This window comes from Erithacus rubecula (assembly GCF_903797595.1).
Source record: "Erithacus rubecula genome assembly, chromosome: 4".
NCBI lineage: Eukaryota > Metazoa > Chordata > Aves > Passeriformes > Muscicapidae > Erithacus > Erithacus rubecula.
In genome coordinates, this window is record NC_136686.1 from 65,865,818 (window position 1) to 66,009,996 (window position 144,179).

Genomic DNA, 144,179 nt, shown 5'->3' on the forward strand with positions numbered 1-144,179 from the left:
CTAGCGTGGAAACACGAGTGGTGTGTCCAGCTTTTCCCCCGGACCCAGTCCTGCTGCCATTCCCTCCGAGGGCAGGATAGGATGCTCTGGATGTTCCCTCCAGACGGGAGGTGGCTCCAGCAGGAAATCCGGACCAGTTGCCCCCTCCAGGGTTTCCCATCTTCCCAGTTCAGCTCTCTGGAGGTGTCAGGTGTGGGGGGAGTTGTAATCTGCTCCCGGGAGCCCTGCACACGGCCAGAAAGCGCCAGCGTGGGACACGGGGCTGTGTCCCGTGGGAGATGCTGTGCAGGTGACTCATCCCCCACAGCTGTGCCCAGGGCTGCCCTGCCCTGGTTTTGGGGGAGCACAGCGGGGTTTGAAGGAGGGTTTCTGTGATTTCACTATGAGCAAACAGTGCCAGCACTGGGGAGAAGCCCTGCACAGCCCCTGGGAGCTGATGGTGGGCTAAGAACCAGCTACAGACACATGAAGGTGGGTGTAGAGGCACAGCCAAGCTCCTCTCCATCCTGCTGGACTGTGACAAAAGGCACCAGTGGCGAAGTGGGACACGGGAGGCTCAGGCTGGATGTGGGAGACACATCCAGGTCTTGCTGGCAGACACTGCTGCCCTGGGACACAGACCACCTAAACTGTACCCCCATACTCATGGATTTAGGGTTTGGCCAGAATGTGGCTAACACCCTGGCTCAGAGTGGGAAGCTGGACTGCAGATGTTCCTTGGACCCAACATTTCTTTACAAGTTTGATTTAAGAAAAATCAGTTTTCCTGCTTCTGTGTGTCCTCTAGCTGCTTTTGTGCTGTCTCTGCAGCCCTGAGCTCTCCAGCTTATGAAATACTGGTGTTTCCAACAGCAACAGTGATGCAGAGATCCAGAGGTGGAGGAAGCAGCAAGGAGGAGCACAGGAATCCCCTGGGGCAGCAGGAAATGCCTGGACAGATGGGTGCCAGCTCCCCTTCGGAGCCATCCAGGCATTGTTCCGTGGTGAATAACTATTCCTCCTGCTCCCAAGCCCTTCTCAGCTCCCTCCTATTCAAACCCACACCCCAGAAGCCTTCTGAGGTCTCAGCTCACTGGTGCTGTGCTCATCTCCCCAGCTCCTGTCTTGAGTTTGGGACAGATCCTTTGCAAACTCACCAGCCACTGGCTACAGCAGCCTCACAAATCCTGCCCTGACTGCCCCACTGCTCCCCTCAGCCAATGGAGGTGCTGAGGCTGGAGAGAGTTTTCAGTGGGTATGGTCACTCAAAACCTGCCTGGCCAGAGGACTGTGGAGCAGGAATAAAAGGTGGATGTGCTGGAGCTGCAGCTGGGAGGGAGCCCAGGACACGTGTCCTTGTGCTGGTGCATCCGGCTGTGCCGGGGCAGCTGAGAGCACACAGTGTTCAGCACTGCTGCTCCCAAGGGCTCCAGGGGCTGGAACATCTCAAGAGGAGCTCTGCAGCCTCACCCTCAGGGTTTTCCTGGCATCTGACCAAGTGCCACAAGTACAAGCTATTCCCAACACAAGCACACGCTCGGTGCCGCTGCCTTCCCCCTGCCCTGCCACTGCTGCCGTGCTCTGCTCTGCTTCCCCACCACAATTCCTCCACAGCTGCCTCTGCTAAAGCAACGATGGACCCAGCCCTGAGCACCTGAGGTAACCCCCAGGCTTTTCTCTCCCAGATCCACCTCCTTTGTGCTGCCCTTGCTCTGTGATGGGTTCCTGGGAGCTGCAGAGAGTAGGAGAGGTGAAGAGATGTCCACATCGCTCTTGAGTACTTTGGCTTGAATTATGTCCTGTTCTCTTCTTCCAGACCTGTGGCTTTTTACCTGCAGTGACCTTCCCTGACTCGCTGTTTACCTTGAGAGAAAGGGAACATTTGCTGCCTAGTAGAGCTCAGCTACAGCTTTTCAGTCAGAGATGAAAACACTCGAAAGCTAAGAGCAGCATTTGAATTTAAAAATCATAATTACAGTGCCCAAGAGGCAGAAGTTGGAAGAGGGCAATGAACAAAGCAGGGGGTTGGAAGAAAACAAATAAAGGCATGAGAGGAATCTGCACTGGGAACAGAGAGTCCTGAATATCTTGCCATGGCTACTTCAAATTGGGCACCTGAATTAATAGATTCTTTGACCTTCATTTCTCTGTGCTTTGCTTCTTTGTAAAGCAGAAAGCAGAACAGAGCCTCCCCCACGAAAAGAAAAAAAAAAAAAGTCATCAGATCAACTGCTCCAGCCAAAGCACCTGGATGCTGTAGAGAAGAGGATGAGGAAGGAAAAAAAAACCCAAGCTTGAATGGCTTTTCATCAAGTGAGTACCAGCATCGCGTGCGGGGAGCGGGACAGTGTCCTCTGGAATAAAAAACACCTCCCAAAAGTGTAATTAAGGATGAACCACACACACCACAGGGGTTCTGTGGGCAGCCTGAAGGCAGGCACCTCTTAACTTTTAAATGCTTTCTCAACCTTGTCACTTCTGGAGTTATTTTGATGGGTTTTACACATAGGACTCTGCTATATTAAGAGCATGTCTACGTATGTCACGAATTAGAGGAAAGCCTGGCACAAACAGAGCCTCGAGGCTGCTCCCTTTGGTCTAAGGAGCTGGATATTGTGCTTGGGCAATTCCAAGAACAAGTATGGAGAATGGATGGGGAGCAGCCCTGGGGAGAAGGATTTGGAGGTGCTGGTGGGTGAGAAGCTCAACATGACCCAGCAATGGCTGATGATACCAATCCTGTATCACAAGTGTGGGCAGCAGGTCAGGGAGGGGATTCTGCCCCTCTGCTCTGTTCAGGTGAGATCTCACCTGCAGAGCTGCCTCCAGCCCTGGGGCTCACAACACAGGAAAAACCAGGGATGTGTTGGAATGAATCAGGAGGAGGCCATAAAGATGCTCATAGCGATGCAGGCTCTCTGCCCTGGAGCCAGGCTGGGACTGCTGGGGAGGAAAAAAAGGCCCCAGGAAAACCTGAGAGCCCCTTCCAGGGCTTAAAGGCACTCCAAGACAGCTAGAGAGGGACTTGGGACAACAGCATGGAGTGACAAGTGGAAATAGCTTCCCACTGCCAGAGGGCAGGGTTAGGTGGGATATTGGGAAGGAATTCCTCCTTGTGAGGGTGGTGAGACCTTGGCACAGGCTGCCCAGAGAAGCTGTGTCATTCCCATCCCTGGAAGGCCAGGCTGGAGAGGGCTTGGAGTACCTTGGTCTAGTGGAAGGTGCTGAGAATTTGAAACTAAGGGATTTTCACAGTCCTTTCCAATCCAAACCAACCTGTGATTCTGTTTTGGTGATCATCACTGACCACACCATCACGTTACTTCACTGCTGGAATTATTACACCATGGTCTCTGCAATGGCTGCTCTGGCTGCTGTGCATGATGGAAGAGGAAGGATAAAACCCACATGCCCTAATTCTGAAGTCTTGCTCCTTTAAACAGATGAGGGAGGGAGGGTTGGTAAATCCTTGGACAGTTTTTCATCTTGCCTCGACTGGGCTGAGCTTTGGGCTCAGTCTGTTGTCTGGTCCCCTGTCACAGCTGCTGTTGTAATGATTCATCCATCTGGTTTTCTGGGAAAAGAAAATGAGCTAGGGAAATGTTTTTTGGTTTTTTTTTCTGGCTGTAGCTTTCCTGAAACAGTTACAACTTAGCACCCACTGGAGTTGAGGGGGGAGAAGGAGTCTTACGCATCACTTTTCGCTTGCTGGAGCAGAGACAGAAGTGCTGAGAATCCCATTCCTCAAAGTCAGACCGTGACGGTTTTGTCCTGAACTGTGTTTCCAAGGAGCAAAAAAGGATCCAACAAAACCCAGCAGAAGATCCAGGCTGTCTTCAGCGAGTGCACTGGACAAAACCCTGTTCTGATCACTCCTTCCACTGGCTCCTCGCCTGCCTGAGCTCTCCAGAAATGATGTGGGATGAGCTTGGACACAAATCCAGGTGGAAAACAAGGACACTGAAGGTTTTTTCATTGGATTGAAACGGTTACTCTCACGAGTGGTGTGATTAATCATAAATCAGATAAATATGGGGGGAAGAAATCTGAGGAATTCACACTGGACGATGTTCAATTTCGAGTGGAACAGAAAGTCACACTGGACATTTTCCTTGTTGGTTTCCACAGTGAGGATGAGACAAGGTGCCCATCCAACTGGGAACACCAAGGCCAATTAATTCTTAGTTAAGGAAAGTGACACCTTTTTCAGCACTTAAAAACACTGTTATAAACCAGCCAGCTCCAGAGGAGATCTCCTTGCTCCAGGATTGCATCTTCCTTGGTCCAGGCTCAGTTAGAGGTTAGCCTGGGAAAGCAGCAGCTTGCCTGGGAGCAGACACTCCTCCTTCAGACACATTAATGGATTTCCATCAAAGGGCTCAGGTATCAAAGTCCTTTTCTATACTGCTGGAGCAAACCTTCCTGTGACAAATTCCTGCCCTCATTCCGGCTCTGTATCTGTTACAAGTGACTCCTGTGAGAACCAGATCCTCCTCAAACCCACCAGCACAGGAACTACCCCCTTTGCTGGTCCAGCATCCTTCCTCTCCCGTCCCCCTCTTCTGCTTTTTCAGGTCTCCTTCTCCTCACCAGCCTTTCCTGGTGGCTGCCCGTTCCATGATTTCACCCGAGGTGGGTGGTGAGCTCTCTCTCCCTGCGCAGCCTCTTCCCGGGCTCCCCGCCAGCTCCTCTCCACCCATGGCCTCTCCCCACCAGCCCAACCAGCTTCTCACATCTGGTGTGCTGGCTCGGCTAGGGGAGCACCTCAGCCATGCCCTGCACCAGAGCCTTCCAGGGGCTGCCATCTCCAGCCCTGCATCCCACGGGATCCCCGTTTTCCCACCCAGGACAGGGCGATGGCGCCTGGAGCGACTCGCCAACGCTCCAAGGCTGCAAAGCCAGGGCTGAGTTTAGAGAACGGCTTTGCGGGTTCAAAGCCAAATGAAAACTGTCCTTTTTTTTTTAACCCTCTTTTTCTGAGCTGCTCCTACACATAAAAACCTCTGTGTGGATTTAAGCATTCCCAGCCTGGCTGATGCAGGAGCACCAGGCAGTGAAGCCAACTGGTCCCATGGCATCAGAGAATGTGGAGGTGAAGACGGCACAGCAGATTTGAATCAGATTTTGAATCTGTTAAACCTAAGTGTTAAAATGGAAAACAGAGCACAGGACAGCGTCTCAAACCTCTTGGGTTATTCCCTCTGCTCTTCTGCCATGATTTTTAAAAATTAATCTTTTCACTATTCCTCCTGATGCCATGTCTGTGAGTCCATAAAACCATTTGCTCCTTGTCAGAGAATTCCGACGCCGGTGATTTATAGGCTTTGCTTGGAACGCAGCTCACAAGTACTTCACTTTTTCATTCGCCCTTTCTAAACGTTTTTAACGATCTGCTTCCTCAGATCTGTTTACATTTGGGACATTAAAAGCTAAGCAACAACTCCATTATGAGAAAGAACACCATAAAAATTCCAGCATTGCCAGGAAACGTCTCAATACAGTGACAAACGTAGCCACTCTCTCCTCCTGCTGCTCATCCGTGGGAAGACTGGTTTATAAATTATTCATGAATGCCTTAAAATTTCCAGGCTAATCCCAACTCAAAAGTAGGGGTTTTTACACTATTGTTTCGCTCCAAAGTTCTCCAACTGGAATTTTGATTTGCATAGCGAAATATTGAAAATTGACTTGCACTGAATTTCTCTTCAAGTTGTGATTTCAGTTCTCATACTGGAAACATAGCGGAGAGTCTTTATGTGACAACTTATTTGGAAGCCTGGAAATCTGTGATAATTCCCGTGAATTTCCTGAGAAATTCAGGTTTTCCCAGAGGTGATATTTGAGCAGATTTGGATTTATAAGGATTTTGGCACCTTCCAGTAGGCAATCCCATCAGCCCATGGCATTTGCTGCAATGATGTATGGGGGATTATCAAGCCATTCTTTTCCCAGTTTGTTTCAGTAAGGAGAGGCAACACTGAAGATTAAATCATGTCAAAATCTTTTGTGAAAATCACTTTGTGGTCCTCTGGAGGCTCCTAACAGACCAGCTCACTCACCTGTGCTCGTGGATTTTACAGCTGTCAGTCTGTTCTGAGATCTAATCCTCATGGTGGCATCGCATATCTTCCATGTAAAATCATCAATTATAAATAAATCCCACTGGGTTTTTATGCAGCAATGTTAGAGAAAAATGGGCAGTCATGATATTTGAAGCAATGAAGTTAAAAGTTACATCCCTCTTGATGTCCATTCTCTGCCATGCATTGCTTGGCAAACTGTTTCCAGAGGCAGCTCCTCCACACAGTGCTTTGATGCCCCTTCCCAGCCACTTGATCCAGTGCTGCTCCAAAGGAGGGTCAGTGTCCAGCTTTCCAGGCTGGAATCCAGCCAGAGACATGCAGGGCTTGACACGCTGATTGCTTTGCTAAAGCAGAGATCAAAAAAAGAACTTTGCAGCAACAGGTGAGTAATTCTTCCCTGTGAAAGTGGTGAGGCCCTGGCACAGGGTGCTCAGAGACTCCTGCAAGTGTCCAAGGCCAGGCTGGATGGGACTTGGAGCAACCTGGGATAGTGGAAGGTGTCCCTGCCCATGGCAGGGGATGGAACTGGATGGTATTTAAGGTCCCTTCCAACCCAAACCAATCTGTGACTGAATTTCCCTAGCACCATGGCAGGGTCACCAGAGAGGAATCCTCTGGGAGAGACACACATGATGCTGAGAAGGCAGCACAGACAAAAACTGCATATAAGGGGACTTAAATACCCAACAATCCAGGCAACAGAGCAGGCAGCCACACATTTCTCCATGGACTGTTCCTGGAAAGTTGTTGGAAATCCAGTAGAGTGAGAAAGACATCAGGAAGAACACATTTTGCCTCCTGTTTCAAGGAGCTGAGTGGGATTATCTTCTGACCCAGAGTCTGTAACCATTCCACTGAGCAGCACACACTGAACACCTTCTTGTCTGCTCCACAGCACAGGTGGCAGCAGGCAGCTGCTCCAGCTTTTCTGCTTGGAGCCCCAAAGTTCTGGATGCTTCCAGAGGAGATGCACCTGCAGCACCTGGAGGAGAGAACCCAGCAGCTTGATGGACCATTGTCAGAAACCAGGAGAGCAGAGCTGTCTCAGTGACACCTGGAAAGTGACAGCCTCTCCTTGCAGGCAGCTCAACCCTTCACTGAAGTTTGCTTCACTGCCCTCACTGGATCTGATTCACCAGATAGTCACAAATTCTAACACAATTTTCATTAGCATTACCCAAACAAGGAAGAATTTGCTCTGCTGGCACCTTCACACTGCTGTGAGCTCCAACAGCCTGTTTTACTGCACAGCACAGCCCTGCCAACACAAGCCTCTGCTGTTTCATACTTAGCAAAGGTCCCAGCAGGACTCAACCAGCCCACAGTAAAAGCCACAATACCCGAATTTATCCTCCTCATACCTCTGCTGCCCATTCTGGCACTGGAAATGTGTGCTAAGGACACAGCAGATCCCACACAAACAGGTTATTTTTGGTTAAGAAGTCTCAAACTGGCTTGAAGAAATCAGGGAGCATCTTGTAGAATATCACAATTTTGTCTCATTTACTGTTGGCTCTTTCATAAGCCTCCTATCCCTGGATGTTTCATCAATTAATGATGAATATTACATAAACTATAATGAAAATTATAGTTCTGATCCTCAATTTATTTGTTGTGAAAACAAAGCAGTTTTTCACTATCACCCCAAGCCTCTACTCAACATGATCAAGTTATTTTCCCCCCAGATTCCCAATATAAATGGATTTCACAGAACATCCTTATATAGAAGCCTGACATTTTGAGACTGTGATGCAAGATCACAAAAATTTCAGACAAATTAATTGCAACAATTGAAATTTAGGCTTGATGTAGCAGAATGAAGTGGTTTCAGGACTCATTAAGAAAAAATGTGTACACTGTCAGACATTTCCGAAATATTTTTGCATTAAAAATTTCCCAAGAGACATCATCTTTCTCTCCCTCTCATCCTACCATCCAGCGTATTTTATATTAATCCAGAAATGAGAGGGTTTTTCTGAGAGAAGCAGTTGCCTTAAAGTGCTACTTTTGGCTTGGTCCAAGTGTTGATTTAATTTTAACATCATTCCAGAACACCAGCAATGGGACAAACCTTTCTGGCCATGGGAACAATTCCTCTGCACGCTGCATTTTGTGATTGCTGCAAGGTCTGTCCACAGGAGGATGGAGAAGACTTGCAAACAAATGGCTTAAGTTAGTCATTGTGGTACCTGGTGTTTTGAGACTGGTGCAGGTTTTGTGGGCACCATTCACCACCCAAATCTGTGTGATAGGGAAGACTTGTCTTTTGTAAAAAGCCAGGAGTTGAGAGCAAACAAGACAAATTAAAAAAAAAAAAAAAAAACAACCAAAAAACCCTTGTAACATACACTTCCCTCTTCCTCAGATATATTTTATGCTGAAATGGTTCTGTTTTCATCAGGAATTCTTTCTTTTTCCATCCTTTCCCTGCTGCTGTAAAGAAGATCCACCAAGAGCAGGGCACAATCCTGTGTGTGAGCACACAGGCACACCAGCAGCAGTGCTCACATCTGAGAACACTTTCACAAGATCCAAGCACTTGGCAGCTCCATCTTTCTGAATATATGCTGCCAAGAACCTCTTGCCTTTCAATAGAAAGAATTAAAATGTTATTAACCTTCCACACCTGTTTCTGCACCACTTTGGTTTGAATCTGAAATTTTTGTGTTAACAAGTTTCCTTGAAGCCCAGACATTTCAATCCTACATGCACAACACAAGCAGCAGAATTCCAACAGATCCATTTGCTCCTTCAGGGACTTCCCACAAGAAATCATTTAAGCAACTGTCTGCATGGGAGCCACTTAGGCAGTGGATGTACTTTAAACAGTGATTACTTGCAAGTCACGCTTCCACCACCACTTAATTCTTCATTCTGCACAGCTTTTAACCTCCACAAGAACATCTGTCAAACCCCCTAAAACATGTAGTGCTCTGCACTGTACTGCAAACCCCCCGTGCTGCATGCTGAATTTCCATATTCCAGGAATTTTTTCCATTCATTTAAGGGCTTAACCTACAGTCTTTTGTACTAAACACAGCTCTCAAAGCTCTATCTAAAAGAGACAGAGAATGAGTGTGGATTTTGTGAATGGATGGAAGCAAGAGACTTGAAAGAGATAAGAAGTACCTCTTGGTTTGTGATTATCTTAATTAGAAATAAAGACCACCTCATTCCAACTCCCTCCCATGGGCAGGGACACCTTCCACTATTCCAGGCTGCTCCAAGCCCCATCCAACCTGGCCTTGGACACTTCCAGGGATCCAGGGACAGCCACAGCTGCTGTGCCAGAATCTCCCCACCCTCACAGGGAAAAATTTCCTCCTAGTATCTCATCTAACCTTGCTCTGTGTTTGTAGCTATCCCCCCTTGTCCTGTCACTCCATTCCTTTGCTAAAATTCCTTCTCCAGCTTTCAATATACTTTCCTATACAAAAAAAAAAAAAAAATTTGGATGGGTTAAAGGGAAGGTAGATTTAGAAACCTTAGAAATTCCTCTGAATATTCAAAAGCTGCTCCACTTGTTTACAAAAAACCTCTTTTTTTAGTTACCCCACATGGAATAGGAGAAAAGCAGTATGTTGAATTCACCAGGACATTCAGGAAAACATCCTGGCATGCCTTGCTGCAGGCTGGTGTGTGATGTGTTGCTGCAGGTTGGTTGCTGTTATTAACTCCCAAAAAGCTCCATGGAGAATGACCAGCTGATAGAAAGATGATTTTCAGAGATTATCTTCATGGATAATGAGATGCTGCTGGAACTGGGGATAGGACTCACCTTCAACTCTGCCTCCAGCCAGCTGTGCCTCTGAAGAGCTGGAATTTCAGAGAAATCCTTATATATTAAACACCCTTGGAGAGATGATTCAGGTTGTTTATGGCTTTCTCTGTAAGGAGTGTATGAGAGAATGCAAGAGCTCTCAGGCTGGCAGTAAAAGCTCCATGAGACCTTGATTTCAGCAGGTCTGGAATATGGGAGCTGCAGATTGGAAGGTTTCCTGCTGCTCCTTTTATTTCCTCATACCTCACAGACAGATCATTAAACCAACAGGGTGGGGCTCTTCTTCTTTGATCCAAAGTCCACACTGGTTGTTCTCACTGGGAAAATCACCTCCCTTGATCTTCCCTCTCATCACTTCAAGGCTTTCCAAACCATTCCAAGGATCATCTTCACACAGATGACCTAAACCAAGATCTTGGGTTATGCATTTTACAATTCTCCACCTCCCACAGTTTGAACTTGTAGCATTTCTGCAACTCTGTTCACTAAAATAACACATTTCCCTGTCCTCATACCATTCAAGTTTCTCTCTGGAGCCTCTTGTGTAAAAATTCACGAGGTGCAATTCCCCAATCACTATAACCGATTTCAAATGGTGCTAGAAATTATTATTGACTCTGAACACCAAAAGAAATCAGTCATCCTCTAAAGGGGTTATGGAGATCTGCAAGATGAAGAGTTATGTGCTGGACAGCATTTCACATTGGAGAATCCCCAAATCTTTGATACAATGCTTATTAAAGCACTGGTGAGAAAACAAAGGTTTAGGCAGTGAAAATTTTCAAAATCAACCATTAGGTACACACATTTTAAATACAGTGAAATACTTCAAGAATATAATCTTAAAACACTTCTCCAGATTTTAGCAGACTTGACAATATGACCAACCACCTGTGGTCTAATTCTCACTTGCTGGCCATTTCCACCAACCTGCATGCTGGCAAGTCCTGTCCCACAAAATAAATGACACATTCTGATCTGCCAAACATGCCACAACAAAAAGCCAAACACACAGGAGGGATGCAAACAGCATCCAGAACTCCCAGTGCTTCCATGCAGAATTACCTGCTTCAAACTCTATTGTTTGTCTTGTATGATACATGCACAAAGTACTGACAAGTGTGGTGAAGTGCTAAGAAAAACAGATCTAGGTAAGGCTGAAAACAGGTTTTGGAAAAAAACTTAAAAATTTAGAGCACATCCAGTTCCTTATTCCTCATTATGTTGTATAAACTAGTTGTAGTTGTTTTTACTAGCTGGGGCATTAAAATCAACATCCTCAACACTGAGTTACAATTCTGTATTTTACTTTTTTGTCTTGTTTCTGTCTCAACACCTTCTTGGGTTCTGAAGTTGCTGCTCACCACTTACAAATGTTACAAACACGATGACAGAATTTCTGCCTTTGACATCATCACTCTTTGCATTGCTCTCCCAGAGGACTCCAGGCCACAGACCCCCAGAGTCCCACTGAGGGATTTTGTTTGGTGGTGCAGGTTAACTGGAATGGCAGAACCACACAAGGAACATCTTGACTTTCTCTTCTTTTCCTCTGAGGCTCCTGAGGGTCCATTTCCCTGATGAAGGCAGGCATTCTTCCTCCAAGAACACTGATTTCAAATGGTGCTAGACAATGAATAGTTAAATCTAAACCACCATATGAAACCAGCTTCCTGAGGGAGCTTGAGTCTAGCTGGGAGGATATTCCTGTAACAATAAATTGGAAATGCCACAGAAGAATACCTAGCCATGTCGGGTTTTTATTTTTCCTGTTAAAAAGTTGATGCTTTTTTCTTATTCTTACCCTTGATTTTGGTTTGAGTCACTCAAATGCTCACTTCTGTTTTTTATTACAGTGCTACCAACAGCAAGAGAATTGCTTGCAGCAGTGTCACTCAGAGGAATTTTGTTAGTCAAGCTTGAACAACATGTACAAGGCTTTAACAAGGAATGAAGGACCTTCATCCTGCCTGTGCTGCTGTCTTCTGTTAACACATTCTGTCTGCTGAGCTCTGCCCACAGCATGACCACATCCAGACACACCAGGCAAGGGCAGCACTGCTGCAAAACTCATTCTTGTGACAGCAAAACACATGAGATGGTACCAAATCTTCATTTCAACAGCAGCAGCACAAAGATCAGCGTGTGAGAGAAGCAGCACATCTGTGACTGAAAGCTGAATATTCATCCCAAAGGTCATGCACAGAGCCTGGACACTTGCCTACCTGTCAGCTAGCTCTGGCTGAGATGGGATTTGCAAATTAGAGGAAAAGTGTGTCTCCAAACCTAACGTTAAGAACTGAGTTGATTATGGTCTAGTTAGACCTGGCACTCAGCACCTGGAGCCAGCACAGCTTCTAAGAAATCTGAGAGAGGGCTCTTTCCTGGAAATCTGCTACTGAAGTGTTTTCTAGACAATTTACTCCCTTTCAAACAGATTTTATTTTTTTTTCATAACCTCTCTGCAGCTCCTCATCTCAGCTGGCAGAACAAACATCAAGCACATCTGCAGAACGATGCCGAGCAAGTCCTGAGTGTTTGCACAGCCCCACTCTCAGGGACAGGTTCTGGGAAGCACTCAGGTACATCACAACCTCTCAGCAAGGAACAAAACCATGCTGGGCAGTGGCACAGAAGGCACCACAAAGTGTCTGCATGGCAGAGGGAGGCACAAACACACCACGTGCCCCATCTGGTGCAGAACAACAGTTTTAAGGAAAACAACCCATCAGAGCAGGCTGGGCCTCCACAAGCAGGCAGTTCCTGCAGTTACTGGAAGAGCTGTCACCACGCCAGGCCACATCAGCACTGAATTTATTGTGCAGCTTTTCTGCCCAGAAAGTGCCTGTGTGGAGCAGAGCAGGCAGGAAGCAGCAGGACAGAGCTGTGCCCGTGTCCCCAGGCTCTGCCCCGAGCCTGCAGCTGCCTGGGAATCTTCCACAAAACACTATGGCTGCAATAAAGCTGCTTTAAAGTGCAGGCAAAACCAACTCTTTTTCCTTCAGCCATGCAGAAGGCCAGAATTTTGCCTTGCTGCAGTGTTTTCAAGGAGAGTGAAGAATCTTTGTTTTTTCCCTCCTGTAGTTTGTCACATTCAGGTGTGCTCCATACCTGGAAGCCCTGCTGAAAGCTGATTTTAGCTGATCATAATCAAAGAATCACTGAGGTTGGAGAAGACCTCCAAGATAATATTGAGTCCAACTTAATACCACCACTCTCACTAAACCACATCATGAAGTGCCAGGCCCTCTTGTTTTTTGAACACTTCCAGGCATGGTGACTCCACCACTGCCCTCAGCCTGTTTCAGTGCTTAACCACTCCCTCAGTGAGGAATTTTTTTCCTAAAATCCAACCTGAACCTCTACTGGTGAAACTGAGGCTGTTTGCCATTGTCCTGTCGCTTGTTACCTGGGAGAAGAGGCTGATTCCCATCTCTCCACAACATTCCCCCTTCTCTCAGGTAAAAATGTTGGTCTTCAGGTAAGTAAGGTCTTCCCTGAGTCTCCTTTTCAGTCCTTGTAGAACTGACATTCCAGACCCTAAACCACCATCCAAGATGAACCCATCTGTCGAGTCCTGAAGACAGGCAAATATTCTCCATCTACTCTTCAGGGGGCAGAAAATCATGTAAAAAAATAATTGCACCTGTTCCTCAAGTTTCATCACCTGCTGACAAGCATCTCTCTCTTCATTTGCTGCAAGGACAACAAACCCAACCAGCTCAGACTAGGAAGCCAACTGCTGGAGAGGGAAATCAAGCCAGTGTGGACAGTTCTCACAAGGATATCTGTCAGCAGCACAGCTAACACACTCCTCTCCCAGAAAATCTTCATGAGAAAAGCCCAAGAAACCTGATATCCATCTGTGAAGCCAGGACAGCAGGGGCACTTCACAACTTTCTCCCCTGGACAAAGCTAATTCCTGCTGCAGCATCTTCTCCATGCAGTTGCATCCATGGATTTGAAGCTGAGGTCCAGCTGTATGGCTCTGCCTCTGCCACTTAGGTTGGTGGCTATCCAGAGAGCAAATTCTGCCATTTAATATCATTTGCACTTTTGAAGAAAGCATCTTTCAAAATTTGTAGTAACTCTGTGTGTTTCTAGAACAGGCTAATGAGAAACACGCTCACCCCAGAGCTGTAAACTGTCATTTCTAAATTGGAAAACCAAATGAACTGCAGATAGAGAGCTATTGTGCTGCTCCAAGATGCCTTCTTCTAATTAGGTGCTGGGAGTTTTTAAACGTTTTCAAATCTTGGACTGCTCCATCCTTCCCAGATTTAATGATCAGAAGAGCTGAGGGCAATTTCCTTGGTGAACTGGGAAGAAGAAGAACAGAGGAGTTAATGTCTTCACATTTGCAAGTAAGAACTTGGGAAACAGGAAAGAACAAACTCAGAATTCAATGACTTAGATAAAAACTGTAAATGGAAGAGCATCTGATTGCACTTAGGTTTCTGCAGTTACAAATTAAGTGTTCTGTAATCCTCCAGAGAAAATTATGGCAATGACATGTCAGTGACTTTAAGCTCTAATCTTACAAGCTTCATAATTCATGTTTTTATTTGACATTGATGGGATCACTTGAATGAGTAAAGTTTTGTCTGCAATTAAAGCACTGCAAGAATGAAGTTTATGAAGGCTTTGTTTTGCTCTTGGATCATTTTAGTGATTTACAGGTAGTTTAGCTGCATTTAAACACTTACTAGGGAACCCTCTCTCTTCCAATGATGAATTCCTGCAGAATTCCTGGAATGAGATGAGAACTGTCTGTGACTCCAAGTGACAACTGTGGGCACTTTATCCCATTAATCAGGGACAATCACAGAGAACATGCACTGGGTGTGACTTGGAAAGACTTCCACGGTGGACTAATGATTCTGTACAGGAAATTCATTAAAAACTAAGTCCTACTGCTTTCCTTTCCATGCCTTGCCATAACAGGAGTTGTAAATGGATTTTGTTAGAGCTGCACTCATGACAGCTTTATGATCCATCTGAAAGGCAGAGCCAGCCTGGAATCTGCAGACAATGGCCTGTGAGAACATCACATCTGACAAACTGCTCAACTTGCTGCAACTTTTTAAATCCCTTTTTTTTTTTTTAATAATAATAAAATGTGGAGCTGAGGGAAGATGACAGAGTGACAAGTCTGCAGAAAGGCTCTGCCTGTACCATGGGAAGGGACTGTGTGGACTTCCCACTTAATGTCTGGCCATGGATCTCATTTATGAGTTGCTGCAGACACCCCATGGCATGATGGAGATGGAGGAGAAATTATCTGTCAACTGAAAAACCAATTAATACAAACTGCAGTGAGAAAGAACTGTCTACCCAGATAGAAACTGGGATCGTGAAGTCGGTTACAGATTTCTTTAAGGGATTTTTTTATTTTTTTGGTCATTTCCAACTTGGAACTTAAACCACAGCTATTGGGGAAAAGCTGCTTCATCTTTTCTTTTTCTGCACCATCAATCCCCCAGCGTTTTCATCACCAGCTTAATGAATTCCAACTATCAAGAGAGCTCATCCGCTCTGTAATTTGTCTTTTTTTTTGTTCCCTTCACTAAACAAGCAGGAAAAATGTTTTTAATTTGCAAGGCTGAATAAATACCTACTGTGTTTGCCAAGACTTTATTGACATTCATGGCTGTCCACAAAGCTGACTGACTTCTCACAGAGATGGTTTATCTCTTCAAGTAAAAAAAAAAAAAAATAAACCTGCCCTAACAAGAAGATGTTAATCTTCCTTAATAAAATAAATGAAAAGCAGCAGTTCAATAAATAATCCTGTGGCTAGTCAAAGCCCTTCATTCAGGACATGGTCCCAGAGCAGATTTTTGTTGACAGCAAGATCACACAGCACTGGGACACCCTCCAGTGCTCACTGCTGCCTCTGATGCTGCACTTCTTGTCACCTTCAGCAGCACCAGTACAACTGCCTGTGGGCCATGAAATTCATTCAAATGATTCTAACACAAAGAACAAAAAATGAAGCCTTTCTTTCCTTGACTGAGTTATTTTCAGTCATCTGGTTTTCCACACAGCCAGGGAAGGGCACTGCTTTGCTGCTGAGCTGGAAATGGATGGCTGGAAGTGGGCAGAAACTGATTAAGCTGGCACCAGCAAAAGACATGAACTGTGGAATTACACCTTGGATAGCATCAAATCCCATCTCTCTTGCTCAGCTGGTCATGAGGAGTTGAGATGAGTTTCAGCCTGCAAGGAAACACAGTTCTTGAACTTTCACAAGAAAATCAATACAATGAACTCTCAGGCTCTTACTCAAGTTTTACTGGATTTTTACTCAAGGCTCAACCTTCCCCACAGGCCTGTTTGCCTGAATTTTTCCATTTCAATTTATCTCACTGAGCATTTCTGTCAACTTAAAATGAGCAACGTGCAAGAAACAATCAAAACTTCCACAGCTGGAATTTAATATCATCAGAAGGTCTGTGATGGCTTGATATAAACAGTAAGCAAAAAAAAAAAAAAAAAAAAAAAAAAAAAAAAAAAAAAAAAAGCATTCGGGAGGAAAATAATGACAAAGCTGTACTGCAAAGATTCCTACACTGATGACAGTACTTCACATTCCTTCCTGTGCTTTGTTCAGCTGCACTGAGAAGTGCTATGAAGTCAGGAGATCTGGGGAACATTACTCTGGAACAGGCAAAGAGCCTTCAAATGAAGGCAATTATTCCCCACCAGTGAAATATCCAATTTACCCATTATGCAAGCACACCATGCATTTATCTTTGTGCTCACAAAGCTCCTCCAAGCTTAGAGCAGGAAAGGCCTGATGGCTCCAAGGTATTTACAACAGCTGATACAGATGTGCTGTACCTGAGAAAAATCAGCTTCTACCATGTACAGCTTTATTTGTGTACTTCTGTAACAATTCATTACTCACAGGTTTGTCCTCAGAATCTGGAAGAAAACCCCAGAGCTGTTTGAATCACTCCCCTCTGTGTTGTTCTGCAAAGAGATGAATTAAAACACAACTTGAGAATCATTTTTCTTCTCTTCCAGGTTTTACACGGATTTTTAAAGCCATGTTATGACTCCTCACAATCTGTATTTGTGTGAGCTCACTCACAGTCAGAACAGGCACTCGAGGTGTGCCACTAACCCATCACTAAATACAGGCATCATGTTCCCTATGGGAAGAGTAATTTTGGATTAGAGCTCACCAAAAATTCACCAAAAAAGAAAAAATCTGCTGTCTTTGTTTCATAACAAATTGTGTGTGTAGGCACTCCTTGTGAGATGTATCCAAAGATACACCCAAGCTTCCTGGTAGAATCCCTGGAGCTGCAGTCCACTGGTGCACTGACTGTGGCAGTGGTGCCACAGGGGAGCAATTCTTTGTGGAGGCAGAATCCATAAATAGCAGGTGCCAGAGAATCACCTGCTGCACAGAGCAACATCCCTGACGTAAAAGTTGTCTCAGATTTACTCTGAACTCTGTTTTGAAACCTCATGAGGCTGATTTTGGGGATTAGCAGGGAAGGAAATCCTAAAAATACAAAAGCAGGCTTAGCAAGCTGGGGGAAAGGCAGTAAGATGTTTTTGTGACAAAGGCTTCAGGATATGAATTATGCATTACCAAAAACTGACTTCAGTCTGGATGGGAGGAGGGAGATTTCTGTGCATCCAAATCCCAGCACAACAGGCACAAGCTGCTCTGCAGGGAATTACATACATCCTGGACAAACATTATCCATTTGGGAATCTCACTCTCCTTTTTGCCTGAGCATCATTTTGTGCTAATTGTGAGAATCTGAAGCAGAAAACCACAAATAACCTGCAAAATCCTTGGAATCAGTCTCCATTCAATTCAGAGGGGGCTAGTGAAACCATAAGGAAGCAGGAACAGTCTGGCTTCAGCCTCCCTCTATTTCTGTCCACATTCCCACCCTGTGCCCATCACCATAGCAGCTGACTGCTCCTTCTGCAGAACACCAACCTTTGGGGCAGCAGAAGCAGGGAAAGTGGGGTTTTTTTTTCCCCAAATGGATCACCATTTGCCAGATAAAAGCAGCTGATGCTGTATTTTAGAAATTGGACAGGACAGCCATAATAAAAAACGTAATTCCCTGTTGATTGCTGAGGTATGTTAATGAGGGTATGATAATGAAGCAGCAACCCACAACAAAACTCACTGCTGATTGTCCATGTCTTAGATTGTAAAAACACTTATTTTCATTGCCACTGCTGCCTTAGACATTTAAAATTATCTCAGCGGGGTTTGGGAGAAAAACAATGGCCATTAAGAATAAAAAACAAAAACATTTCCTCAGCTTAAAATAATCCTTCTGACTTAGAGCTTTTGGGACGTAAGAGTGACGAGCACCATTTTTAGCAACCACCCTGGCCCCGTGGCTGTTATGCAAGTTTCAGAAGAAGCTCTAATCCCACCCCTGAGCAGAAATGTCCCTGTCATGAAGCACTCCAAAGCTACACCTGCTGTTTGTACCCTCTGAGCTGGACCACAGCCACTTGTGTCCCTACAAAGTGAGCTCTCAAAACCAGGCACTCACTGACACTGCTGCCTCTCTGATTATCTCCAGCACTGGATTAATTTGAGCTGCTCCACACATCATCGTGGCACTTGGGCTGTCAGAGCATGCAAAGTGACCTGGAAGGAACTGCTCTTGTGTATCTCTAAAAAATAACAATAATCAGCACAAAAATATTTATTAGTCTGTGTTTTTATTTTTTTTTTTTTGGTCTGATATAACACAAACTCAGACTGCTCCATCATTACCCAAGAGGAAGTGAAATTAAAATTATCACACAGAAAGAAGATAACAATTAAGAAAGATAGGAAGTTCAATCAGACCACTTCAAGTTTTAACCTCAGGTTAATTCCCACGCCTCAGGAACACACTGCAGAGGACATTTCAGTCAAAGACAAATATTCTGTACTCCTCCCATCACGTATGACACTGCAAAAAAACCCTGAAACCCAAGCCAGGAATATTTTCAGAGTGAAATAAAGCACTTCAGAACCCTTCCTTGTTATGTTGAAGTAGCTGGATGGGGCACTGAGCAACCTGGGACAGTGAGAGGTGTCCCTGCCCATGGCAGAGGGTTGGAACTGGATGGTCTTGAAGGTTCCCTCCAAACCAAACCAATCTGTGATTCCATGAAGCAGAAATCAGTATTTTTTTAAATCTATTCACTTCCTACATTCTGCTGCTGCACAGTGACAAATACATATGCCAGATAAATTTATATACTACATACTTCATAGCAGGAAAAATAACCAGTGCAGAGATCTTACTCCATCAATGTACTGGAAACAGAAATTATTTACCTTTCAATTTGCACAGATTTGTAAGCAGGTTTTCCCTCAAACAAGATGTTCTTCCTCTGGCATATGCAAGATGCCCTCTTGAGAGCAGCACCTGGAATTTACAGAATTGTTTGTTTACATGTGTGTTTGCATTTCCACTTCAGCTTCCCCTCATGAAATGCAGAGAAGTCACACAGTTATGGTAAAAATAAAGATTTTAGGGATTGATCAATTCTCTGTTAGCCATGCTAGGGACTGGAAGATCCAGGAGATGAGAGGGATCTTCACTGAGCAAGGATCATCTGGATAAATTGGTGAGCATCTGGCAGTGCTGGAATCAAATAAATCTGCACAACCATGCACAGTTTAGAATATTTACTGATCCTTACTCCTGAACCCCTTTTACTGCTCAGTTTGTGCATGTGACTTCTGTGACAGGACAGTCACATCATGAGGATAAAAGCAGACATTGTGCCTCAATAATGAACACTGAGGCCATGGAAATTACAGAGCTTATCAGACAACACAAAGCTCCATGTACTGAACACAGCCAGGCAAGGGATGGGAAAAGGGGCTGGTGGATCCTGAAAATAAATTTGTTTTTGCTTTCATCTACAACATCCATTAAGCAACTTTAGTTGCGCTAGAAAAATATATCCCTGCTCATCAGAACATATAATGTACACATATCCAAATTACTTGTGATTATTTTCAGTCTCCTCCCCACAAATGGAATCATCTTTTGAAGCTACAAACAAGGTCAGCATCTCAAAATTGGAGCACTAAAGGATGGATGAAGTTCTGATTTTCTTTGTGACCTGAGAAACTCAGTTTGTGCAGTAGGTATTTACCTTCCCAGTGGTTTCCAAGGAAGGAAACTAGTGTAGCAGGAGAGAGTTCCTGCCATGGATCAAAACACTCATCTAGAAGCTTCATATAAAACAGAATAAAATGAGCTTGGTTTCCAGTTTACTGCCTGAGGCAAGAAAGAGAGACATAAAGAAAGGAGAAAGTATAAGGAATAATAAGACAATAAAACCTGATATAAAGGCAGATTAACAGCCTTTCTACTGCAGGCATCATAGGAAGATAAAAGTTTTAAAATAGAGGTTTAAATACAAAGGTGTTTTTGTGGCATTTACAGAGGGTTGGCACAGGAGAGAGCTCCTTTCTGTTGACACAGAACTGAGCTGCAGCAGATTGTTATCAATCCACGTGCACAAGTCACACAAACATCCTGGAAGGAAAACAAAATGATGCTCACAGGTGCAGGTCTGGAACTTGACTACAGAGAGAGAGAGAATAATCAAATTCATTTCTGCAGTGGAAATCTGGGAAGAGAGAAAATGCAGAATGTGCACACAGGGAGCATAACATCACTGTGCACATTAAAAATATGATTAAGAAGTACCACAAAACCCCCAGAAATCAGGGTCATCCAGTCAGGATGGGATGTCAAATGGAAAAATTATTGATGCTGCTGAAAGTTTGACCAGTGTAAAAAAGGAAGGATGCAGAACTAGTGTTAATATTGGGTTAAGAAAAAGCAACTAGAAACATCAAAGTTTCCAATGAATTCAAGAGGCAGATGTCAGTCTGGAAGTGGTGTAGGATGGAATCACAGAGGTGAACCCTAAATTGCAAATGACTAGTATGACTTCCTAATTCTAAAAATGTGGCCATTACTAAACTAAGTAAAAATAAACCTTAAAAAAGCCCCTAGTGATTCAGTCAATGAGAGATTTCACTGTTTATTCTGCCAGCATTCAAGTTCTCCTGTTTGTAACAGACATATTAAGTTAATTCATCAATTACTAAATGAGTTCAGTTAGTTCACAGCATGTAATTAATTTATTCTCTTCTGTTAACAGGCACATCCTAATGTCACTTTGTACTATTTTGCAAATTCAATTTAATTTACTAGACACAATGAGAAAAAGGGAATTTTGAAGGCAGAAAATAAAACTGCAGCAAAGACAGATGCAGAACCTATGGAGATAATATACAACACAAATAGCATCTGGCAGCAAGGTCCTTTCCCTGCCCAGCAGGGCTGACTGTTCTGAATTAACTTTTTTTGTGGTTGGAACAGGTCTGGGACGTTGGGTGCAGGAATGTGGCAGCTGCCAGCCCATGGTGGTGTCCCCACAGCCATTTCCCTGCAGCTGGACTGACTTCTCACACCTCTCACCCCTTCCAGTCCTCTGCAAACAGTTTCATCAAGAGACCTCTTTTTTTTTCATGGAACTACTCTGAATTTCTTTGTGGTTTTAACAGTGGCCAAAGAAATTCACTCAAGAGGAAATTCACTCCCCATAACTCCTACTGTAGCCACTGTGAAGGTTAAAAGGATTAAATGGCTGAAGTGATGACTGGGATAATAAAGTATGTGCTGTGTAATGCCAGCTGCACACAACAGAGTAAAGATTTAGAAAAAAACAGAAGAGGTAAGTCTTTAAATATAAAACCTGATGGTCTCTTGAACATGTGTAAGGCAGGAGCTGGGAGGAGAGCTCTGGATGGGTGTTGGGATGCAGGTGTCAGGCAGCACCTGCAGCAGAGCCAAGGTGGGAGCAGCCCCTTCCAGCACAGAGGGAAAACAGCACTGGATGCACCCTCAGCCAAGGAGAGAGTCCAGCTGAAACATCACCACAGTAATGGACTGCAATTACAGCCTCATCAACAGGAAAACTTAAGTGAGGTTTCCATCAGTAACAAGCCATAAATCTGTTCTTGTGTTGGTGCAACACACACAGGGCTGGAGCTCTGGGACCAGTCCTGCTCCGTGGGTGATGCAGGACCAGGCAGGGAGATGTGGCTGTGCAAAGTGTCCCTGCAGCCAGCAGACGTGTCCTGTCTCAGTTCTGCCTGGTTTTTGGTAGATTTAGCTGCCTGGGCTCTGGAGTGATAAAACTTTCTATTCAGCAGCTGCTGGGGTATCAGCATGTGCTGTACCACAGTCAAAGGTGACCCAGCTGGTGTGAGAGAACCCACTCCTCACTTAGACTTTTCTACAACCAAAAAGCAGCCTAAATATCACTAAGTGCCCTGGAAAAGCCTGAAATCCACCAAAATCCATGCCAACACCAGAGCCCTTCCAGAACAAGGCTGCACAGAGGCCCTGGTGGTCACCACCTTCCACTGGGCACTGAAGCACCACCTGAAAAGCAGGAGAGACCCTCTCTGTGCCAGTCCAGCACACACAACCTCAGGGCAGCTGATGCCCAAATCCCTGCCTAATATGTCATAAAGTCCCTCTGCAGTGTCTCTCTGTACAGTGCTTATTCTGATTCCAAAATTACATGACACCCATAGCCCTGACACCTTCTCAACATCTCAAGGGGTCCCCCCAGCCTTTTCAGTCTCATTCTGTCCAATTTTATTGAAAATGGGGCTCTGCCCCGTGATTCAGGACTTTTTGGAATCCCATGTAGGAAGCATTTCCTAATTCTGGCCCAGGCAGCTGAGTTCCACACCCAAGGGCAAAAATCCAGCATGGACAGAATAAACTGGGCATCTATAAGCTTTAAAAGCTCAGTGCTGGATATTTCCAAAGGGGGTGTATGTTGCATGTATAGGGGGACACAGCTAAGCATCATTTTGATCTGAAGCTTAAAATACACAACCTTTCCTGAACTACTTCTCTATTTGCATGGAAAACTGGAGATATTCTTGACAAAAACAAATAATTAAAAGAATTTTTAAAACACAGTAACAGAGAAAACAAAAACTGATTCAGACTAAGCACAGCACTGCAGGGAGATAAGGAATGATGATTATGTTTGAGGTGTTGTAATTTAAGACAAACTGAAGCAGAACTGCTACAACAGTTTGCTAATTCTATTACTAATCCTTACATCACACTTTCCAGACTCCTTATGGATATTCCTCCTTAGAGCCTCTGCTTTATCAGCACATTTTGGCAAAAGGAGTTACAGTAACTTCTACAAGGGAATAATTGTATCAGGGGGTTGGTGAGCAATATTCTCTTGCATTTCCAGACTGCAGCAGCACTCTGCTCACTGTGCTGTCTACAAAACCTCACTGAACAACTCTCATCCTGCCCTCAGGGCCATGAAAGTTGAATTAGGTTTCCAGTTAAGGTGAGGATAATGTGTGTCCTGTGTGGATGTGACAAGATAGGCTAAACCAGCTGAAATAACTGAAGTAAAAATGCAAACTGCACTGCACTATACCATACAGATCTATAAAACAATGACTCAAAGCAAGAAGTCAGAAATCTGATAGACCATAGGAATACAAATTATGAAAGCATGAAAATTCATTTAAAGCTGTATAATCAAGCCCACACCATAAATACTTCTTTTCCCTCTCTTTAAATACAACAGCCCTCACTTCATGTGTCAATATTGCTAATACACTGCTTTGTATCATTGCCCATGGGTACAAACCCCTTCCTTTAAACACCCCAGTCTCAGATATTTTCAGATGCAAAGGAATGGAGGGGATTGGCAACCATGCCCCAAGCAAACCTGTGGTTTTTTTTCTGCCCAAATCCATATTCCTGTATGCTAAAAGAGGGATGCTGAGCATATCTGCTGCATCACTTCCCTGAATCCCTGCCAGCTCTATCTGCTCTCTGAAATCCCCTGGGGAGATTTCCAAACACTGTGAGCCCTGCCTCCAACCTTTCCTGTTAGGGACTCCTGAGCAATGGCTTTTATCTCATTAATTCAGTGTTTTTTAGGAAACTACTTTTCCCTGCCAGTTTTTAAACCCAGAGGAATTTTCTAGATGTGCAGTGACAGTGCATGAGTAATAGCTCCCTCATTAAACGACCAGGGAGTCATAAAACAAAACAAATTGTTCAGCTTCCCAGTGTTTTTCCGATTTGCTTTCCCTTTCCAAGTCCTGTAGTGCTCACAAACATCCAAACTATCTAAGTGACGTCATTTCTAGTCAGAATTCTTAAAGGAAACAACATGTCCTTTGCCTGTTGCTCAATCCTCTGGTATTCTTGCCATCATTTATTTGTGCCCCTGAGTAGTTTCAAGTAATTTTGGGTTTTTTTAAACTAAGAGCTAGTTGTGCCTATGTGAAACATGTACTTCAAAAAACACCATGAAAAAAGGGAGAGGAGATGTGTTGTGTTTATTCTTGCTGGGAACAGTTCTTTATTCCATTTTGAAACCTGAGAGTCCCAGCTATACAGAGCAGTGATTCAAGGAATATTTTGAAAGGCCACAATTTCTGCATTGGTTTGTAAGAATGACACAAGATCTCAGTCTCCTGTGTTTCTGTTCAGGATGAAGAACAAGATACCAGAACAAGACACCAAAACAACTCTGGGAGGTGAAAAGGCTTAAAAATATTTGCATTTAGTATGTATTTTGGCAAGCTTGCAGAACTCCTAACTTTTCAGAACAATCCTTTAAGGTGCCCTTGCAATCTTCATCTTAAGATAGCAAAGGAAGGACTGAGTAGACTCAGTCTGAGTTGACCTGAATTCAGTATTTTTATTGAAAAATGTGCTTTGCTTCAGAAAAACTTCAGCTCCTTTCCCCTGAACAAAATCTGGGAGCCGCAGAATGAAAACCATTTCAAAAAGCCTGAACATCTCACACCACTGAGATTTTAATTCTTTTTAAATCTTTTAATGAACAGCAGAAAGTGAAGGAATGAGATAAAGTGGGAGCTCCAGACCACAGTCCCTAACACATTTGGCAGCATGAGGAGACCCACCACACATGCCAGGCTCACTGACCTTGCAGATTTTTCCAGGATTAGAACAAAAACCAGCTGAAAGCTTATTCCCTCTTTTACAGGGAACTGTGTTCCTTGCATCTACAAATGTTTTGATGCTGCTGAATAATCAGCAGCTTTAAATACACATCTGAGTCAGGCAAAGAAGTGATGAATGTCAGGGAAAAAGGTGAGCAAAGATCCCAGCCCAGAGCTTCAGGGATGCTCAAGAACCTCCCTGCTGATGATTTCACTACGAGTTAGGTATTCAAACACCTCTAAGGACACGGGCTGTCAAGAATTTGCCTCTTTACACTGCTTTATAATTGGCAACAAAGGTGGGAACGACTTGCCAGCTTTGCTTGTCACATCATCCCTAGGACAGCGTGGAGGTACCGCTGAGGAAGGGGGATTTCGTCAGGACTGAAATACATCCCAGACACCCTGGCAGATGGCACTGGGTGAACTGAAATGGAATTGAAAAGTTCAGGGTATTTTAGAGAAGGTTCATTTAAGATGAAACGAGGAAACAGCTTAAGAAATACAGAACAGCCAAGGGAGACAAAAACATAAATCCTCTTCATCCTTCTACCGACATACGGAGATGCTCAATGAACTAAAATGATTGTAAATATTTTGGCATTTACATCATGGCCACAGCATAATGCTGACTTGTCCTGATACCCTGGAACCTCCCCAGACACACAGCCACCACTGCCCTGCACATTTTAAACTCCAAAGGGTGAGGAAATCTCTCTCACCATCAGTTTAAATGCAAAGCACAGGTGAAGTGGGGACTTCATAAGAATATGCCAAAGCCAAGACTGAAGAAGGGTTAAGAAGTTAAACCTTTGTATAGATAATGGAAACACCCAAGATTTTTAGATTAGTATGAAAGAACAGAAATAACCTTTTGAATCTTTAATAATAGTCCTCCACAAGGACTCCATCACCTCTCCTTGAAGTCTTTTGTACGGGCTGCTCCAGAGATGTTACTGGAATGGGCACAGCACAGCTCTGAGACTGCTGAGTCTCAGACTCTCAGTTGTATCTTTAGGATAAAACTCAGTTTAACGTGTCAGGAACAAGCCTGCTACTGAAGCAGAATTTGGACAGCATTCCCAAAGCCACAGAGCCCATCAGGCCTGTGGATAGCTCCTCATTAAAAGAAGCAACAAGGAACAAAACCCCAACCTCTTTTCCAGGCAGTGAATGACACCAGCATGAGACTGACAACTTTCAGGATGAGGTCACCTCCGTTTCCCTTCAGAAATGAAGCTGGCAAGTACAATCAACAATAATTAAAAACTCCTTTCACAAAGGGACACTACACTTTTATTATCTCTGCTGAAGCCTAATCAAAAGCATCACAATGAGCTTGTTTTTTTTTTTTAAACCAAGACACGATAAAAGACAGAAAGAAACCGGCAATTAAGAACAGAAACCCTATTTTCTTAGGTGCCATAGTATTTTGGCTCAAAATACGTTTTGTCCCCATTTCCCTAAAAGAAACTCAATACTTACTAGGTAGCCATGGGAAAACATAACCAAAACTTTTAATTCACAAAAAAAGAAGCTTAATGGATAAATAAAAGCGCTTGTGACGCTCTAAGTTATATGGGAAGTGAAATCAACAAGCTGTAATCACAGTCATGAAAAGTTCCTGGCGTTGGATCCAATGATTTTCTTCAGCACAGAGTTCCAGCTGCAGTAAGTTCCTTTGCATCCCAGTTTACTATTGAAAAATATAATTATATGAGAGCCAAACCCCATCCATGGATTCTGCTGCACATCTATAGTGCAGTAACAACTTTATAAACCCTTGGAAATGTTTTTATTTTCACTGTGGGCATTGAAGGTCCCGCTGCTCTGGATCAGGGAAGGCATTTTGCTATTGGTGTTTCTCCCCACACGCAAACTGCCAGATCAGATTTACCAGCAGGGCTTTAGGATGCAGATTAAAGCAAATGGCTCTCACCCAGAAACGTGAGAACTTAAATCACTTCTAGAGGTGTGATTACTTTTGAAAGATTTGGTGTCACAACCCCAAAATGACCCCAGCACTGTGCAGAACATGCTGCGCTCCCAAGCGGCATCGGGCACACGGGTCCCCCTCTCCCAGGAGCACGGGTGGATGATTGTGCCAAGGCTGAGCCAATTTTAGGAGAGAAGGTTAAGCCCAGGCACTGAGGAATGAGAGGGTGAAGGGGCAGCAGGCAGAGTGGAGGGTGAGCCCACCTGCCCCCGGAGCCATGCCCGCCGGGTGAGGAGCGGTGCCAGCCCCAGCCCAGAACAGCAGAACCAGGGAAAGGGAAGGAAATGCACAGCCCTAGGCAAGGGATCATCCCAGTCTGACCACAGCAGCACTTCAAGTGTGGCTTTACAAGGGCCTGACTCCACAAACCCCCCCTGGTACCGAGGGTCGTGACTGGAGAGGCCGCAGAGCAAGGACACGATCCGGTCACCGTCACTTCAAACACTGAGCGCAAACAGGGAAGCCACACGACATCCCTATTGTCACACAGTGATTTCCTGAGTGCCACCCGGGCTCAGAGCATCGCCTGCCACCTCTCCCACCCACACAGCGCCTGCAAAAAACGGGAACCTTGAAGCACCTCCCGTTACCGCCAGGCGTCCCCCGCTGCTCCGTGACTCAGGGATCCGCTCCTGGACGCCCGCCGGCATTTCCCTTCCCCGCAGGGCGCGCAGCAGGAACGCAGCTCAGTGCTGACACAGCCACTAGATTGATTGCAGTATTTTTGCCTTTTGGAGCCGGTCCCAATTTCAGTCTGATCTGGTTCTCAGATAGGAGGCTGTACATTGTCCCGGCCTTTGTAAGAGCGGTTGCTACACTGATTCCAGCAGATAGGAGAGGCTGCGCATCTGCATATCAGAAATCCAGAGAGTGCACGCTGCAGATGCATCGAATTTTCTCAGAATAATAAAGTGGAGAGACTGAAAACAGCGTGGAAATCATTTGATGGGCTTCTTCCAAACACGCTGGTATAAATGCAGGTTGAATTTGCATCGTTATGTTTTTAAAGCCTTTTGAAAAGCGAAGATTTTGTAACAGTTGAGACAACAAGCTTGTGAGACAGCAGATTTGGACTGGTTTGTCTTATTACAACACTGACTGTGGATAATGCCACAGGAAAATTCAACTTTCCATCAGCTACTCAAATAACAGGTGGGATTTTCCCAATGCTCAGCATCCAGAAGATGTCACCACAAGCTGGAATTAACACGCAGGTGCTTCCTGCTGCCTGGCACATTGAAAATCATACTTTTCAAAGGATGGTGATACACTTTAAATGGAAATATATTAGCCAGTCCCTATCACTAAACGTATCTCAAGTACATAAGCAGCTCAGAAGCTCCTTTTCTACCTACTGTAATCCCAACAGCACCTTTTCTCCGACACAATTTTATTAAATTTACTCAAGAAAGAATTGCTAATCCACATGGCACGACCATTATCTTTTAGCAGCTGTACCATTTTGAGGCAAATTTTTGACAGGCATTCACATGCTATGATAACACTAGGATTTGATCTACACAAATTTCAGACCAAAACCTTATAGCTTCCAGGCATTTCCTGAAGGATTGAAGGAGGAAGGTGTTCAAACCCCTCACTTTGTATTAGCTGCTCACCATTTCTTCTGGTAAATGAACCATAACATTTTAAGCAGATAAACTGCCTCTCACAAATGTATCGGTTCTACCAGACTAAGACAGACCTAAACTTATTTCTGGCAATAAATAACAAGCTGCTTTGAACTATTTTTCAGCTCAGAACTGCAAATTAACAAGTCCATGCACAGTCTCAATCACAAAGCACTGTAATGTGTAAAAAGGATGCTATGAATTTTAATGCAAAGGTGTGTGACGTATCTTCCAGATGGGAAGAATTAGAAAAAAAATGTTATTACACACACATATTTTTAATATTAGGCAAATGAGACATCTTGCATGCAGTCACGTTCTTGGGGCAGCTATCACAGCTAAAATGCATCACTGATCGTAGGGAATAAAAAAAAAAAAAATTCAGACAAAACCACAAAATCACAAGGGATGGGTGACGTATTTTTTACCACCCTCCTTGCCCTACCCCTTTCCAGCAATTTAAATGGTTTCAACATGTTTAAAAAAAAACAAAAACAACCCCAATTTTTTTAAAAAAATCTTATTTCTTGAAGCTGTCGGGTTGCTTTCCTACAGACACTATCTCAGCATTAAGCAGCCACTACAGCCATGAACTGCTGCTTTTTGGTTTGCTGAGATCAAGTGAGTGTTTCCCCCTTCACTTTCTCTTGAGCAGCAAAACAGAAAAGCTCTGGGTAATGAAAGCATTAGAAGACAGAACCTCTAGTAATAAAATCCACTTTACTACAGCAGGAAACAAATTTATCATAGTATGTAGGGACTTCAGGGAGACTTTGAAACAGCCTTCTCCCCCCTAAAGGAGCTCTGAGAGAGCTGGGGAGGGAATTTGGACAAGGACATGGAGTGACAGGACACAGGGAATGGCTTCCCACTGGCAGAGGGCAGGGTTAGGTTTGGTATAGGGAGAAATTCTTCACTAGAAGGGGAATGAGGCTCTGGAAGAGGCTGCCCAGAGAAGATGCTCCATCCCTGAGGTGTTCAAGGCCAGGTTGGATGGGGCTTGGAGCAACCTGGGATAGTGGAAGGTGTCCTTGCCCATGGCAGGGGGTTGTAACAAGACAATTTTTGAGATTCCTTCCAGCCCAAACCATTCTGTGATCCTGTAACTTCACGTCACTGTGGTGCCTGATGTATGAGCTGAAAGGCTCAGAACTCTCTGGGGCACAATGAAGTGAAACAAACCAAGCCAAAAGGTTTAATTTCTCATCAATGCACCTTTGATCATGTTCACAACTTTCACTATAGCAGCTACAACACCCTGACCCCTTATGTAACCCAAGCCTTGGAAAAGTCAGTAACCTCCACTCCTGCAGCAGTTTCCTGCACCTGCCCCTACAGGTAATAAAGGATTACATGGATCAGAAGTGCAGTGTTTATGAAAGTTTCTTTTTTTCTGCTCACCAAGCAGCTCGTTTATTCTTAAAATAAAAGGAGTGGCTGTGTTAGGGAAGAAAAAAAAAAAAAAAAAAAAAAAAAAGGAAAGAAAAACAACATAATGAAAAGGAAGAACACACCCATATGGAAAAAAATGACCAGAGACAAAGCAGGCTTACTGCAAATGCTGCACAACCCTGTCACTAACAAAAACAAACTATTAATTAGCCAGAAGGGAAACTTCAAGGTTCTCATTCCTGCGTGCACTCAGAATCTGTCCACACTTCCACAGCAGTCTCACGCTGCTCCTATGATTGTTGTGATAAGTTTGAATATCAAGAAGAACAATAAACAAACTTCTAGTTAGTCCTGCCACTGTAAATATTTTAACAGTGTCCCTGCAGACCCACAGGTGGCAATTGGGAGCAGAGTTATTTGACAAAGCAGTTCAGTTCCTGCAGTTCCCAGAGCACGTGTAAACACCAGCAGGATCTCTGCTTATGTAAGGAATGCAAATTTGAGGGTTTGACACCTCTACAACCCAACAGGCTTGTATTAAACACACCCCCACGTTCCACTGGATTTTATTCTGCACAGTTACTACAGCATTTGAACAGCAGCAAGAGATTTGGGCTGTTTTAATGGTAAGAAACATCTGCTTAAGTACAGCAAATTGTTTCTGGATTTGTCTAGGATTTAAAAAATGAGTAAACACTGACTACTGTACAAGCTGTCTTGGCTGCAGTTCCAAGCTTTATAGGAAATTTACTCTGCAACAGGTGACCATGTTCAAGATGAGGAAGATTTCACAGAAATGGTCCAAAGTCTGGAGCACATCTGCCAGAAGGAAAGGTCAGAGAGTTGGGGTTGATCAGCCTGGAGAAGGTTCAGGGAGACCTCAGAGCTCCTTCCAGTGCCTAAAGGGGCTTCAAGGGAGCTGGAGAGGGACATGGGACAAGAACCTGGAGTGACAGGATAAGAGGGAATGACTTCACACTGCCAGAGGGCAGGATTAGAGTTAGAATTAGGGAGAAATTCTTTATTTTGAGGGTGGTGAGGTGAGGCATCTTATCTGGCTACTGATGAAAACCTGCAGGGACTGGTGTTTTCAGAACACTGCGTATGAACGTATTCCTTAGTAAATACCTTTTTGGCAGCTAAGACAATACCTGCCACTTCCTGCAGTCACTCACCTCCATTTGGGCTCCAAAAGGACTTGCTCTATTACAGTAACTATTGAGAATGTACTGTGTACAACCTAGTAAGACTTAACAGGGCAGCAGTGACCTTACCTTGGACAACAGGCTGGCTGCACCTGTCTACAGAGAGGTCACAGCTGGGGATGTAACCATGCCATGGTCATTAATAAAAACAGGTACAGATTACTCACAGTGAGCTACATCCAACCTTACAGCACTTATAGTTAAATATCCTAATAAAAACCTTGTCACGCAGGCTCTGGTAATGATTTAAAGTTACTTTACTTTCCCATCTCCTTCATTAGAATTAATTTCAAGTTTGGGAGCTGTCTTTATGCTGAGGCATCACAGATTTGTAATTCCAGCACATTCTTCACCTTCACACCATTTATTAGTCAGGCAACTCCTTCCCCCTGCAGTTCTTGGGTCACTTCAGCTCCTGGAAATGCTCACTACAAGCTGCAATAAACCATAAACACTAAAAATTTCTGTCTGTGACTTTGTTAGAACCAAAAAGACTTGCAAATGCCTAATTATGGTCTGCCATCTTTCTGCAGGAACAGCAGCAGCATGTGACCAGCTGACCAGGGTGAGGATTACTGTTTGTTTCATGCCCAGACACAGGGAAGTTCAGGCAGAGAAAATTCTGTGCCATCCAAACCAGCTGCCCTGCACACCCCCTGTGGCAGCTCTCCATCCCCTCTGCCTGTGGTTGCTCCCAGTCTTTCAGGAATCCTCACAGAGCCAGCCCATAACATTACTTCAACTTTTTGCTACCTCCCTCCCCATGCACTCACCCAGCTCCTCTCACTTGCCAGTCTCGTTACCCTCCCACTCACACTTTCCCTTACTCACTCCTAACCCACCCATTTCCACACTCCTCATTCATCTCCCTGTTCAGTTACACAAACTGAGCCCCAAACACCTCCCAAACACTCAGGGAGAGGAACTTTGCTTCCCAAGACCCTCCTGTCTGTGCCTCTCATCAACATCCCCATGTCCTGCATCAGCTTCTTCCCAGAGTTTGGGGGAAAGGCACTTACTGCTCCCCATGCCCATGAGGCTCCACAAAATCAATCTCCAGCCCCATCACTGCTCATCTTTCCTGCCAACCCTTCTGGATGAGCCAAATGCTTTCTCTGGACAGTGTGAAGATGGATGGAATAAGGATGGGCAGTGCTGGCTGTGCCTTTGTCACATATACATGGAGTGCTGTGCCTCCAGCAGGCACCCAACACACCCCCAAAACCTGCCAAAACTCCCTTCTGGAAGCTTCCAACCCAACCCTCTCAACCTCTGGGATACTCTGGAAAGAAAAACAGAGGTAAGGCTTCAGGCATGTGCCGAGGACTGGGGTAAAGGTGCTGGATCCTGACCAGAGGGCAGCTCTGAAGGGACTGGCTCAAGCCAGAGCTGTGTGTCAGCTCACACTAACCATCCTGTCCTTCTGTGCAAAAAAATCCTCCATTTGTCCTTTTTATAGCCACTGAATGCTTTTTTTTTTTTTTTTTTTTTCTTAAGGAGGGGGATAGTGATCCAACTCTTAGTGGTCAAGACAAAGGAAAACTTGTGAGACAACCCCTCCTGGGCACCCAAAGCTTCTGGTTCACTACTCTGAGGAAGAAACAACAAACAGGCAAACCCCAAATCCCACAGAAACAAGTAAAACTATAAAAAGAACAATAGTTATGAAGAACTTGAATGGAAAGCTGGGATGGGGGTTGGGGAAGACTCCAGTAACTAGACTGCAGCTTCCACTAATTCTGTCACTAATAGAAAAGCAGTTTTTTTGGTTTCCCTGCAATGCCCTCTGCAGACTTGCCTGCACACATAGCTTCCACACAGTTTAAATGCCTCAATGGAGTTAAAAATCACTTAAATTTTATCTCCTCCATACAAAAACATTTTCATTTCCAATTCAAATTGGCCTTTTCAGGTAATTTTCAACAATTTCTCCAATGAAACCAGAACAGACCACCCTTACACTACAATAAAATATGCATCTGAGAAATTATAGTATTAGCAGTTCAATTTAAAACCTATCTTCAATCAAAATTTTCCCAAATCCTGAAAAACTGAACATGCAGCACTTAAGATAAGTGATACATTTAATATTCAAGAGCACATAATACTATTCCACTCATATTTACAGGCTGTTAACACCAGAGAGAATTACTGAAAGATGAGAACGTAGGCTTGAAATAATATGAAATATTATGAAATAAAGAAATGGAAAAATTTAGGGTACATACTAGGCAAAGAAAAATCTTGCCATCAAATTTTGTGGGAAACATTCCAGATGATCAAAGTGGAAGACCCAGTTCTTAAAGTTATCTCTAGCCATAAAGTGCAGGGGAAAAAAAAAAAAAAAAAAAAAGCCAAAACCACGCAGCAGGAAACATGTACTGGCAAGATGATGGCCTGGATGATCTAATGCACTTTCCATCTCTAACATCTCTGATTCTGTAATTCCATAGGAGCTCTTAGCACAGGGCTGGCCAACTTCTGCAGCAACTCAATCGTCCTGATCGGTGTGTGTTAATCACAGTGCTCAATTAAAAGGAGGCTCTTGTAGCTGGGTGTTGTAGCTACTCCCCATCAGAGCTGTGCCAGGAGGGATGTGACTGGCAGGGGCTCAGTAATGACAGGATTGTGGGGAACTCTCCCAAACAGGCACAACAGAACCGATGCCATTCAAGAGACAATCCCCACCTTCCTTGCAGAACGCCCGGGGTCATTTCTGACAGTGGGATTTGATAAGGCAGAGCTCAAGTGTGTCAACATTTCTGTATGCAAATAACTCTGCTCCTACGTGGGAGCCTCAGAGAGGCTGGATCTGCATTACACAGCTCTTTTAACTGTTTAACTCTTGATTTGTGCGCTGAGAAAATCTTCCCTTAGGGTAAAATACCAGCTCGTTTCTCAGATCACGTGCTTTGTTTGCTGTTTTCAAGTTGTTAGGTAAGCACACAGGCAGGGAGAAGATGGAGCAGAAGGATGCAGGGTATGAGCACACCTCTGGTGTCTGAAAGGAGGTTGTGTGAGAAAAATGGATTATAGCAACAGCTGTAAGAATCAATCAGCAAAATTCAGAGAAAAATGCTGAAGAAGAGAAGAAACTCCAAAGTAGCAGAGTAGAAAGCAGAGTGATGTAGAAAGATAATCCTGCCCTATTACTGCCCCAAAACCTACTGCAGGGAGGGAGTTTTGGGGGTCTTTAGTTTTTTTTCTTTTCCCTGCTGGCCAATGGAATTTCTCTCCTGCTTCTGATTGCAACAGGATGGGATTTGTGGAATAACAGACGAAGTTTTGTGAAAAGTATGAACAGAAGAATAATTTTTGATGCTTTTTGAGAAGATGCCAGTTTGATAAATGCCTATCAGACTCTATAAAGTTTATTTCTATATATTTATGTACAACAGTAAGATTTAAGGTTGAGATTGGATATTGGGAAGAAATTCTTGTCTGGGAGGGTGGGGAGGCCCTGGCACAGGGTGCCTAGGGAAGCTGTGGCTGCCCCTGGATCCCTGGAAGAGTCCAAGGCCAGGCTGGATGGGGCTGGGAGCAGCCTGGGGTAGTGGAAGGTGTCCCCACCCATGGCAGGGGTGTTGGAATTAGGTGTCTTTAAGGTTCCTCCCAATCCAAATCATCCTTTGATTCCATGATCAGAAATAACCAAAAATTTTAGCAAGGGATAGACTCCTCTCTAGCTCTACACAGTATTACCTTAGGTACTTTTCTTTTTCTTAGATACTTGTGCTCTGAACAGATACTTAAGTTAAATGCACACACCTAAAATCCAGATTCCATAGGAACACAGGAAACAGTGTTGAACGGATTGCTTGTTTTGAGAAAAAGGTTGAATTAGCTCTTCCTTGAGCTCCACTGCAATGAACAGACAGGGAGGGTGAGGTTTCCTGAACAAGCTGATGAAGTTCACACAGCTGTCACTGTAAGTGACAGTGCCACCTTCTCCTTTGCTTCTGGCCATGAACTCCTCCTGATCAGCACCAGCAGCCCTGTAGTCAGGTCATGGGATGGAACAGCTCTGATTTCCCAAGAGAGAAGAAATGGAGAAGAAAAATCACTTTTTCCAATCAGCTCAGCAAACTGAGCTGTTCAGTTTGGATCACTCCAAGGGCACTTGGTCACCAAGGATGGTCAAGGAAGGAGCTGACCTTGAAACCACCCATGAAACCTGCAGAGCAGGTACCCTCTGCTCACACTGAACACCAAGGGCAAACAACATCCAACAACCATAGTGACCCAAAGCCACAGAAGACAATGCTGTCACCTTAAAATAGTGACACTGGTTAAGAGCTCACCTGGGAAACTGGGCACTTCTGCCAGGGCTGGGCATTTCCCCTCCTCCAAAGTCCCTGAACCAGCAGGATTGAAGCAGAGCTTGGGCTGAGGCTTCTTTCTGCCCTCCTGCTGGAGCTGGGCCAGCTCACAGAGGAATTCAAAACTCACAAAGCCATGAAGAGAAAGCCCTGGAGGGCAAGTATGACTCCATGAGAAAGAAACTCCCAGGAGTAGGGGCAGAGCCCTGTGTTCTGGTCCCTTCTCCAGAGCTGCTCATGCCTACTGCATTGAAGATTAGATAAAATGTACACACAGCTCCCTTTATACTGAAGCTCCAAAATACATCCTATGAGCTATGTAAACACACCAAAGAGCCAGTGAGAGCTCTGCCCTAACAGGAGAACAGCATATTCCTACCTGTATTCTTGGAAATATTTTTATACTTGGTGGATAAAAGTAAATCAAAGAGCAAGGCTGAGATCTTCCCAGGTATGACTCACTTCTGCCAACCTCATGTTTTGGCAATAAAACTGCATGCACATTCTCACCTGAGCCTGTAGTAACAGGTCATGTGGGGAATTTCTGTATCCACTTGGGTTCTTAAAGTTGCAGTTCAGGTGCCCAAACTTTGGTGAGAAGTGAAAACTGCCTGTTGGTGTCCATTTGCTGCACCAGGGAACACCTGCAGCCCCAGCAGGACACAGCAGCACTGCCTAGAGGTGTCCCAGCCTGGAAGCAGAAATAAATCCAACTCTGGATGCCCCATCCCTGGAAATGTTCCAGGGTAGACTGGACAGGGCTTGGAGCAACCTGGACCAGTGGAATGTGTCCCTGCCCACGGCAGGGTGTTGGAACTGGATGTTCCTTAAGGCCCCTTCCCACCCAAACCATTCTATGATTTTATGAGAAGGAAGTAAGGGGATGAGACACCAGAGACCATCACCCACAACTCTACCCTGAAAAATCACTGACAAAAGTGGCTTCCATTCATACCTCATGCTGCTGGAAAATATGTATTTTTATTTGCCTCAATTACCTCTTCTCTTTCAGATGTTGGTGTTACCATTCCAGCAGAGTGATGGAACAGGAAGACTCCTCACTCCTCTTTTCCAGGTCCAATTTTGAGCTCACCATTTCCTATGCAAACTTTAGCTGCAAACTCTGGATTGCTACAGGCCATAAAAAATCCTTGAAAATTTACAAAACAAACAACAGCCTGTGAACTTCCTCATGGGAATCCCAGTGAGATACCAGCATAAATCAACACTATCAAAACACTACCCAGACCTAAAACATCCAGCATTTTGTACAAGACATCACACTACACACCTGTGCATCCACTTTTGGACTGTTAAATGTTTTCCTTACATGCAATTTATGGCTTGTGTTTCAAAAGCTACTACTTATGATAAAGGCAGTTTTTTTGGTCAATTTTTGTTAGTTTGCCTGGGTTTTTTTGGTGCCTTTTTTTTTTAAATCCAGACTTTAAGTACTGCAATGAACAATACTCTGCTCCAGAGACAGAGTTCTGTTCCACCTGCCTCCATGTGCTGGCTTTTTTTTTGGCTCAAGGTAACAACAAAAGGCATGGAAAAATACCACTTTTGCAACATATAATTTAGATTCTTTCAATCATATTTGGTGACATTTTCAAAGCTGCCACTAAAAGGAGGTACTGCATACATGACCAACTTGGCATATTCTAAGATTCTATGGAAAAAATAATAAATCATGATTCAAAATAAGGTTTTACTCAATATTTTGGGTTCAAAGCATCCCTGTGCACTGCACCAATGGTAAAAACCCATTTCCCAAAACAGGTGATTTTCAAGAGCAGCACCTTCCCTGTCCCACAGGTGGACACACAGCAGTGAACTCAAGACACAAGACTCCTTCTCCTCCACCAGAGCCTGCTTGGGATTTTTCAGTAAATGAAACTGTTCCACTGTGATCCTAAGGAAATTTGATCTACTGCTTCAATACAGGATTAGCAGTTAACAATTTAGCAGCAATAAAAATCTGCAACTTCCTTTCTTTTCATCTGAAGCGATAAGAAAACAAAGATTTTTTATTTTTTTCTTTTGGGGAAAAAAAAAAATCCCTCCTGAGAACATTCTGATAAGGTTACGGTTAAATAAATGATTTTCGGGAGATAGGCAGTTAATTCACAAAAAATACTTGGCAAAAAATCTATCTGTGAATATCTAATTCATATAACGTTCTCCTTTATTTGTTTAATTCAAGTAAAATATTTTCCTCCACCCTTTCCTTTTCATAGGCTTTTCACACCCACATAACAACCAAGTGACTCTTCCCTGACCTGGCCTCCCACGCCTTTTGGTACAACTGCTCCCTGCTCTTGAGCTCTTCTCCCAAGATCCAAAGGAAGCACTTAAGGAAGGGAAAGGAAACCCAATACAATGCTGAACCTTCCTTTACTATTTTTTCTTTTTTTTTTTTTTTTTTTTTTTTTTTTTAATTAAACCACTGGGTTTATTTGGTGTTCTGCAGGGATGTGTGGTGCGTGGAGAGCCTCCTCCGTGACTGTTTTGGAAAAAAGGGAAAAAATATCCCTGAGTGCTCTCTGAAGTGCCAACATTAAGTGGGTTTGGGAAGGCAAGGTGTCCTGGTGTCACCATCCAGGGAAATAACAGCAGCAGTGGATCCCTCCCTTTGTGGAGAGCCTGCAATTCCTACAGCTGTTGTTTGGAGAAGACACCTCACGGAGCAAGACAAATTCAATAATCACTATTCTGCTTTTCCCATTTTCTAATAATCTCAGCATTCCAAACGATGCTCTGGAAATCCAAGAGTATCTCGTATCAGCATCCTCTCTAAATGGAAAGCACAGTCACAATGCTGGTAAAGCACCAAAGGGAATTTGAATATCACTGCCCTCGTTTCATCGACAACTAAAAATAAACTACTTGCCCAAGAAGCTCCCCCCTCCAAAGAATTCCTCCCAAATACAGTGACAGAGTCCACAGCAGATTCAGGGAGCACAACTTCCAGACCCAACTCTGCCAGCCAACGTGATGCCTTCCAGCCAATAGTATGTTCATCATTTGGGATGTTGTTTTTTTATTTTTTTTGAGAAACCACTAATTGATATCTTTTTTCTTGGCATTTTACAGAGCCACTTAAAAATAACATTGTTTCTATTCTAGGCATATTTTAGGGGAAGCATCATTAGATTTAATTCCAGGGATGAACATCTGATTTTATTCTACAAGACCAGAGCCCTGTTCATTCAGAGTAACAGGGAAATTACAGTTCAGCCACGAGTCTGGGATGATGTGATCCCAAGTTGGAGCTCTGGACCATCCCCTTTGCTCAGTACCAATGTCAGCAGAGGTTTGTAGCTGAAAGGTGGGAGGGAAAAGCAGTTTCAAATTGTTTCTGTTATCCTGATCGAGAAATTCTCCCCCTCATTCAGACTCCTAACCTGTGGCAGGGCAGCCAGTGCCTTCTGCAAATGCTCCAATGGGGAGAAAAAGGAAAAAAAAAAGAGAAAGAAAGCACTTCTTCAAACAGCTGCTGAAGGGCTTTCTCTCAATCAAATTTAGCAAGATACCATCTCAGCACTGAAAACAAACACATAAACTTACCAATGCACTATCAGGAGAAGCATCAGAAATAAAGTTCAGGTGTTGCTCAGCCGTCAGCACCTCAGCTCCTCCCTGGCACCAAGCAAATCCCACAGCAGCAGCAGGTACCAGAACTGCCTCTCCTCTGCTGCTCACACCCGAACGCTCCCAGCCAGGCTCTGAATCTGCCACCAACAAAAGAAACCACAGGAAGACTGCTTCCCTAATGCCTCACAACTGAGTCAGTGGGTCAACAATTCCTTCGCTTTAGGAGCCAGACCAATTCCCTTAAACACCCCTTCTTTTCTTGCCTTTTTTTTTTTTTTTTCCCCCTGATGGAGAAGCCAACTGTCTCCTGCCAGTGGCAGCCCATCTGCTTCCAGAACAGAACCAAACCACTCCAAACCACCACCTCGTTTTGGCACAGGCATCCGTCCTGACGCAACTCCATTTTGTCTCCCACGTCTGGGAAAAGCCATGAGAAAATACTTACAATTGAAAAGGCAGAGGGGCAAACTGCTCCGTGTGCACCTTGCAGGGGCTGTGCCTGGCATGGGGTGGCACAAAGGAGAGCACTCTGTGTGACCCCACACCTGGTCCTGGCGTGCCTGGTTCCAGGCAGGCACAGAATATCCCGGGTGTGTGTTTCAGGAGCAGAGCCTGAACAAAGAGAAAGCTCCGGAGCTGCTGTCCCTCTTCCCCATCCATGACTCAAAACGTCTGGTTGGAAATTGGTTTCGTAATAACCCTTTAGTACCACCTACTCACATCACAGAGAGATTCTTGCAGCAAATGCACAGGAAATCACCAACGAGTGCCAATGGAGCTACTATTCCAAGAATCAGCTCTTTCGGTTATTCCTTCATCACTTGGAAACAGAGATGCTTTTACTTTCCCTATTGCACAGGGCGTAATTTTTTTTTAAGATGAGCCTTTAACTATGATCCTGTAAAATACTTTGTTGATAAATCACCAGCTGAAAACTTGCCCACTGTATTTAAAAAAAAAAAAAAAAAAAAAAAAAGGAGAAAGAATTTCACAATACTCATTCCAGAAAATACAGTAACTCCTTTCTGGAAATAACTCACTGGACAAATCAAGCAGGGAGAATTAATTTTTGGAGACAGTCTGCATCCTGCAGAGTGCACAAAGGCCATTTCTTCAGCCACGTGCCTTTGTGACCACCAACAGCAGACCCCTGACTCACCCAAGCACCAGATGAGTCGCTATGAATGGTTTCCTCTTCTTCCACGCTCCCCTGGGGTGCTCTGTGCCACCAGCATATCCTGAGCCTAATCCCCACTTTGATGGGAATTCCAAAACTCATCTGGGAAGGCTGTGGCCACCAGCTAACGACGTGGCCATCTGCTGCCTCCTGCTTTGAGTCACCTGTCAGCAATACAAAAGGAAATTACTCAGCAGAGAGCACGTGGAAGCCTCTGCCACACAGCCTCTGGCGTGCTCCTTACGGGAATGCAACATTCTGGAGCACTAGGATCACCCTGAAAGGAAAGTGTTACGTCCTGCTGCACTCCCATTCAAAAAAAAAGTGAAATCTGGTTTAAAATAAAGAAGAAAATGAATGCCAGGAGTGCAGGGAGAGAGCGTTTCAGCTGGGTTCTCAGTGCCAGCATCACTGAGGCTGCCATGGAAGGGGGGACAAAAATAAAAGAAGACATTTCACAAACACGAGACCTTCACTGTGCGTGACAAGAAAAATAATTAAAACAACTGAGAGAACTAATCTGTGGCTGCTTAGGAAGTTAACTCTTCGAAGGAAGTGATTAAGAGAACAAAAGCAAAGTGTTATGTTTATCAAACAAGTGAACTTAACCCATGGAGAGGGCTTACTCCTGTGAGTAAAGGTGGAGTACTGTCCCAGCCCTCCCTGCAGGCACCAGTTCATAGTGGGCTGGGATCTTAGTGAATATGAATAAATTATTATTTCAAAGAAATAAGTCTTAATAGAAATACGAAGCACAGCTTTGCCAAAAAACCAAATACTAGCAGAAAAGCAGCCACAATGTCCCGTGCCTCTTTACAAAATCCCCTTGATCTAATGCTTATTCAGGGCAAAATCCACAAGTATTTTCTTGAGAAGACCTGATTAACCACTTGCAACATTCACAAATTCAGTCCCAGCAACAGACATTTTTTGTTTCATCACGCATTACGCAGCACACAAATTCAGCCCTCTCAAACAAGGCTCCCAACTTCTCCCCCAAAAAAGCAACCGACAAATATGAGACAGTTACTACAAACACTGCTTTGAATCTTCAGGAATCCCACAAAAATCAATTAATACTAAAGATCTAATTGTCTAACCTGCTTCTGCATGCAGAAAGAGCCAGACCTGGTGCCTCTACAGGGGGGGAGGGAAGCATTTCTTGTTCCTGTTTCGTACTTGACTTTTTTCCTGCGCAGGAGATGATCTAATTATCCAACGTGTCAGTATATTGCTTCACCCTTCCTCGTGTGTCTCCTTACATTAACATATTTTAACAATTCAGCTCATTAGGAAGGAGACGAAGAAGAAAATGGCAAATTATCCTTAAAAAAATCAATCCACAAAGGCAGAAGCCTTCCCATGTTTTGTCCTGCACCTCTCCAAAACTCTACCGGAGCACACAACCAACGATGCTGAATGTAAACAGGTCACAAATCTCCCCAAATCTCACATCCTCACGCTGCTCAGATGGAAATGTACCTGTTGAAGACTGGAGCCTGATGGGTGAGCTGTGCAAGGGAGTAATTTTGGGTCCTGCCCAATTAGAAAGGAAAGAAACTCCCAAATGCCAGCCCCTTATTGTTCCCAACCGTGCTGATGCTCAGCTGCAGGCACTGTGGCTTCGAGGGGGCTGGTGGATCTCATGTATAATAATTGAGGATGGGTGATGAAAGCGAGCCATCAAACCACATAAAGCTGCTACCCATCGCCTTGAAATGGATCTGAAAAACCCTGAAATCCAAATATAACATGGACAGCACCGGCATTTGCATATGTAGGATGCCAGCCGAAGTTTCTGAGCCTTTTTAACAAATGCTTTTTTTACAGTAAAGAGCCATTCAACACCCAGCCCTGCCGGCAGCCACGGATCTGAGAGATGATCTTGTGTTTTAAACCTTCCCCCAAATTCCTACAACAGGTTTAGCCTGGGCACAGCCCCCATGGCACACAGTAAAACCATGGGATCTCAGGCAACGTTTCTTCAGCAAGTTTTGTGTATAATAGCAGTGTCTAAATATAAATGTGTTTACGGCTATTCCCAAAGAAGAGCCTGTTCTGAAGCAGCTCCTTTATTGTGATCGAACACGCTGGATTCATTCCCAGTTTTAAGCCTTATATAAGGCCTTCAAGGAAACAGAAACTTATTTTCTACAAAATCATGCCAGCATAGTAGTAGGTGCAACGGAATTATTCTGTTACACATTAAGTTTTACTAATAAAAAGACCTGCATTGCCATCATAAAGTCAAATGCTGCTTCCCACTAGTACAAACAAATATTTCCTGCCAGGTACATCCACTCTGACTAATAAATAACACAGCTTTTTGGACTGTGGGCTGTAGCACAAATGTGTTAGGTTATCCCTGTGGCCTGTTAGGAGGGAGCACAGCCCAGTGTGCTTGCAGGGATGGCTCACCCCAGAAAACCCTCAAGGATGCAGCACAGGTCAGGACATTCCCAATTTGGTTCCCACATCCCCATGCAGGCTTCTGGCACTGCTCCAGCAGATTCTACATTTCCCAGGACCATCAGGGAGTCAAACCACTCCAAATTCAAATTGTCATCAGGACCAAAAATCTGGGTATGCAACCAGGTCTTAAAACTCAAACTCTTGTAAATCATAATAAAACTACTAAATTGGTAATAGGCATCAGAAGCTTTAAAATGAAACCTACCACCAAAAACCAACAAACCAACCAAAAAACCCCACTTGACAGAAATGATTAACAGGTTGTGATTAACATCTTTTGGTGGTCTCCACGCTGTGCTGCTGCAGAGAATCTGCTTGGGCAGAACACATCCATGCCTGACAGGGGCTGGGAGGACAGAGCAGCTCCCCGAGGGGTACAGACAGCACAGACACAGCCAGGGAGACAGGAACACCCACTCCAGTGTTATTTAGGTGTCTACATCAAAAAAAAAAAAAATAAATCAGTCTCCAGTGGATTAGCAAATGCACTTTGCACAGCACTTCATTGACAGCACCAAGGCTTTTCCCTGCGGCCACGTCCCATTTTGTGTTATCACGCAGAAGCAGCTCAAGGACTAAACCAGATCAAAACTAAACCTTCTCTTGCTTAAGATTAAATTATTACAGGACTGACCTTGCAGATACCTTGGCACAACTTTTCAGAGGGGTTCACAACCCAGCACTGAGGTTCAGCACGAAGCAAAACACTAACATTTTCTTTGGGAAAGAGATGCTACTCACCCTTCTGCATCCTCCCATTGCAAAGTCTCTTCCCTGGAAAGTGGGAAACTTGTATTCTGTTTTTTCCTCCTATGCCCACAGCCTGGTACTGAGCTATAATTTTGATACTACACATTTATGAGCAGAGTAGACACCTCTCACCCCTCCTTCTGAAACACACCACTGCTCCCAAACCACATAAAAGATTCAAAACGGGACGATGTGCAAGCACAGCTTTACCCTCACCCTACAGAGAAAAGGACTTCTCAGGACATTTGGAAGTCTATGTTTTTAATTCTTTTCTTAATTGTCATTCTGTGTTTTATCCAAGCTGTTCAAGCAGACCCCAAGTCAGGACACCATTTAATATTGTCATACATTTTTTCTTCCCACTTCACTTGCTAACAATTTGGAGATGCTTAACTCTTCTTATTTGTTCTACAGGTGTTTGTATTATTTTTATGTCTGCAATTCCAGGTTTGGCAGTTTTTCAGATTCCATTTCATGGGCCTGCACACAAGGCATGCTCATAAATACATTCTGGAGCTGTAGAAGTTGACAGGAGTGGCTGAATTCTGACCCTGGCATGGAAAGGATGACGTGAGGGGCAGGCAAGGCAGGATGGAATTGCTCTCCTGACTTACTCTGGTAGCTACAACAGATGGATCACATAATCCAATGCAAACAGCAAGCAAGTTTCTTGGTAATGAGAGAAAAGGACACGATGACCTCTAGGTAAAAATCCTGGGAACAGCAAGCACACATAAACATCAACCTGAACAACTTTAATTCTGTGCCAGAGCCTGAACTGAAGATAACAGCAAAGACAAACACCCAAGACAGATTTAATTCAGGCTATAATTCACTGCATGAACATGCCAAAATTGTGGTACAAACCTCATGCCTTTTAACACTCCTCATTGTAAGCCTATTCTTATCTTGGTGATAAATGTAGGATTTTAGAAAGTTTTCTGTTTGTTTTTTTTTTTTCAAGCCCCTTGCAATTTTGGTGCTCTCTTCTTTAGCAGGGAGGAAGCTGGAAGTACTTCAGGTTATGAGCTGGGGTGGAATATGTCCTAGTACTGATCCCCAAACACAGGGCAGCTCATGACAGGGCACTGATAATGAATTGTTGCATGGATACAGACAAGCACATTACTGCTACCTCCCTTCACCCCAATAAAAGGCATTTTAATTTAAGATTTATTTTGTTTGCAAAACTGACTCAGCTCCTCCAATGGGAAGCAGCATGAACTGTGTTTTCTTGCTATGAAGGTACAGATCTCTCAGCATATGCTTTAAATAACAGACTAAAAAAACTCCCTGCTCCTTGTTCTGATTAAGAAATCCTTGAACAGCTCAGTTCCCCAACACTCAAAAAACCCAACAGGGTAGCAGGGGCCATAAATACTCATTTTCTGCCCCAAACACGGGAACACTTCAGAAATAACGAGCATTTGGAGGAGGGTGGATTTTTGGGGGGATTTCCTTTATTTTGAGTGCTCCAAGCTCACACCACTAGATGGCACGTTTGAAACTCTTGGCATCTCAGTGAGATCACAAGTCTCTGCTCGGCATCACACCATGCTTCTCCTCTCCTGGGATGGAAAAGTACAGGTAAAATGATACCTGAGGAGGCAAAAAACCAGGACAGGCAGACAATGGCATGGAAAAATGTGTCTGCATGGGAAGGCAGTGCCTGGCAGAGAGCTGAGGGAGGGACTGCTGTGGAGAGCTGAGCTCCAGCTGGAAGTGCTGTGGCCCTGGTAAATCTCTTCATGTCCTGGAGCAGTATCTGAGTGCCAGAGGGAGCTGAGACAAAGAGGAAAATGGTAAAGGAGGGTGAGAGTTGAGCTTTTGGATGCAGGACATGGAATTCCACAGCGAGCTCAGCAATGCTCTGCTCTCTGCACATCCCTGAGAGCTCAAGAGACCAAAAACCATCCACAGCCTCTCCAACACATCACTGGCATGGACTGATGGGAGAGGGACATTCAGGGCACCCCCAAACAACAGGGGAAAATGCAGCCAACTCACAGCATCCCATGAAAGATGTGACTTTTCCAGAAGTGTCAAGTCCCACAGATGTCCACAACAGATAAGCAAACACACAGCAGCCCATGACACTGAGTCAGAGCCTCAGGAACAAGTCACCTCCTGTGCAGGACACGTTTTGGAGTGTACCTAGATGTGCTCCAGTGTACTGGCCTTGGCAGGGATGCCAGAGCCTGGCAGCACCACTTCCTTAAGGCTTCTGGCTCGCTCCTGCTGCCAGTTCCTTAATTTAACTCAACCCACTTAGAAAGTGCATTAGCACAAGCATGTACCAACATTCCAAGCAAGCAGGTACCATTCCCTCAAAGAAGAACAAGTCGGGTCAGCACCGCTGCAACGATCGCGGGCGCTCGGAGCTGGTACTTGCCATGGCACTGCACCCCACATTCCCTCCCTGGGCACTTCAATAGGGATTAACAGTTTACTAGTAGCACTTCAGCACTGACTCAGCCCTTGGAATGGGCACTGGTGTCAATGGAAAAAAAAAAATTGTCAGTGTGAGCTGGAGAAGGAGAGAGGTGTTGTTGATAGACCCCCAAGGTCAATGGGAGAGAGTGCTTCTTGTCTAGGTGAAAGAAAAAATGTCATCTTCCTTCTTGCAAACAAGAACAGCTCAGCCCCAGAACTGCAGGAAAAAATAAAAGATGTTTTCCTTATGTAGGATTTAGTGCTGAAGTGCTTGAAGTGCCCTCACCATGATCACCCTCACAGAAGCACCAATACACACTCCTGAGGCAGCACAAGAAAGTTTAGTCATAGCAGAATCCATCCTACACTCCTTGGGAATTCTGCTCTTCCCTGATCCATCAGTTTGGCACTATTTTGTGTATTTACATGCTCCTGTTTACACAGTATGGACCTGCTGGGCAAATACTCCTCAAAACACACCAGAGTGCATTTCTTTATGGATGCCTGAAGGCTCTGCCAGCAAGTCTGCAGATATCAACATGTGGCTGTAGCATCCTGCTGGAATATTCCACCAAGGCCTCTAATTTCAATGGACAAACACCTTGAGAAAATTAAATTTCAAGCATAATAATGCAATAATCTCATGTGAATCTTTCCAGCCCCCTTTAGATGCAGGTATGTCCCTCTAATCCTCCCTCTCTCCAGTGGTGAATGATGCAGAATCTCTTGCAAGTAGGAATATACTATGGCATCTTGACTGCTTTTGAATAAAAACCACAAGTACTCCAACAGACAGGCAAATTCCTCAGTGTAACTACAAACCCCACTGCAAAATTTTGTGGAGGGAAAAAATGGTGGATCATCTATAAATGAAAATCCGTGGAATTCTGATTCACATTTTCCTCCTAATGAACCACTCAACACACTGAAAGCAACTGAAAAGCAAGGAAAATACTTCATGAGTGGGATTATTCTCACTTCTATTTAAATACCTGCAGCACAGATGTTGGTATCTGAGTTAGTCACAGGGAACTCCTTTAAAGTCAGTGCAAAGAAACTGTCACTTGCATGACATGATTCATCTGACTTATTCCAGGGAGTTATTTGGGATGTTTTCCCCTCTCAGAAGGGAAGCCAGGAACGTCACAGCCCTGTCAGATGAGCTACAGTGATACCAAATTCTTAAATGCTGCTTTAAGCTACTGTAAAAAAAAAAAAAGACAACAACCACAAAAACGGGAAATTTTAGATAATGATTTGTGGCATAAACTTTATATATATAAATTGAAATCATAAGTCAGAATGTTGCCCCTTAGAGATTTTGTTCCAACAATTTTTGTCCTCAAATTTGCAAACATAATTGCAGCACTGGCCCTGAACACAGAGATGGACAAAGAACTTTGGGCAATGTGAAAGTAACTGATCCACTTCTCTCTTAAAAGACATTAATTTGAAAGCAAACACAATAACCTAAAGAGCAGACAGTGCATTTCATCACGCAATACCCTCTTATGTTAATAAAAGGATTTTTATGAGGAGGGAGGAATAATGTGGAGTTAAGGGCAAGATGTTCAAAGTGCACTGCTAACTCTGGACTGTATTTTTCACAACTAAGTCTCCACCTCAACATCACATACATTATTGCCTCAGATTGACATTTTTGGAGAGAACACAGGGAAGGAAGCATTGGGAGGAAGATGAGGCTGTTTTTTTCTAGCACAGCACCAAGAGCTGAGCCCTCCTCACATGGAAAAGATGACTGTGAAGAGGATGGATCCCATGGACAGTCACAAGGACGTGGCTATTAATGAGCAGAGCTGAAACTCATGACATTGCTCTGGCAGCATGGCTGCATTTGATGCATCTCATCTGGAAACTCCCTGGCCACTCAGCACAAGGAGAATGAGCACCAGCCTTTCCTTAACCTCACTGCCCTTGCTGCTCTCCTCCTCAGCAGACAAGCACGGACACTTCCCACTATCCCAGGCTGCTCCAAGCCCTGTCCAACCTACCCTGGGACACTTCCAGGGATGGGGCAGCCACAGCTTCTCCAATCAACCTGTGCCAGGGCCTCACCAGCCTCACAGTAAAGAATTTTGACATAATAGCTAATCTAACCCTACCCTCTGTCAGTTTAAAGCCATTCTCCCTTTCAATACATGCCCTTGTCAAAAGTCCCTCTCCAGCTTTTCAGTTCTCTTTTTATTTATCTCCCATCTACAAAAACAGACCCACTCCACTCTCACCAACGCTTGTAACTGAATTACTGCATTATGGGAGATTAGCAGCTTTTTCTGAAAAACCTGCCTGGCTGCCAGGGAAAGTCAACATCCTTGGTCAAAGAGCATCCAACAATTCATAAACTTCATTTAGCTGCCACCAAATGATGTCACCAAGAGCAAAGTACAACAACAGAAGTGACAGCCAAGCGGGACACGAGCTTTTCCCAAGTATTGTTTGGGCAACAAGCGAACAAACCCCTCATTGTTGGTGTGCCCGTGGAAGTGGATGGCACACACACAGCTACCTACGTGTCTCCCAACACATACTGGGAGAGAACATCACCTCCAACAGACTGCAAGCTGAATCATGTAAACTTGGGGAAAGAGAGTCCCATTAAAGAAGCAAAATTAATGTTAAGTGTATCAGATGAAAGACTTCGCTTCTAAAGCCAGCGCCTGCACGGGAATTCAAGCTACTTCGAAGATATTCAGGTCATTCAGACAATTATTTTAAAATGGCAGAGAAAGACAGCCTGATGATCCATGTATGGCAACAGGAGCCAGAAGCTCTGAATCATTCATAACAACACTTAGCAGCTCTATCATCTGCAGATCTCAAAGCCACTCCACAAAATGGATATGAATCGCTGGCAGCCAGCTGTGGCTCCTCTGCAGTGGGTTGGCATGGCAGGGCTGCTCTGGGAGGCCTGGAGAGCACCAGGGTGCTTTCCAAACTGCAGGCAGTAATTACAGCTCCTGTCCTTGTTTATCCACCTACCTACCTGCAATTCTCATCCAGCACTCCCATGGCTGACAGCTAGGGCTGCACCCAATCTCCCTCCATGGGAACCTCTTCATTGGATTCTGTGAATTCTCTGGCAAATCTCACTTTTCAGAATAATTCCAAAAAAGTGGCTTTTTTTCCCCACCCCAAACAGCCACATGGATCCAGTGGATTCCTCACCACTTGTATCTGAGTCATCTTTCATGCTATCCTTATGCTGATGAACAAACCCACCCTTCCCATCCCTATATCCCCATGTTTTGACAGACAGAAATCTTCAGGTTTACTTTGCAAAACTCAGGAGGCTAATGCACAGAGAAAGTAAGAGGTGTGCTGAAATAACAGCAAGACTCTCCAAGATAAAAGCAGGCTCCACATTGCCTGAGTCCTGACCTCCCACCTGATCCAGCCAGTTTGAACATTTACTTGAGGTTGCATAAGTTTCCTATAAATTCTCTGTGCCCCAACACCCTTCTGTTAATGCCAACAGCTGTTTCCCAGGGCAGAAGTGGAGGTTTGAAGGGGTATTTGCCTTTGAAATGAAGAACATTTTGTTAACAACACTGCACTGCTATTACCCATCACTGTTTCTGTGGCTGTATCTGTTGCAGGTTAGAAACAGGTTCCTGCTTCCCCACCTTTATCATTCCTGCTGCATCTGTACACCAAATAACAGGGATATGAGCTGCTGCAATCTCCTGGCTATGGAAGATCTGAAGTGCAGCATGCTGGAACCTTAAGTAGATGTAAAGCACATTGTCCTGCAGATAAAAAACTCCACAACAGGACACATTTCACAGAACAAGAGATGCAACTAAATGGGAAAAAAAGAGAAAAGGCTGCTACTAAACCCTGTCACTTTCTGCCTTTCTGCTGGGTATGAAAGATTCAGACACCAGAAGTCTCTTCTGCACTGTTCATCCCTCAGTCAGTTTTCCAATGCATTAGAAGCCCAACTTAAACCAACAGCTAGAATATTATTTAACAAAGCCTTTACTCTGCAGCCCATTTTTTACTCACTATCACTACAATTAGTGTAGGATTAAAACCTTACATTTTCTCAGATGCTCCCTTTAACTCTATCTGCCCTGACAACTAAGCCATAATGCAGTTTTTGATGTTCTCTTTCTTTTCCCTCCTCTGATGGGTTGATGGAAAGAGAAGTAAAATTCCTCTGCAGGTTGAACTTGAATTAGGAGGGACAAAGATTTTACTAAAACTGGGGAATGAGAGGTTGCACAGGAAAGCATGGACTAAACCCACTGGGATAAAGGAGATTTTTACCTTGTAAATCTGCTTTGGGGAGTCGGGTCCTCATTTTTCTATAAAGATTTTACTCTCACCTTCTGAGTTTTCTGTAACATAGAAATTGCCTTGTAAATGTGTTTGAGATGCTTCTCCCAGCATTGCAAACATCATATAATGGAACTACAGGAACTTCAAAGGAAGTGGCAGCTTAGGGCAAAGCTGAAAACATTTATTGTCACCCAGACACACTTTTATCAACTTGCTCAGGCAGAGTCATTTGTGATACACCTTCCCCAGACATGCCTTCAAAGAGAAGCAAAGTTGCTTCCCCTCAACACTAAAGTCCAGAAAAAAACATTTCCTGGTCAAGCCCAGCTTGTGCCAAGATATCCCTTGGATGAGCAGTAGTGCCAAGCAGTGCCAAGACCTGCAGCTCACAGCAAGGACTGATTTTAACAATCACACCCTCCTGCTTTTCAAAGGGGCTTATCTGAACTCTTCTTCTTCCAAATGTGCTGGGCAGTTCTAAGATTTGTCAATTCTCCCAGTACATGTACCCATGTCCCTCCACTGGCCTCAGCTGGTACCCAGGAATTAACTCTCTCCTTAGCTCTGTGAGGTACACAAAAAAAAAAAAAAAATAGCTTTCCTCTTCTTTCCAGGTCCAACATTTGTGTCACATTATTTTCACTTCAAATATCATTTAAATTCAGCAGTAATGGTCCCCAATCTACACTGGAAATACTCATAACTCTGAAGTCAATCCACTACATCTTAATGATGAAGTCAGGAAGCCCCATTTTTTCAGAAGACATAATATTTCGATAATTATTTTACTGTTCTTTTTTTCAGTTCATAGAAGAATTTCAGAACTGCTACTAAAAATTAAGGCCTCAGTGCACGAAATCCTAATTTCATGTGGATTACTGACATGCATACAACATTTTGGTAGATAAGGACTTATCAGGAGATCTCCAACTCTTCCAGCAATCCCAGTGCAGTCCAGCTGAGTCCAGTATAAAACACAGCTGTGCTGAAACAGGGGAATTCTCATATCCTCCTGCCATTCATAGTCCCCCAATTCTGCACCAACTCTGCCTCTCTGCAGCCATCCCACTGCACAAATCCTGCACCAGGACACAGTCCAAGCCTGGATTAAGGATAAAGATAGGCAAAGGGTCCCAATACTGGCATCACTTAATGGATTAGTTAAACTAATTTCTGGTAATTGATGAAAATCAGTATAGGGATGGTCAGTTTTAAAATAAATTAATTATTTCCATGTCTGATCTTCCCTTTATCCTCTTTGCCTCCATCTCCCAAAACCACCTGCCTTTTGGAAATTAATTATTTTCTTTCACAGCATTGACTGGTGGCCTTTATTCTGCCAGGTATTTTTTCACTACAATGACTGAATAATCACAACTATTTCTAAAATTTCATTTGCAGCAACATTGCCAGGTAAATGCCAGAGAAAGCTTATCCTGCTCTGAGTAGGAGGTTAGACTGAAGACCTCACAAAGTCCCTTCCAACTTAAATTATTCTGTGATCCCATGATGTATCATGTTATAAAAATCCATGCAGGCTTGTTCATGTTTTTTGAATCTCATGGAGGAAAAAAACAAAACAAAACAAAACCCTCATCTGCTGCCAAAACATAAGGAATTGGGTGGCAGAAAAAAAAAAAAAAAAAAAAAAGGTCTACCAACTTTCACTTCTACTAATAACGCTCCAAACTTGTCTATACTTCTCCGAAATTATTTTCATCTTGGGATCTGAAAATTCCCTTCACCTGACTTGTTCCATTTTGTAACACCATTCATGCTCACGTGTCTATAAGCAAATTCACTCTGGCACAGTCACTGATGCCTTATTTATTTCCCTGTGAGTTCCTCTTTGGAGAGAGCAAGGATATGGAGCAACCAGATGAGTAGAACTGAAGAAAGGTCACCAAAACAACATGTTCTTATTTACTATCCATATTTGAGGGATTGAGGGAAAATTTGACCATGTACTTTCACCCAACCATGCTGCTCTCAGTGCATTGTTATATTCCACAGAGTTAGAGTGCAGACTTTAGGTCAGCCCTAATTGTGTTTTCACCCATTTCAGCTCAGCCTCTCCTCGAGCCTCCCAGCCCATCGTGTACATGTAACGTGCTGAAGGTCACACGTGAATGAATCTGCTTTATGTCCTCTAAAACCTTGAGAACTTAATCCTTTGAGAACCAGTCCCCTTTCATGTCTTCCTCTGCAAGGAATAACAAGGATCTGGAGCTCTTGGGTTAAATTTTTCCAGGCAAGCCCAGGGATTTTTCTCCCAGCACAGTGAGTGCGTGTTGGCCATCGCATCCCAAATTCTCCACCAGGGCTTTGGTATGTGCTGGCTGCTCTCCATGGCAAGGAAAGGTTAAGGTTACAGAACATCTCTCCCAGGTTTCAACATGCAAGTATTCAAGAACGAAGATTTAGGACTTGGAGTGCAAGTGAAAAGGAAAGGATCATTAGCAGGATGTTAGGGACAAAGGTACTGCAAGAAGGATGAAATTTCACTCTGGAGAGGCTGACAACAAAATGCATTTTGTGTAATCTCTTTCTTTTGCAGAATCGGTGTAATCCAGATTATTGTGCAGCTGTAACAGGAAATTTGAGTATTCCACACAAGAAACTTCCAACAGTGCTCAGGTAGGAGCTTCGGCTTTAAAAATTCTCAATGTGTTTGTCAGCCAAACCATGGAAGTCAAATGCATAAGTAACCACAAGATTATAAGAATTTCCCATACTAAAAGGCCCCTGAATGTTCTTTTCATTGTAAAAAAGGATTAGCAGCATATAAACAATTTATGTAAGGAGACTTGAATGATTTTATTGTGATGTGCTATTTACCATTTGCAGAGGCTACAATTATAAAACTTTTACTTAATTTTCCACAAGTCACCCAGTGAAATAGCATGTTTTGATTTATTTAACAGCAAGAACTCTTGGTAGGAGACTGTTTTATTAAATGTGGTCCTGCAGTCCTATCATCACATTGCTGCTGGATGCAAGCTCTGTACAGAAAAAGGAAATTCTGCTCACTGAACATTAACCAATTGTCCAATCTCACCCAGCTTTGATGAAGCTCATACAGTGACCGCAGTGATACTGAAGATTTGTGTCTCAAACCAATGTGGCCATGTTTGGATCACAAGGGATACTAAATAAACAGCTTAATGCTATCTCAAAAGAAAAGCCGAACTTCTGGACCATGAAGCAGGAGAAAGGAACTCTGATACAATACAGCACAGTCAACTCTCAAATACTCCTGATAACAGGAAGCTGGAGTAGCCTAGTTAATGAAAAACCATCAATAACAATACTATTCTTTGCAAAGCCAGCTCCTGGCATTTCTGGGTGGTTTTATTGCCTTGGCCATGGTATTTCCAAGAGGCACAGATCCAGCCTGGATCCAGAGCAATGAGGCCCTTTTCCTGTAAGGCAGCACTGAGCCCCCAGGGCTGGTACACAGCTTTTTGTGTCTTTTGGAAGCCTCCACACCAGAGCCCAGGGTGAACACGGCTGCTGTGGGGTTTGATCACCACACTGTCACCACCCCAGCTCTGCACAGGGATGTCACCAGCACCCCAGAGAGCCCCAGCTCCAGCAGCACAGGACTCCTGGAATCCTGGAGGCTGGGGGTGTTGTTGTACTGTATCACTTTTAGATTTTCTTTAGAGAGACAAGCAAGAAGCTGCTTCCATCCTCAGGAGAGTGATGCCCGCCTGGGAGTGCAGGTCCCAGCACACAGACAAAATACACAACCACACAAGCTCCAGGAAAACTGCAGCCCCAAAATATCCAAACCACTAGTGCCCATTCCCCTGAAGGCACAATACAGGTGAAATTTACACCTATTTCTACTTTGTCCCTGACCAACAACTCGCAGAACACCAGCAGCAAATCCCAGGCTGCTGACAAAGGTGGACTACACAACACAGCAATACACTGGAGGGTGGAAGGCCAGTAAACAAAACAAAAATAAAATGCAGATGGTATGTAGCTAAAACAAACTGTATGGTTCACTGCATACCTAGCAGGCCAAGAAGGAAGGGAAATTCCTTCTCAGGGTTTATGTGAACAATGAGTTTCCCTGAAAACTCCAGGAGGTCGCTCCCGGCTCCTCCGCTGGCACTAGGAAAAGCAAATGCTGGAAAGGTTGTTTCAGTTCATTACTGACCTCAGCTGAAGTCTGAGGAGCAGTGAACTCCAGTGTGGATCAATGTGACCTCTTGCTTCAGAGTGTTATTGTTGTTACAGCCTGTACAGCACAGAGTGCTGCTTTTAAAAGAAAATACAGCTGTGGCTGTGCCACCAGGCTCAAACCCATGTTCCAGCAGTCACATAGGTCTGATCAAACCCTGCTCCACGTGCTGCTGCTCAGTGCCATGCTTAAGACACAGCCAAATTCTCCCCCATTTTAAGTTAAAGCATGAAAACTACATAATGGGTGACAGTAGGTAAGGGGTAAACCCTTGAAGGCAGCAACCTAGATATTCCACATAAAAAACAGCAAGAGCTGCAAGCATCCCTATTGGAGTTGTGCACATTTTGGAATCCATCTGTCACTCTCTTAGCAAACTTTGGACAATTGGGCATGGCAACAAAAATGAATGGGTGTCTCAAAATCTTCATTAAAATACGGTCAAAAATCCATCAAGATACTCTTCAAATCTTCTCAAAGTAGTGAGATGGCACCAATGTATCTAATGGCTATTTCCAAAAGAACAGTGGCTCCTCTACTGCATTGTTTCTATTGCATGAAAATGTCAGAAATGGTTGAAATGTGAAAAATAGCAAAGTCTCACCAATTCAGAGCAAACCTCAAACCACTCTGTAAGATCATGGAATTCTACAAGTGAAGAGACAAATGAACAAACACGCACACCAATAAAACTGCACAAGAAGAAACATGCCAGCTTCTATTTATTTTCATTTGCTCCTTTCTGCAGATTAGGAAAGAAAGGGATATAGCAGTAAAGTGTTGCTGGAACTGGATGCAAATTTTGGAAGTTTTCATTAGAGAATGCAAAATCATTTTCAACATGGCTTCAATTCAAGACAGGGATGTGAATGGAAAAAGTTACAAAAGCATTTCAGAACCTCAAAATAAGTAAGACTGGAATAAACATGAAGTCATCTATGGATAACACTCTTCAAATATGAATTCCTACGCTCAGTTTTTTGGTAATACTTTGATGTGTGCTGTGGTTAAGCAAGGGGTTGAAAGAAAGGACAAAAAATTCTTCAGCTGCCATGTAGGTGCAAACACATTGCAAAGTTTTGTTTCTAAAAGCTGATTAAAAACAGAATTACAGAAGTTTCCATCTCTTTTTATCACAGAGGTTTAGGATCACTGAAGAATTTCTGAAACTGTGAACAACTCCATGTATTACCCTCATTTTACTGACAACAGGGACACCAAGTTTATCCCAGGCATGACCAAGCAAGCCAGGGAGGGGAAAACTCTGCTCCTCTCATGTCCATTTTTCAGCAAAAATGAGGACAACCCTTCCTCCCTTAACAACTTGGAAATGGGTGGCAAAGCTATATATACATTTTAAAAACAATTCACTTTAAATTCCAGCTTAAATAGCAAGAAGAGACAGTATCACTTCGCTTACCTACTGTACACTGCATTTCTACTTAGTCAGCTTCTTACACCATGTAAATGCATATTAGCACATTCACAGCTTTTGAGCAAAGAGGCTGAAATCCAAATTTCAAAGAGCTGAGTTATTTTTTAATCTGGAGAAATACACAGATTAAAACGAATTTTTAAAAAACCACAGGCAGTTAATCATTGAACACAACTTCCATGCCAGCAAAGGTGTGAGAATTCTGTCATCTTGAGGTGGTCACTGAAGGTGTCAGGTTGGGCAGGAACTTGAAGATCACCTAGTTTTAACTCCTCTACCATGTCTTACTGTACAATTTCAATTTAAATAAAATCTTATTTAGCTGATGGTAATGACTACCCTTCATGTAAACTCTTCTTGCTCTTCAACAAACCTAATTTTAGGCTCTAATCAGCTTGCAACTCAACAGAAGCAATCAGAGTACTGGCATGAGCTGCTATAGGAATAGAGTTTAACCATTAATTGTAACTTATCATGTCTTGTTTGTCAAACTTTTACGGTCACTTGGAGGAATTCCTGACTGTAGCAATTCTTGATCCTTGCAGATTATGTTGAGACAACAACAGTAATGAATTAATTCCGTTTCCTTCACATAAGGAAATAAAAGCAAAATCATTAAGGCTGGAAAAGCCCTCTAAGATCATTGAGTCAACCATTAACCCATCACTGCCAGGTCCACCACTACACCATGTACCTAAGCACCACATCTACCAAGAGATAATATTAATCCTCATTTTCCATATAGGGAACTGCAACACAGAAGAATGCAATCACACGGCCAAGATGACAGGCAGAAAACTCTAATTTTAACCTTTAACTTAAAGGTTCTGATGTACATTTTCCCTGCTCAGTACAGTTGCTGTTCTTCCAAGTCCTTGGACTGACAGACAGAGTTCACCGAGCACTTCAGAAAATCTGCACTTTCAGAGACAAACTGACCTATACTGCAACCATGAAAAGGAATGCAAACAGAAGCCACATTTACACATATCATTAAGCACTTGGCAATATTCTTTTAAAACCAAGGCACGTAACCAGAGGGTCCTTCTTTCTTTAAACTTGTTATTTTGCTGTTTCCCATACAGCCACCACCTCCCCTTGCACACACACACAGCCACAGCAAACCACGTATGCTGGTGCTACAGAAGCAACAAGAGCCAAGACCTTCCAGGACCAACACTCCAGGAGTGAAGAACACAGAAATACAGCTGGTAAGATCTCTGGAACAGCTCCAGATGTGGCTATCTAAGGTAGTGTTAGCAAAATCTAAAGGATTTCCGTTTGTCCTTCCTTCCTTCCCCCACGCCAAACCCTTGAAAAGGCACTAAGGAACACGAAATTACCCCGGCGATATTTAGGAGTTTTTTTTTTTTTTTGCCAGTGCTGCTTCATCCACCAGCCAAACCAAACTTTTCTCTGGTCATTAACATACCTCTGGTCTCATAACTCTAACAACCTGCAGTCACAGCCAGGGACCAGAACACTTCCCGTGCCTTGGGACAGAGATCCTCTCGGGATCTGAACGCTGCCAGTCCTGCGCTTTCAGTTGGAAGCAAATTAGCAGAAAAGTATCAGGAAGTTCTACACTTCTGAAGCGACTTTCTAAAAATATCCTACCCCGCCAGAGCAAACAGCAACAAGAACTTGCTCATCAGTTTACAGTAATGTACTTTCCTTAACACGAAAGTGCTGGCAACACCAACAGCACAGAGGGATGTTCATCGTGGTAGACGTGGATGATTAAAACAAAAACCCATTATAGACTAAATTTTGGCTGCTGCTGTCTGTTCTGCAACCTCCAGTGAAGAGAGCTGGGATTTCCACCTGTAAAACACAGATCTGAATCTAACCCCCCCCCCCTCCTTTTCTTTACTCAAAAAAACCCATAAAAGTTACTGGAAAAGGAGCTCACCCAGATCGACAGAGCATGCCCATCAGGCTGCTTTAAGCACATATTTAAAGCAGTTAAAATAACAGATAATCATAAAGATATAAATAGCTTCTCTGGTAAAATTAAAGCACTATTAAAAGGAAAGAGACAGATGAAGAATTACCTCTGCTCTTGCTGACAGACACGTAGTCAGAACAAGACAGGCTGCACGCTTGGAGCCGTTAATAAAAAGAGGAGCAAGCAAATGAACAGCTTTCAGATGAATCCAAATAGTTTTTGTTTCTCTGCTGCAGTTTCACCACTCCCACTGGGTCATTTCTACATTCGCTTTATAACGAAAGCAAAGTACAGGTCAGAATAAGAAAGGGAGGAGACCAAAAAAACCCACTTTGTAAGACAAATTTCGTCATCCTTGCTGTCTTCTTTTCAAATGAGGGCAAAACAGGGCTGGTGTGACCAAAAGGGGATTTAGTGGGGGTGCTCTGCTTATGCTTAATAAACCAGAAGCTGGGCTCATCTGCATTTTACATGATCTGATGGGTAAAAGCAGGAAGTAAGAAAACCTTTCAAGTCCACGATTTATGGAAAGATTATCACATGACTAAAAAGCACAGAACAAGAAGGACTAAATTCAGATTTCACTTGCAGCAATGTGGGTCTGTTCTAACTCTTGTTGCCTTTGGCAGACTTATGTTGTTCAAAACAAGATAAAATACTTGGTCTTCATTTAAAAAGCCATTTAGAAATCAGAATTTAGCCTCTGCTTTTCAAACACAATCATTGTTTCAGGTCTGCTCAGTGAAGAATTTCTGTACTGCAAAGAACTACAAGAACTATTTGGAGAGTATTTTCAAATATATTTCTGCCATCTCTACCATTCTGTCTCCAAATAATCCAGCTACTCTCTGCTTTCCTATACACTCCTGTACACTTGCACACCCTATGAATGTTTTAAAATGTACTTCAAAATATTAAAAGACAGGACAGCCCACAAAGTGCACTGGAAATTCTCTTCTACGTTTCACAAAGGAAGTTGAAGTGTTACTCACTTTAGTCTTTGAGGAACAAAATAAGAGGATGATTTTATGAAGTAACATCCAGCAAGGTATGGAAATTTTTGTCCAAATCACAGTAAGAAACAGTAATGGTCTGGTATTTTGCTCTGTTGCCAGCAATTAAGTGTACATTTTGATGAAAAATTAGTAAATTATACGAGCCACGAAGTCCTTTTTCCCCCTCTGCCACACACATGGATTTCTACTAGAAGGGGAAAGTGTTAGAGGCAAAAAGGATAAGAGGAATATTTACCAGGATGCCACTTGAGTGCTGAGGAGAAACATAGAGAGCAACAAAGGGCTAAGAACTGAAAGCAAACATTGTGAGACAGTAAAACAGAGCTCTCCCAGCAGTGGCATTTTTTTCAGCAGTGGCATTTTTTTTTTTTTCAGCAGTGGCATTTATTTTTTCAGCAGTGGCATCTTTTTTTTTTTCAGCAGTGGCATCTTTTTTTTTTCAGCAGTGGCATCTTTTTTTTTTCAGCAGTGGCATCTTTTTTTTTTCAGCAGTGGCATCTTTTTTTTTTTCAGCAGTGGCATCTTTTTTTTTTCAGCAGTGGCATCTTTTTTTTTTCAGCAGTGGCATCTTTTTTTTTTTCAGCAGTGGCATCTTTTTTTTTTCAGCAGTGGCATCTTTTTTTTTTCAGCAGTGGCCTCACAGCTCTGCTGTCCCCTGAGCAGCTCACTCAGATGGCAAAAGGTTAAAAGCACTGAGGAAAACCTGAATCATCTGACCCAAAAATGGAAAAGAGGAGAGAGAAAAAAGGCACTGTGGTACGAGCTCAGTTTTAATGTGATGCCCTCTTTTAAATACTGAAGGACTCTACTCCCTTTTGACAAACACTTGGTGAAACAGACTTTACATGTGCAGGCAACAAAACCACAATGGCAATTCCTTTTCTTAGGGGTCAGAAACCTCAATTCTATTTCACACACTGCAGCAACATATTATCAATCAAGTAGGTGAATATTTTATAGTGGGGTTTGTGATACTGTCCAGCATTTCAGAACAATGTGATTTTATTCCTGGGTTTAAAAATGACACCCAAATTCAATGAAGACAGATTTCTGAGTAGACATGGCACATGCCTCATGTGAAGAGCTGAGCAATAATGTATGTGGTTGAAAATACAACTGGTACTCCCTAAAGTGGTTTTTCATAGTCTTTAAACACCAGATCCTCAAGCATTTTCCTGTACATCAAAACAGTCAGATCTGTCTTTAGCCTGTGGGGCAGCAACCCCAAGAAAGATTCCAAACAAGATAAAAAGATTTCTTTTTTTTTCAGAAACTGTTTATCATCCTGTCCAGGAAGTGGAGCAAAATTCTGAATAAAAGTGAGTGCTTATTATAAACCTGTCTTCTCTGGAATTACTCCAGCACTTCTAACCATCTGCAGGGAACAAAATACAGCACTCATGTACACAAAATACCTTCTGGGAGACTCTGTAGCCATACAACAGTGACTAGATTATTGGTATGGATCAGGATTGGGTTTGTCTTACTCAGCTACAGGTGCAAAAAAATTTGAAGTAAACTACATCCTTGAGCAGCTGTCAACTGACAATGGTGAATCTTGTTAAATTCCTTCAAAATAAAAATTTACACGAACATCAGAGAAAGAAACAGCTTTGCAGGTCAGCATGACAGGGAAGGAGACTTCTGAATTCCCTTAGGCAAAAAATACTTTCTCCAACTGGAACACAGAGTTTCCTAAAATGAAATCTTAGCATGAAAAAAATCTCAAACCTGTTGCTGTCAGCTTCTTGCTAATTAACTCAGAAATTACTGGCAGATTGGAGATCAAGGAAGGTAATGGAGTCACAAACTCACATAGATGGAACAAGTCAGGAACGAGACAGAAAGGGAGTAAAAAAAAGTACAGAACACCTTTTAAACACTGTCACAAAACTTTGCCAGAACTAAACTAGAGGAGAAAAAAAAGTGACAGGATTGCTGTTGGAATCCTGAATTCCACTTTTTTACAATCATCATCTTATAAATCAAAACCTTTTAGAAAAGATAATGAAAATCTGAATGATCTAAACCAAATAAATTTCAAAAACATGACCTTCTTCATTGAGAGTGAAGACAACTCAGTGTTGGTTTGAGTTACAGAAGAATTAAAACCATCCAGGGACCTACAATGGATTGTGCATATCATGTGTGATGCTGCCAACCCATCTTTGTACCACAAGTAAGTAATGGCAGAAATCTTTCAACTCCTGCATTTAAATTCCATCACTCACTTCCTCTGGGTCCCCACCAAAAAAACTGTGGAAAAAAAAAAGGGCAAATTTGAAGAATTCCTTCTAGGTTGATTACACATAAGAATAGGGTAAATAAATACATGCCTGTCTAGCAGTTCATTCAACACAGGAGGCATTAGTCACTTTTCTGAGCACAATATTAGGATGTTTGTTGACTGCGGCCAGTCAAAGAGTGACGCTCGAGAATGGAGCCATCAAATTCACTTCCCAGTCAAAAAGTCACAATCCAGAGAGAGATTTCTCAGAGGGAGGGTTGAAGAGAAGAAACTGAGACTTGGAAGGTGCCTGTGGCTCGAGGTTTAATGGTCATGCAGTTCTTTCTGAGGAAAGGGAGTGTTCCTGCATGACACAGGCAGCAAACCATGCGGGAGTCACATCCTGGCGAAGGGTGGCAGCTCCAGACACTTGACCTGGGAGGACAGCTTTATGCACAGGAATGTTGGCAGAAGGAATGGAAAGCATGGGGAAAGGCATTAATTTCCAGGAAGGCATTAGGGGAATATTGCTCTTGTTGTGAGAGTGGTGTCTGGAAGCCCAACACGCCTCCCCAGGGATGAGCAGAGCAGGGTTTTGTCACAGCTCTTTTCAATCCCAGGGACAACGTCCATCCTTGTGTCTGTGGGGCTGTCAGGAGGATGGCACAGCTCAGCAGCATCACCCAGGATGAGCACACTCACATTAAACATTTCCCAGATTCTGGGTGATTCCCATGGCAGCAACAAACTAAGGGAAACCTATTTGTACCCACTGTGCTGCAGGAGGATTCCCATCCCTCCCTCTGCTCCCAAACCTGAATTACTGTGTGGGGTGCACTTCCTCATCACCTCTGTCCACTCTGTCCCTCACAGGGACACTGCAAACTTCATCAGCTTCAGAAGCCACTTCTGTGCACAGCAATAATACTGGTCTAATTTACACATCCATTAGAGTGTCTTAAACGAATCCTAGGACAGGTTTGACTCATTTAGCAAAATCTGACTCATGCTTCTTGGGTATGGAAAAAAACATTTTGCAGACTCCTGCAGGCTCTGAACGCCTGAATCTCAGTGCAATTTTATTTAACAGCCACAATATGAGACCTCAGTCACCCTGTGCACCCTGAACACTGGAGCAGAGCACAGGGAGAAAAGAGAAAGCACAAAGAGAGTTAAAAGAGTCACCTTTTGCCAAGGCAGGAGCTCATGGCACACACACTTTTTTGAGGAAGAAGATAAATACATTTTTTTAAAAAGAGGCATGTTTCATTTTGGTAGAGATACTTTTCACACCCAAAGCCAGACTAAGAAATTGAGTCAATATTAGATGTTTGCTTAACCAGCTTAGCCTCTGGACAAAAAGGCCACACTTTCCTAATATGAAAGTTTTATAAGATTAAACCTCCTTTGATTTCAGAGGAACTACTTATCTGTTGTGTACCTGGATGGAATCCCATAAAGTTACACTCCATGTACACAAGAACCACTAAACTTATTCAAACTAATTACACAATAGGAGAGTTTTCCTATTGATTTTTTCACTGGTGCTCTTCATTATCATCTGAGTTCTCCTGCAATGGGATTTATACACTCAGCTTTCATGAGCACATACTGGAGCTCCAACAGCAAAACCCAAACATATGAAGTCGTTTTGCACTTTCAAATATATCCTTCCCTGGTGAATGGCACTCCATTTAAGAACAGCTCAGCAAAATTATCCAGATGATTATTTATGTCTGTGTAAACATCAGATCCATTCTAAGGAATACTCAAAGGCACAACATGAGCTGCTTCTGAGAATCCAGGTCACATTCATGTTTATACTGAAAGCAGCAACAATTTAACTGAAGACCAATTTTACTTGACATTACTTTTAAGGAACTGCTAATTTGTGATTCATTGTAAATTCAGAGCCTCAAAATGCTTCATGATCTAAAGTACATTCCAAGGAGGCAGGTTCATTTATTGAAGAGAACACTCAAGATCAGTCTGATCTGTCTCAAGTGCTGGATGGATGGTTCTGCTGTGCCAGTGGGTTTGAGGGGTTTTACACCAGATGCTGAAGATGTCCAGAAAATGCCAACATCATTCAACCTTCAACCTTGGAATGCAAGTTGGCTTCTTCCCAGCAATTCCATGACCCAAAGGGCAGAGTCCCATGGCTCCTGATGGAGCACCAGGCATGGCTGTGAGGATGGAGGGCAGCTACACACACCAGACCCAAAGGCTTCTGCTGTTTCCCCACTGACTGCTGTTCCCTGCCCTCCAAAAGAGGTGGAAGGGAGATTCAGGTGCTACTGGTTTGGATTTCCCCCAGGTAAGCCAGTCAAAGGAAAAACACTGTGCAGCAATTTGATCAGAAAGAACTGTCATGCAAGAGTTGTGGATGGGGAATGTGAGGTCACTGCCAGCCAGCTCACCTACCTCAACAGTGTCATGCATCAGGCAATCCCTCACACCAGCTGAGGAACATTATCCCAAGAGGATTTTCATCCATAGAAACACCTCCTCCCTTCTCACAAAATCATCTCTAGTAATTATTAAAATTAATCAACTATTTCCCCAAGTCACAAGCTGCAGACTAAAACCAGAGCCGCCCAAAAACCTCCCAAACACAACAATTTTGCACTGCAAAGCCCCAGTTGCATGGAAATGTGCTGATTTCACCAAAAAAGCTCTATATAAGGCAACAAGATTGGCCAGCAGGCCAGTCTGTCCAGCTTCCTGCCAGGCTGCCTGCCAGCCCCAGGGTGGGTACTCTCAGCTCCCTAATTCAAAAAATAAAAATCAGCCATGAGAAGGCTTCCAAGGGATGGGGATTTTGCTTCCTGTAGCTCTCTGATTAAAGAAAGTGTTGCACAGGTATGTCTGTGTGTCAGGAAGGCAGGGACAGCTCTGCTATACACAGCAAAAATGGCTTCTCAACAACAGAGAAATATAAGAAAAATGGCATTTTGAAAGACAGATGCCATTGCTAACAGCACAGGAGGCAGAGGATGAGACATCCCTGCATAAATCTGTGAGTGGGAAGACAATGGCAAAGAAATCCAAACAGCAAAGACGATAAATCAGAGGTGGGGAATCCCTGTCTTATCCCTTCTGCAGCGTGCATGCAGCTACTGTATTTAATTAAAATAAATTCCAGCTTGCTTGTGTACAGCCTGCAGGGCTTTTGACACCCCTGAGCAGAAGCACAGGGATGAGCAGCCACCCTCCAGAAGCTCACTCTCCCTGCCTCCAGATGCCAAATGCAGATGCTCTGTCACAGCACAGGCTGATGGACTGAGGCAGAACAAAAAGCCCAAAGAGTTCTGCTTTTACACCCTCCACCTCCTCAGCTCTGCCCCTGGGATCCTTGCCAGGATGCTGGTAATGCTTTAAATGGAGAAGGCAGAGTTGCCCAGCAGTGTGGCAGCTGCTTCTGAGCACGGATGTTTCACTGGAGAGGGGTTTCTTCTAACAGCAGTGATTTAACAGCCTATAAACTAAATTTCTGGAAGACTTGGCTGAGCAGCATCAATGCACTTTCCTGGTTAAGCAGTGCATCCACACCCTCTAATTCCTGCTTGTATTCATGCATTTGCAGCAGCAGCAGCTGAGAACAAGATTTCCCTGCTCTGAGGGAGGACCAGGAGGTGCACAGGTGCTGAAGTGCTGTGCCACACACCTGAGGATGCTGCAGACAACATTGGTACCCTGGCTGTGTCTTTGGGGGATACAAACTGAGTTTCCAGCATCAGCCAGGTCAGCCACCCACACACAGAGCTCCAGGCTCTGCCTGGTTTTGATTTCCTTCACCTTCTGTGAAGGTCTGTTACACCAGGAGGTTTGGAAATTCCTGGCTGCTGATTACAAAAAACACCTCAACAGACCTGTTCCTGAGAAAATTATGACACAATGTACCCAACAGGACTCTGGATTTGGAGCTGCTCAGTTAAATACTGCCTTGAGTATCAGTCAATCCATAGCGTTTGGGGGAAAAAAAGAAATTTCTATTTATTCTTGTCCTTAGGAAAGCATAAGTAAGAAGGAAACGGATTTTTAAGTAAGCTTAGAGAAGTCTATGATAATACTCATTCAGGATTTTGAAGTGCTTTACCAACAGCAAGTAAAACACACACATCTCTGACAGGAGAAATGAAGCAGGAAAATGCAAAGCAGCTTGTCCAAGCTTATGCAACAGATGAGAAGCACAAACAACACACAGATCTCCAGGCTCCATCTCCGTGTCCTGCCATTCTTTCATTTTGAAAATCTAAATCCATTTTGCACTCCAACAAGGTTTTCCACACAGATTTAAGTGTTGATTCTGTGCTGCGTAGACTCTTTTTCCTTGATGTGGTATCTCACCCATTATCTCCTCCTCTGTACACATACAACATAAAAGGAAGTAGCATTTTCAGAGCCAAGAAAACAGGAAAAAAAGAAGAAAGTCCTACATTTTTTTCTAAAGGCAAATTCCTCTGCTTTTGGGCACAGTGAATACAGATTTGGAGCAGCACTCCATCTTTGAAGAGAGAAAAAACTGCTTGGAAACTATGAAAATTGAAATTGCTAAGATGCTACTAAATATATGTATTTATGATGCTCCTATTTCCCACACTAATATCATGTATAATGCATTTTATGTGTTATCTGTTCAGATGCAGATACACTTCACTGCAGGCAGAGATGAGGCAATTATCCAAAACCCTGACAAACCATGCTTTAGCCCCATGAAGTGCAGGGAGTAACACAGAGCACTCCAGCACACAGCTCATGTGGCACAGGGACTGCTCCTACAAAAGACACATTAAAAGGTTCTCAGTGTCCACAGTGGTGCCAGAGTTTTCTGCATGGAGCCACCTCACCACAGAGACAGGGCACAAAAAGGAAATCTAAGGACTCATCTCAGCAAGCTCCTCTTTTTTTTTGCAGAGCACACATTAACTTACAGGTACTTTCACATCTGACATAAATTAAAAGCTCTCTTTTAAGACCAAGTTGTGTTTTCATGTTTTAAAGTCATCTAGAAGACAGCACTGTCAAAGGGAGAGTTTCTCTTTGAATCCCCACTGCCTGTGTGAATGGCTATTCCCCTCACTTCCATCAACACTGACCTCTTCAGGGTTTGTTCTTTTACTGCCATCCAAGCCTGTGGACCTTCTCAGAAGAACAGGGACACCTGAAGAGATGTCTGGCTGTCTAATTTTCTTTTCAAACCCTCCTTCTCATTCAGAGTAAAGCAGCATATGCTCCAAGATACCTCAGAGATGAGCCAGGAGTGAGCTCCTCCTGAGGTCAGATATTTGGCCTTTACTGATGAAGAGTTAAAATATTAATATTTATTGCTGTGCCTGAGATCTGGAAGCATCCCTGGTGCCCTCACTGCACAGGTACAAGTGACAAACACAACTGACAATGGCACTGTGTGGAAGGTACATGAGCTAGCAGAATGTTTTCTCAGCCAGTAAAGAGCAATCTAATCAATCTGGTCCCTTTGAAGATCAGCCTCACACAACCAACCAATCAACCTATAATTTAAACAGGACTATGACAGATAATACTTCTACCAACCCTAAATACATCTGTGTGCACAGTCCAAATGTTTTTTTCTGTAAGACATTGACTGGAATCAATACAATGCCATGAAATAGTATATTCTTGCCAAGATCCTACAGGGCAGATGGAATTTTGGAGTCCATCTTTTAAGAGGTTATTCTCTACCGTGATTGCAACAAAAGTTATTCTGGATCATTTTAATGGAGATCATTGGAAAAATGAAGATTTATGCCTTGCAGTAAAAGCACCTGATGAAAATGCACAGTTAAAATGGAATTAACTGTTTGGCAGCCTGTAGGAATAAAAGGCTCCCTTGCCCAAAACAAATGTAAGAGATTTAATCTAATTTTATACATCAATCTGCTCTAAACCTTGGGGAAGCTACAAAGCTTTATCTCCTGTTCTGAGGTAGGAAAGAGAATCCAGAATCCCATACCCCAAAGCCTGATTATTTGAAGGAAATATTAATGTGAAGAACTAACACAGTTAGTTCTGTCCTTCATGAAACCTAGAGGACAATTCAAGTATCATAAAAAGGCTTGGAATTGAAAGGATTTTAAAAATCATCTTGTTCCATCCCCCTGCCATGGGCACCTTTTACTACCCCAGGGTGCTCCCAGCCCCATCCAGCCTGTCCTTGGACACTTCCAGGGATCCAGGGGCAGACACAATTTCTCTGGGCAACCATGGAGGTTCCAACCATCTATGATGTTTAAACTGGAAAATGTCACAGAAAGAAACCAGCAGTAATTCACAGAGATACACACTTCAGGTCAAGGGATGGCATCTCTCCTTGAATCTCCCTCTAAGCTGCTGGTGATTTACCTGGAACTCCAGATGTCCAGAGTTTTGACCAAAAACACATCTCCTTTTTCTGTGCACATGTGATGTACTCCTCACAGATCCTTGGTAGAATTTCCTCCTTGCCTGCCCTCAGTAAGCAATGACCAATTTAAGGAACTTTTTCCAGGTGTCAGAAAGCCACAAAGGGTTACACATAGTGCAAGACTAACCTGCAGAGATTGACAGACCAGGTATCACAACCACCCTCACATACCTGACAATTTATTAAATCAACCTCTACCCCAAGGACTGCACCATCCCCACCCTCAGGTACAAATGGAAAAAGAAATTAAGGAAGTCTTGGGTAATTTCATTGGTATTTTTATATGAATGTCAAGACAGACCTTTTTTAAAATAAAAAGTTCCATCCCACCATGACAAATCTTTTATTCTGTATCTGGCTCAGCATTTCTCAGTGTAATTTAGTACCTCTAATAGCAAACTCACTATAAATTAGCAAGAAATGGACAGGGAACACTGGAGAACTGCAGTTCACCAGAACAAATGCTGGCAACTTCATTATCACTTCCAGCACTGACCACAAGTATTGCAGGGAAAAAGCTGACCTGGTTAAGGACTTTTCCATTTCTATCTATGATCTCTCAGGGAATGTGCTAAGGAAACGATTGTCCTACTGAATAATTTCAAGAATTTTACAGCCAAGATGATTTACTACCATAAAATAGGTCTTGGAAACAAAGATATTTGAGGAGACTCAATAGCTATTAAATCATTGTGGAAAACATGATGCTGAAGGAATTGCAGATGCCTGACACATGTTCTACCTTTTTTTTTTTTTTATATTGAGTGTCTCTAAAAAGCAACTGTCGAATTACTTAAAAATTTTTCCAACAGAAAAAATTTAAAAAGGGGAGACATAGGTATGAATTAAAATGGCATCCATAAAAGTAAAAAACACTTGTAACTAAAACACCCCACAAAAGCTGTTGGAAAAACTGGAGTCACCAATAATTTCAAAACCTATGCATTGAAAATACACTTCTCACTTAGTAAACAAGCTGAGACACATTTTGCAGAGTTATAGGTATTTTTGAGTTGAGTCAACAATACATAGAAAACCTCACATCATCTTATAATGAGTCCAATTGTTAGCTGGTGTGAAACCAGACTCAGAATTACCTTGGGTTTTGGTATTAGAACTGCAGTATAGATGTTGTTATCACACAGAGCAGCCTCTGTTCGAGACAGTTGGAAGCATCTCTTTAAAATGTGCCATTAAACACTAGAAGTGAATCAGAAAGATGGTCTGCAAGACTTGCTATGCAAAATACCACTGAAGAACACACTGCTCTCTTGACCAAAATGGAAAAATTCTTGTGCTAAACCTTCCAATAGACCAGGCTGCTCCAAGCCCCATCAAACCACAAACTCTTACAGTACTCAAGTAAATGTTTAAACTGTATTTCAAAGTACTCAACCAAAATACAGCAGGCTCAGAGTGAGGTCCAAGCTTTTCTTACACCACATACTACAGACAATACTACTTTTGGGGATCAAAATTCCTTTCCAGCCCTTCCTGCTTTAAACTTCTCCACATCCCTGGATTATCACAGCTATGACAGCAGTAATTAAGACACAACCCAGCCTTGAACTCCTTTGTGCCTTGACACAGTGATGACAAAGGGAGAGGAAAGATCCACCCTGATCTACCATCAACCTCGTGTTGAGCCACGTGCCTCAAAAATAGGGAATCCAGACAGTTCTACAAACTACACTCACAAACCAGGGAATGAGGAAAACTAATGGTCTTTGTAATTAAATAGATGTCTTATAGAAAAGCTGACCAATAATCTTAAAAAAGAGAAAAATGAGCATTCCTCTTTGACTTACATTTTGCGTCGTCCTGGTTCACTCGTGCAACTCAGCCACCGTTTCTTTTTCTGCAACACAACAAAGAAACAAATTCTGTTTAAAAAAAAAAAGTATTTTCTTGAGCTGACGTTTCTCATTACATTGTTAAGTAATGTTTCAAGCTTACTGCTTGCTTTTAGTCAACACTGGAAAATATTTCCATCCTTCTTGTCTGTTTCTCTGATTTTGACTGCCAGAGTATTCCTGTTACATGAAACTGCTCTATCAAGATGAGCCTTGGAGACTGCTTGGCAATTTGAGCATAACACTGACAAACTAGAAATAAATTCCAAAACCTACTACAGAGTTGACCAGAGAAATTCCTCATGGCCACAGAGAAAGTGAATAAACTTCTTTTTAAAGGATGTAATTGCTCAAAGATACCTTTGTGGTGTTTTGCTAAATCTGTGGATGCTCCTTGTTGGCCTCCAGCAGATAATTCAGAAAGGTGATGGTTTGGGGTCACACCTGGTACCCCTGTGTTCCAGGCACCCTAAGACACACTGAATACTGGAAGGGCTGCTCCTTACACCCTGCTCAGTGCTTTGGATTTAAATCTACAGAAATAGAGAAATTATATCCATACCTTACTGGGAATTGAAGCAAAAAAAAGAGCAAGCAACCAGAACAACAAACAGAAAAATCTACTAAATAGAGTTATGAGAGTATTGTCCTGAAAAAGAATGCTCTGATGCTACATTCTCTACTTAACCACATCATTAGTAAACTTCCAACAGAAGTAACAAAAAAAAAAAAAAAAAAAATTCCTCATTCCCTTACTAGGCTAAGTAGAGACCTGGAAGAACTACTCAAACCTCCATGAAGAAGAACTGGATTGTTCCAGATAATGAAATAACTAAATAACAGAGTGGAAAATGAAGCACAGAACATCTCATCACTCGAGGTCAGTGCAGTTCTCATTCTGCTGAAAATGGTAATTTGCAAGGAGAAAAATAAAATAAAATAAATAATTAAAAAAAAAAAAAAAAAAAAAGGAGATGGAAAGAAGACACCAGTCAGAAAGAATCCTGACTCTGGCTAGAGTTTGCTGCCAGGAAGGGATAACAAAGCAATAAGTAAATGCCAGCATGGATTTTTGAAACTGCTTCCCTTCCTTTTCCAACAAATTAGAAAGCCCCAGGATGCAGAAATAATTCAGTGATCACCAGAGTCACCTGAGCATGGCCATTTTTATGTCATTCTCCCAAAATAATAAAGGATCATAGATTTGGGTAGAAAAACACAAAAATTTCTCAAGGGATCACCCAGGTCTTAGCACATGGAATCCAACCTTGAGCATCAGCAGAACTCCAACAGATTAAGAAAGAAGCTGAGTTATCTCATAAATTCATCAGACAACTACGCACAAAAAGTATTTTATTAGCCCCAAATTCTAAAAACTCAATATGAAATAAATACATGTATCATTAGGGGGAATGAAATCATCAACTCGTTTATAAGGGGCACAGTTAAACTTCAAGCTATTTAATTTAGCAGAACAATAGAGCTTTACAAAGTGTGTTTTTCACTAATGACCTGGACACTATTTTTGTTATTTCTGCCTCTAAAATGCACAGCCAATATTTGTGGTTTAAAAAAAAATTAAAAAAAAAAGTAAAAAGCATTTCTTTCTCAAAATGATGTTGTGCAGGGGAAACAAAAACAATCAAGAAAAAATTAGAGTACAATCAAATATACAAAGGAAAACCACACAAGTACAGATTTCATCATACTCCTCCAGATTTTAAATAGATCAACATATTTTGGAGATGGGTGTGATTTTATGCGAGCTGTGCCCCTTTAAAATTGGCACTAGATTTAATTCAGTGCTGTCTTATTCCAAGCTCCTAACTCCAGTTGAAAATAGATCTCACAATGGAATCCTACAGCTGAATATACTCTGAGAGAAAATTAATACGTTAATTTATTCCAAATTCATTTGCATGACAGTATATCATTAGTATATACAAAAATATATATATATATTATACCAACAGAGGAAAAATTCTGTGCAAACAGTGAGAGAAACTCACATCCCACCAGTGAGATGAGCTTGAAACTTGAAGTAGCAAAGCTGTTTTATTTCTCTGAGAAGCAAACATGTTTAAAAAACCCACCAAAAAGTGCTTTTAATAGTCTAGATTGTCCTTTTAAAAAATACCATGTGACCTTAAAAAAAATCCACAAAGCAAATATGATTTCTTGCACTCCAGGTATCTCCTAAATAGCTAAAAAGAGCCACGTGGACAATCAAGTGCAGACTAAAAATAACTGATGCAACACAGCTCACGTACAAAGCAAAGTTTTCCTACCTCACTGATTAACCAGTCAAAGAGGAAAGAAAACACACACTCACTTTGTAACTCCATCAACCTTGTTGTCCTGGAAACAATTCTTCTACCAGAGAAGTACTTAACTGCCAAAACATCTTCTGCTGCCACTTCTGAGCTTTTTTCTTCTCCCCCACTTCCCTCTCTGCAGTGCTCTCAATGTTTGATCAGCAGCCAGCACCAAACCTAACCCATCAAATGGCACAGAAACTGGATCTCCTGCTTTTAGAAGAAATCCAGAATTCCATTTGAGTATGCAGCACTTAGGGAACACCATATTTGCACACAGCCTATGGAACAGACTCTAATTTTGTTGTTGCTGCTGTTGTTAAAATGTTCTATTAACCGAACCTTTCATTTTAGGAAATGGTCTCAAGTTGTTATATATTATATATTAGAAAGAATTTGTTCATGGGAAGAGTGGTCAAGCACTGGAACAGGCTGCCCAAGGCAGTGGTGGAGGCACTATCCCTAGAAGTCTTAAAAAAAAAAAAAAAAATAGATGTAGCAATTGAGGACATGGTTTAGTGGTGAACATGACTGTGCTGGTAAGCTGATGATTGGATTTGAGTGACCTAAAAGGTATTTTCCAACCCAAAAAACTCCATGATTCCAAATAAAACAGCAAATCTACAGGGTGAATTCATTCACCCACTCAAGTACCTGGGGTGAGAGTCCTTTCTTGCCACTCAATAGCTCTGTGGGACTGCAACAAGGTCAGAAACCACAAAAAAAAAAAAAATTTTTTTTAGGTTTTATGTTTACTGTCTGTGTTTAGAAGGGAATGGAACTTTCAAGCCCAGGTCTTGGCAATTTCTGCCACACTGCTGGCCACAAATTTAAAAAAATGCTTCTGTGTCTCAGTACTGCAGACATTCTGTCCTCCCTTCCTTGGTTTAGAACCCTTTTTTGAAACAGGTCTGGGCTTTTACTAGAAGAGAAAACTTAGTTTTAAGCTTGGTATGAAATAAAAGCTAGGTTTAGAAACCAGATTTACCTAGCAAACAGCAGGTTTGTTTCAGACCACAACTTTACTCTCCACATCTCTCCATACATTCTCTCTTTGCTATGCAGCCTGTCTGGGTCAGGTACAGCAAATTGGTCCAATCCACTGCAACAAATATACTTATTTAAACATTTCTAAATTCCTGATTTCTAAACTACCAGTGTTTAAAAAAATCTGGCATCCAAGCCTCTCAGTCAGCCTGTCCACACACCTGTTTTCTGGTGAAATGCCAGAGTCTGCACCAGTCTCAGATGGGAAAAATCACAATTCACTGTTTTCAAATGAGACCTGTTAATTACCAAAATTATTACCACAGCAAATCCAAAGGGATTTTGGTTCCCTCAGAAGATCCATGATTAAACACAGTTACACTCAGCTGTTTTATTCAGTGTGGTATCTCTGATTTATTATCTTCACTCTGCTAAGGAGACCTCTATTTTCCCTCAACTTCCTCCCATTTCCAATGTATTCACAAGGCTTTTTTCATGTTCCTTAGCAATGCTGGTTATCCATCTTTCTGTACCTTACATTTTCATATAAACCCTATCTATTTTTTGTCCAGAGAAGTTGTGGCTGCCTGGAAATGTTCACAGCCAGGCTGGACAGAGCTTGGAGCAACCTGAGATAGTGGAAGATGTCCTAAGATGATGGAAGGGGATGGATCAAGATGGTCCTTAAAGTCTTTCCAACCCAAACCATTCTGTGCTTCTAACAGGCTTTTACATTGGTTTTTAATTGTATCCTTGTATCTACTTACAGATAGCTTATCTTTAATATATCAACATGATGCACAGCTTTGTTTCCCCTTTTCTCTTGCAATTTCATGCTAGACATGCTTGGAATTTCTATTGTATACCTTGAAATTTCTATTGTATACCTTCAAATCTGTGTGTATCCTCTGGATTTCTTTTAAGCATCTTCTGGAGAGATCAGAGAGTGATAAATGAGGATTGGGTTGGAAAGGACCTCCAAGACCCTTTAGTTCTTTCCCCTGCCATGAGCAGGGACACTTTCCACTAGACCAGAACCTTCCCCTAGACCAGGTCATATGTTTAGCTGGCAAAACCAGCTGAAATCCCAATTAATCAGAATCTGGAGTTGCTACCAGTAAACAACTAGCACTAAGAGAATCCAAAATCTCAACCTCACAGTCTTGAGCTGCCTCTGCAAAACGCCACAGTTAAGGATGAGAATTTCTCATCTCCTCCACTACAGATCCAGTTGCCTCAGCAGCATTTTACTGCACAGGCTCAATAAACATTCCATGTGTCATCAAGCAGGCAGTGAATATCCACAGGAGTCTGTGTTAACACGTCAGAAATCCAGGGATTTTCAGCATCCCATCCTTCATACCATGCACGAAAAAATTCAACGCTAGAGACAGAGAGGAGGAAGGTATTTAGAAACTTGGTACATAGGAGGAAATTTAAGATTATGAAAATTGTGGTGCCTTACAGTAGCAGTGCTGTTACAGGCGTTACAAACACTGAATTTTGTCAAACTATTTCCAGTAAGTGCAATTTTTTTCCCCCCCATTCTCAACACTAGAAATTCCCAATGCATAGTATAAATTTTTATAGTCTGCATTTTCTATCTCAAGTGAGGACCAGGTTTTACCAGCCATCTTTTAGACTCTCCCTCTATGGTACAGAAGCACACTGATCTCAGGCTGGAAAAACATTTCCTACACTGATTTTTCCTTCTTATTTCAGGCAAAAATTGCAAAGCTTGTGCCTTCTGCTGCCACTGAATACCAGTTGCTGTGCAAGTAAAACAGAAAAAGGCTAAAGTTATTTTAAACCAGCTACTTTTCTCTACTTAAGTGTTTAGTTTTCAGTAGTTGACTATGTTATGGGTGGGAAATTAGTAAGTGGTGCAACCACCAATACCCCTGAGCAGGGCAGTGGCAACAAGTGAAGAAAAAAACTTTCAGAGTAATGTAAAAACATAGTATGGAGGTAGAACAGCATTAGTAACTGGGGAGAAAAACCCATAAAACAAACAACAAAACAATACCCTCTGATGATTCTTTTTAGTCTCAGACAGTATTGCTACAAAATACATAATAAAGGTGACACAGAAAACTTCTAAACCGTTTATTAATCACTTGAGGCTATTTTTCATTTTACTGCTTCACTGCAATTTCCATCTGCATGGGAAATTGTACTTTTTTTTCCAAAGAGATATTTCCAGCAAAGTCAGTGTGGATTCAACAAGACCAGGACCATCATATAAATAGAAATCAGAAAATAGTATTTCCATAAGAAACCATTCAGATTTATTGGATTAACAGGCACTTACAAGTGACTCACACTGACACAGCCTATAGTAATCCAATCTATCAGAGATAAGAATAAATTCAAAGGAAACCTTAAATTTAGAAAAATCACCTCTGTGGCTGCACACATAGTTGGCATTATTACATGAAATCACATTAAGTGTTCTCTCCAAATGGGAGGACAAATAAATTAAAAGCTAAAGTCTAGCAATATTTTCTTTTTCCATGAGTGCAGCATGTCCTGAACAGCAGTAGCTGCCACACTGAGCATAATTAGAGAGGGATAAGAGAGCCCTGTGTGGAAGTGCCTTGTGGAACACAGCAGTTTTCCTGTCCTACAATCCCACAGGAATATGCTGTGCTAAAAAGAGTAGGAAAAAGAACAGCCACCAAGCCACCTCACCTTGTCTCAGGAGAATTAGGGCAGATTGTTAAATCTACAGTGGCAACCACCATTTCTCCTGCACGTCCACTGGTTTTCCTTTCCATCTGGGAATTCTTGGGGAACTCTGAGTTATCTCTAGGGGATGTTACTAAATCCTAGGGAACACTGAGGTGTTCTGGCTCAGCACACTGAAACATCAATGCTTTCCTGAAAGCCTGAAGGATGCAATCACAACTCTCACACCTCCTTTAAAACATGGCAGGAAGCAGGGAGCTGGGATGGAGCTTATTTCTATAAATATTCCTCTGCAGCAAAAAAGCAATTTTTACCTCTTGATATTGCCATGAATAGCAACAGTATGGAAAAAAAAAAAAAAGTATTATTAAATATTACAGAGTCATAGAATGGCTTGGGTTGGAAAGGACTTTCAAGAATATTTAATTCAGACTCCCTGCCATGGTCAAGGACACCTTCCACTATCCCAGGCTGCTCCAAGCCCTGTCCAACCTGGCCTTGGGTTCTTCCAGGGATGGAGTAGCCACAGCTGCTTCTATTGTCCAGGGCCTCACCACCCTCACAGGGAAGGATTCCCCATCTAAACATGCCTTCTTTAATAAGAAAAGAAAAGAAAAAGCCAATATAAGGAAAGGTGATCCTGGCCAGAGCAAGAGCCATGCACTGAAGACTGGACTTTTTATCCATATCACCAATTACTGTAAGATACAATTAAATTCCACCTGTGTGTAAGGACATTTGAAAGCCACATATGTTCTGCCATCCATGAAGCAAAGTCACTTCTCTGTGCACAGGGATGTAAATCACTGAGTACACAGATGAAAACTCATTTGTAAGAACCAGCTGCACACTACTGAGGCCAACAAAATCTTATCAAATGCAGACTTCAAGGCTGAAGTGACTTATTTAGAGAACTGCTGTGCTGCTCTCACCTGCAGTACCCAGTTAAGTTAGATCAAGGACAGCAGCACATACCAACCACACCATAAGCAAGAGGCTTTAATTTTTTATGCACATTTTCCTTCAGGCATCCACACCCACTCTCAGCAAATTCCCATTAATGGCCATTCTAGAATCCTGAAAAGCAGTATGTTATAGCCTTGGGCTAACTAAATTAGAGTGAGCTATGCTGAAGCTGCAATCACAGTGAAAACCTGCTGTATGACTTTTACCACAATAAAGATACTCCCTCAGAGAGCCTCTTCACAGTGTAGTACTTTCAAAAAAACCCTCACCATAGCCTGCACCTCCTGTGAATTTGGTCATGACAGCCTAGGGCCTTGCCCAAGGACACTCAGAATAAAGATCAAAAATTACCCAGTAGTCCAAAAATGTTGATTATACCCAAGATTTTTAATGCACTTCAAGTGGGGATGAGAATCTTGGCTTGAAGGAGTGCAGAACAGATGAGAACTCAAATGGCAAAGTGCAAGGGGACAAGGCAGAATTTGTTCTGATTGAAAGACAGGGTTAAAAATCTCATTTTCTGTCACAATGAATTGGGTTTTCAAAGTGAGACCTCCCTGCCCTTATGCTTTTTTCAGATTTGATTTCTGGAGAAATTCTAGCCTTTACATTACAGTAAAATGCTGCAAAATTTTCAAATAGCTAGATTTTGTGCTAACCCTAATTCATAATCATTCTGGCCTTGCAACCGTGGTGTGAAATTCACTGAGCTAGACAGCTGGGAAGGGGGGAGTGTGAAGAGTGGGGGTGGTGTTGTGTTTTTTTATTATTATTGCACTTCTGGTGCTCAACCCTTCTACTCTACACAAAATCCATATTCAGAAGTCTGTAAGCACCAAGATGCTTTTAGGTACATGGATTTGGTCAGAGCCTAAAAGCATCTGCACCTTTGTTGGCAATGAATGAATCTCTCTTCAAATTTACTCTGGTGACCAAATGTGTGTTTCTAGCCTGTAGTCCTGACTTATGTAAGAAGTGATGCTGCTCAGAAAATTCTTTTGTCCATGTAATGCTCTCCAAAATAATTTTTATCCCTTCAAAACCCTCTAAAGGACACCTAATGAGAAATGCTTTCCAGTGAAACCTAAAGGAAACTGCCTGAGCTCACAGTACTAGTACAAAACTAAACCCTAAATTGAGTTCTAGGAAAGAACCACCAGCTTTTCATGTAAACTTGTGATGACTTTTCATTGAAGCCCTCAACCCTGCCAAGCCATGGCTAAATGTCATTTATATCTCATTTCCTATCTTAAATCAGCCATAACAGCAAGATGGTTTTGCTCTGTCATTTTCAGACCTCGTTAAAACTCAATGCTAAGCATAATTCTGGATAGTGGAACTTGGCTGTGGACTGAAAAAATCCCCAACATTTAGACAATCTAAGAAATTTAGCCTCTTTTTTTTTTCTACCTAAATGGGCCTTGGGCACAGCTCTTCAACAAAGATATGGTTTTATTTTTCACATGCTCTTGACATACACTGGATCAACATCAGGAGAAGATTTAAAGATAATTTTTTCAGTTGGAAAACCCCTCCAAGATCAGAGTCCAACCATTAACCCAGCACTGCCAAGGTCACCATTAATCCACATCCCCAGTTGTCACATCTTTTAAATCCCTCCAGGGATGGCAACTCCACCACTGCCATGGGCAGCCTGTGAGAGAGCCTGACAACCCTTTTGGTGAAGAAATTTTTACTAAAATCCAATCTGAACCTCTCCTGGTGCAACTTGAGGCCATTTCCTCCTATCCTGTGACTGTGAAAAAACAAGCACAACCTACCTACAACTGCTTTGTAACACAAGCAAATCAGAAACACTCTTGCTCAACTTCCTAGACAACTATCAGTCAACTTTTAATTACTTCTCCCTGCCAAAAATTTTCTATTCTTAACAATTCTTTACAGGCTACTTAAGGCACACCAAGAACTAAGAAAAGCAACACTGGGCAGTTTCATGGATCACATCCCAAGGTATCATGCTCCAAAGCACACTCCATTGTATTTCTGCCTCTGTAATATTGTCTTTAGGCAGGTACAAGTTGTCTCAGTGAGAAAACATTATCTTGTGAATGTCCTATTAAAAAAGATTAATCTGTTCAACACCTGATGATTCACTCACCCACATGTTAGAAGTCCACACAAAAAATGACTCATTCTGTCCGTAAGAATATTCACCTGGGATACCCAAGTCCTCTCATCTTTTCCAGAGCTGGTAACTGCTTTTTCTTGCAAAGGTGGCTTCCCTATGAGAGCAATGGGTGACATGAAGGAGAAACAGACATGGGACTGGAAATTTTATAAATTACCTACATAATAAAATATTTGAGAGTTAAGTTTATGGATAACTGAAGCACTGGCAGAGGAAACAGCAACACCCCACAGTGAGACAGTGGTTGAAGGCAACAACTGATTTTAATCCCAACAATTTATTTTAACTCTAACAACTGATTTTAATCCTAACAAACTGACATCACCCAGATTTGAAGGAGTTCAGGCTACTCACTTTTTCCCAGGAAAGGGCTCAGGAGCAGCCACCCTGAGTCACTCTGGCAGGGGATGCCAGTGCAGGGTAAAAGCATCTTAAAGGCTTTTCTGATGACATCAGCTCAGTGTTGGTGCAACAAATCAAGCTGAGCTCTAAGATGGAACTGCATGTCCAGTTCTGATATCCACACTGCCAAAGGACTGGCAAGCATTCAGGGAAGAGCTCAGGAAACAGTGGGGCTGGCTGGGATACAGATCTGTGACTCCATCCTTAGGGAGCTGAGTCCCTGACCTTGTTCTCAAAGGTACTTGGGGAATGTGGCAAATAACAAACAGCTCTCTGACCCTTGGAGAGAAAGGCACAGCAAGGTATTACAGATGGAAGGACAACAAGCCTGAATTTGAAGTAACTTCTTGCTTTTTAGCAATAGCACTGTGAAATATTTACCATTATTTGGTGTTTTGGGACAGCAGAGCTTCTAACAAGATGCACTTCTGAGGAAAAATTCTTTTTTCACAGAAAACCACACAGGCTAGATACAGAGACATGAATCTAAAAATTCCATGGAATCACAGAATCATTTGGGATGTAAGGGACCCCAAAGACCATCCAGTTCCAACCTCCTGCCATGGGCACAGGCACTTTCCACTATCCCAGGTTGCTCCAAGCCCCATCCAATGTGGTCTTGAAAAATTCCAGGGGTGAGGCAGCCACAGCCTCTCTGCACAATCTGTTCCAGAGCTTCCCTACCCTCATAGCCAAGAATTTTTGCCTAATATCCAATTTAATCTGCTCTCTTTCAGCTTTAATCCATTCCCCTGTTCTAAAGCTGCTTGCCTTTTGTTAAAAATAAAAATCCTTAAATTAGTATTGAAGTTAATTTTCATGTTTAATTTTATTGTTACTGCTATATAATGACTGCTGCTTTATGCTGTCTCAAGATTAACTGTGCTCCTTTGCCTTGAAAAGAAGCATTTTATAGATGGGTTTTCCTTCTTGCTAAACTTATCTGCAAAAATACAGACATGGAAAATACCTGATTTTCTATTTTCCTTGCGCCTCATTACCTCAAAAAGTAACACAGAAAATAAAGAGAGGAAAAAAAAAAAAAGAGAGAATGCAAGACCTTAATTTAGGGGAAAGTAAATGGTAACTCTGATTGTGTATTATTAGAATATGATGAGAATTTATGCAAGAGGACACTTTAGCCAGAAAAGCACTTAACAGAAGTGACTAAAGACATGCTTGCTGCTTGCATGACACAGAACTCTTTCCAGCCCTTCTGCCATCCAAACATTTTACTGCCACCCCTTCTTCAAGTCCTAAACCTGAATTTTTGACTCAGGTTTAGTACTTGGAGGCACCAAAGTGCACAGCACACCCAGTTCAGTAATCCAGGAAAAGATAAGACTTTTAGATGTACCAACACCTTGCATTCCAGGAGGAAAGGGGAACAAAGAGAACAAAGTGGCCAATACCACAGACAAGCCCTGAAGAATGAAAAAACCACAAAAATAAATAATCTAATGAAAGAAGATAGTTTCCTGATACAAGACAAAGTATATAGATTCTGAAGGTTTGCTTATTTCTAATTCTGCATGCAAAAAAAAAACAAACAAGAAAACTTCAACTGAATAAGGCATAATTAACTCATTTTTAATTCTGAGTCATCCCAAATCAGTGGATTCCTGTGTCAGACTGTGTCCTCAAGAAGATAAAGGAATATAGCAATTTCTAATCCACTTAAGAATCAGGAAATTCACACAGCAGGTATGAACACTAACAAGCCATTATTTTCACTTTTTACTGAAAAAAAAAAAAAATCAATCAGGCCTTCTCTATGGAATACAATAAGAGTTCTGAAGAGAGTGGGTAAGATAAGCCACACTGTTTTACACCAAGAAAAAAGCAGGGCAAGTCCTTTCCTGGCTTATCCCACTAGAATTACAGACCTTGAACTTGGAGAAAACAAATAAAAAACTTGACAGCAATAAGAGATCAGGGCAACCTCCTTGACACCACCCTGTGCTGGGGGCTGCACACAAACCACATCCTGAGCAGCACCAGCTCTGCTCCTGATGCCAGGAGGCAGCAACTCCACCTTCCCCTCACACTCCCATTGGATAATAATTAATAATAACTAATATTCTGCAAAAGCAAACACGCTGGATTTATGTAATAACTGACAGTGTGCCATTCACTCCAGGGGATTTGGAGTTTTAACTCCTTAAGGATGCAATCCTAGAAAAATTAATGTATTCCAGGAGCTTGGAATACTCGTATTTCTGGGGAATTTATCACAGAAGTATTTTGCACAGTGGTTTTAAATCTTCTAATTTTACGAGGAGATTCGAACTGCTCAGCATTTTTCTTAAAATTCTTGTTCCCAGAATTACCAAGTTACATAAGAATCTCATATGCCAATAATGAAACATTTTCTAGTCTCCAAGGTAGCACAGAAACGCCAGAAATTTGTCTGACATTCCTCCCCCTTCCAAAAAAAACCCAGCAGGCACGTAAAAAGAACTCTAAGTATTATTTATAAAGTCTCATTAATTATCAACTATTGAAATACTAGTAGCCTGATTGTTCCTGAATATTTGGTGAGGAATGTTGTTGATAATCTCCATGCATTCCTGTCAGGTCTTCTTTATCCAAAGAAAGAACAGAAAGGAAAAAGAAGAGGAAGAGAAGAGGAAAAAGGAAGAGGAAGAGAAGAGGAAAAAGGAAGAGGAAGAGAAGAGGAAAAAGGAAGAGGAAGAGGTAATTTCCATCACAGTTTTCCAGTCTTTTTAAGATTACAAAGCACCTGATATTTTTATTAAAATAAATATCTATGGTTTTAATAAAACACATTAATTAAACTGATGTTTCTTCCCAATATCACAGCACCAATCACTATGGGATCAGTATTTTAAATAAAAGCAGCAGGAGCACTTCCCCATCAATGACAGCAATATACAGCTCTGTTAATTATTGCTCATTATTATTCATCATTACTCTGTCTCAAAACAACTTTCAGGAGAGGAGTAGCTGGGAAACTTCGCATTTTTCCTTAGCAAGTATCTATGTAAAACATAAAAATGAGGCATCTAAATTATCTGTTTGCATTTTAAAAGGCTGTTTATATACTCCATAAATTCTCTTAAAATACAAAAGTAGATTTTAGAAGATTAACACACACATCAAAAAGTCCAAATCCTAGCTAACACTTAAATATTGGTGTCTTAAAGCTATTTTAAGTAAAGAGAAGCAGTTGAGAGGAGTGTGCAACTATGGCTACAATTCCTGAAGCTACTAAATATCTGGATTAGTCCCACGGAGCAGGAGAGCTGGATGTCCAAGGAAGTATCCAAGCTTCTTGAGCTGCTTACAAAATTTCCCTTATCCCCTTATTTGGTATAGCTGGAACAGGTGCATCACATCACCTGTGCCTACCCCTAGATCAGGACAAGAAAATTGGAAAAAATTCTCCTCTCACTCTCAACCTGTTCATCCTCATTTCAGGCCCAAAGACTCCAAAATGTGTTGCATAGACATGTTGTGAAACTAACTTTAGGTGTTTAGCAGAGTGAAAAAGGGAACCACTTTGGATCCCTCTGTAGGACCAAAGCCTCAAAGTGCAGTTCTGTTCATTTGTATTTTAATCCAGTTTGTGTGCTGGTATTCCAGCATATGGCAGTGTGTATTTCAGTTGGAAGAGCTTCAAGGAGGAGCAGCAGCATCTTCTAAAAAAATGCTGATATACCAAATCAAGTTGTTGGGTTTTTTTCAAGTGAGTTTCACTTGAAGATTTAAGATGCTGATCCTCTTCTAACAACACAAAACCCCCTCCACATCCAGAACCAAGTTTCCTTTGCCCAATTATCTTTAGCCTGTTCTCTGCTTTTTATGGCAGAACACTAAGAAAAAACAACTATGAAGGAAGCTTAAGTTCCCTCTTTAGAACCACAATGATAAAAAGAAGATAAGATCTTACTACTTGCTGCTTGGAATTATTCCAGCAATTAGGAGACTCTGAATAAATCTCATCTCACTTTAAAAACTAGATAACCCAGGTGAGATTAATCTTAACCCAGTGGGATTATGTGGATATCACCTTTCACAATGCTTGTCAGGTTAAACCTTCAGCTGCAGGGGAACCAGAGCTCTGAAAACCTGCAGAAGAGATGGTATTTGCATTTCAAATCTCAGCAGGAGTCACCATAAACCAGCTACATGTTGTACCACTGCCAACACCTCAGCAGAGTCTGAAATCCCATGTCAAATGTCTAAAATAGACAACACCATTCATTCCTGAAATAACCTTAGGACCTTAGAGAAGAAGAAAATAGACAACCTGAAGGAATCAAACTCTCTGAATAAACACCAAGATGATTATTTACTGATTGCTGAGGAGTCCTGCCTGACACTTTAACCAGTGCAGAGGCTTTTTCAGGCCTTGGTACCAACACATCTTACCACTGATTTTGTAAGATTTCTGCCTGAGCAAGGACTGTGGGACTCAAGGACTTTTCCTTGAGAAGTGCTCAGTAACTAACTACCAATTACTATATCTAAAGGTGGTGAAACATTCCCCTGCAAATTGTATGTGAACCCTTGCTTCAAACCAGTTATCCCAAATACTCTGTACAGACCCCATCTGTGGAGCAGACAACTCCTCCAGTGAGTATTCTCCCAAACCACAAGAATTTTGTGTTAATTTTCCTTAATTCTTGGCAGACATTAACTGAAAACACCCCTCCATCCTCTCTGTCCTGACACCATCCCTGAACATTTGCATTCAATCCACACTCATTGGATGGGAAAAAATAAACACTGAGCTCTCAGCATCCTTCAGACCTCCAGAAAATATTGTCTTTCCCCAAAAATTAACATAACAATGACATCAGCAAATGCCATTGCTGAAGCAAACACCTGCTCTAAGGTTTGGTGGGCAGAAGAGCTTTTAAAACCTGCTAGAAACTGAGATCAGCTACCACTCAAGCTGCAAGAAACCCCAGCCCTACATTATGTAATCTACATAGTTTTTAGACCAGTCTGCATTCTTGCAGAGCCCAAAACTGAGGAAGCAACAGACAGAACTGAAGAGAACAGAGAAAGTTCATTAACCTCAGCCCAGAGGCTGCTGAAGAGTCTGTATTTGCACACTGAGACAGGACTCACCCACACAAACCTGAGCCCTGCAACCTCACAGCATCAAGGGTAAAGCACCACAAAATTTCCAGCAAGTCAGATCAGTCCTTTATTTGGATGAACAACCACTAACAACTAATAATTAAGGCTTAGGTTTGGGTTTTCCTTTTCTTGGTAGTGTGTGAATAAGTCCAGACACAAACTCATCTTAAAAACTGAGAAACAGCTCAACTGGTGCTGCCACTGACCATATGGAATGACCAGAAAGTGGTAACACCCAAATTCAACCTGACCTTTAAAGACAGATTCATCTCACCAGTTTCTTCTGTTGAGTATGCTGGGGTTTTTCCTCACTTCTCAGAATCACAGAATGATTTTGATAAGCAGAGCCCTTAAAGCCCATCTAGTCTCACCCCCTGCCATGGAGCAGGGACACCTTCCACTATCCCAAGCTGGACATTTCCAGGGATCCAGGGGCAGCCACAACTTCTCTGTGTAGCCTGTGCCAGGGCCTCCCCACTCCCACAGTGAAGAATTAATTCCAAATATCTCATCTAAAACTGCTCTCTTTCAGTTTGAAGCCATCCTTCCTTGTCCTGTGACCACATCCTTTTGTGGTCTCTGAAATGGGATATAAACTACTAAAAATGCAGTTTTGGAGTACATCTCCAAGTTGCAGAATTTTCACTTATTTATATAAGAATGAAGAAAACCAGGTGAAATTATCAAGCACCCAAGTCAAACTAAGTTGTTCCTTGCAATCAACATTATTTTATAACATATTTATATGTGATTTAAAATTCCACTCTCATTTTATCCTTTTAAGTTACTCACAGAACTCTGAATTCTTTTCACCTGAAAAGCTTTTGCAAACCTTCTCCTTGCTTTTAATCAAGCATCAAATTGCTCTTCTCTAACCATCATGACTGAAAAAACTCTCTTAAAATGAAAACATTTTCCAGCTGAAAACACTGAAATACCAGGGCAGGATTTAATTTACTCTATCTCAAGTAGCTGCACTGGGGTCTATGAGGATTTTGGGGCAGTTTTTTGATTCCCTCACAACAGCCCAGGGAATGCAGAGAGCAGCTCATCTGACACACTGAGATGCTAACAGAAGGATGAACCAAACTTCTCATTCCACTTCACTGGCTGGGGCAGCATCCTCCAATTATTCCAGCAGGATGAGGGCCACAACAAGGAGTAAATTTCTGATTAAAACTTCCTCATGTCATTTTGTCTGACATGGAAGCCCATAAAGCTCAAAACTTCTTCCTTCCAGCAAAAGCACATTAAGAAAGAAAAGACACAAAACCAAGTTCAGCAGCATAGAGAGACTGCCCAGCTCTGTATGTGGAAGTGTCCAAACCCAGGCTGAACAAGGATTGGAACAACCTGGTCTAGTGGAAAATGTCCCTGTCTATGTCAGGGGGTGGAATTGGATGGTCTTTAAAGTCTCTTCCAACTCAAAACCATTCTGTGGTTCTGAAACTTCCCAGCCCCATGAATGCACCTGACAGTTATCAGCACCAAACATCACCTCTTCAAACTGAAGTGGCCAAACTGCAGGATTTTGGAGATGGATAAATCCTCAGTGTAGTCACTGTAATGTAATCACTGCATTTTTAAGACACCATTAATTAGCACTCCTTCAAACAACTCTGAAAACCCACAGCAGAGGCAAGACTTGACCTAGTCCTGACCTGGGTACAGGATCTTCACTGCTGAAGAGTGGCTGCATTACTGATTACAAAGCACTCCAGTTCAGCACTTGAAACAGTAGTTCTCTATTTTTAGCTGTGCATCTAAAAAAATAAAAAAATCCCCACTTGAGCATGAGGGTTGGACCAGATGACCTTAGTCAGGTCCTCAAGCACTCTGTGATGAAGAAACAAGGAAAATGTTTTAAAGAAAACTAAAATGAACAGGCAAAAAAAGGTGAAGGTATTAAGGGGGTGGAAGCTTACTAAAGATCCCATATTTCATATGGAAGAATAGGGTAAGGGCAACTTAACACAAAACAAAATAAAGAATATTGAGAAAGCATTCAAAAGCATGTCCTTCTAAAAGAGAAGTCATACTGTGATTCCAGGAAAAAATAAAGACTTTAACAAACTAAATGCAACATTTTAAGCTGAAAAAAAACCCCACTGAGAACTGATGTGTTAAAAGGAAATTTTATCAAATACAGCAGAAGGGTGAAGCTTATGAGAAAGTCTGCTGGGCCAGTAGGTGACAGAAGATCAAAAGCTTGACAGGACAAAGCTGTGGGGACGGAAGAAAAAACCTCAGAAATGCTTCTTTGCCACATGAAAACCCAAAGGAACTCACTGTTCAGTAAGTAGCAGTTTAGGGAACTTCCAGCTCAGGCTTCTGCCTGCAGACAGGAGCAGGAAATGGGATCCTCTCTGGGAAGCTGAGCACTGCTCACTGCCAAAGCCTACCAGGAATCACACAGCCAGAGCACATGGACACAGCCAGATTGCTAAGGAAACCACATTATTAAAAATACCAACTGATGGGCTGCAGTCTGCAGGACACAGACATGAGGGATCTGAAAGGGTTCTGTGGATATTGGGAGTCCCTAACAATTACCAACTTCTCTACAAGATCTTGAAGAAAACTCAGCTGTAGAGAAGAAAGGAGGAAGGTCTTATCAATAAACAGTCAATTTACATGCAGAGAACATAAACCCTTATACACACACATAAAATCCTGTACAGGTCTGGAGTTAGACCTCTCTCATTTAACTGACCAATAATGATGCTGCCAAGGACACACTGAGGTCACAGGTTTATTACAGATAAACCAGTAAATGCATCAAAGCAGTTATCCTCAGTGTTTTCTTCCAGCTAGTTATTATACAGCCTGATTGGGAGAGAAAACAGAGGATTAAATTCAAGTAGATTCATTCCAAGGCCCTGTATAGAGAAAAAAAAATCAGCCAACTACACACTGAAAATGAGGGGTTCCAAATTAGTTTTTTTTCTTGATTAGGAGAGACCTTGAAGACACTGCAGATAGCTTTGTGAAAATACAGTTCTCACAGGGGTTGATAACAGGAGCAGTGAAAAAGCAAACAGAATTTCAGGAGTAATTAGGGAGGAACAGAGGTGGTAAGAGGAAGCAGCAGTGGGACATTGGGACACTGCACTCATGTGCAGCATGTTCACATCCTCAACTCTCCACTTCCCCAAGCTGCAGCTGCAGGACACCATTGGAAAATTATTTTATGCTACAGATCCTTTAGATCTGGCCAGTTTTACATTAGATGTTTGCTACATTAATGGTGGAAAATAAGAGCAAAGAAGAGTTCTAATGCTCAGGCCATTTCCTACACTTAATCATCTAAAACAAGCATGTATTTATGATTGTGGAGATGGATTCTGTTACCTAATTTCCTTTATTCAATATAATTTTCTATTTACTGGTAGTGCAGACACTGACAAACCAGCAGGTTACAACCAAGTTGGTTTTGAGACTAAAAACTCAGAATATGAAAAAATGCTGTGAACAAAACAGGTATGGACCTTTTACACATTAAGCATTATCCTCAGTCATCCAAAAAGGTGAACCCCTTGCTCACCTCTGTCTTTCAAAGGTGAAATTAAAAATAGGTAGCACTGGAACACTCTGTCCAGGGAAATTGTGGAGTCAAAAAATCTGTGGATATGGCACTTGAGGATATGGGTTAGTGGTGAGAATGGTGGTGCTTGAGTGTAGAACTTGGTGATCTCAGAGGTCTTTTCCAATCTTAACAATTCTGTGATGAAGCATGACATATCTTACATATTATTATCCATTCCTACAAGTATTTTACAGTGACTCCACGTTTACAAGTGTACCAAAACAGCACAGTGATTTTTACCACAAATTCAGCCGTGCCACGTGCAGAAGTGGGCAAACCCACCCTGCTTTTGGCAGGACTTGGTGCCATTTCAGCTCTTCTTTCCACAGGGATCTGAGCTGGGATCTGTTCCCAGCACTGTTCAATGAATTCATAAATGACATGAAAAGGGCTCTACAGTGAGATGACATCTGCTGATGATAGTAAAGCTATTCACAGCAGCAAAGGCAGTAAATAAGTAGGAAAAAACCAAAAAGAAACACATGCAGATTACTCACTGGACATTAAAACACACAAATGAAATTCAGGAGTGAAATTAATGAGGAATCTCAATGAAATTAAGTGTGAAATAGATTGACTGGAGGTGGGGCAAGTGGCCCTACTCCATGTACAGGTCAGCAGGCTTAGAACTGACTCAACACTTGCAGCAGGCTGAGCTCTAGAAAATCACAGTCACAATGGAAATAGTTATGTATGAGCTACTTAAGTCTTTTCCAGTCAAGAAGTGGATTTTAAATAGAATTCAGGCTCAAAAGTTCACAAAAGAATAAGGTTCCTCACTGAGCAGGCTGATGTTAGTTAAGCTGGGGAACCACAGAGCTTTACACCTTCTCACTAACGAATTCCAGAAGAGACAAATCCAGTAAACATTGTAAAAAATCCCCAAAATAAAACCATCCAGCTCAATCAATCCATGTGCTGCAGGTGTCTGGACAATGAAGGGGTGCAGGAGGAAGATCCCATTCTCACCCTTGCTGTGCTCCTCAATAACCCACCTGTGGCTCCAGGTCAGTAAATGACAAGAGCTGCTTTTCTCCTCTTACCTTCACTACCTCTCTGCCTTTTTTATTCTATTCTGGACTTTCTGTCTTGTCTATCAGGGTAGATCTGAACTATGCTAGAAAAGCATATCTAAAATGGCCAGCAGGAGCAGTTGGAGGGGTGAAAGGGTGCCTAAAAAAAAGGAACTCCATCTGCATTAAAGCTGAAGTGCAGCTTTGCTCCTCAAAAAACATCCACACATCAAAGTGAGTTCTCTCCTTCTCAAAGGGAAATCAAGCCTAGGCAAAAAGGGTCCATTCAGTATTTGAGTTCCCTTTTCTGCAAAGGTGACTTGAGCTTTTTGCTCTTTCCTCTGAATTTCCCTTATGTTTCCACTCATGCTAGAAAGAAAAATTCCCTTTGAAAAATCCCAACCTGAAAAACTACCTGAATTTCCAAGCAGCAAGATGAAAGTCCTACCTATTCCAGGAAACAGTCCTAACTCATTTAATAAAATTCATGGGTATTTTAATAGACTACCACATTGTAACTGACCCTTGATACAGTTAATCTGAGGGTATAAAAATAGGAAAATATTAAGCATTGTATCAAAATAATCCTTGAAAGAACTACCATATCACTATTTCCCATTTTTTCCCCTCTCAAAAAGTTACCAAGTTACTCCAACATGGAGTAAAACAAATCCTGTGCCACAGAAAGAGAATTAGATAGAAAATTTCATTTTTCTGGGTACATATAGCACTAATTCTTAATAGCCAAGGCTACAGAAACAACTTCTATGTCAACAGGTACTGAATCACCTTAAAATATTAAAATTAATGAACACATCACTACCTCAAACCATCTACTCCCTTCAGTCCTGTAAAACTTCCCAAGGATAAAGATTATTAAAACATAACCTACATAAAATCATCACAAATCAATTTTGCCTGGTCACTGTATTTTCTTTCACACAGCACAGCTACCTAAATTTAGCATGGATGTTTTTATTTCTCTTACAAACTATGTTAACAAACTCCATGGGGCTCTTCACTACCCTTGATACCAAACCACAGGCTTGCAGAAGAAGGCTGGGAAAACTGACAGGGTCAAATGTGCAAGTTGGGAAGAGGAGGATGAGTAAGGGGGTTGTACCAGTAATCAAGGGCAGCTTCACTTAGCTCTGGAATAGATGAATTCATAGATGAATAGCAGAGATTAATTAATTTTATATACAAACATATGTAACTGCACACCTGAAGGTCCTGGAAGGTTTGCCACCTGGGCTGAATCAGCTGTCCAGGATGAGCTATCCATGGAAAAGATAGATTTATTTCTACAGGCACCTTTTTAGAGACAAATCATCCCCTCCAAGGGGATGTTCCTGGAATCCCCATTCCTGGAATAGGAACTGTCAGGAAGCTGTTCATCCTACCTGCTGCTCACCTCTGGCTTCAGCAGCCAGACATTGGACATACAAGCTTCATGAGAAAAACTTCACCCACAGCATTTGAAGTAAAACAGAAAAATAGAGGTATTTGTATGTGTTTGGGAAGTTTTGTAAGAGCATCCAAGCTGGAAATCCTCTGTGTACACTGCTGGGAATCCTGACTGCTACTACATTAGGCTTCCACAAACACACTCATGCTCTATCACAAACACCCAATTCCATCTTTAAGAGTTATTTATGCTGCTTGGAAAGACCAAGGATCTGGATCCACACACACCAAGTACTTTCACTTTATTTGCAGGGTCTCAATTTTGTATCCTCCTCACTGTGCTTGGTGCAGACACTTTGCCAGCACACTCCTTCCACATGTGAAAACTGCATCTGCCTGAAAAACCCATTTTCCCCAGTTCCATATTGACAGGAATCAACAGACTGAAGAATTACTTCAGAAAGAAAACCATTTTGGCATTTAAGATGTGGTGACAACCAACCAATGAACAGGAAATCAAGTATTAGGGTGGACAACTGCAGCTCTACTCAGCTGGTACCTGCAAGTATTTGCTGCTGAAATTAGGTAACATCTGTAAAAGATGAGAGTCCTTAAGGGACAGATTATATTTGTATTCCCTCAGATCACAGGGCTGCCACCACACAATTCTTATTTCTTCTTGGACCCACCATATCTAAAAAACAATGATCTTCTTGTGCTGTGGAAGGGATGGAATGTGAAATCCCATCCATATCCCAACAGAATCCCACAAACATTTTGGCAGGAAAAATTTATTATGTAAAGGCCAGATGGCATCCCAAATATTTCTACTTCAAAATTTAGGACTTTTTTCTTTTTCCTTAAAATAAATTACACAAAAGCATCATGCCTAAAATTAACTGCACAAGACCATCAGGCAAGGTAACCAGACTTAACTGAGCAGTTATTTGGACTATGGGAAGAATGGGAATGTGGTTTTTCTCCACTTAACTCCATTGTCAGAAATGAATAATATTTTTCTATTCAGCTATATTTGAATGACTGGCAGAGAAGGAAGATATAATGAGCAAATACATCCAGCAACATACAATACTTGGAGAATAACTTTTCCAGTTCCTTGAGTCTAACACCTTTGCCATCAAGTTCTGAAGCAACGTTTCCAACTTTCAGAACCAAATTTGCCACTTTTTATTATTCTAACAGGCTTCTTAATATTTGTTTTTTCCCCACTGTGAAATTTCAGCTCTGAATCTGGGAATCTGAGACTTCAAAATGGTTTTAGCTGCTGCTTCACCAAAGCAGCTAAACCTGATTATCAGTTTGGTTCAGCATGGAATTAGTCACTGCCCACCCTTTAAACTCTGGGATAAAGATCAACCCTTGATTCCGACTGTCATTTTGCAGTGAGCCCACTCCTAGATTCCTTTTATATCTATCCCTTCAGTGAATGCCAAAGAAATCTCAGTGTACTTGGCATGAAGGCTGCACTTCCTATATTTATGCTCCAGCTAATGTATGCTCCATTTTAGTCCTTCCCAGCTTAAAATCATCCAAGGGAAGACGGCACAAAGTGCAAAACAGTCCATGCAACTGTTTTTACTAATACAAAATACTGATCACCCACACTGCCTTTCCATCACCTTTCTCATGCATTTTCCACTTAGATCTACCCAAAATATTAACCCAGAAGGAACCATGGTCATTTTTGTATAGCAGACAGTCGTATCAGGCTTGTTGCTCCACCTCAAACTTGCAGATAATAAAACCATGACTTTTTAATTGTACTACCTTAACTTTGCTGGCAGAATCACGTTTGATTCTTCAAGACGAAAGTGAAACGCTCTCTCCAGGCAAGAATTCCTTATATCTGGCAAGCTCACACTCCATCCTTTTTAATTATTCCACAGGTGGTTGCCTTGGAAACTGCCAAGTAGCTGTTGGATTTGAGGGACCCAGCATGAGACAGTAAAAAGCCTCTGCAGCCACGGCACTCGCATCCACGCTGGCAGCAGCAAGAGGACATGGAACAGTCACAGAAAAACCTGGAAGAGATGTTAAAATTAACAGGCATTAATCACACGGCTCAGTCCCTCAAATATAAAATCCAAGCAATGCTGATAGCCCCTGAGCAGTGGATAAAAACCAGGTTTTAGAGGCATCTGCTCCTGCAGCTCCCCAGCACGGATTTCACCTTCGGAGGACGGCGCTGAAATGGAGATGCTGGCAGAGCTCACGAGCTCAGCCCTCAAGATCCAGCAAGATGAGATTTTTTTTCCCCCCCCCTCAGCTTCCAGAGAGACCTTCCTGAGTGTCTGGTCCAACTGCCTGAAATTCAGTGCTATTGTTTTGCTTTGAATAAAAATAGAGTAACTATAAATAGCTGCCATTGCGAATGCTGATTCACTGTATTCCGTATCATACAGCAAATTGCTCCCAACTTCACTCAGCCTGAAAAACTAGGGAAATTCTCTTGACTTAAAACACAGCTAGAAGCCCAGCAAAGCATCCAAATCTGCATTCATGCTGCTGGTCTAAAAGTACAAAAGGTTTTCATTTTCCTTCTCTGATTTCTCATCATTTCAAAAGCTGATAATTTGCACTTAAATAGATAAATATAAACATCATTTTTCAAGAAAATCTTTTTTGTTTCCCCATTTTCGCTTTTTAAACAAAAAATAGGTTAACATAAACCTTAAAAAAAAAAAAAATTATTAAAACTATCCATGATGGAAATGGTCACTCCTGCACTCAGAGGCCTCCCTCTCTTTACTGATATGATCAGTATGTCCAAGTCAATGATTTCTCCAGACCTCACTCATATATAAGTGCTTGGATTTGTGGTATCACAAATTGCCTGGCAGCACCTCAAGAGTAAAGAGGTGGATTTGCTTCCACCCTTCCATGATGGGACATCCAAACAATGCAAGAGCATGTTTGTTTACTCCAGAGCTGAGTTTTACTAGAACAATTAGATTAAATATACATTTATTGTACAGAAAAAAATTACAATGAAGTAAGAGCAATTGTTTCTGAATTATCTCCTCAGTGCTCATTTTGTCCTTCCTCCTCTCTTTCTTGCTTTCTTCAATCACTTGCTTGATTAAAAATTACAATCTGAAATAATTTTTTTCTCTCTCTCACTGAATCCCATCAAGAACATAGCAAATCCTGGTGGGTTCCAGAGTCTTTTCTTTCCTGCTTCCCTCTCCATATCCCTTTCAGTCACCTCATTTTCCCACTTAGATGAAAAATGACATGACAAAGCCAGACATTTTCTTCCTCTCATTCCCAGCAGTTCCAGAAGTGAGACCTGTTTCATGCTCTCTGGATCCAATTTAGGATGAACACAAGTTTTGCCAATTCCCTCATCCCACCAGCCCAGGGCACACTTGCCATCCACCTCCATACTTTAGAAAGGGAAATATGTCTCCTTTTCAGCCCACCAGGTTTGGCTTGTTAAGCATCTTTAGGGGATTTTTTTTCCCTGCAGAACTGGCATTCTAAAACACTGGAAAATCCAGAGCATTTTCTCTGTTCTCCTCTTCCTAATTACAGCTATAACCTCCTGCATGTCCTGCTAATGCAGGAGGAAACCTCTCCTCTGCCCCAGTTCCCTCAAGTGTCTCTGACAAACCGAGTCTCCAAAGCCTCAAAATGACCCTTTTATCCCAGATGGTTCTTTCCTCTGAGGAAAAGTGCATTTTTCATCCCTGCCTCAGGCATCTCAACAATACTCTCAAGCACATCCTCACTCTGCACTCATGATCCCATTCTGTTTTTCCTCACAGGTCAGACAGGTGAACTTTATCTACAGTGCTCACTCAGACCAAATCTGGTGCTTGACCAATTTTGCAGGGTTAGTTCTTTCAACCCACTGAGATGTTTTGAAAATCAGGGCACCCAGTTCTCAATGCCTGGCATTTTCATCTGCCTTATTCTCAGAGCAGTATCACCCTGAGATTAAGTCAGAAGTTTCCTAACTTGACTTAAATCCTCTGCCTTTCTAAAGGAATGCCTCAGCAAACTGATTTCTGAAGTCTTCACCTACAGGAGATGACAAAACCATTGTATCTTTTCCCTATCCTCATCTCAGACTATTAAAGAGTGTAAGAGAGCTCTTGCAAACTTTTTTCCCCCCTTTTTTTAATATATACTTTGAAAACCTCTATATTAAGTATTCATGTTAAAAATGCTCATTTTAACACATATTTTTCAGACATTCAGTTTCCCTGAGTGGCCTCACCTGTGCAGTGGTTTACCTCTGCCATGTTCCTCCTGCTCAAACTTCTTAATCCCAGTTTAATCTCTGCTTATCTGGCAGCCTGACTGGATTTTTGGGCTCTCAGACTTCCTCTCTTCTTCATATAAAGGTTATGCATGGGAGCCATGGGATTAATTCAATGGAAGACTTGGATTTCCTTTCTGTTATATTCATCCACCTCAGGTGCTACAAACACATCTGGAGCTCCACCAGCTGAGTTTCTGACCAACCCTTGGAAGAAAAGGATGTCACACTCTGAAATTCCTTTCCAGACTTGTGTGGAAGAGTGCTACTGACCTCTCAAAATAAAAATAAAACCTTCTGTCTCAGCCTTCAGATCTGTGCTCCTTTCCAGCCTCCTAGGGCTGCCTCAAGGTTCACATTTTGCCTCTACCAGCTGTGCTCTGGGACCCTGAGTCACTGAGGGATGGAGGAGCTCTGCTCCCTCCTGCAGAACAAGCACCATTAAACACTAAGAGCACTGTAAACTCCAGAGCTCTGTCTTATTAGTAAAATACACAAAACATCTGAATAGAACTTGTGAATAATAAAACTAAAAGCAAGATGAATAAAAGACTTTTAAGTAACTCTCCTGGTCCATTGTGGTTTCTTTTTTTGTTTTGCTTTTTTTTTTTTTCAAACCTGTTCTCAATCCATTAACAACCTAATTTCACAAATCCCTATGCATCCCTGAAACAAATTTCTTTCCCTGTTTGAACATTTCCAAAGACTGCTGGTTTTTCCCTCCTCAGTTTCCATTCCTGTCACAGTCTCCTTTCTGACCAGTCTCTATCCCATCCTCCAAAAAGCTGCTTCCCAAAAATACCCTCAGGGAATGCTCCATCTCCCTCCTGCCAGAGACTTGCACCTGATGGCAAACACAGCACAATAAGGAATTTTTCCCCCACACTGTGGTCAGAAGAGACACAAAAAATTCAAACATCAGATGTGATGCATCCCACACTGGAGTTTTCAAAAAGCCCCAAAAGGCCAGCATGTCAAAATTTTAATTAACAAGATCCAAGTTCTTATTTCCCCTTTTTCTCTGCAGAATTTCCTGTTTGGTTCATGTCAGGCACATTTTAGCCATGACTTTATAGTGGCAAGTCCTTTGCCCCTGTTCTTGGTTTCAACCACAGTGTAATGAAAAGATGACCATTAGTTTAAGTTTTTGGTTTCTCTAGTTGTAATTTTTTTCTTTTTTTTAATTCTTCAGAACTTGCTGGGCGTAGAAGTGATGCACAACCACAACCACCTTTTTCAGCCAACTGAAAAATTGAGGCTTCCTTGATAGCTTCAGTTTTATATCTGCAGAAATCACCCAGACAGTTTAAACAAAGTACAAAACTTCATTTTTATTCAATGTATTCAATGTTTCAAATACTCTATATATGTGTGAGTGTACAGGTAATAAGCCATAGATACAGTAACAGATTGGAACTGCCTTCTTTGGAAAACACTACATATTAAGGTTCCAGAGGAAATCAATCATTTATGATTCTTTCTTTAAAAAAAACAAATCAAAAAAACCCAAACAACTTCAATTTCAGCACTGTTTACTAATCTTCTATTCTAATAGCCATTATTTTCCACCTGAAGAAAGTTAAATGGTATTTTAGCAAAAAGTGTCAATCCTGGATATCCTTTTTTTTTAAAAAAAAAAAAAAAACTTGTCAACGATTTTTTATGTTTTACTATTTAACACATACTAAGAAGAAAATAGGAGCAATCTTCTGAAAGCTTTCATGGCTGGCAAGAATCCCATCTCTTCACAAAATAAAAAAAAAAAAAAGACCTTGTTTTGTAAAGAAAATTATTTACTATTTGCTGTGATGGGTTTTTAAGGTTTACTTGCAAATGCTTGGTAAATAAAAGGGCACCTTTCTCCTTAATTATTTTGAAGTATAAACAACTAAAGCAGACCACAAAGCTTCCTTCAAACTACTCCACCTCCAGTGAATATCAGCACAGCTTGGCTACGTTACAGCTTTACCAGAGGAATACACATCTGCACACTGAATAACTGAAACAAATACTCAAAAGTAAAAAAAAATGGAATAACAACAAACAAAAAAGCCCCAAAAAACAAATAAACCCACAAAAAAACCCCCAACGAACAACCAGAAAAGTCACCCTTTGCTGTCTTCAATAAAAACCTAAAGTGAGAATTTTACATGAGAAATATGGGAATTTCCCCTATAAAAGCCACAGGTTGCCAGAAAAATTTCAGCCAAGCAAGCTTTTCCACAGATTCATCTAAAAGATTTTACAAAACAGAGGTAAAAAGAATAACCCAGGACACAAGGTATGGGACAGGAGTACTAAGGATCAGATGCCAACCAGAAATTAAGCACAGAGTGAAGTAAAAGAGTAAAACAAAGTTTGGAGGCTCAGCCAGTAGCAACAAAAAGAAGGGAATCACAGAATTATTTAGGATGGAAAAAGATCTCCAAGTCCAACCATGAACCCAATACAAGGTACAGCAGGATCTTGGGACAAGTGTGGCCAGGAAACTTGGAGCAGCACAATTAAACCCAAAATCAGATGGTCACTTCAGATGTTTCTGAGCTCAATGTGCTTGGTCAGATCTCAAGGGAAAAGGTTTCCACCTAACATCAGGCAGCAGCTCTGATGACCTGGGCTGGCAAAGTCCTGAACAAAAATAGAAGGAACAAGAAGGTTCCTCTGCAAAAGAAGGCTGTACAGCTGAGTTCATCAGCTGCCACGGTTAAAATGAGATTTCTACCAGCTAAAACTTGGCAAGGTGAACTCTTGCTGAAAGAATTCACAATCACATTACCCAAAATCCATTCCATCTCAAAATGGAATATTTTTCAGTGTTAAATACAAGGAAGTTTTGCCCTGTTCTACCAGAAGAGAAATGGGATCAGAGTGCTGAAGAGTGACTTTGTGCTTCAACCATTCAGCACAGCTGCTTAAACAATACTGGAGTCTTTTGGCAAGAAAATACAGGCCAATTTTATGTAACAACTTTCACTACAGTAAGAGCTCCTGGTAAACTGAAATGAAAACAACAAAAATTATTTTGACAGTACTAAAAAAACGATCAGTCAACACTTTCAGCAGTATCTGGAAAAAAATCTTTTTCTATCTATGAAGAACAACATCAGTTTGTGATGCTGCAGGAGATGGGTATATTCTGAATTTCTAATTCAGAACTCCACAGTGTTTTGTGGTGATAGAGACATTCCCTTGCTCAGAATGCACAATCCTCTGTTGCTGGGGTTGACTTGTCCTCAAATCCTGTATTTACAACTTCAGCTCTATCTCAGAAAACCTCACCTTTCCTCAGACCACAAAGGAAGCACAATAAACTAATACAATATTAGTGTGATGCCCATCTCAGATTTTTGCAGGCTGGAGATGCTCTCCTCTCATTACAAAGCATGATAAAGTATTAAAAGCCTGAGAGCTGGCACAAAGATTTCTTTACCAAATGCTCTCCTAAGAGAAAACATTCAGTTAAGAGAATAAAATCATTTAGTGTGAAGGTCACCTGGTTTAGCACTAAATACTGTTCTAAATCTGGTCTTAAGATAAATATCAATTTATGTCTTTAAAGTAGTTTATTTTTTGAAAATATTTTTACTAAGAACAGCCATCACATACTGGGAATTTCCACATTCAACCTGTTAATACTCAGACTAATTTGCCTCATATAAGCCCTCCAGTAAATCCAAAGCCCTTTTCCCCTGTGTATTAGCTACCAATTACAACAACACAGATACTAAAAACCCAACAACAAAATAAATGTTAATACCTTGAACAGCTTTTGCTGCATCAAATAACTGTAATTTTTTTTTTCATTCCAGCATTCTGATGCACACCTGGTTGTGAAGTTTTGGTGTTTAACACCAGGAGGATGAACCCACAGACACTTCTGGCTGCAGAGCAACACAAATCACCACTATTCCCATCAGAAAAGAGCCAAGAACCAACATCATTCCCACCAGGAAGAGGGCAAGAATTAACAGCTGAAAGCAACTCCATGGCTTCACCAGCTGCACCTGAAGCCACACTGACCCATTTCTCATCCCTGATTCTCATTCCCCTTCATGCAGCTGTGCCATGAACTAGATCCTGGTATTGACCCTCTGATTTTGCTGCTTTTGTGGCTGGTTCTGCAGTGGGTTCATCCACAGCTTAGGAGCACCAGACCAGGCAGGAACTGGGGGATGCTGACTGCTTCTTTCAGCAATTCTGCTGGTTTATGCCAGCTTAAAATTCCCATGAAACTACATAGAATTAGGCATATCCATGTTAGAAATGTGAGAAACACACACACACAAAAAAAATCAGATTGCTTGTCCCACTGAACAAATTATTAAGAGAAATGATGTTGAAAACCTCATTTCTAAGTAACTCCCAAATAAGCCAGCCTGCCCTTCTGAAAAGCATTTTCAGCAGATGCCTGCGAATTTTTCAATTTTTCAGTCAAACATAAGCTACTGAGCCCAAAACAGGGAGTAACAGTTACACATAATGACCTGCAACACCCTAAATGTCAGACTAAATTACCCACCAGCTCCTTCTGCCTCCCATCTTTGAAACACAGATATATTTTAGTTCCATCCCTAGCTGTGTCAGATCAGCAGGCTTCAACAGTTTGAAACACAAGAGTCAAATGTAATGATATCCCTGCCTGGAACAAGTCCAGGGGTTGAATCTGATTTTCTTCACATAGAAACAAGCAGCTCTTAACATTTGATCTGGAATTCGTACCTTGTTAGGAGGGAAGGAGTCTCACCCATTCCTGGTTCCAAGCTGGTGATGATGGAGAAGGAAAAGGAGGAGAAAAAGGAGAAGGAGAAGCTGTGCTGTGCTAGAGCTGGTGACCAACCCCATCAAAACCTTCAGCTGTGAGTGCAAAATGATCATTGTGCCTGCCCTGAGCAGACAGCTCCTGTGAATCAAAAATCTTCATGTTGAGAAGCTCTAAAGAGGAGGGTCAAATCAAAACCCTTGGATTTCAGATCATTCTTCTGCCTCAGAATGCTATGGGTGAAGGAAGATGCTTTCTCTCTGCCTCAGTAACTGTGTAGTATCTCATCCTTTGCAAATTAAAAAAAAAAAAAAACAACCTCTAAATTTACAAGACGTGTAGCACTTGGCAGGATTTCATAACTGCTGAGTGACTGAGATGAGCTCACTTAACACAGTTTTGAAATAAATGTATTATTTTATATAGCTGAGCCTATAGACTCTGCAAGGCAGTAGGAGAAGGGAGGGATGACACAGAGCACACACACACTTATCCTTCTCTTTTCCAGCCTCTGTCACATACACACACCTCCTGCAAAGAAACAATCCACTCAGGGCAAGTAGGAGCATTATTCCAGAGCTGCCAACTTCTGCCAAAATCCTTTTTTCACTTTAAAATAAAGACTGTGCTCCTTTAACTACAAGATCCTTGCCTTGCATAGCAACACCTGTCAGAGAAGTGGAAATTAAACTAGCAGGGAAGAAAAAAAAAATAAATAAAATCAGGATTGTTTTCCAAATCTCTCCTGCTTTCAGTGTGACCAGGACAGAATTTGTCACCTCCATGGGCATTGGGAAAGAGTGGTCAGGATGGATACACATGATGGGAATCAAAAGCTGGGAGAGCCAAGACCATCACTTCTCACACCTGATGCTTCTGGCTTTACACACCTTAAAAACCACCTGTAAACAAAGACACTGCACAGAAACATCTTCAGCAACATGAGGCTTTAAAGTCCTTTTGCACTTCCTGCAAATTCACTGACTTTGTTTAGATCTGCTCCTTTAAGGAGCTCAGGTGTGGGATTTTAGACAAGCTCCTCAAGTGAATGAGCTGCATGTCACAGCCAGCATAAAAATCCATTGCTAGAGATTTCTCATCCTGCAGTTTGTATTAGTCAAAAAAAAAAAAAAAAAAAAAAATCAGTGTTGTTTCTAATTACCCAGAACAAAAAAAAAAAAAAAAAAAAAAATTCAGTCTTTCAGAAAATTAATACCTGAAATTATCAGCCACCAGTACATGTACAAAACCACCCACTTAAGAGATACCAGCAACCTAAGGATGACTGAGAAATTATTTTTTCTGCAGTTAAATTCCAACACTTGCTGCCAGCCTGTCTAAGAGCAAGATTGAGCAAGCCAGGGGGACAAGTGGCATCCTACTCATGAACCAGGCAATTCAGCAAGGGCTGAGAAACAGGACAAATTAACCCATTTTCAGCTTGGACTGATCTGGTTATATCACCAACCCGAGCTAAAACCAGCTCAGGAATCAGAGCAGAGACACTGCTGATGCTGAGTAAGCACATAAAGGAGGCCAGAGGCATCAATCAGATTCAGGAGGGGACTGTGTAATTAATAATCACATAAATATGTATTTTCAGGGATAAACTAAGAAAGGTAGGTTGTTTTGGTTTGCCTCTTCTTTTTTTTCTTTTTTTTTTTTTTTAACAGGCATGTTTTAAAAACCACAAGGAAATTCCTTCTCTTTTTTTAAAATCCAGGTCTGTGCTGCTCACTGTGGAAGGATCTCTGCTTGATCAGTGCTGGCAACACATGGACAGCACTGGAATTCTGTCCCTGCACTACCATGTTCATGGTCCAAGTAATGCAAAGGTCAGGAATGAACACACCCAGAACACAAAAAGACACCCACTCCTGTGCATTAGAGAAATATTTACTTAATTAGTCATGAAGAAGTTAATTTGCCCCTTGAATGACTGAAAATACCTTAAAATTGCATCAGTTTTCCCTTTGCTATAAAATAATTAAAAGTCTAAATCAGTTCTACCAGAGAAACTCATTCCTAACCACAAGTAAGGCATGAGCACAGCAAGATCTCCTCATGGAAAAATAATTACACTGATTTAAATAAAACAATGAAATTGTTAGTAAGAGTAGGTGCAAGCTTGCAGGAATTTACTAGTTCAAGCAAAAATTACCAGCATTTTTTAAAACTTCTAGAAAAATTCTATATAAAACTACTTGATTTGAAATAAATCATGCCCTTTTGTGAGCACCACAGTAAGCTATGCCCAACTATTACATGAGTATTAAACTAACCCAGTTTTCCTTTATATAAGTTGCCAAGAGAATGCTCTTTCTCTTCACCCTTTTCTGATTTCCAGAAAAAATGTCTTGAAAAAATGCTTCTGCTAGAATTACTGGAGTCTCAAGTCTGACCAGTAATTTACAATCAGCAAAGGACATTACTTATCCTTAAAAATTTAGAGATAAAAATATTTTTAAATCTAAGTACAAAAATTAAAAAAAAAAAAAAAAAATCACAGTAGTCATGACAACCCCATTCCCTTTCCTTCTGCTCACCCATGTCATCAATATGATACCTAAAATAATCCACAGTAATTAAACTATCTGCAAGAGACATCGAGTTGTGCAGAAAATAATTCTAGAAGAAGTTACACCAAAAAGTGTTGTGGTTTAATGCCAGCCAGGAACTAAGTTCCACACAGCCCCTCACTCCCAGCACAGGGGGATGGGGAGAACTGGGGAAAGTTAAAACCTGTGAGATAAGAGCAGCTTAATAATTTAAATTAAGTCAAATATCATTATAATAATAGTATATAATATCATGAGAAGGGAGATATCAAAAAGAGAGAAAACAAGTGATGCACAAGTCACCAATCACTGAGTCCATGCCCAGCACATCCCAAAATACCACTGACTCCTCCTGGATAACAGCCCCCAGTTTCTATACTGGGCATGACAGGGAATATCCTCTTGGCCATTGTTCCAGTCCTGTGTTCAGCACCAGAGCCTGGGAAATTGCAAATCCATGACTTGGAATAATTACTCCTTAACAGCAACCAAAAACATCAATGTGTTCTCAATGTTATTCTCACATTGAATCCAAAACACAGACTGCACCAGCTACTGGGGGAAAATTAACTATCCCAGTTAATATCCAATTGCTCAGGCAATTGGACTAGATGATCACTATAGGCACCTTCCAACTGAAATATTCTAATATTTACACCTGGGTGTAAAGCAAGCACCAAGTGGGAAAGATCCCACCTAATCCTTTCAGCAGGGCATTTAGTTCCCACCTAAACCTTCCAATAAAATCTCTTATTTCACCACTATGACTCAATTGTGACTTTTCCTCCCATTATTTGAACAGCAGGTGGCACATCCAGAGATGGTGAAATCATGTGGGTACATCAGAGCACAGTCCTTTAATTAATTCTGCACCTCTTATTCAATCCATACAAGTATTTTAAGACTAAAGTCAACTGCACTGCAGAGTCTGATTACAAGAACAGAATAAAACTCATCAGGACTATTTCTGGGATTTTAATGACAGAGTGGCCAAGGTAGCACCATGGTGTCTATTATGTACCTGCACTTGACAGACTAATTTTATTCTAACCCAGCACATTCCCCTCCAAGTGCTTGATTCAACTCTTACAACTCAAGAAAGATTCTAAATCAAACACGTTACAAAAAGGAGAAGTGCAATGTTAATAATTTTCAACTGTGCCTTCAAAAGCATATTTTGGCATATATTGTCTTCATTTTGGGAGACAAAAGACCTAGATTCTACAGATTTTTCACAGGAAAACAGCACATCTGTAATAAACCCTTACTTCTTACAAAGCACAGCAATCAAATAATGGAATATTGGCAATTATCTCAATTGTTCACACCATGTACCAGCTGTCCAGGTACCCCTGTAGGTGAAGGAGGTCTCCTTAAACCAGATGAGCTTTCATTGTGGTTTACATCCCTAAATCCAGTCTCTCCATGAGAAAATGAGGATTCCCACCCTGAAATTCTGAGGGTAGCCCTCCCCTGACTGGCAAGCCCAGAGGGATCTGTGTAGATCAGTCACTCCCTGACACTGCTGCTCCTGCAGGCTGGAGGGATTCCACTTGCTGGCAACTCTAAGTTTCTCCTAGGTGGATTCAAGGCAATGCTCCTGTCCAAAAAAATTAAAATACTTGGCAAAAGGAAGATCTGTGCTGCTGGTATCAAAAATTATATATGAAATCTCATAATATTAATTAAAGACACTGTGACCCCATGGGTATCAGCCAAGGAAATGATGCTGAGGAAGGACAAAGACATTCTGCCCTCCTGGTCTGACCACAACCTCCCTCTGTTGACAAGGTGGTATTTCATCCCTCTGTGAGAGAACTGAACCATCACATCTGATTTTATTTCCTGAAACTGCTGAGTCTTTTATACTTAGGATACAAGACAAGAACCCCAAGAGTGAAGGAAACAAATTAAATGCAGGTAAATGCAGAAAAGCAAAATTTCACAATATAGACTAGCTCCCCTCACCTGACCTTTTCATCAGTCAGTGATAATTAGACAATACTGTTACCCACATAACACAACATGCAAGACTGAAACACCTAATACTATTTTACCTAGCATTTGGTTAGAAAACCAAAACAGAAAAAAAAAATTCCAGCAAACTCAATGTTTTCTCTTAAAAAAACAAAAAAAAAAAAATCAACTCCTAAGTTTTCTAACCAAAAAAGGAAATTACCTTTTACTGAGTATTGGCCACACTGAGATCCAGAAATGCTCCTGGGCTGTTTTAACATGCATTTCACTGACATAGACCTGGTGTCAGCAAGGGGTTTGATTCCTTAAGCAAGCACTGTCAGGTCTGATCACTGCACTCCCTTCCAAACTTCCCAGTTTGTCATTCCTGTTACTGATTCAACTGTATTCCAGAGAAGAGAAAAACACCCTGAACAATACCAAGAATAACATCCTTCCTTTCCTGTTCAGATACATTTATGTCAGTCATCTTCCTCTCCCAAGAAATTCCAAGGCATCTTCTGAAACACAGAGCTGTAATTCCATTGGAACTTATCAGTCCTGTGGTTAAAGCAAGCTGAGCAAGCTTCACCCTTAGGGGCCAACAGCTCCAAGATAACTGAGAATAAGTGGAGTTGGGAAACTCTCTCTGGATATCAATTTGCACTGTTTCTGTTGGAAAAAAAAAGCAAAAAAAAAACCCAACTTGTCCAGCCCTCGTGCACTGAACACACCCCAGCCACTGTTTGTAAACAATACTTTATTTCTTTCATTCTTCTTTCCTTCATTCTTCTCTGTTCTGCCACTCTCTGTTTCGATTCAAACTTGAAGAATATGTTATCAAATAACATCAAATATTGTTACCAAATTCAACAAACTGACTACAGCAAATGAAGGGAACAAGCGAAGGCCCTGGAAATTGTGTCTGGAGAAACCGAGTGCCAAATGGCCACGGACACACTCTGTACTTTTCCACTGTTTGGTTAAAAGCTGTTAAGACAGGTCACATGGAGGGATGGAAAAGCCTTATTTAATCCCATGTTGGTTCAATTACCTTTCATCTTCAATAAGCCAACTCCACTGGGCTGCAGCATCTATTTCCTGTAAGACAGTTATAAAAACAACTGAAGAACACTGCTCTGCCACCTAAGGCACTGTGTGACTGCTGCACCCTCCATCTCCACCAAAAATGCACAACAGATGGGTTTGGGTAAAGCCTCCCAACATGAACTCCTCTGCTCCAGCTCCCAGAACTATTTACATGACAATACAGACACCAAAGACACAGAAATTGCCTTCCTGTTGAAACAAATCTTTCAGGTCAAAACAAAAGATTATGTTCTAAAACTGACAACTGCACAATGTTCAGTGCTTTGTCATTCCCAAACTCACTCAGTACCCCAACACTGCTGTCACCTGTGGCACTCAGAAAATCCACTCAGCAGCTAAAACCATTTTTAGTTTAAAAAAAATAGAAGTCTAAAGAATGGAAACAAAAAAGGACAACAAGATTTTAATGTAAATCAGAAGGGAAAAAAAATCAAATAATGAGTACAGCAAAATGAAGACACATTTAGTACTGGAAAATAGCTAATACAATCCTTTGATTGCTTATTATGATGGTAAAATCAATTCTAGAATTTCTGCTTTATCCTTGGAATTTTCAAAACGCTGAATGCAGATGATTTCTTGAAAATTTTGTTAGTTATGCAAAACTGGTTTCTCACTTTTTGGCTTATACCAGCAGAAACTGGCAATAATTAGAAAATTACAACAAATCACGCTACAGTACCAGGATCTGATTCTGTCCACCTTTACCATGTAAAAGATGGAAATTCAGTGTTTCAAACACAGAGTTTTCCACCAGCACTAATGGACTTCTACACCGAGGCAAGTAAGTACCAAATCAGATTATTCAATGAAACAACACCATAAAAATCCTGAAGAGATATGGTGACAAGAAAAGCCTTCCCCTTTAGCTGGGTTTTGCTTTTGGGATTTTTTTTTTTTTTTTTTTTTTTTTTTTTTGCCTTCTGATTACAGCAAAATAGATGCTTCATGCTTGGTATATTTTGGAAATAAACCTGCAACAACTTGAGAGAAGCACTGCAGTTCTGGCTGATCTATAGCAACCCTCAATTTCAGCATGTCTGGACTTCCCCAGCCCCTGTCTCTGCTCAGCAATTCCTTCCCCCCACCTGACATTATCCACCTGGGAAGCTAAAGGCAGCTAAAATCTGCTTCACTCCCTCCTCACCTGCTCATTTCAACACCTCACAGGGCTGCAAAACTCTGCTGTAGGGGAGTCTAAATGCTGCAGGAATTAGGATTTCACGTGTGAGTACACTCCTAGTGGTAAATGCACACAGCATCCTCGTGTGCTGCAGATTCCAATACTCACAGCAGTGGTGCCATCTGCACTTGCTCCTTTTGAGCTGGAACCTCCTGCATCCCTCCATCCTGCCCTGCTCCTGCTTCCAAGAGTGTCCCAGCTGTCCATCCCTCAGTCTCACAGCTGAGGATTTCATCTGGTATCACTGACAGAACAAGAACTCAGTATTGATCTGTTTTCACTGCTCTCAAAATCTGAATGATTATCTTAATGCACAGCCTTGAATGACTTCCACAGGACTGGCTTTTAGTCAAAGGTTAAAAATCTCTGTTGTAGAACAAAAACCTGATCGAATTGATGTGTGTAATTGGATATAACTTACAAAGCAATTTTTAATTTAAAGGGTCTGAATAATCAAAAATCTGCTCTGCTACAACACTGTAAATATTCCATGCTACTATAATTACTATGTTAACACCTTGACAGTACCATCAACTATTCTCTAGTATGAACAAGAAATGTACTTCAATATTTATTCATCCTGAGATCAATCTCTCTTATTCCAGTAATCTAGTGTAACTCCTCTAGTGTTAAAATCTACTGAAACAGGCTTTCACCCAGCTTTTGGGGAAAAAAAAACAAAAAACAAAAACAAACCAGCAAAACCCCTCTAGCAAAACCCAACCCTTATTTTTAACATTCAGTGTTGCAGCCTCATCCTCATTCTTGTCATTAAATTAAAAAGGATCATCATTTTTCCTCTGGGTAGTAGTATGAGATGTCATCTTCCCCTTCCATGCTCCAAATTTTCCAAAATTCTAATTAGATCATTCACAAAACCAGTACAGACTTCTAATGACATTATACAGTGTTTCTGCTCATACATCAATCACTGTTCAGAGTATTCCAGGCTATTTTTAGGATGAGTGATTAAAAGGTCTTTTTAAAAAACAAAGACAGATTGAGAATCCTCAGTCATTAAAACTTCTGTAGTAAATAAAAAAGAACTTTACTTTGCTGAGTCACCAGACTTCTAGAAGTCCTGCAAAATACAGAAAATCTCTGCAGGGTCAGAAAATAAAATGATAAAGTCAATTGAACTGATGGGAATACAAACGGATGGACAGGAACTGCAGCCTGCAGGAAAAGTAAAATGCAGCATTTGCTGCAAAGATGAAAGAAAATGTATGAAAAATTCATCTGTTAGACACACTGAAGGGAAAGTGAACCAGTGTGTTCCCACACAGAAATTTTGACAAAGCATCTAATGCCACAGTACCAGACCACGTGTTTTATCAAAGGGAGATTCAGCGGTTTGCTTTGTAGTCTGATGAAATGGAACTACAGAAACAAGTCTCCATATTGAGGAAAATGTCTCCCAGTGATAGTTTATGAAGCCAGAGAAGCAAAATCACAAATTCCACAAACATTATGTTTCAGGAAGACATAGTTCAATCTTGGCCATCTACCATGGCAAAACAATCAGTACGTTTTCGAAAGTGACTTAGAACTGGCTTGGGCTACTTTTTGTAGCCTCAGGGGTTATTACTCTGGAGGAGTGAAATGATGCATTTTCACTTTTATACATCACAGGGACTATTACCAAAGTAACAACAAGATTTACAAGCTAAAAGCCTGTAGGATTCTATTCTATACCACAGCAACGCACCACACTTACTAATAATCTCTGTCTTAGTTTCTCTTTCTCTCCATCTGGTATTATTTCTGTACATCCTTCAGTAACTTCAAATTTGAAACCATTTCTCATTTTCTCGTGTCATTTTATTTGAAGCATATGCTTCAGTCATCATCTTTGTCTGCATGTGTGATATCAATAGTGATTCTATACAGAGTCAGATTCTGAAGTCTTTATTAGGTAACAGCTTGCCTCAGCAACATGGGCAGTCTACAAACTATTTAAATCAATTAGACTGATTTCCATATTACTCAACCTGACACAGACACTGTACATCAGAATCTAAGTAAACAGATATAGACAAGTAAAAGAAAAGCTATTTGCAAACACTCTGAAAAACAACAAACAGATTAAATGAATATTACAGCAAACGCCACATCAAATCCCAGCCACTGATCCACCTCACACAGTGTCCCAGCAGGAAACACCACAAACATTTTACAGAAAGGTGTAAGGAATTCCTGCAACACAAAGCTGTAATGTAAATGGTAATAAAAAGGGATCACTTCTACCTAAATATCACCTATTTCTGGCAGATGAACACCCTCGAGGATCCGTGTTCTGCTGCACCGACAGTAATCCCGGGAGATTTCCTCACCTCATTACACTCTGCTTTTGTCCACTACACAACTACCTCTTTTAATTTCTAGTAAAATAAACTATCTTAATCAACACATTACTATATGGCACCCATTCAAGACAAAAATTTCCAGTACCAAACCAGTTAATAAAAAAAGGTAAACAATTAGTTCCTTAATATCACGGTCTGTGTGTCCTCCTAGTGATAACTATCTGAAACTGCACTGATCTGTTCCTGTCCTCGCTTTAACTCTTCATTTCCTTCATTTCCCTGCAATTTTGGGAAATTCCAGCTGCCAAGCCACATATTGCTCACTGTTACTCACCCAAATAAAGCCCCCACAAAGTCTGCACTAGCTATTCACTGGGGATGATATCAAGATGCAAAGATAACTAGTAACTACTGCACAGCAAATGTAAAACCAATAAAACAATGTAATGTTTCAGAAGAACACAAAGTACTTCAAGGTTTAGGTTTTTAAGCAACATAGAAAACTAAGTGACTCTAACACGATTTTTTGTTAAGTCTACGGGCCAGCTTCACCCAAAGATAAAACTTTTAAAATGTGAATAGACACAGATTTTCCTCCAATGTGATCATTACTGAAGATTCACGAACTTTATTCCTACAGCACAGCTGGACTACAGCTCTGCAGGCCAAAGGCTTTAGGTCACTTTATCTGAACCCTTTTCTATCGCAGGTTATTGCATTTTTTCCAAAATAGAACAAAGAAGAACTTGACCTGAGTTTTTTCCCCACCTGTCTGGTGACCATGCACTCACCTAACAACTGACAAAAAAAAATTAAAGAGATATTCCCGGATTATTTCAGATGAATGACAACATCAATCTACAGCAAAATGCAAAAATAATGAAGGGATCTATCAGACTGAACTGAAAGTTCACCTGGACCTCAAGCCAGTACAACTTCTTGGGATAACCTGCAATTCTTATGACCAGATTCCACCCTCCCCAAGACCAAGGATAAAAGGAAACACACACCAGAAGATGAAGATGTTGATGCCACAGCTACAAGTCTAAAACCCACACAATGAGAGGAAAAAAACTATAATATCAACAGAATAGTGAAAATGGGCACACTGAGGTTGTTTAAATCCCTGGTTCCTCCTACAGGGGTGACAAAAGCCACAAAGTTGAATTTTATACAGGCAGAAGAGGTTTGAGACATATAAGGGTTATGACAGACAAGCTATTGACAAATGCTAATCACTGATAAAATTACCATGGAAATTCACAGGAATGTTGCCAACTTTAGGTTGACAGACAGCTCTGGAAACAGAGTTTATAGCTGTTATAAAACAGCATGATGACTGGCTAAAACCACAGTATTGTTAAAAGTGCTTGTAAATTTAAGAACTATTTGAATTTAAGAATTTCCTATTGTTATTATTTCTGTCAAGCCTGGCAAGTTTCAGTATATTGTGCATGGTCATCAAACAAAATAACCTGATTAGAAATGAATGAGTGCATTACTAACCCCAGAAATTCACATTTATCTTCAACCTTCAAACTGACACATGGTGTTCAAACACTCATTTTCACAGCAGAACGTCTGTATTTTTATATGCTGCAACACTTAGATCATTTATAAATCAAAGCACTCCTTTAAAGGTGTTCTAGCTAGTCTTTGCTCTGCTAGGTTAGGTATTAGCCTTAAATAGTATTTTAGCTAATTAAAATGAAGAAAAAAATCCTCACAAAATAAAATACATTCAACTCAAACATATCATCCAGGAATATTAAGACTATAGTGTTATTTAAAAAAACACACACACTTTTGAATTATTTCAGTTCATCTAATCTGGTTAAAAAAATTTAAAAACAGACTCTATTAAAACTACTTTAGCACTCTAATTTTTCCTTCAGACACAGTTTTCATCTTCCCTGGTTCCCACACACAGTGGCCTGCCTCAGTTTATTTAATTTATATTGCTCTATGAGCACCATGTTCCACTTCAAAGAATGCCTTTTGGTTGGAACCATCTCTTTCACACTATAAATGTCATACAATCCAAATCTGTGCTCTATGGGATGAGTAATAAAGCTTGGCTGCCTGTCTCCTCTATCACATACACACATATATATGCTTGGGATTTTTTGATTATTGCCAAATCCTTCATGTCTTACAGAAATTTGATGGCTATTTCCATCTCCTGAGCAACAAGAAGCAGGACAAGAAGAAACTTCTGCAAGTTGCTCCAGGGGAGGTTTGGGTTTGGTATTATGGAAAATTTCTTCACCAAAAGGGTTGTTAAGGATTAGAAAAGGTTGCCCAGAACAGTATTAGAGTGGCCATCCGTGCAGGGATTTAAAGGACATGAAGTTGTGGCATTTGGGAATGTGTTTTTCCTCAGTGCTGAGGGAATGGTTGGGTTTCATGATCTTAGTCCATGATTCCCAAACATACAAGTTTAAAAGCCACTGACAGCATGAGAACTTTGCATTTAAAAAAAAAAAAAAAAATTAGATTATTTAACTTCAACAGGTTTTGCAAGTAACTAATTGCACACTTGAACACACTTGAAAGTCAACAGGAAAAGAGGAACATGGAGCAATTTTGCTGGTGCTGGTTTTACCTCATTATTTCAAACCTGACTGCATCTCTTGTCAATGTATGACTCACAGTTTGCTAAAGCCTGAGCCAATCAATACTTTTTTCATGTCAGACTATGTGTTTAAATTGTTTCCACGCTCCCACTGCCTGTTTTGGATTTTATGAACCCAATTTCTGTGTGGCACCTTCTCCAGCACATCCTGTGCCCCCTGCAGCATCACCCTCCATTCCAAGGGATCACTATCCTGCAGTGCTACACAAGCTCTGGAGTAGAAATAAAAGTCAGGTGGTCAGGCAGCAGCACAAGAAGGAAAAACAAAAATCAGCTGAGCTTTTCTAAGAAGTACATTTTTAGATGTACCATGCAGAAGGTTTTCAGGAAGCGGCTCGTCCCGGAAGCCGGTGACCTCACAGCTTCATGTAAACACCACACAATTACAACATGAAAAAGAGCAATATTTCCTCACTGCCACTTTCTTTTAGCATGTTCACTATTCACTCAACACTTCCCAATTATGAAAACTGCAGATCAAAGGAATTGGGTTTTTACAGGTCTAAAAGCACAGATCAATGAAACACTCGTGCCATATCCAAGCAGTGAAACATCATTAAATCTCTGTAGTATCACAACCTTTCAACGATTTTCTTACATTTTGAATATTAACTCCATTGTGCCAAGCCCCAACAGGCAGATGATGTGACCCCTCACAGCCACATCAACCATCAAAAATCTGTATATTTTCTACCAAGCCACTCTTTTCCTTCCCTTCCAAAACTACCTGTCCCTACCTCTTACCCACCTGCTAAACCATCATGTCCATTAAATATCCTGCCTTTCCTCATCCTTACAAAGGATGGAACCAACTGTTAAATGCCAGCACCTGCAATGGGAGCTGTGCTTCCCCATTCTATTTCTGATTTGAACTGACTGAATACTCTTTGATATTTATTCATCATTATCAGACAAGTGTTAGAGTGGCTTTCAGGTTCTATTCTCATCTTTTAAAACAAGTTTAATCTTTTCTCCATTCTTTATGTTGTTTCTTCTTTAATGAACCTGGAACCAAGTATTAGGATTTGAAGCCTTCATTATTTCTACCCAAGTAACACAAAAATGCAACCACTCTCTTATGAGCTGTTATATCATTGATTGGAAGGACATGCCACATTTCTCCATTCTAAATCTGCTGGATCTCTGTCTGGTTTACCTAACTGAGCAGATTATTTCCACATGAGTTGCAATAGCTCCATGAAGAACTGGACCTCATCATCTACTTTTTAAAACCATCCATATATCCTAGAACATGTTTTAAATCTTGCTAGAAGAGAACATGCAAAAATCCAATTTTTTTCAACACATGACGTGCACTAAATTCTTCACATGTGGTCTTGGTTAGTGGATGAGAATTATAAATTCTCATAGATGCTGAGAATTATTTATTATAAATGCTGGTAGATGCTGAGAATTATAATTTTGTCAGGTTGGGATAAATTTTGGGGTTTTTTCCCCCCCAGTAGTAATCCTTGCTTTTGTTTATGGCTTTTGATAAAACTGAGCTAGGAAAGGAGAACCAGGGGAATGTACAAAAAGAACTTAAAAAAATAGAAAAGTAATAAAAGTGGAATGATATGCAGTCATACATCTGGGTAAAATACATATTCCCACCAGGTGAATAGCTCCTTAATTTGGAAACTATGAAGGAGGAAAAATTCTAGCCCATTACTATGTGACTGTGGGTCATCAGAGTGACACACGTGCTAAATAAAGCAACCGTGACCCCAATTTATGGCTGCCTGGAAAAATCACCTAATTACTGTGCATGCCCTGCTTAAGGGAACTGGATTCACACTGGAGCACAGAAAGAAAGGTGGTTTTAGGTAGCAGGAATGGCAGCAGATGGTTAAGCTCTGTCTTGCAACTCTGAGTTCTGTGCTTGGTAGATTGACCTGGCCCATTTCACTGCAAGTATAAAAACAACAAAAAAAAACAACAAAGAAAAAACAAAGAAAAAAGGACTTTTTCTGACCACTGGCCATAGCATTAAACCTGAAACTTTAATTTCTCAGCCAAGATCAGTGTCAGCAGCCACAGGACAGAGGTTGCTGGTTCTTGCTGCCTCCCAGAACCGATGAATCCCTGCCTGGATAAACTCCTGCTCTGCCACCCCCTGCTCCATCCGTGCTCTGTGTTCAAGCATTCATTGCAGGAATCAACTGATTGCAGAGAGGAAAAGCAGCACCTGCAGCCTCCACACTGGGAAACAAGAGAGGAGCCCCAGCTCCAAAATGAAAGGCAGGACCATGAGGTTTGAGAGGCAGGAAATGGAGGGCGAGCCGAGCACTCATTTCGTGCAGCCTCAGCTGCAGCAAACAACAGCAACACGATTAAGAATAGTTCCTTAAATCATGTTTGTGCTTTGATGAGCCATTCCAACTGCACGTCAGAGCCCAGCACAGCTCACCACAGCCGTTCTGGAGGAATACAGAGATCCTCAGGGACACTGTGTCCCATGCTGGTTTAACTGTGCTGGCTGCAGGCAAACCAAGGTGCAACGCCAGCTCTGAGCCCAGCCAAGAATGCAGAGCAGTTTGGGGCACTCGGGAGAATGGAAAATTCAATACTGAACACAGACTAGAGGCTTTGTTTGCTTACCTGACTGAAGAGGTAGTAACTGATATAACTCCTGGTCATAAAAGCATTAGAGTAATAAATACCAGCGAAGAGGCATAAGGCAAACTGCAATTATCATTAAAAAGTAAGCATGAAATGGCTCTTCAAAATGTTAGGCTGGCTATTTGAAGACTTTCAAGATGCTGGATGCTCTGAAAATTGGAATCTTTCTTCTAATTCCGATAATGGAAGTTAAAAAAACCCTGTCCTTAAGATGGAGTTTGATTATTTTAAAGTACAAATTATATAGCAATTATACAACACCAGGCTTCCTATATCAAGTGACAAGACTTAGAATCCTAGGAAACCATTTCCAGCTCAATATTCTTACTAGCAGTTAGCATTAATTCCACAGGAATATCACAAACACCATCAGCAATAAGTATCTCAGACAGAAACCAAGGTAAGGAAAGACAGTTATCCAATACTGAAGAAATAAAGAACAAAACTGACCCCATCAAAAATTCTGCTATCTAAATAACCCCTTCAGCAACAACAAAAAAAAAAAATTACAGGAAATGCAAGATCATCCTTCAGAAAGCAAACAAAAACAGATACTCTGATTCTCTAACTACAAAAACAAAGGATCTTAGAAAAACCAGAAGAACATACATAATAATGCAAGGAGAAAGAAATGGTCACTAGCTATTTATGGAATACCTTAGTGAGAACAGGAATACATGGACAACACTTCTTCATGTTTTTTTTCAAGTCCAAATGATCAGTAGTAAAATGTGCCACAATAGTTCACTTGCTATTTCTTCAGTACAAACACACATCACTGCTACTGAGCAGGTGAGAGCAACTCCAGCAGCTGAGCTCCCCCAAACACATCAAAACCAACACTTTTGACACCTTAAATAAGTTGTAAGATTCACACATGCACTAGGGCAACATAACCTCACTGAAGCTTTAATCTAACAGAGAAGTAATAAGAGGACTGTTAATTTTATGGGCGAGCAACCTAAAACATTTATTTGGAAACTAGCAGTCCCTGGAGGAACTTCTACATTGGTAATAAGTCAAACCTGAATGCCCCAAAACATGATAATTAAAGGGCAGAACAAATCCTTTAAGAGAAAATAACCATAGTTACAAATGCATGGTAATGAGTCATGTTAAAAGAAAAACAAAATATTTCCAGTATGTGAGCCAGATGACTGCTGGACCACATCAGTTTATGGTAAAACACAAGAACAGATTTTTAAACATTTGAAGATAAGCTCTTCAAAAGCCAGCATTATCCTGGGCCAACACATTAATTTAGTGGTAACACAGACATATCTTTGCATTAAATCTAAATTTATGATCCATGCATTATTCCTGAACTAACTTCTGCACCACAGCTCCAGGCACTTGACATCCCTAAAATTAATTCCTCCATCAATTCCAAGTTTCTTTCAATAAAAGGCACCAAACCCTCCTGTGTTTACACAACCAGGTCAAACACTAGCACTCATTAGGAAGAGCAATCAGCAAGTCAACAGGAGGCACAGCTAGCTGGAAGGATTATGGAAGATCTCAGCAGAAATTCAACATGTAGGAAGATGAGACACCAAAGGTGGGAGCCTCAGAACTGCTGCCTTGTCTTGGAATGACAAGGCAATGGGATGACATCTGCCCAGATGGATACAGTTATCTTGCTCACCAAGAGACAGATTTATATAGAGTTTATAAAAGTCAATTGATAGGCCCCTAAAGTTAGCAAAAATGCCTAAGAATAATATGTACTAGGAACATGAATTAGTAATAAGCAGATTAATATAGAGAAGTTCAATGAACTCTTCCAATTTGATTTTTGTGTACAGAGGAAACAGTTCTGTTTGACTTTTTTTATTAAGCTGTGGACTTGGCAGAGCTGGGTTAATGGCTGGACTCAAGTCATAAAGGTCTTTTCCAATCTGAATGATTTTATGATTCTACTATGGTCTCCCTATGTTAGCCACTTGTCTCTTCTTCACAGTCTCTGATTTTTACCCAGCTGGGGTTTCTGTGCTTCTACACTTTCAGAACTTATGCTCACAGACAGAGATTCTCAAAGAGAATCCCCTCCCTACCTCCTTTGCTGTGCTCCATCACATGGAGCAATGTAAAAAAAATAAATCACAGCAAAAAATAAATATACTGAAACTAGCACATCTAAACCACTGCAGTGCCCTCAGTGCTGGTGACACTGATCCACAAACACCAAATTCCCCAGGAGCCAAGGTGGGAAAGGTGGCTGTGGATGCATCTCCTTTCCTTGCAGGGCTGGGCAAGCTCAGCCTCTGCTGCCCAGGGCTCCTTTTCTACAGGTCCAAATCTGATTTACAACACTCACAGGAGATGAGGGACTTAGCAGCAGAACTGCAAATACCAACAGCTTGAATTTGGAGCTACCAGTGAAGCTAGTTAACATAATGTAATACTTAAATATGCTCTTAGAAACCACAGGAGGGATTCAGCAGTAGATGATACTATTAATATAAATACTATTTAACAGAACCCTTGAGAGACAAAGAATGTAGAAGTAGAGGGGTCAGCTGAGTAAGATTAGCTGGAAAAACATGTATTTATGATCTTCATCCACTTTGAACTAAATGCTAGCAGAGAAATTCATTCTGAAGTCAGTTCTGCAAGAAAGACTGCTACTTTAAAAACCTTCATCCATCTGGCACATACATAGTGGAAATGCCAGGAAAACATACCTTACAACCAGAGAATGGGAAGTCCCTTACTTAGAGACCCTGGTCTAGATAAAAAAAAAAAAACTGGAATGATTATTTTATAGGAAGAAATTCTTCCCTATGAGAGTGGGAAGGTCCCTGGATCCTGGAAGTGTCCAAGGCCAGGCTGGATGGGGCTTGGAGCAACCTGGGATAGTGGAAGGTGTCCTTGCCCCATAGCAGGGGTGGAACTGGCTGTTCTTTAAGATCTCTTCTACCAAAATCATTCTGTGACTCCACAATCCCATTCCTCACTCCAGAAACATGAACCACACTGCTGCAATCCATGGGAACACTGGCTTAAGCAGTGCTGAGAGCCTAGGATGGCCTTGCCCATCCCTGTGCTTTGGATACCTGGTGGCAGTGATGGGCAGAAGGGAACAAGACACATATCAGGATGGAAAGCTGATCTTGGAGTCTGACTGCAACTGGATGAAGGAGAGAACCTCCCTACTGCTGTCCTTCCCAGCTGGAATTTCTGCTCTTGCAGATTCTTTCTTTGCATATCCAGAATCAACAAACCACAAAGATAACCCAGCAGTCAGGAATGAGGCAAAGTCTCCTTTTGCTGCAGGAAAAGCAGAAAAACAACTGAAGAAAACAGACAAATCACGAATGCCACTCGCAGGGAAAGGACAGACTTAGTCACCTCATTTCTGCTTCCTGCAAGGCAGCAGCAGCCTGAAAACAAAACCCAGGATGGACACTGACTGCAGGCAAAACCATGCAGGAACATTTCAAGGGAAAAGTCATCTACTGGGAAAGAGTCACTGCAATCTCCTTCAAAAACATGATGCGTATCTGTCCACATTACCAGAAAGAACAATGAACAGCTGAACAACACTGTTTAACATCTCTGCAAAGATTTTTGTATCAAATATGAAAACTAAATAAGCCAAGCATAGTTTGCCCAGGAGAAACGTTGCAGGCCAGAAGAGGTGTCACTTTATACGTAACATTAGAGCTATACAATAATTAATGTTGACACAGCTACCAAAGAGACTGCATCTGAAAGCCTCAGAGCTGACTTACAGTTTTCATCCAGGAAAAAAAAAAAAAAAATTACAATCCTCGTCTGCCAGGAACTGTAAGCACATCACAAACCTGTGCTCCAAAGCAGACTTTACTTTGGGTAAATACAATTTTTTAATGGAAACTGATCTCACAAGAAACTGCCAGAAGACCCATTAGCACTTTATCAGCCCACGGCATCTGGAACAGAATTAAACCTGTTCATGATATAGGAGTACTTTGTAATTGCAAAAGAGAACATCAACAAAACAGATAAATACAACCAGATATATCCTACAGAGAACTTGACCAGGAGAACAGGAACCATGACAAATTATGTTTATAGTATTTACCTGATCCAGGCAACCAGGAGAATAATCTTCTGTAAACCTGCTCAGAGTAACTTTGCCCACAGGAATACAAAATTTGCTTCACAGGAAAAGGCAACAAGGGTTTATTTTTGAAACCAGTGATCTTTAAATGACCAGGGATATTGAATCCAATATATTCTGGAAAGGGGGAAGGGCAGAAAAAAAGCTGAAAATCAGAGCAATGAGAGTTCCAATTCAAAGGCTGAAATCTGCTGCAGAAATCATACTGCACATCTGCCTGCAGTAGTGAAGGGCTGGATCCTGCCATCCAGGCTGCACAATGAGGACCTATTTTCCATGCTTCTGTAATTGAAAGAGTGTCCTGACAGATGCTGCTCTCCCATCACAATGCTGGAGGCCTGGGTTAACCTATCAAACGTCCCTACCAGCATTTTCCCCCCACTGTATTAGACAATTTTGGTCTCCAGTACAAATTATTGCTGCTTATAGATGTGACTCATTCACTACTGAAGTAATATTGCTTTTGAGGAATTCAGTTTTATTCAATAAATAGCATTTCAGCTCACAGTTCCTGGTTACTTCTCCACAGTCACGATCTCTGACCTTTTTTTCTCTCCAATATTCAGCAAGGACTTCCCCGTGAATGTCAGCACTTCCATTAACAAGGACTGGGAGAACAGAGGTCCCCACTCAACTCACACTGAAACAGCTCTGCCCTGCTTAACTCCTTTTAACATCAGAACCAGCAATACATGAAACCTGCAGCTTCTTGAAAGAGAAGGCCTTTCCCCAAGTCAAAAAAACCACAAAGGAAAATATCATTTCACCACTCCATAAAGACTCCATAATAATTATCTTGTTAATGAAATAATAATAATCCAAATTTTAAAAACCACCAAAAAATCTAAGAACAAAAAAAAAAAAAAAAACAAAAAACCAAAAAAACACAAAAAGAGACAAGTAACAAAAATGAAACAAAAAAAACCAAACAAAAAACAGCAACAAAAAAAACCCCCAACATATAGTTGTGCTATGCCACAAGCTGATCAGAACAGCAGATACAGTCACTGTTAGTGAAATTTTGTACATTTAATTCCTCCGGTCTTATTGTTTCATATTGTGTCAACACCAAACAAATTTAAACCAAATTTAAGTGCATTTACATTCAAAATACTGATTTTTAGATTAATATTGTTTAAAAAGCATCTGGATTACCAAAGCCAGACAGGGCTAACAATCCAAAGTTGTTTTATGGGAAAGGTGCACAACCCCCTGCCAGAATTATTCGTGGCTCCAGGACAATAACCTTTGGAGAAGCAGCTGATCCCATAACGCTGGATCCAGTTTTGGCTTTCAGTTTATCCAAACAAGCACCGGCAATCCCCGAGCAGATGCCCATGGATGGACAGAGATGGGCAGGGAGGAGCAGGACCCGACGCTCCGGCTGGAACAGAGATGCAGGAGGAAGGTGGGCTCTTGGAACTGGAGCAAGTGCCAGGCACCGCATCCAGGGAAGCCCACACAGCAAATCCCTGACGCTGCGGGTCTCCTCCGGCAGAGGGCAACGCTGGAAAAATGGCCAGGGAAGGAAGGAGCGGAGTATTCCATGGAAGCGAGACACCGCCGGCATCTGCGCGGCGGCTCCGCACGCTGCGGGGCTCCAGCGCCGCGGCGACTCGCAGACCTGCTCCGTGTCCTTGCGCCTGACACAGCGGAAAAACACACCTGCTGCTTCCCAGCTGGGAATCCTGCCCTCTTATCAACGGGATAAGCGTCATCCCCATTGCTCCGGGGTCCTGGAGCACTGCCACGGAGCCAGAGAAATTAGGATCTCGCAAGAGCTACAGATGAGCCATCAATATCCAGACGAACGCTGAAGTTATGCTAATTTTTTTTTTTTTTTTTTAAAGGGGTGGAGAACGGCACTGCAGAATGATACAGCAACTACACCCTGCTCGGGAGCATTAACAGCGCTTTTCCAGTTTACAAAACACACCCAGATAATAGCCAGAAATGTCCTTTTCCTCCTCCTGCTGGAAGTAAACACGGTGGCTGCAGGCTTGGTCTCCCTCCCCGGAGCCTGACAGTGCTCACATGAGCTGCTGCGTAACAAGAAATCTCCCAAGTTCCAATAATCCAAACACAAGGATCCCTCCTGCTTCAGACACGTCTCACCAGCACCTCATCACCGGCAAACACCTCCCTGTGCTGATGTAAATAATCATCAGGATAAAATGCTTGTTTTCTTTCTCAACCTCAGTTTGATTTTCCCTTGTTTCCTCAGCAGGCTGGAATTTATTCAAGGCCAGTACCTGCCGTCATTTTACAACTCTATTTTTGCAGAAGCTCCTGGAGAAGCTACTAGAGTTGTGTTAAAATTCAGCAACCTGAGAGTAATGCAGGTGTTGTTCAAAACAGCACATTTCAGGGGCATGCCACACACAATACTATTAAATGAACACAAAAATCATCTTGGTTTTCTGAAAATCTGAGAGCTACCAAAAAATATACCCAGTGACAACAGAGATGAAAAAGAATTAGCCCAGATTCAAGGTATATTTTCCAGAGAGATCCAAACTTGATCCACCTGTACCAGGAGTTCTGTGGATGATGTTCAGCCCAAGCTAATAATCATTAAAGAAAAAAGGATTACTTCAGGCTCTGCACTGAAATTGGTACATCTTGGTGTAGCTCATAGGTAAATTGGGGCAGAAATAGCTAAATTTTGTAACAGCAGAAAATTATGCTTTACCAGGTTTCCCTCTCCCCATCCTATTCACCTTCCCCCTCTGCCAACAATTAATTGCTGTTTTTGATAATCGGCAGGATGACACAAATGAAAAATAAAATAAATATAAATGAAAATAAATAATAATATCACATCACTATTACTGGCAGGCTGACTTCACAAGTTTTTTGCTTAGATGAGACTCCTGTTCTCACTTTGCACATATAAGCACACCACGGGCTTGACTGCAAGAGAGCAAGGATTTGAAATATAGGACAAGAAAAACAGGATGACTGCTTCAGAATTTACCAACTCTGCTGATTTTCTACACAATTGCACAATTTATGTTCCCTAATAGGACCTGCTCCTTACACAAGACACATTCAGAGGACTGTTTGTAAAATCAGGGCTTGCAAGTGGTGTTATAAATGCCCTCTAAACAATTTGTTTCTCAATTTCCTTTGCTCATATTTTAGTAAGAAATTTCTATCATAGTAAGAATTAAAAAAAAAAAAAAACAAAATAAAAACCCCAAAAACATTTACCATGGGTTCACTAACACTTCATAATTATGAAAAACTAATTCTCAGGTAACAGTACACTGAAATTCAGTTCACTGTGATACAGAGTAGGACCATCTCTCCTCATCCAAATTTCTTCCCACAAGTCATAAATCACTATCAAAAGGAAACTTCAATGCCCATATTGACCAAAATTTTTTAAAACAGGAACATTATTGCAATTATCACCTTTTTTTTTGTCCTGCCAATTACATTAGTTTTATGTAAGAAACTTGGATTTTCAGCTTGACTGCTTTATTACCATCATGAACATTTCTGCCACGCAGACGTCACTATTTCAGGCATTTCCAAACTTACGTCTGGGAAGAAGCACAACACGGGGACATTTAAATTCCTGTAAGAGCTCCCAGAAATTAATGAAAACTCCTCAATCAGGACCCACTGCAAGTGTTAAATTCCCAGATCAGGAATCTACAGAAGTATGAAATCTCTGACCTTGGTAAGGGTAAAACTCAGCACAAACAACTCCCATTTTCAGCCTCGCTGTTCGACAACAACACTACGTCTGCTGGCTGAGGTGCAGCATCCTGAGGGACTGGAAAAGGACTGGGGATTTTTCACTGGATTTGTATGAAATCCAAAGCAGAAAGAAAAATATTGTTTATGCTGAAATTGATGACAAAGAGTTGCAGCCCCATTAATTCCATCTCCAGCCATTTAGAAAACCACGAGTCGGGATCCAAAATTATTATCAAACTGACTTGAAAGAACTGCTGGGGAGAGGTTGTTTTTTTTTTTTTAACTTTGAATTTCAGCATTCCTGTACACAAGTGCTCTAACCCTTTATGTGATAGTCTTTTCAAGCTCATATTTTGGTGCTACCAATAATTTCGGGAGCAGGATCTTTATGGAAAAACACCGTGCAAATGTGAAACAAACTGCAGCCAGTCATGTTATACACGAGGTCAAAAAAAAAAACATGACTATGTGTTTTAATTTATAAGTACAAAAGAAATATAGTAAACACGTGATTAGAGCAATTAAAATCTATCTTGGATTAAAGAAATCCTCTTAATTTTAACAATATAACAGACTAATACAGCGTAAATAAACACATTCTTAAAGGAAGCTCACAATTTCCTTCTTTATTAAAACTGAAGAAAGGTTTTACTACTTTCTACTGCAAAAGCAATACAAACACTAATTTAAATATTTCCTTTTCAGCTGCGTTTTGAATACTTATGAAGATTAAACCAGCCACCTTTCTGCCACCAAAATTAGCAAGGCATAAGACACTAAAATGACATTTTTGAGTACTCTAGATGAAAATGAGGATTCTTTATATAAAAAGTGGAAAGCACTGGCACAATACCTATTTTTCATAGCCCTTTTTTTCATATATGTTGTATTTGTCACCAAAACAGCTCAGTGGAGCAGAGTGTGCAGCACACATTGTGCCTTGTCATGAGCTGACAGCAAATAAAGAGAAGGTGAACCAAGTTAGAAAACAGACGTGGTTTTTTTTTTTCCTCCCCTTCTCACCGCCTGAGAAGATAAATGATCTTAGTTATATTAAAGAGAAATGGGATAGAGGATCCAAAGGGCTCATTTTACGTTAACTGCATCTCACCAACAAAAATAGAGAAAGCAATTTCCTGGTGCATCAATTCCACACCAGCACTTCCACGTACGCTGTGAATTCGGAGGCGCTGGCACATCTCCGGGTATCCTCACATCTCCAGCACGTCAACTGCTCCCCAGCAATTTCCTCTATTAAGGCAGAGCTCTTTTCTCCCCCACCTTCCCTCCCCAAAAATACAAAGATAACAGAGATATGCCACCACAAACCACGCTGGCCGAATAAACATCTTTCTGTAGGTAACACCGTGTCAAATTAGTCCTGTCTCTTCTCTCAGGATGTGTCACCACCCCAGTTCTTTCACCACTACAGCACCCCTCACTCCTTTCTGTAATTCCTTGTTATTTTAAGGTCAGATTCTCTTTCTCACCCACAGCAGTCAATATCTGGAAGTTCTCATCATTTCAGATCGCAAAAAAACTGTACTGAAAAAGTCAAGATGGAAGAGAATCTGAAGAATGTGAAATATCATAAACTATTCCTGATCCGTTTACCGGACTAGATCAGCATAAAATTGCAAACCTCATCTTTCCATCCTCCTTCTCATATTCTGTATTTATAGGGTATTAAAATCCTCCTCCTCCTAAGCAAAGACTCGTTTCTAGTGCAACACCAATGCAGTTTTAAATATCTGTGTACAGTCCTCACCGTTATAAAAGCCTCTCTTCTCAACCCAGCTTCGTTGATCTGCTGTTATTTAACTCTTGAAGGCTATTTGAGACTCACCATGCTACTAAAGGTTATGTAACTCTTAAAAATACACTGAATTTTACATTTTTAAGCTGTGCAATAGAAACATACACAATAAAATACACAGTTGAGGGGTTTTTTCCCCACCCCTCCTCCACTTACTCTAAACCATCTCAGGGATCTAGAATAGTGGATTTCCATATTTTATTTTCAGCTTGTTGGCCACGAAATTATTTAGCATTTCAGAAAACAGTATAAAAAGCATAAGCCTACAGAAAACACAATGTCCTTTCCTCTGTGGCTTCCCACTGACCCTGAGTTGTCCATTGCCTGCGAAGCCGAAAGCTGCTGATCTAGAACCGAGTATCCTCTTACTGTTTGCTCTGCCACCCGAGAAGTTGCATTAAAATGGCATCACGTTCCTCAACTCCGAACTGACTCGCCTTTCTCCACATAACCTAATAACAACCCGTGCTCCAGAGCGTTTCGTAAAACCCCGTTCCCAGGAACAAACATCCAAAACAAAGCACCATCGTTTAAGACGCCTCATTCTGCCAGGGATTCGAACGTGGAACGAGTCCTTCACACGGAACACTGCCCAACCCACCTATAAATAGGCTCAAAGCTCCAGGCTCAGGAGACTGAGAGCTCCACATGATCCTCACAGCGTTCCCCAGCTTCACCTACATGAGAGCCGTGCCATAACACTGCCGGGCTGGGCAGACACCGAGCTGCTGCTGTGGCTTACGCAGGAGAGCACGGAGGGAGGGGAAAGAAATTTAAAAAAAAAAAATAGAAAAGAAAAAAAAAATCATTGGGCATAAACAGCTCTCCTCGGGAGAGAAACACCTCCCTCTCCCGAGGCCAGAGCCAGCCACGGACACGCTGTCACGGCCCGGCCATGACAGGAACAAGAGCCAGGGACAGGCCCTTCAGAGAAGGTTTAATGGGGCCAGGGGCAAATGGACGCTCATGGTCAGCAGGGGCCTGGCGGTAATGGCAAGAGGGTCCTGCCACATTCCCTGACCAGGGGGGATTCAGGCCAGAGTCAAGCACAGTCAGACTCCTCTGGGCAGGGGGGGCTTCAGACTCCTCCCAAGCTGGCAGCCAGTTCTGTTCCCCATCAGACCCCACAGATAAGGCAGCTCCAGACCTCCCTGCTCCCCATCAGAACCCATAGGCAGGACAGCTACGGATCCCCCCGTTCCCAGTCTGACTCCCCCCTGGACAGGAGGGCTCCAGGCCCTGCCAGATCCCACAGGAAGGACATCTCCAGATTCCCATCAGACCCCCCTCCTCAGACAGGAGAGCTCCAGATCCCTGTGGTCCCCATCAGATCCCCAATGACAGGGAAGCTCCAGACCCACATGACCCCCATCAGACAGGAAAGCTCCAGATTCTCACGGTCCCCATCAGATCCTCAAAAATAGGAAAGTTCCAGACCCCCCGCAGTCCCCTTCAGACCCCCAAGGACAGCAAAGCTCCAGACCCCAGGGTCCCTTCCAGACCCCCAAGGACAGCAAAGCTCCAGACCCCCATGATCCCCTTCAGACCCCCAAGGACAGCAAAGCTCCAGACCCCCACAGTCCCCTTCAGACCCCCAAGGACAGGAACTCTCCAGACCCCCAGGGTTCCCACCAGACCCCCACAGTCCCCATCAGACCCCCAAGGACAGGAACTCTCCAGATCCCCAGGGTTCCCACCAGACCCCCACAGTCCCCATCAGACCCCCAAGGACAGGAACTCTCCAGACCCCCACAGTCCCCATCAGACCCCCAAGGACAGGAACTCTCCAGACCCCCACAGTCCCCATCAGACCCCCAAGGACAGGAACTCTCCAGACCCCCATGGTCCCCATCAGACCCCCAAGGACAGGAACTCTCCAGACCCCCAGGGTTCCCACCAGACCCCCACAGTCCCCATCAGACCCCCGGCCCCGAGCGCCACGTGATCGGCCCGAGGCGCCGGCACGTGGCCCCGACCGTAACAAACAGGCGGGTGGGCGAAGGGGGCGAAAGGGGGGGGGGCCCGAGCTGCGCTGCGATTGGTTAGGAGGGAGCGGCGCGCGACGAGGGGGGGCGTGTCCCCGCCGCGCCGACCCGGCGATTGGCCAGCGGGGGGGCGCGGTGGGCGTGGCCGCCACCTCCCCCCTGCGCCCCCCCCCCGTCCCGCCCCGCCGCCTTGGTGCAGTGCTGAGGAGGCGCCAGGCGGGGGCCGTGCGCGCTTTTCCCGCCCTCGGCGGAGCCGCCGGGACCCCCCTGAGGGCGCCGCTCCCTCACACCCGCCATGGCGGCACCGCCGTCACCCCCGCACCGCTCGCGGCACCCAGAGCTGCGCCACTCAGGAACCCGCGACTGCCAGATCTTGTCCCCGCACCCCACTTCACTCTCAGCCCCGGCAGCGCCTCCCGCCGCCAGTCCGCGGAGTGCGGGCCCGCTCTGGCGTTCCCCACACGAACAGCGCTTCGGCCCCTGTCCCCGCACGCACCCACCTGTGGGGCGCCCTGGGCCGCCTCCATCATCGCCCCGCGGAGAAGCGCTTAAATATCCCCGTGGCGGCACCGCCTGTGTCACGGACCGGGCTGCGAACGACAGTGCGGCCCTCCCCGCCTCTCCCCCCCCCCCCCGGCCCGGCCCGCCCCGCATCTTGTTTTCTCCATACGCACTTGGAAATGCGTATAGAGAAAAGCGGGATCGGGGGGGCACCTCTGTTATTCCCGCTCTATTCGGGATACCCACGCAGCACCGAGGAAAACAACGCGGCGCTGCTCCGTTCTTTCCCCCCACCACCCCCGCCCCCCCCACCACTCCGCGCTGTCACTTGGCTGCTTCCCCCATGTCGCGACGCACACAACACCCCCCCCGCCATGTCGCGACAGCGCCCCGCGCACCTGCCGCGCCGCGTACCCCCCCGCCCCCGACCCGCCGTGTCCTACCAGGGGTGCCGGGAAAGCGACGCTCGGCTCTCCCTCCCCGGGGGAAGCACTGCGATGCCCGCGCTCCCCCAGGTGCGCGGGGGCTCCGCGGGTGCGGAGCGGGGGGAGCTGCGGGCAGGGGGCGGCAGGAGCCGTGATGGAACCGGGATGGAGTGGGGATGGAGCGAGCCTCCCTCCCCCCCCGTTCCCCGTCCGTCCCCCCCCCCCCCCCGCCGCTTGTGTTTACCTCAAGTTTGAATTTTATCTGCGCAACATGAGCTGGAATGCGGACATGGAGGGCGGGAGGGCGCGCACACGCCCGGCGCTCCGCGGGGACACCGCGGACACCCCGCACACACATCCCGCATCCCCTCCGCGCACACACCGCGCCCGCAGCCCGCGCCCCCCGCCCCGGTCCCGCCGGTAACTTACCTACGCCACCGGCTCGCTTCCCTCTCCTCCTCCTTCTCCTCCTCCCCGGGGGAAGGTGCCGCCCGCAGCCCCATCAGCGGGGCGGACACCGCGCTCCCGGCGCGCCGAGACAGGTGCAGCCGGGGCGGGCGGGTCGGGGGGCGCCGCCACCTCCCCGCCGCCTCCCCAGGCTCCCCCACTGCTTCCCTCCGTCCCTCCCCACGATGTTGTTTCGTTATATCATGTCCATCATGTGACACCCGGAGGCCTCTCTATGGAAACTTAAAGGGGACTTTCACGTCCGCCGCCGCCGGACCCGCCGGTACCCCCGGGGGGTTGCGAGCCCCGCCGGTGCCCGCCTGCCCTCCCTCGCTACCTCCCTTCCCTCCCCGGGGGGCTGCGCTCCCTGGTCCGACCGCCCTCTGCTTAAAGCAAGTTGCTGCGCTTGCTTATTCTATTATTACTTATTAGGGGTTGGCTTGGTGTTTGGGTTTTAGGTTTAGGTTGTTTTTTTTTTTCTTTTTCCCCTTCTCTTTTTGCAGAAAGGAATAACCGGGGAATAACCGGCCGGGCAGGCACCGTGCAGAAGGATGGACTCCACTCCTGGAGGCTGCGGGATCCGGTGCTCGTCTGCGGCCGCGGCGGGTCTCGGGTACTGGAAGCGGCAGAAAAAAAAAAAATATCCAAAACAGCCAAAAGAAAAAAAAAATAGAAATAAGGCGGAAAAAAAAAAAAAAAAATTGGTTTGTGTCGGACTGAGGAGGAGCAGATGTGAGCGGTTCGGCCCGTGCGGGGTCGATGCGGTGGTCGCTACCGCCGCGTTTAACTCCGCCAGTCGGTAGCGAAGCGATTTCACCGTCCCGACCCGTCGCACCGCCGGCTCCCGACAGCCGGCTCTGTGCCGAGCTGCTGGAAGGAGCCGCTCCTAGGGATGTGCGCTGGCCACTGCAACACTACCAGCAGGCAGCCAGCCCTCACAGTAAGGAAAAGGGAAGATGCCGACAATTCCCCGTGCTTCGGGCAGCCCCCGGTTCCCCGCGCATCCCGCTGCCCGGCCGCAGCCGCCGGGGGTGCGGGGCCGGCCGGCGGCAGCGCCGTGCTCCTCCGGCTGCTGTTCCGCTTGCGGTGCTGAAGTGGGTTTTATTCCCTGCTCTCCACCAGGCCCCAGGATTTGGGATCAGGGAGCTGAAGCCCACCCGCTCCACGGTCCCACTGCCGGGCTGACAGCACTCGGGGGGCTCGTGGGGATTTCCCCCTGGAAGGTTCTTGTGGGAGGCCCCCAAATTCTGCTGTCGAACTGGTGGCATCACGTCAGTGTTGGTGATCAAGTGCAAGGCTTTAGGGGCTAGACTGAGAAGGGGGAGATAAATTTGTTGTTAAAAACTGGAGGAGGAAAAGCAATCCCGCATTCTCTCCTTCTTCTCAGCTTCCAGCAGCCCCTCAGCAGATTAAAAAAAAACCGTGACCCACAGATGCAGTAAATTTTGAGTTGAGAATTTAATTTCTTTGTCTCACTACGTTTTCTTAAGGGGAGTCATATAAACGACTTTTTTCCAACTGCTAGGTTGGTGCTGTCAGCCACGGGAGGGGACCAGAGCCACTGGCTACCCGGCACAGGCCCAATCCTGCAGTGACAGTGGATCATTTCTCTCTGCTCTTCCATTTGTGCTTTGGACTTGAAAGACCTCTTCTCTGCCCCACTCCTTTCCAGGTGCCCGTGCAATGAGCTGTATATCTAACAGAACAGTCTTTCAGATATCTCTACTATTATTTTTTATTTTTTAAATTTTTTTTTTAGTTTTGTAAAAATTACAATTGATGTTAGCTGAAAAGAGTTAACGAAGTGAGGAGCAGTTCATCCTCCTTTCCTTACTTCTTCTCAGAGTCTTCCCTCCATCCACCCTACACACTATTTATGTTTATCTCTCCTTCCCATCCAATTTTGGGGGAATTTCCTCTCTGGGCTCCTTTCTGCCATTTATCCAGGCTAGCCCACTGTTGTGCAGCCTGACTACAATTTCTCTTACTTCCCGGGTTTTGTTTCCCTGCCTCGCTAAGCCTCTTTGTATTCCGTTTTCCCTTCTTCAGATCATCCTTAAAGGAGGAAGAGACTGGAGCTGGGATTTAAAGTAGTCTTTTAGGAGTACTGCCAGAACCGATCTGTTTTACTCTGCTGCTGCTGCTGCTGCTGATGTTCTGCTGTGTCATGGGAAGAGTTTCCTCTCCACGCCAACCCTTGGAAGCGGCACCTCGGGCAGAGCCGCTCGCTGCGAACCCCGGCCGTGTTTTACAAAGCCCCGGGTAAGTTTGTCTGGTGCACGATTGAGCCTGGGAGGAGAAGGCACTGCTGCCTTCCCAAGCTCTGACCTGGAGAGCTGTGCAGGATTTTGGGAGATTTGCAGGAGGCAGAGTGGCGGCAGCAGCAGTGACAGCGCATCATCGCTCAGCTTTATTTCATTTTCTCGAGCCAAGACGCTTTAGGTTACAGCCCAGCAGAAAAGGAAAATGAAGCATTCCTGTCAAAAGGGAGCTATTTCCCCAATTTGCTTTAAATTATTGCAAGATCTTGCACTAAAAATGAGCAGAGATTCTGTCTCCTCTTAAAAAATGTTGTTAGTTATAAAATCTTTACGATCTTGGCTCTCTCCCCCTCAGCCTGTCTCCTTCAAAAACTTACTTTCAAAAATGTGAGATTTAAAGATGACTCCTCTCTCTCTCTGTTCCCCCTCCCAAATTTATGTTCCTTGGAAAGGCCTGAAGAAGCTTGAGGCTGTGTCTGCCCATGAATAAACACTGGCATGCACATACACGTGCGTATCCATGCGCACACACAGGATTTAAAGCATCCCGTTGAAGTCCACATATAGGAAAATCCTTCATCATGTGATAGGCTTTAATATCTGCCTTAAAATTAATCCCTAACTGATGGACTCTGTCTTCGTGTGGAGCAGATCACAGGAGGCTAAGTAGCTGGGCTCCTGTGCAGGTTTTAAAAAACTGCCAGATAAAATACCCTGTTTGCTGTTGGATTAATTTGTTTTTTCACAGCAGCTACCTGGGAAATGCTCATCTAGTGAAACAAAGTAAGAAAACTTTGTAGGGCTCTGATCTTGTTTTTCCACAGTTAAAAAGAAAGACCTTGTCATGAGGTCAGTACAAGATCTGATGTTATTACACAAGAAAATGGCTAAAGGGCCCTGCGGAGTTCTTCAGGTGTTCTGTTGGAGATAACACTCCTGAATTTTATTAGGGCTTGAGTTTTGAAGATGGTCCTGCTTAATTGTCTTTGCTTCTTTGTGATTCATTTCTGTTGTCACTGAATTTTCTTGTTTCACTTCTCTTTCGAATTAATTGCAGTCTTTAGTTCCCACGTGTTAGAAAGTGCAGTTTCATTTAGACTCTCGAGAGAAGAAAGTCTGATTCCAGAGAGCAATTTGCAGCAATATATTTTCCTTGCCACTCACACAAAAACATCACTACTCCAACAGATCTGGATATAAACAATGCTGACAGGCCCTCAAAACCAAAATCAAATTGTGAAATTGAGGCAAATAGCCCAGAGAACCCGAAATGTTCTGGTTTCTAAGATGCTGGCTGCTGTCAGAAATAGGGTAAAAATAAAGCTTTGTTTACGTGTAGAGCAGAGTGTTTGTTGATCGAGTTTCTAAGGTGATGTAGCAGGAAATACTGTTCTTGGGGAAAATGACATGAACAAAGCATGAAACTATAATTCAGCAGCTATTTGTCAACTGATAGCAGAAGAAAAAAAAAAAAAGCGTATTTATAAAGCAGTGAGAGGTTTTCATTGAACTTTTTTCTCTCATTTGCTGGCATATATGAAGGCAGCTTCTCACCTGCTCTGCTCCTGGATATAACTACTTGCAAGAGCAGAGCTAAATCATTTATCAGAAGGAATGTTTCTGTCAAATCCAAATATCTACACTGTCTGCTGTTTCTACGTCACGTCACGGATGAGATTGATGCTCAAGCAAGGTTATAATGTACCTGCATTTTCTCCAGATTGGTGCCAAGCTTGCTGAGTCATTTTCCCTGTTCCCATTCTGCAGCCGGCTGCTCGCTCGCTATTCCCTGTTATTTGTGTGGGTCGTAAGCTCAGCAACAGATGAGAATAAATGCTAATATTTCTTTAGGCTGCCTCCCTAAGGAAATAAAGGTTCTGCTGCACTGCTTTTCTGTGCAGGTACGTGTCCATCCCCCTCTCCCAAAAGCTTCTGAACCCATTAATGAATTCCAGATGAATTTGGAAGGAAGCAGATACTTCAAACTCAGTTATATTCCTGCGAGGTGCACACGGGGAGGAGGGAGAGACTCAGATCAGGAATTGAAGCAGAACTCAGCCCTAACGCCTCTGAGCTGGCATCCACCTTCAAGCCACCAACCCACCCGTGGCAGGCAATTAATCTCTGTGTAGTGACTCTGAGCCACAGCACTGCCCTATCCTGCCTAGTACAGTTTTCTCTGTCTGGCAAGGGATGTGGAGAAGCAGAGGAGCTGGGCTAACTCAGGGAATGAGCTGTTTTCAAGGTAAAATCATAGAAGAATTTAAAGAATATCACTATAAGCAACCGAAAAGTTAATACCTGGGAATGGCTGTATATTGTCTGGGAGAATGATCTAGCTTTTGTGTCAGTCCCAAAACAAACCATGGCAGAGGAGCAGGTCAGGCTGTTCCTAGAGCCAGCACAGCTGTCGGTCTGGTGCCTGGTTGCTCTGGGCACTAAAGCTAAAGGCCAAGACCCTCCACCCACACCTATTCCAGACATCAATTATTCCAGGATTAATTTATGTGTCCTTTCTCCAGTAGCTGCACCTCGCTGGGAGCAGCCAGTGGAGGGGGGACACCCTGATGCTGCACGTACCATACACACTCATCTCCATTGCAATTAGTTTGATGCAACAGCTCCAGCGTGACAAACTCCAGGCTAAAAAAAGCCAGGACTTCATCTGCATAAATTGGATGCACAAAGTATGTATTGTGTGTCACCTCCCTTATGTCCCACATTTGTTCCTGCAGCAAATGGCATATGCTCCAGCAATACCACATGGTCCGAATGGACTCCTGGAAATACAGCAGGGATCTGATGCTGGTAGTCTTTGAAATTAAGACATTAGTTGTGATCCTGCTTATGGACCTCTTCTGGAAGGAAGGGTTTTGCATATAAATTAAGATTCATTATCCTCAGATGAATAATCTATAAAATTGGAGCTGGCCTCTCCATCGATGAGCAAGTTATTATTTCTGGTTTAGCTGTTAGACACCAACTGAGACCAGGGGCCTCATTCTCCTGGCCACTGTGTAGTCACACCCAAGGAGATAACCTCTGCCTTGAAGAGCTTACAAAGCAGAACAACAAAAGAGTGAGCAATATAACACTCAGGCAGAGCAAACACAGTGACCTTTTGCAAATGTCAAGTTAATACCATGATCTGGAAGTGGAAGGGGTTTATCAGAGGGTGGGTGGGTCAATGAGGATGGGACACGCTTCAGGGTGGGGGGATGAGGAGAAGGAAAAGCTGCAGCAGAAGCTGTGTGCTGTGAGACGCTGAGGAAGCGCATGCAGAGCATTCTGTGGTCAATTGGTGCATCCAGGGGAAAAAACAGGGGAAAGAGCCTGATGACCCTGGCCACAGCTCACAGAATAACCAGCTCCCCAAAGTCTGACAGCCTGGAGAGGAGAGGTGGAGAGGGCAGGGGTGGACAGAGCAGTTCCTCCCACGTGCTGGTTCCGCACAGGCGGATCGAGGTCTGATAACCCTGTTTGGGGCTGTTTCTCTCCGTGGCTCAGCCTCCTGCAGCTGTGTTTGCTGCAGCTGAGCCTCGGGCTGGAGTGAGACGTAGTTCAGCTCTAAGCTGCTCTAAGTCCAGGGCAGCACGTAATTGAATATTAACAGGAACAGTTCTAGGAGCTGCTGGGACTCAGGAAGTCACAATTCCTTCTCTGCCGCTCCTTCGCCTTCATGGGAGGTGATTGCTGGAGGCCTTAATGGATGTGAGACATAATATGCTTCTCTCACATTAGCCCCAGTTAGCAAACTGAGGCTTTAACCACATCCTACCCTCTCTGATCATTTCCTCAACCACCTCTTCAGCAGCATGAGAAGTGCAGTATCTGCAGCCACCTCAGCCACCAAGCAGAGAGGTGCAGACACCTCATGCTCTCTGAACACTGATTTCACACCTCATTTCCCCAGTGAACAAAGGGGTCCCACCTTAAGGGAGCATCAATATTTATCAAATATACATTATTGAATTCTTGGTCTCTGTATCATCCTCCTGAAAACAAGAATTTTTTAGTTGCTGGGTGGGGATGCTGTGAGCATCATACAAGAGCCATAAAGTGATATTAAAGTTGAAAACCTTTGGTACCATGCCTTTGTTAAATATTCAAGGTAAAATACAGCAGCAAATGCATAGAGAGGCATACCTGTCTCTCCATGCTGCCTGCCCAGCTGAACTGACTAGTTGCCCTCTCTAAAAACATGGATAGATATCTTTCCTCAAATTCATGGTGTCCATCTACACTGAGAGGTTCAGTCTTCCATCATGCTACTTTTATGGAGGAAGCAACGTGCTTTACAAGAAAAAAGATGCCCATAGAAACCCATCCCTGCCATCTGATCATTCAGAACTTGGTATTACTCTAAGAAGGAAGAAGGCAACATGTACAGAGTACCAGAAAATTCCTGGAGACCCTGAGGGCTGTACTGAACAGTGTCAAAATCTAAAGTTCCCCCTCTTGTCTTTTTAGTCTCTTTTCCTTTTTTTCCCCCCTCTTTTTTCTCACTTGAAAATTCACAATATCCTTGACGTATCATTTTCCTTCAGGTCCACCAGCACTTGTTCATTACATAATTGCCTTCTTTTTCAAAAACATGCTCCTCTATCTCCTTTTTTTGTCATTAGTTGAAGTACAATGGACTCTACCATGAGACTGCTCCTGGTTTTGTTTGATTTCTCTTTTCCTTTATCACTACCCAGAGACATCCAGCAGATTGTTTCATAATCTTCCTAGAGTTCAGAGAAAATACATTTCTTCCAGATAGGAATATAGCCTGTGAACATCCTCCTCCTTCTTCCTCACCACCTGCTCCTCTTGAACAACACTTCTGGCAAACTTTATCCATGTATTATTCCTTTATTCACAAATTAGATGTTCCTTTGTAGGGAAGAGTGAGGAACACACAGTTTCCCTGGCATGCAATGTGTGTTTTTGCCTGGCTGCTTTGCCCTCCAGCACGCTCTTGAATTTTTGGAGCCCTGAGGGGCAAGGATCTCAGCACCACATTCATCCCCAGCAGCCACACGCTGTCTGTGGGAGGTCTGCAGAAAAGGAGGCTCTTAACTCTGCTTGTGGTGCATTGGGGAAGAGAATTGGTGGAGCTCTGCAATGCACAGGAGGAAGGATTGCTTTTGTTATTGGTCAGGGAAGCTCTGTGCTGCGTTTGGTATCACTGGCTTCCTGCTGCTGGTGGATAATTAATTAACACCAACAGAGTGTTTGAAGCTCTGCTAAAGTGCAAACACAGGATTTGCAGCGATATTTCACATTCTGGCCAGGCATGGGGAAGATGGGAGCACTGTCACACCTTGAGGAGACAGTTATGGGACAGGGGGATGGAGAAAAAACACAAATTCCCCTCAGTGCCCTGAGCAGGGTCCAAACATCCCTGAGAGAAGCTAATCAACTTCCAGAGAAAAATACTTAAAAATTTATTTTCAATTTTAATCCAAAGAAATTTGCTTTGAATTAGAAATCTTTGGGGTTTAATTTGTGGGGTTTTCTTCTTTCCTAGATATCCAGTAACAACAATCTCTGCCACTTTATTTCAGTGGGACCAAGAACATTTGTCAATAACCTTTCTATAAGCCTCCTCTGCTTTAGAAAGCAGTTTTTAATCTTCTCACGTGTTTTTTCCTGTCTGGAAAAAGCAACAAAAATGCTCCCTTTTTTTAACCACTCGTAGTTCTCACTGCTTTCCCTCAGCCCCTATATGATTTGTGTACATATTCTTCTTCTTTCTAGCCCAGCATCCAAACCCACACCTGGTATTTCCTCGTTAGAGTGGAATCATTGCTTTGGATATTTCATTCTTGCTCATACACCCCAGAACAAGATTTGCCTTATTTTGCAATAGCTGTGTCCTCTCCAGTGCCTCTTTCACAGCTCTTTTTCCACCTGCTTGACCAGCGTTTTGCCACTTTGCATTGATATATTTTGTTGCTTTTTACCTTACTGAACCAAAAGTGGTTGATTTTATACTGTTCCTCCAATTTCCCAGCCACATTTTGGAACAGATCCTCTGGAGTATTTATATAGTGTTTATTTCATCATCCAAAGAACTAATGAAAATATTAGAATCAGGTCGAAGAGCAATCCCTGAGGGAGCCCTTTCGGAAAACCTTCTAAATCCAAAGGAAAGGAATTAGTAATTCTTATGTGAATACATTTATTTTCTGACAAGTATGTCTTAAGATGATTTCACAGAGATCATAGTTCCTGGTCAGCTTATGGAAATGTCATGTGAAATGGTGTTAAAAACCCTGCTTCTTTCAAAATACATGACATATGCTCCCTCTTCCTTTTTCTACAACACAGTTGCTGGGTTCAGAGATGGAAGCTGGATGGTTTTAACATCACTCCTCTATGACAAATCCAGTCTGACCGACTGTATGTTTTTCTATTGTCAGTCAAATGCTCACAAAGAGATCATTGCACAGTTTATTGTATTAGAGTTTTGGCATTACATGCTGAACTGGCTGCTGTGTAATTCACTGTCCTGCTTCCCCTGCTTTAAAGGCAGGCACTGTGTTTGCCCTTCTCCCTTCCTCTGGGATCTCCTCCCTTCTCCACGAGCTCTCCTGGATAATTACTAATGAGTGAGATTGCTCTGGCCAGTGCCTGAAGTGCTCTAGGGGGAACTTCATCCAGTCCTGCTGACTTGAATTTGCCTAAGTTCTCTGAATGATTTTAGCAGTGCTTATTTGCTAGTTTGGATTGTCTTAGCCTCTGCAGTAAAAGTGGTCCTGATAAATACCAGCTCATAATCTTTTTTTAAAATATTTTATTTCCTTCTATAGCTAAAGCATAAAACTTAATGAGCACTTCAGTCTTCTCTGTTGTTACTTCTGTTCTCTCATTTGCCATTAATTCAGTTATGTATAATTTCCATTGCCTTCCTCCTGTTTCAATACCTTTGCAGAGCAACCTTTTATCACCCTCTATATCCCTTCCTAATTGAAACTCATTTTGCCCCTGGTCTTTCTCATTTTAGTCCTCCATAGTCACACTATTCTTTTAGAGACATAATTTTCCTAGTCCTGTTTCTCACCTTTGTACAGCTTGATGTTCACCTTCCTTTTTCTGCTTCCCTCAATCCTTCCTTTCCTTGAAGGAAGTTGTTCCATCATTTTCTTATCTCTTTCAATTTAATTAACCCCCACCTTCCTGTCCTCAGCATTCCCCTCCCTATTAGTCAGAATCCCAGAGAGCTCCAATGTCCTCATCCCACAAGAACTTTTCTCCATCATTTGCATTTCTCTTGTCTCCAAGCACAGTTTCACACCCTGCTGCTGGTCTTGCAAGGCAGTTTTTGTACAGTGCCTCTGCAGAGCACCCTTGGCTCATTTGCCAGATAGGAAATCATTATTAATTTTACTCCATTATAGCAGATATAATTAATAATGAGTTTGTCTCTTAAACCCATGCTCACCTCTGCAATATGCCAGTCCTTGCCCTGTCTTTCTTCTCCATCCAGAATGACTGGAAGAGGACATTTCCCACCCCCTCATCTCTTTCCTTCTTCTTCCCAGGGCCTGCATTTAGAGCTAGGAGGCTTCATTAAAATCCTTTTTAGGGTGGTAGATAAGGATGATGCTCCTCCAAGCACTACAGAGATCAGTTGCCTGCTGAGGCTCCCCTCTCCAGCTCAGTGTGAAACCAAGCAGGCTTTTAGGAAAGGCAATTATGGGGTCTGAGTGTACCACGCACTGAAGGACCCCTTTACCCTTTCAGATTTATAGTGTCCAGCACCAAGGTAGCTTTTTTTTTTTTTTCCCCCACAAAAAATCATGCTGCTATCTTTTAATAAATCAGACAACAAACCCAGGCCTGTATGAGATGTATTAAATTAAGTCTCCAGTTCTCTGTTCCTCATGAAATGATTACATCTCTAAACAAGGAAGAACACAAACCTGCAAGGTCACAGAGATCTGCAGCTCCATGTAGATCCACCTGCCTCTTCTTTCTCATTAACTGCACACAGCTGACTCTTGCTCAGGGATTTCCTTAGGCTCTCCAGGCTCCTGGGCACTCTCCACTGAGCAGCTCCAAGGACTGAGCTGGCATTTAAGCTGGGGGAATACATCTGCCCACTTCTATTTTGAACAAGCAGCTCTCAGTATCTGAGCAGTCTGTCCCCCATCAGAGGGGCTACTGGTGAAGCTGGACATTTCTCCACACTGGAGGCAGCCCTGAGCCCAAGAGAACACTTGGTGGGACCCAGAAAAATAGAGGTTATTAAGTTTACAAGGCTAATTGTTGTGATTAACTACCTATAGAGGTTATTGAAGAGACAACAGCAGATTTTGCTTGAAGATGCACAGTGATGGGATGAGAGAAAATCAACCCAAGGGGCAGAAAAGGATGTTAAAACTAGATGTTAGAAGGGGAAAAAAATACAACCAAAATAATTAACTACTGGAACAGGAGTCTAGAGAGCTTTTGGGATCTCTATCCTTGCAAAACTCCCCTGGGAAAGGCTCTGGGAAATCTGATGGAAGGGTATGAGAGAGGAGCCTGGAGATCCCTGAAGTTTTTTCCTTCCCCAAATCTCTGTGATGCTGAAATCCTGTATGGATGGGTCTGAGGCAGTCCTATTGCTGTCCTGCTCATTCCAGCTGATTGCCAACAAAATTACAAAGCTGCCCAAGCGTGTTGGTTCTGTTTTGCATAAATTTGTAAGGATACTCTGTGCAGACTCCAAAGACTGTATAATAGGAAAATCCCAGGTAATTACAAATTCATTGGTTTAAACCTGATCCCAAACAGCATCAAAGAGAATCTGATATAGGCTGTGATTAGTAATGAATTAAAGGATGCTAACCTGATTGATATGCCTGAGCAGTTTTATGGAAAGTCTGTCATGTCAAACAAATGAATGTTTTTTTAATGAGAATGTAAGTTTGGTTAATAAAGATAAGCCTGTTATAAATTACTTAGATTTCTGCAAGTTATTGAACAGTTCCTGAACACAGTCCCAATTAAAGGAAAACGGTACAAAACCTAATCTGGGATACTAAATGGATTAAAAACTATTTCAGCAAAAGATCTTATAATGCAATTTGAAATTCAATTAGACTAGAGATATTGAAGTCTTCCATTTATTTATTTTGGACCCTGGGTTGTTCAGTGTCTTTGGGATTGACCCAGAGGAAATGATAATAATCATCACTGATAAACTTGAAAATGACGTGGAAGTTCCAGATTCGTGTCAGGAGAAAGCCAAGGAAATAAGGTGAATTTAAATACAACAAAGTGCAGTGTCACTGTTGTTAAATATATGGGTTGTGTTGGCAAGAAGGAAGACAACAGCCCAGAGTGTGGGAACAATGAAACAGCCCAAATAATCCATTAAGTTGCAACATGCTGAGAAAATTTTGCAGTACCCCAACTCAACTAACAGCAACCAAAGTTGTGGGTTTGTTTCTTTTTTTCCCAAGAGAAATTCAGGATGTTCTTGAAGATTAAGAGATTGATTTGCCACCCAGACTGGCATTCAAAAGGGCTGTTGCCAGGAGGTACATTCACCACCATGCAGGGATTTATATCAAGATAGGAGGAGGATATTGCTGCTACCCACCTGCTCTGCACCTTGCAGGCTCTTGGGACACCACAGCCAGGATCCAGGGTCAGCCAGCAGCTGCAGAAGGGAGCAAACCTCCACAGCAGGCTCCAGATTTCTCTTCATCCTCTCCCTTCCTCACTCACCAGCACTGGGCACCAACTGGTTTGTTGTACAAGAGAGGCTGCAGCCTCCTTCAGCTGTCACACCCTGAATCCCTGCCAGGTTTTTGTTGCAAGAACTGATGCCAGTGTTTTTAACCCAGAGTGTATTTGGCCCCTAGTGTTCTCCATGACATAGAATAAACATTAGGGAGGAGATTCAGGCTTCAATGAGAAATGCTTTCCCATGATACGTTTTCATTTTGGCATGCACACTGTTTATGATGAAAGGATCCTAAAATAATTGTATTAGATGAACCGTCTGTTCTTCTTGCTTTGAGGCCAGTACAGCATGACATTTCAGAGATAAAATGTTGTGGAACAGCCTCTGACTTACAGCCCAATGGAACTTTTCTGAAGCCATCCTTCTCTGTCTTTTTATTTGCTTAAGGTTTATAACCTGAAAACGTCAAGCTTGCATCACACCATTGCCAAAAGATCGTCCTGTGCATTAGCTAAATCTTAAATTATCACCAAATTAAATTTCTCTGCAGAAGCCTGGTTCACAAGCAGTCAGCTCCCCTGTGGAAAAAGGTCCACCCTTCCAATTGAAAGGAATTCCAGGATCACAAGAAGTACTAGGTTTCCAAGCGGAGACTATCTGTCCTTAGAAGAACTTATTTCTGCCTGCAAGTTCAAGTGAGTCTACGAGACCTTAAATCAAAGGAGCCCAGTGCCAGGTCAGTTGCTGAGTAACTGATCCTGATCGTCACATTTTGACCAGCTGGATGAATGACAGCAACAATTTCTTGGGATTGCATCTGGAGTCTTCTGCATTTCCTTTCCTGCATTTAACTCACGACTGCAACCTTAACGAGGGAAAATGATTCTGAGTTGCAGATAGGCGGGTTTGTGCCACGTCCTTTGCACGGAGGTATGTGATGATAAAACCTCTGAATCACTATATGCATTGCTGAGATTATTGCAATTACAGGAAAGTGAGGGGAGGCCCTTGCCAAATGCTTTGAGAGCCACAGGTGGAAAACACTAGCCGAAAGCCACGTCATTCATGCTGGGCCAGATCCTGCCTGGCTCCTTGGGGAAGTGCTCTGGAGTTGGAAACCAAAGGGGGAAAGGTTTAGCAGGTTCTTGCTCCTCTTTTATAGAATAGCTCAGATTGGAAGGAATTATAAAGATCACCCATGCCATGGGCAGAGACACTTTCCACTATCCCAGATTGCTCCAAGCCCTATCCAACCTGACCATGAACATTTCCAAGGATGGGACAGTCCCAAAGCGTTACAAACACTGCTTTGTGGAGAGAGGCTGGATCCCATCACGCTGTTCTTGATGGATGGACATGGTGCTCCTTGAAGGAATTCCAGACCATCTCTCTACCCTCACCAGGCCACTCAGCAGCAGCCCTGGGGGACACAAGCTGTCCCCAAAACATGCTCTGGCCTTTAATGCACCTGGGAGAAGTCTCTCTTGTTTATCTGCAGCTCTTTGGCTGTAGACAGTGACCATGCAGGGCACAAGCTGAGCCTTTACCAGCACAACTATTTCTGTCACGTTCACTTGGGGGAGTTGCTTCATAGCTGAGATTTTTGAGAGCTACTGAGGACAGTGATAAATGGAGGATGTTGGAAATCTCAGCCTAAAACATGACAACTCCTGGCTCTAGGAGGTTGGGACTGGCACTCCTGCCTGCACCTTAGACGGGACAGGCCGAGCAAGGCATTTTTGTTGGATCATTTATTTATTGTTCTGTGCAAAGCACAGGGTGTAACTATCACCAGTCATTTTTGGCTATTGAGCTAGCACCAGACATCACTATTAGAGCAAAACATATTAGCTCATCATGAATTTACTTTTAGCCACGGTGATTGCACGGCTTTCCTGTTTTTGCGCAATGCTGCAGGACGTGAGACAGATCCCACAGTCACAAATTCCTCCTGGGTGGAGACTTGCTTATTGCAAACAGCCCTGTGGGTGTGGGGGCATCACAGCAGGGTGTCTGTTGGACTGCTTGGAGCTTGGTCTGATCCAACAGTGACACCTACACCAGGAGCAGGGCACAAGGACAAGAGTTGCCCACGTTGTTAAATTTTTCTTGTGGTCCCTGGTCTAGTTTTGGCCAAGGCTAATGAATGTTCTCCCAGATCATGTCAAGGCATGAGTGTGAGCTCTTCTGCTGGGTGGTTGGGCTATGAGGTCCCTGTTCTGGAGGGTGAAAGAGTTTATCCTGGTGGCCAGGTGCTGCCAGCTGGACTCAGGGCCAGAGAAGACAGCCAATTTTGCTGATACTCCTCTGCTCTTTCATAGCAGAATACACCAATACCCAGGTGTGCTCCAGGCCTTTGGTTTGTCACAGGCTTTTAATGCAATTAACACATGTATTTCCCAATGGCTTTAATACTTCATAGCTAATTTTCTCCAAAATGTGTGGAAGTGCATGAAATAGTCCTAAAATCCTCTTGCTCTTCAGCTCATCCTATTTTTCCAGCATCCCTTTCTGCCCTAATGTGCCTTCTCTAGATAAACACCTCAGAGAGAGGTACTAGAAAATACTCAATAGCTGGGGATGTCCCAAAGCAGAGCACTTGGCAGCACAGCCAGCACGTACAAACCGTGGCTGGGACACAGCCCTGGGCACTTGCCTGCTCATTCTTGGGGATTGTTGATGTGGTTTGCATGAGAACACACAAAAATGTCCTCTAAGGACTATGAAAAAGCATTACAGGTGTATATTCTGAACTGATCACTGTATCTCTCAATCCACCATGTGGGATGAGGCTCAGCCTGGGATGTTCCAAACTGTGGGACATTAGCTGTGCCCATATTGAGAAAAGAGCTCCCTGGTTCCTGGGCCTTCTTTGTGTGTCCAGAGCTGGGCAACAGAGCTGGGGAAGGGTCTGGAGCTCCAGGAGAGGCTGAGGGAACTGGGAAAGGGGCTCAGCCTGGAGAAAAGGAGGCTGAGGGGGCCCCTGTGGCTCTGCACAACTCCTGACAGGAGGGGACAGCCCCAGGTCGGGCTCTGCTCCCAGGGAACAGGGACAGGAGGAGAGGGAACAGCATCAAGTTGCACCAGGGTAAGTTTAGGTTGAATATCAGGAAAAATTTGTTCATGGAAAAGGTGGTCAAGCACTGGAGCAACCTGCTCAGTGGAGTGGTGAAGTCACCATCCCTGAAGGGATTTAAAAGAGGTGTGGGTGTGGCAGTTGGGGACATGGATTAGTGATGGGTTTGGCAATGTTGGGTTAATGGTTGGACTGGATGACCTTAAAGGTGTTTTCCATCCTTAATGATTCCATGATTCTGTGTTCATGTCCTGAATCTCTCTCTAAGACCAACGTGCACCAGCCTGTCCTCTGTTCCAGGGACATCCAAGCCCCAGGAGATCAACCCATAACAGAGCACCAGGTCCATACCACAAGCCCTGGAACAAGAGGACCAGGGCTACCCTGAGGCAGCACCCATGGGACCCTGGCCTGGCTCTTCCTGTGACTCCCAGGCTGGCTCCTTGCTCTTTGGGCCACCAGTCACAGAATCCCAGAATGGTTTGGATGAGAAGGGATCTGCAAGATCACCCAGTTCCACCCCTGACATGGGCAGGGACACCTCCCCCTATCCCAGGTTGCTCCAAACCCCATCCAACCTGGCCTTGGACACTTCCATGGGGAAGGAGCTGCTCAGCCCTGGTTCTTTCCTGACCCATCCTGGAAATCATGGGGCTGTGCAGCCTCCACAAGGATATTACACACACTTATCCTCTGTTGACACTTCAGTTTTTGTTAATTTTGGGTAAACAGGCTCCCTCCAGCAGAATAAGCTGTCTTTTGCATTATGCTGACTTTTTGCTGCTCTAATATAAAAAGCACATGGGCTTCTGCTGACGCAGTTATTCCAGCAAAATGTTTAAGTACGGGTTTAGCCTAATTCTTTGACAATATTCCCAGATTTATTACATGCAATGAGCAAGCACAGAACAAGTATTTCACTGACAACCTCTAGATTGGAAACAGATACAAAGAAATCATTTCTCTTCTCTGCAACATCCTAATTGGCCCTTTTACTCTCTGATGGACTGAAAGATTGCCAGTTTCCTTCCAGGTTTTCTTACTCTGTCTCATGCATTAAAAAAATCCGATTTTTTCTAATGCCCTTTCTTGTTTGCAGTTTGATTCTCCCTTAGTCTTTTCAACATCCAGATGATACCAGACCTTCCAAGGTTTAAAGCCCACCATTTCAATATACTTTAAGTGATTTTAACATCACTTTTCTTTCCATATGTATCTGTGGATATTTAATGTGATTTTCCTGCCGTGCTACTGGTTTTTTAGTACTATCAAGTTGTACATTTTAATGCATACTAAAACAGCTGAAAGACAGTCCACTTGGAAATGAAAATCAACTGTAATTTGAATGTTATGTAATATAGCTTTATGGGGAAAAAATCTCGTAGAACTGGGTAAGGAAAGAAAGCAGTGGGAGTCAATAGAAATATAATTCAGTTTTATGGAAGTTATTTTAAAATCTGCAGAGTTAAACAGAGAATAATTTAATTTTTACGGAGTTTTTAATAACATCTAAAATTCTATCGTACTGATTTGATATCAGCTAAGAGCTCAACAGAAAGGTATAATTTCCTGCTAAATTCTATAGGATTGTAACGTAGGTTTGTAACCTAAAAATAATTTTATGCCCAAGAGAGCATCATCTCTAGCAGGAGAGTGCCTCCCCTCAGCTGCATCTCTCTGTAAGATGCTTTAACTCCAGAACCCTTTGCTTACATTTTGTTTCTAATATTTCATCTCTACACTGTTGGGAGGAAAAGAAGAAAGAGGCTGCCTATTTCTTGTCTTCTTAACAAACTCAACATCCTCCCCTGTTTGCCCAAATCTCTGCTTTTGGAAGCTCCATATCATGTCATAAATGCTACTTGTTTGAACAAACAGGGATTTATTTCCAGCGCTGAAAGAACTTTTTGTGCTCCCTGCCTCATTTGCAACATTATTCCCAATTGATTTCTGCCTTACCTATTATTGACTTGCCAGCAATATTCCAAAGTAAGGTTGGGTCTATGTCAGAAAAATTTGTTGCCTCACACTGAGCCTTTTTCAGCACCGTCTACTCAATATTGTTCCTCTACCCAGCTACTGCTCCAATAAACCAAAACAGCTCGCTGTTGTCTGAAATGAAGAATAATTGGAAACACCATGCCTGCTTCTTTCAGCACAAGTAACAATTCAGCCATTTAGGGCTCCTCTAACACTCCTGAGTGCTGAACAGCTCAAACCTTGGCTTCCTGCTAGCCAGGAATATTCAAACTCACGAGCTCCTGGCAGCGTTTGCTCCACACTGCACAAGGACGGAGCGGTCGGGATAAAGCCTCACAAGGGATCTGAGTCACCACTGAAAAAGCTGATGGGCAGAGCTGCAGCAACTTACCTGAGCACTCCCCAGCCCATCCCAGGGCTTGCCTGGCATGTGGGAAGTAAGGAAGCCTCAAACTGTTCTCCAGGAAAAAGCTGCAGTGGGTCTGCTGGTGAGTTCTTTGAGGGTTCTCTTTGGTTCTCTGGGTTCGTGCAGATCCCTTGAGAGACTCCTGGGCTTGCAGTGTAGGAATGGAGAAAACCACCCATGTTTCACCTGGGATGTTGAAGGTCTCAGAGGATTGGATGTGGGACCCTGGAGGACACACAGGATACCAGAGGTAAGGCTGGGACAGATCCCACTGGGGCTGGAGCTTCCTGTTCCAGGTGCTCGAGTCCATCTCCCAGAGGGAATATTCCAGCACTGGGCTGGAATGGTGATTTCAGTCAGCTATAAACCCAAGCAAGGCAATCCTCTGCCTGAGACAGCCAAGGGGATGTAGACCAGCACTAAGCACACCAGTGGTGTTGTCTCCTTCCCAGCAGCTGGCTCTGACTCATCCCTTGGTTTCCCATCCTTGTATCTGCAGGGTGATGCACCT

At 42.7% G+C, this 144,179-nt stretch overlaps 2 long non-coding RNA genes across 9 annotated transcripts; one reads left to right on the forward strand and one right to left on the reverse strand.

Annotated features, from left to right (window-relative positions):
• Positions 1-743: 743 nt before the first annotated feature.
• On the forward strand, positions 744-4,628 carry LOC306801210. 2 transcript variants are annotated; one of them, XR_013774020.1, is made up of 3 exons: positions 744-2,292; positions 2,533-2,842; positions 2,960-4,628. It is a non-coding gene; the product is annotated as an uncharacterized lncRNA (long non-coding RNA). The 2 variants fall into 2 exon arrangements; XR_013774021.1 differs by having other exon boundaries at positions 744-1,638; positions 1,796-2,292; positions 2,533-4,628.
• Positions 4,629-15,461: 10,833 nt separating this feature from the next.
• On the reverse strand, positions 15,462-91,916 carry LOC306801209. 7 transcript variants are annotated; one of them, XR_013774015.1, is made up of 10 exons: positions 91,666-91,916; positions 69,208-69,257; positions 41,298-41,679; positions 40,180-40,361; positions 39,741-39,963; positions 38,994-39,157; positions 19,163-19,253; positions 18,307-18,507; positions 16,754-16,818; positions 15,462-16,062 (listed from the first exon to the last, which is right to left on the reverse strand). It is a non-coding gene; the product is annotated as an uncharacterized lncRNA (long non-coding RNA). The 7 variants fall into 7 exon arrangements; XR_013774018.1 differs by lacking the exon at positions 41,298-41,679 and adding an exon at positions 57,836-57,999 and having other exon boundaries at positions 16,754-16,808; positions 18,388-18,507; XR_013774019.1 differs by lacking the exon at positions 41,298-41,679 and adding an exon at positions 57,836-57,999.
• Between the last annotated feature and the right edge of the window lie 52,263 nt (positions 91,917-144,179).